General features: G+C 46.6%; 11 protein-coding genes, 4 long non-coding RNA genes and 2 pseudogenes across 16 annotated transcripts; 7 read left to right on the top strand and 10 right to left on the bottom strand.

Annotated features, from left to right (window-relative positions):
- Positions 1-1,566: 1,566 nt before the first annotated feature.
- On the bottom strand, positions 1,567-5,196 carry LOC120675068 (transcription factor MYB77-like). Its single transcript, XM_039956159.1, has 3 exons — positions 4,826-5,196; positions 4,599-4,725; positions 1,567-2,617 (listed from the first exon to the last, which is right to left on the bottom strand). The coding sequence occupies exons 1-3, from the start codon at positions 5,194-5,196 to the stop codon at positions 1,838-1,840; spliced, it is 1,278 nt and encodes a 425-aa protein (XP_039812093.1). The 3' UTR covers positions 1,567-1,837.
- Positions 5,197-7,603: 2,407 nt separating this feature from the next.
- On the bottom strand, positions 7,604-10,766 carry LOC120676124 (annotated as a pseudogene).
- A 19,252-nt stretch (positions 10,767-30,018) lies between these two features.
- On the bottom strand, positions 30,019-33,703 carry LOC120673664. The gene is made up of 3 exons (XM_039954616.1): positions 33,086-33,703; positions 31,010-32,217; positions 30,019-30,919 (listed from the first exon to the last, which is right to left on the bottom strand). Exons 1-3 carry the CDS (start codon positions 33,203-33,205, stop codon positions 30,694-30,696), a joined length of 1,554 nt encoding a protein of 517 aa, XP_039810550.1. The 5' UTR covers positions 33,206-33,703; the 3' UTR covers positions 30,019-30,693.
- A 17,954-nt stretch (positions 33,704-51,657) lies between these two features.
- Positions 51,658-52,656, top strand: LOC120675067. Its single transcript, XM_039956157.1, has one exon. The coding sequence runs from the start codon at positions 51,658-51,660 to the stop codon at positions 52,654-52,656; it is 999 nt and encodes a 332-aa protein (XP_039812091.1).
- Positions 52,657-55,618: 2,962 nt separating this feature from the next.
- LOC120673650 (glycerol-3-phosphate 2-O-acyltransferase 6-like) lies at positions 55,619-59,814 on the top strand. The gene is made up of 2 exons (XM_039954600.1): positions 55,619-56,359; positions 58,701-59,814. The coding sequence occupies exons 1-2, from the start codon at positions 55,742-55,744 to the stop codon at positions 59,580-59,582; spliced, it is 1,500 nt and encodes a 499-aa protein (XP_039810534.1). The 5' UTR covers positions 55,619-55,741; the 3' UTR covers positions 59,583-59,814.
- Positions 59,815-65,467: 5,653 nt separating this feature from the next.
- LOC120675551 lies at positions 65,468-67,392 on the bottom strand. The gene is made up of 2 exons (XR_005675390.1): positions 65,938-67,392; positions 65,468-65,856 (listed from the first exon to the last, which is right to left on the bottom strand). It is a non-coding gene; the product is annotated as an uncharacterized LOC120675551 (long non-coding RNA).
- A 1,415-nt stretch (positions 67,393-68,807) lies between these two features.
- On the bottom strand, positions 68,808-70,823 carry LOC120676932 (cytochrome P450 86A1-like). Its single transcript, XM_039958279.1, has one exon. The coding sequence runs from the start codon at positions 70,709-70,711 to the stop codon at positions 69,062-69,064; it is 1,650 nt and encodes a 549-aa protein (XP_039814213.1). The 5' UTR covers positions 70,712-70,823; the 3' UTR covers positions 68,808-69,061.
- Positions 70,824-75,273: 4,450 nt separating this feature from the next.
- Positions 75,274-77,742, top strand: LOC120676276. The gene is made up of 3 exons (XR_005675749.1): positions 75,274-75,781; positions 76,037-76,183; positions 76,261-77,742. It is a non-coding gene; the product is annotated as an uncharacterized LOC120676276 (long non-coding RNA).
- A 4,575-nt stretch (positions 77,743-82,317) lies between these two features.
- On the top strand, positions 82,318-83,678 carry LOC120676855. The gene is made up of 2 exons (XR_005676011.1): positions 82,318-82,479; positions 83,369-83,678. It is a non-coding gene; the product is annotated as an uncharacterized LOC120676855 (long non-coding RNA).
- Positions 83,679-84,190: 512 nt separating this feature from the next.
- On the top strand, positions 84,191-88,482 carry LOC120675062 (UDP-glucuronate:xylan alpha-glucuronosyltransferase 1-like). The gene is made up of 2 exons (XM_039956155.1): positions 84,191-84,347; positions 86,579-88,482. Exons 1-2 carry the CDS (start codon positions 84,191-84,193, stop codon positions 88,480-88,482), a joined length of 2,061 nt encoding a protein of 686 aa, XP_039812089.1.
- A 3,080-nt stretch (positions 88,483-91,562) lies between these two features.
- LOC120676936 (probable ubiquitin-like-specific protease 2A) lies at positions 91,563-111,119 on the top strand. The gene is made up of 17 exons (XM_039958283.1): positions 91,563-91,730; positions 91,999-92,068; positions 94,374-94,655; positions 94,753-94,813; positions 94,895-94,935; positions 103,518-103,721; positions 103,818-103,875; positions 104,762-104,870; positions 105,764-105,832; positions 106,204-106,332; positions 107,441-107,641; positions 107,721-107,776; positions 107,853-107,946; positions 108,098-108,188; positions 108,391-108,510; positions 109,043-109,414; positions 109,504-111,119. The coding sequence occupies exons 3-17, from the start codon at positions 94,389-94,391 to the stop codon at positions 110,884-110,886; spliced, it is 3,255 nt and encodes a 1,084-aa protein (XP_039814217.1). The 5' UTR covers positions 91,563-91,730; positions 91,999-92,068; positions 94,374-94,388; the 3' UTR covers positions 110,887-111,119.
- Positions 111,120-113,959: 2,840 nt separating this feature from the next.
- LOC120674293 (WUSCHEL-related homeobox 9-like) lies at positions 113,960-115,513 on the bottom strand. Its single transcript, XM_039955458.1, has 2 exons — positions 114,660-115,513; positions 113,960-114,533 (listed from the first exon to the last, which is right to left on the bottom strand). Exons 1-2 carry the CDS (start codon positions 115,054-115,056, stop codon positions 114,292-114,294), a joined length of 639 nt encoding a protein of 212 aa, XP_039811392.1. The 5' UTR covers positions 115,057-115,513; the 3' UTR covers positions 113,960-114,291.
- Positions 115,514-119,046: 3,533 nt separating this feature from the next.
- LOC120674292 (probable glucuronosyltransferase Os03g0107900) lies at positions 119,047-122,697 on the bottom strand. 2 transcript variants are annotated; one of them, XR_005675040.1, is made up of 9 exons: positions 122,304-122,697; positions 121,614-121,760; positions 121,471-121,535; positions 121,281-121,350; positions 120,548-120,766; positions 120,047-120,190; positions 119,834-119,966; positions 119,430-119,734; positions 119,047-119,198 (listed from the first exon to the last, which is right to left on the bottom strand). XR_005675040.1 is itself a non-coding variant. In XM_039955457.1 (8 exons), exons 1-8 carry the CDS (start codon positions 122,586-122,588, stop codon positions 119,505-119,507), a joined length of 1,293 nt encoding a protein of 430 aa, XP_039811391.1. In that variant the 5' UTR covers positions 122,589-122,697; the 3' UTR covers positions 119,368-119,504. The 2 variants fall into 2 exon arrangements, 1 of the variants encoding a protein (XP_039811391.1); XM_039955457.1 differs by lacking the exon at positions 119,047-119,198 and having other exon boundaries at positions 119,368-119,734.
- A 284-nt stretch (positions 122,698-122,981) lies between these two features.
- On the top strand, positions 122,982-123,901 carry LOC120674294 (pectinesterase inhibitor 28-like). Its single transcript, XM_039955459.1, has one exon. It carries the CDS (start codon positions 123,077-123,079, stop codon positions 123,707-123,709), a length of 633 nt encoding a protein of 210 aa, XP_039811393.1. The 5' UTR covers positions 122,982-123,076; the 3' UTR covers positions 123,710-123,901.
- Positions 123,902-126,104: 2,203 nt separating this feature from the next.
- Positions 126,105-126,749, bottom strand: LOC120674220 (annotated as a pseudogene).
- A 3,752-nt stretch (positions 126,750-130,501) lies between these two features.
- On the bottom strand, positions 130,502-131,293 carry LOC120674260. The gene is made up of 2 exons (XR_005675034.1): positions 130,968-131,293; positions 130,502-130,779 (listed from the first exon to the last, which is right to left on the bottom strand). It is a non-coding gene; the product is annotated as an uncharacterized LOC120674260 (long non-coding RNA).
- A 940-nt stretch (positions 131,294-132,233) lies between these two features.
- LOC120674424 (uncharacterized acetyltransferase At3g50280-like) lies at positions 132,234-134,242 on the bottom strand. The gene has a single exon (XM_039955607.1). It carries the CDS (start codon positions 134,051-134,053, stop codon positions 132,587-132,589), a length of 1,467 nt encoding a protein of 488 aa, XP_039811541.1. The 5' UTR covers positions 134,054-134,242; the 3' UTR covers positions 132,234-132,586.
- Between the last annotated feature and the right edge of the window lie 6,413 nt (positions 134,243-140,655).

Raw genomic sequence — 140,655 nt, 5'->3', positions numbered from 1 at the left:
GTCGCCCTACAAATGTCGAGTCGAGCCCCGTTTAGTACTGTACTGTTGATGTTGAATTGGAAATTTGGAATTCGAGGCGAGTCACCTGATGACCTGATCAGTGGGTGCTCTGTTTTGTTCGAGAAAGCTGATAAGGTGGCTTAATTCGTGGTTAAACCGACAGATTAAAACTCAAGCTATCAGATTTACTTTACTGCTCAAGACATCCACATCACCAGCCAGCTATGCAAAGGTCAATAATAATAATGTGTGTTCAAATTATAGTAGAAGATGGTTGAGAAACTGGATAGGATGGGCTTGGCCATTCGTCTGGAAAGTTCTGCTCCACTGACCAACATGCTTTTCTCGAGACCTCTGCCTCGTTTGGTTCGCGCTAAGATATTAGCGTGCTAATGAATAGTGACATTTTGACCGCTAATTATAGTGTTAAATAAAGCCAGTTTACAAAACCAACTCTAGAACCCCGCGCTAGTGGCGCTGAAGAATATAATAAGGCTTTTAACCGCGCCATTAGAAGATGATTACTATAGCATCACTGTAGCTAATTATCGATTAATTACCGCATTAAATTCGTCGCGAAAAGTTACACCCATCCCTAAAAAGGTTTTACAAATAGACTTCGTTTAGTACTTTATGCACACGAGATTATCTTTTCGAGAAATGTGGGCTCTAATTTTGTAGAATGGCCAAACAAGACCCTCGGCAATGCACCGGTCTTATTCACATGGCGGGCAGTCTGTCTTCCACCACGAGAGCACAAGAGACGGACGAAATCAATGGGCGATTAGCCGCTTACCCCTTAGGTCCATTGTATCTGCTGCTCTGCCCATTGCACATCTGGACGATGGGGTTGCACGCGCCATGCCTGCCACTGCCAGCCATGCTTGTCCTCCCCATACCCGTACTATAAGAACACACTGAGCAGGGTGGATGAAGAAGATTTATTTACTCAGGACGGGAAATGAAGAAGATTCATGCCACTATGCGAGCATGTCTGTCTGTCTGTCCGAGTGTTCTGCTGAAATAGGAATATTGGGCCTCCAGAACCGGCCTTCCTTTATTTGTTTTGCGGAAGGGATCCGGTTCAGCCCATTGAAACCAACACCGATGTTTTTATGAAAGGTCACTCCTACCTGTATGAAATAAAAACATCGAATCCTATAGGAGTGACCTGTATTTCAGTGATCGAATCCTGACATCACTGAAATACAGGTAAGAAAATCTACATCACTACATGGCATCAGTGACTGGATCAACTCAGTTCAGCCCACTGTTCAGGCTCTCCAGAAATGCAGATTTTTTAGATAATGCTCCATAAATACAGGTGGGTGATAATGCTCCAAAATCGCATATGGGTGCAAGAGGATTTGATCGGTTGCATATACACTATACATGGTATGAAAATTTACTGGCCGAGAAGGAAATGGGAAAGCGCTGCAGCCAAAACCTCTATAGATGTACTATCAAGTATCAACGGCACACAGTTGATCGAAGCAACTGTTAAACTACGGCATCTCAGGTGGTTTGACTTGCTACCATACAGGCAAAGAAACAATCAAACACAAGGGACAGAAATAGAAATGATGTCACGAAGGTGTCTGAAAGAGTCCAGTACAACAGAGGTTTTTAAAGTCACATCCATGGTTCATGCAGCAAATTTAAAGTCCAAATTATTCAAGGGAAATTGTATACATTCCTCGCATGGCGAAGATATTCTTACCGGTATGAAAAATAGACAGGCAAATAGGCAGTTGGAGGGTTGGAGCCTCCGTCTGCCTCACTTGAACCTGGTCAGGTTCAGAGCCGCCTCGCCATTGGAGGGCGTCAAGAACTCCCTCTACGGCAGCTCAACGACGCCGCCGGTGTCACCAGCTGGTTCGCCACCATTGCCGCCGGCGTTGCTAGTGCCTGCTTCGCTGTAGTAGTAGCCGGCGCCCGCTCCGCTGTAGTAGCCGTTTGCGACGGCATTGCTGGAGGATCCACCAGCGTAGTACGACGGACCAGCTGCAAGCCCCGTGTTCAGCGCCGTGGGGTATTCAACGAACGGGAACCAGCTGAAGGTGGCTTGCTGAGGGTCTTGAGTAACCAGCTGCAGCTGCGGCGCCGGCGAGGGAGCGTCCATCGCGTAGCTTATGTAGCTCGCCTCCTGCGGATCACAGGTGATGTTCAGGTCCGGCAGCTGCGGCATGCTGTGATTGATTATCCCCGGCAGGTGGATCGATAATGGCGGCCCGGCCAGGTTGGCGGTGTTGAAGTTCATCTCCATCCCGGGCGCTGGCGGGTGGACAGCTTCTGGAACGATGGGCCCGCTGTAGGCAGGGCCTTGGAGCGGCGGGGACGCCGCCGCCGGCGGTGCTGCAGACTCGGAGGCTGGGGGAAGGCTTCGGATGTACTCCTCCAGGATGGTAAGCTGGCTGGGTGGCACCTGCTGCTCGCTCTTCTTCTTCTTCAACCGGCGCTTTGCCTTGAGGCTGCGCTTGGTCGCGTTCCAATGATTCTTGATGGCGTTCTCTGACCGGCCTGGGAGGAACCTTGCTATCGATGACCAGCGGTTGCCGAAGTATTTGTGAGCTCCAATAAGCAACTTGTCGTCCTCCTCCGTCCATATGTCGTTTTGCTGTGAAAAGTTAGTGAACAAGAATCCTTATTAGCATGACCCAAGATCAATCTGTACTTTTTTTTTCTTCAAGAGAGGATCACCTCATTTCCATTACCAATGCACTGGAAATACAGAAGTTCCGCGATACACTAGATCAATCTATACTTGAAGAACATACATGCAAAAAAATTAACCTATATTGCTCGGTCATCTAAAATTGTAGAAGCAGACGATCAAAATTTAAAACAGCCAGAGAGATGGATCATGGATGGGGTTAGCCAGCTAGCATTTTGGGAAATTTTGGAATCCTTTTATGAATTTGCCATTGCAACCGGGCTTCTCGAAGAGATACAAGGGAGTCCAGGTAGTACATTGGTTGGGGTGGCAAGGCGGGGAGTAGGGATGACAATTTTACGCAAGGTGTGGGTATCCAACCCGACGGATGAAGGTATGGGTGGGAAATTTTACTCAATGGGTGAGATAGCCTTTTGGGAAATTTTAGAATCCTGTTATGAATTTGCCATGACAACCGGACTTCGAAGAGATACAAGGGAGTCCAGATAATACAGTTCGTTGGGGATGGCAAGGCGAGGAAGGCGCTGTCAGTGGCAGCCAAGAAGGCAGAGGACCAGCAGTGGATAGGGTGGTAATGGACCATGACCCTAATTCTCTATTCACAATCCTACTTGGTCTTTATTTTTTTAGCTCAAATTATATAAGATTAGAACCCGGCTCTTTTAATACCCAACCCTTAAATTATCTAGACTAAAAATTAAGGTCCTTTACCACCTCAACAGTGGGTGGTGTTTGTACTTTGTACAGAGTTACAAGGTTGGTTAGTGGTAGTTCGGACATATGGGCACGACGGCGTGAGTCGCTCAGGGGAATACGGAAACCGAGTGGACAGGGTAGTGAAAAGCATGCGGAGAAAGAAACAATAAGAGCGTGAGCTGCATGAGGAGTAAAAGGTAGCTAAACGTCAAATGTTGATCTAACGCTCGCTTTAGTAGTCTAGAAATACAAACAAACATACGTGGTACGCATGCCCCCCCCCCCCCCCCCCCCTCTCTCACGTTTTCCTTTCTTTTTCCATGCCAACCAATCATCATCATCAAAACAGTTCTTGCCAGAGTTGATGTGAGAGAACAACAAACGTGGAGGACGACAAAAATAATGCCAAAAAAGCAATTAGATCTGGGAAAGCAATTTATTTGCAGGGTACTGCAAATAACATTGGATTAAGATCTAAGGGTAGCAAGAGGTGAACGAAATTACGGAAGAATGTAGTATAAAAGGAGTGAAATGCATTGGGATCTTAAAACTTCTCTTGAATTCTTACCAAGTCTATAAACTCTTTAAGTGGGCGATATGGGCCCTTCAAAGTTCTTAAGTGATCGACTAAAAGTGAGAATCCAAGTTCACAATCGGATCTATGGATCTATTCAGTGAACCTGGAGTAAACACTTCAAAATTTTAAAGACTCAGGTTCTTATTTTTGGAGTTAATGAACCAAGATAAGAATCTGAAAAGTCCAAAAGTCTAATGCATTTTGCTTGTTTAAAATATGCCCAAACAGAAATGTGCTCATACTAGAAACTAATTTTGCAATATCAGTGCTTTTTAGGGAAATCCCCTTTTCACCTATAAATTAACTACCACCAGAGTGTCACTCATACTGAAGATTTATTTTGACAATCACACTCTTATAGTACTTTCGGTGTAAAATGAACATTTCCATCACAATTCAAAGTTTATTTGCACAAAAGAAGGAAAGCAAAGGCTCATAGTTTGATGAGGAATTGGATGCCCTTAATACTAATCACTGAATACATGCAACATCATAAGTAATATATGCTATCTAATCCTTTCCTTTCAAATGGTGAGGCAAAATGTTTAGTCTTGTTCATGCTTAAAAATTAAATGAAATTCCTTAAAAATCTTATTGATCAAGTAATCTCCCAAAATTTAAAATAACTGCATAAAAGTAAATTAAGCAAACCTTAATGTCGGGACGCAGATGGTTGATCCATCGCTCACGGCACTGCTTGCCAATCCTACCAGGCAAAGACTGTGCTATCACCGACCACTTTCGTTCGCCAAGCTGTGTTACCATAGCCTTCAGGATGCTGTGGATCAAAGAAGAAAGACTTCAAGTTAAACAACCAGAATATGGATCTAGATCTGAAAGGAAAGGGGAAAAATAGAAATCAGATTTGGAATTGTTACCTGTCCTCTTCCTCTGTCCATGATCCCTTGAAGGGCGCTGGCTTATCATTGCTTCCAGTTTGCGGTTGCGGAACTTCTTCAACATCGATGGGAACGCCTCCAAGGGTATTGTAGCTAGATCCCACAATGGCCCCCTCCGGCATTTCAAATCCCGCCGGAGTCATACCTATTCTGGCCACCAGGGAGCTCACATCGAGGGGGGCGTCCATGAATTGAACGCCACCAGCTTGCATAAAAGAAGGCGCCACCAAGTTGTGCTCGAATTGAGGATCACCATAGCTAGAGCTTGCAAGGTAACTTACCGCCACCTCATCCCCTGTTAATGGCGATGCAAGAGCACGGTTGGCGAGGATTGAGTTGTTAAACGCCATGATCGGTACAACCTCCAACGTTGGAGGCAAGAGAATGAACTAAAAAGGATGAAATTTGCAGATGGGTGAGAGCAGAGAAAGCAGAGAGTAATGGGGAAAGGATGAGGATGAAGATCCAGCCCCCTGGTATATAGAGAAGGAGAGCGCAACATCCACGGTTCATCTCCTCGGAGCAGTTTCACATCAAATGGCCACAAACAATGCAAAAGTATGACGTTCCAACTCTTGTTTACTTACTTGGACGGGCCTTGAAAGAGGGTTGTTGTGTTGTGTCTAAATCCAATGTGTTAGGCCCAAGGCCCATTTATACCATTAACTGCTCTTGCCACCTGGGCCAAAATATTAAAACTAGCTTAACGTATGAAGTAAGAAATCATCAGCTTGAGTTTGGTCTTTCATGAATTTGCGACCCTAGAGATATCTTTATAGCACGATCAATGAAAGTATAAATTAAACCAACTTTTAACGGGGATGGATCTGATACACGCTCAATCTCTATGGCATGAGTCAACAATTGTGCATGCCTTGTGGCATTTCCTGACCATTTTTTACTTCCCTACCTGCCATCTCTTTGTAAGCTCATCCTTACTTTCCTATTTCCTGAGGCAAAAGTGTATGTTCTTCTCTCCAATTCCATGATTTTTCTAGTTCATAATGGAGTAGAGTTAGGTAGTGATAGCTTCTTTGTTTGAGGCGGAAAAACTATTGAGTATTAAATCAGTGGAAAATAATCCCTATTCATTTAGAAAATATATCACTCAATGGAGCGAGAACTTTCCATTTTGGGGAAACAATATCATTCGAGGATAAGTTTCGATCCAAGGGTCCAAAACCTTTTTAACCAGACCATCAAACTTTATAGTTAAGGTAAAAACTTTTGATGTACCTTTTAAATATTTTGATAGTGATCAATTGGAATCGGAAACTTTTGAATTAAGAGTGTGAAATGACTTGCTGGCTCCATCCATGTGACCAATGGATTTGTAAGCAACTACACCATGTTTATATATGATATATTATATACGAATAACATAATTTGTGTAGACTAATATGTCATTGTACCATTTACACTACTAATTAAACTTTTCCAAGAACATCTGCATTGCTTACACATGGCTTCCAATGGGATAACCTTAAATATAATCGAGCTAGAGCTTGCTTTCATGCCAGCCTCTCCATCAGCAACCTTGCTCCAGTCAAAGCAGCGGAGCAAGCCCCATTATTTGCATGGTGAGATTCTTTCCAGGGCACTTGTGTCTCCCTATTTAGAGCAATATCATTCATAAACTTTACTTATCCTCTGTCTGTCTATCATGCTCGAACCTCTCCATACTAAATCAATTCAAGATTGTTCTTCTCATAACCTCAACCACTATGTCATTTTCACTCCTCATCAGGTTGTACCATGAATTGTGTGTTTCTCACTTAGGAGCTATGTCAACAGAAAATTTGTTCTAAAAGATTTATATGGTAACCATTCTGTATTTGAAAGATTATTCCTCAATTGGAGTAAGTCACTTTTTAATTTGTCTGAGGTTGGCCCAAAAATGTGGATTTCGTTATCCCCCTTAAGAGATTTAACATTGGAATATTTTTTCTAAGCATTGTTTGTCACATCCCTTACTCATTAAAAGGTTAATAACTACTCCCTCCGTTTCAAATTATAGTCCATTTTAACTTTTCTAGATTTGTAGTTTTTGCTATGCACCTATATATACGCTATGTCTAGATAGTAGATAAATGGCACAAATTATGTATCTAAAAAAGCCAAAATGACCTATAATTTGAAACAGATGGAGTATTTGAAAGAGAGATATTAGGCAAGATATTGAACAAGAGATAATCCTAATCGCTTTCATCCCTTAGGTTTGCCCTCCTAGAAAAATTTCTTCCTATTATTTCCGTCCTCCTAGAAAAATTTGCCCTTTCAAGCACTCTTTGTGGTATGCTTCCCAAGAATGACAAAATGGACATGGCTATATGAGAATACCAAGGTAAAACAGTATAAAATAGTAAAGAAAAACAACTTAATAATTGCATTTCATTGGTGCCATCTCGTGTATCATCTCTCCCAGTCCATGTCCATGTCTTGCTCTCCTCACGGTCCCACCACCATGACTCTTCTGTTTTGCCTTGTTTTGGGTCATCATGTCCTCCTAGTTTTGGGGTGCAAAAGAATGACCTCAAGAGTTATTACGACGCTTTTTAGTTCAACTAATTGAGCTGTTTTTTTTCAGAATTTCTTTTTTTTACCACACGTACAATTTGATGGAGTTTGTTAAACCCAAAAGAACGTACTATAATCTGCACAATATGCACAGGGAGCACAGGTACGCAAAACACGCGCACAGAGTATAGCAGACAGTATGAGCATTACATCTTTATGTACCATTTATTTGTTACCTATAAAATTTTACGATTTCATCCTAGATTTTCTTAAGAATAGCAGTCATGTTCGCCCGTGGCTTGCAGAGAGCTTCCAGAGGAACAGCCTTAAACATGACGGGGCCAGTGCCTGTTGCCATGTCAATCTCTCCGTCTCCAATCCTGCTCCAATCGAAGCATTGCAGCAGCACCCCCAGAACCAGCCCCATGGTTCGCATTGCAAGATTCTCCCCGGGACACTTGCGCCTCCCCATCCCGAATGGTATCATAAACTTTCCCTCTGCTCTGCCGTGCTCAAACCTCTCCGGCCTGAACTCCTCCGGGTCCTCCCATGTAGCTGGATCCCTGTGGATGGCATACGCATTGACAAGGACCATGGACCCTGCCAGGACATTGTATCCGTGGATCTTGCAGTCAGTGGATGCCTCGTGTGGCAGTAGCATTGTCGCGGCAGGGTACAACCGGAGAGTCTCGTTGATGATGCAGGGGAGGTAAGGCAGGTGGGGAAGGTCATTCTTGTCAAGAAGACGACCCCCTCCGACGTTCAAGTCGATTTCTTCTTGTGCCTTTTTCAATACATTTGGGTGGTTAAGCAGGAGCGTCATTGCCCACTCCATAGTTGTTGAGGTCGTCTCTGTGCCAGTGCCCAGCAGATTCTTCAATCCAAATAAGAGAAAAAAATATATATCAGAGATGGAAAGAGAGCATGATTATTAAGGACACCAGCCTATCAACCATGCTCCCGCACGAGCTAACTAGGATTAATATAAGAATATGATCAATAATTATAATTATCTATCTCACGCATTTTTTCATCTATTAAATATTCTAACATATACTCTAAAACATATATTTATCATTATCTAGTTACAATAAATTTCATTCTGCATGACCTCCATATATATTCGATATTTATATTCAATATATATTTAGTTGAAATATTTCTTTGTGAGTTGTTATTTTTATCTCTTCCATTATACACGAACATGGTGACACATATCGTGGTTAGTATTTTATATAAAAAATAATATTAATATATTAATAATGATAGAAATAGTAATATAAAATATTATATTGGTGCACTTTAATATTTTATTATAATTATATAATTTAGATTCAGATTTAGGAGTAATTTAACTTCTAATAATGATATAATTGGATAATTTATATGCAAATTTAGGGGGTTATTTGTATTATTTTTATAATGCATAGATGGGTAATTTATATAGAAATTAGTTGGTTACTTTAGATCTTTATAATGGCAGAGGTGAGTAATTTAGATATATATTTAGAGGGTTATTTTAGTCTATTATCATAATAGCAGAGGTGTGTAATTTATTAGGAAAGATAGCATATCTTATAACTATTATAATTAGAGTTGTTCGATTGATTGCTAGATATTTCTGATTTTTGTGAGAATTTATAGGATTCCTCTTTTTCTAGTGTCCATCTAGGATACTAGATGGCTTCACGTGGAAGCTCCAAAAGACTCTCAAATCTTACTATTACTAATTGGAGGCTCATTTGGAGCCTCCATATAAAGCCACATAGGATCCTGGATGGACACTCTGAAAAATCCTATAAATTCTCACAAAAATAAAAAATATCCGGCCATCAATCCAACAACTCTAATTATAATAACCATCGGATCTGTTATCTTTTCTAATAAATTACCCATATTTGTCATTATGAAAATAGACTAAAGTAACCCCCTAAATATGTATCTAAATTAGCCACCTCTGTCATTATTTAAAAAATCTAAAATAACCCCCTAGTCTTTGTGTAAATTACCCACCTATGCCATTATAGAAATAATACAAATATCACCCTAAATTTGCTTATAAATGTCCAATTATGTCATTATTATTACAAGTTAAATTACTCATAAATCTGAATCTAAATTATATAATTATAATAATATATTAAAGTGCACAAACATAAAAATCTAAATTAATATTTCTATCATATTAATGTATTAATTTATATTATTATTTATATAAAAATACTATCCACGATATATGTCACCATATATTCATATATGATGGAAAAGATAAAAATATCAATTCACAAACAAATAGTTCAACTAAGCATATATTGAATACATATGGAGGTGTGATGCAAAATGAAATCTATTGTAAACAAATAATGATAAATATATTTTTTGGAGTATGTGTTAGAATGTTTAATAGATGAAAAGAGCATGAGATAGATAATTATAATTATTGACATCATTCTTATATTAATTCTAATTAGTCCATGCGGGAGCATGATAGACTAGTTTGTAATAATAGTAAGAACGAAATATGAAATATGGATAGTGCCACTCACTGCCACGAGAGCGTTGAAAAAAGTGTCGGTGTAGACGTCGGGCTCTGTTTTCTGCAGCGACAGCATGACGCCGATCATGCTCTTATCGTCGGAGTTGTTAACGTCATCCTTGCCGTTCTTGCATTCTAGCTGCTCTAGCTTCTCCCTCTCTGCATCGATCATCTTGTAGATGAACGTGTTCCTTCGGTTAACCGCGTCCCTGAGCTTCTTCTTCACGCCGGAGACATCGAACCACCGAAGCAGAGGCATGTAGTCCCAGAGGTTGGCCACACCAACAAGAGGGACGATCACGTCGAATATGTCCATCTCCCGCGCCTCCTTGGACATGTCCTCGTCCGTGTCATCGAAGTAGGTGTTCCTGGTCTGCGCCATGATCTCCATGAGGACGCTATAGGAGAGCTCGAACAGCCTCCGCTTTAGCTCGACCCTGGCGGTGCCGCCCGGCGCGGCGGCTGAGGCGCGGGCAAGGCGGCGCGCCATGGCACGCAGCTCGCGGGAGATGACGTTGTCCGACATGATGTTGATGCGGTGGCCTGAGAGGAGGTGCACGGTGGCGACGCGGCGCATGGTGCACCAGAGCGCGCCGTAGTTGGCGAGGGTGAGCACCGAGTAGTCGAAGGAGGCCTCCCGGAGAAGCACTCCTTCGCCAGCCCCGCCGTGCCGATGACGACGGCGTGGCGGCCGCCAAAACGAAGGTGGACGGCCGGGCCGTGGCGCGCCGCGAGGTTGGCGAGCGAGGCATAGAGCGGCTTCTTGAGCAAGGGGAGGTGGCCGAGGATGGGGAGCGCGAACCACGGCCCAGGTGGCAGCCGCCGCCGCAGCTTCCTGATGCGACCCATCAAGAAGTGGTGAAGCATGATGTAACACCCAGGAAACCCCAGACGGTCCGCTCTGGAGCGGCGGACGGTCCGTCCAGGTAACACCCAGATATTTATCTGGTTGTGAGCCCCTGTTGTCATATCCTCCTTCCTCCTCATTCCATCGATCAGAGACGAGCTCCGCTCGTCCGCTTGCTCCACCGTCGCCCCCTTCCTTCGATCTCCCTCCTGCGGCCACCATACCTCAATTCCTCGCGCGAGCACCTTCCCCAGCACCTCCTCCACCTTCCCCAACCCCCAGATCGGCTTCTCCCCAGCCGGAATCGCCCCAACCACCACCGGTCACCATTGGAGCCGCTTGAAGCTTTGCTCCACCGTCGATCCACTTCTCCGATCATCTTCCGCCCGAACTGACCGCAAGAATGGATTCGTGGTGAGTTACTTGTGCTCCCCGGCCTTTTTCCCCTTCCGTTGTGCGTCGCCGGCGCCGGTGAACGGCTGTCGTGCGATGTTAAAAAGACGAACCGCGGGCGGTCTGCTCAGGGGGGCCGGACAGTCCGCAAGTTAGGATAGAGTTTGTCCAGAGGCGTTGTGTTTCTAGTGGTCTCGCGTAAATGAACCGCGGACGGTCTGCCAAGGGGGGCCGGACGGTCCGCCGGTAAGATTAGAAATTTGTCCATAGACGTCGTTGCCTCTGGTGGATTGGCAGAGTGAACTGCGGACGGTCTGCTAATGGGGAGCGGACAGTCCGCCGTAGAGCTTGAATTTCATCCAGAGACGTTGTTGGTTCTGGTGATGTTTGCAAAGGTGTACTGTGGACAGTCCGCTACCGGATCTCGGACAATCCGCAGTATAGTTTTAAGTTTATCCAGAGACTTGGTAGTTTTGGTGGGACGGCAAGGTTGAGCTGCGGACAGTCCGCTGCTGCATAGCGGACAGTTCGCCAGCTAGTTCATTTTGAGTATGGTTCTTTTGTAAGTAGGGAATTTTAGTTGCACTGATTTATATCATATGCATGTGCATTGACTGGCATTTCATATATATTCATGCATATGCATTATTGCACCTCATTTAGGTGCGCTAGATGTACACGTGTGGACGCGAAGCACGCAATGTTGGAGCCGAACCACAAGACGGTGTTCGATGGACATCTCCAGAAGCTGGAAGGACCCGCTGAAGCAACCGAAGACCCAGCCCAAGGTCAGAAGGGCCCAAGGCCGAAAATAAAATTAACACTAACCTAGTGTTACCTCAGGCAAGCCCCGGTGCACATCTTATTATTTCTAATTCTGACACCTATATATGTCTCTATTATTTGTGCATTAAGTATAGGAATTGTTTGGAACCCTAGTTGCATGATCTCTAGGTTTCCTTGAGTTATACTAGTATGTATATGACGATAGAAGTGCTATGCTTAAGGGTTCCCGGTAGAAGACGAGTGCTCTCTTGTCACTCGCGAGATATAGGATGATTAGAAGTCGAGTAATTTCCGGTTACTCGCGAGATATATGATATATTTATATTCCAGTACATGAGTTGTGTATTCGAAATGGAATGAATGGAGAATTGAGACCGGACGAGAATGATAAGGATATGTAGGTATGGCAGTAGGACAGAGTTCCTGGGTGTCTTAGTCCCGTCTGTGTCGATTAAGGACCGTACCATTGATGGCCCTGTTGATCATGTTTGAACTGTACTAACCGCATGTCGGGAGTAGGAGGTAGTCGAAACCGATAAGCCTAGTACTGCTTTACCTCGAAAGTACAGGACTCCTTCCCACCCCTTAGGGCGAGTCGAGTAGTCGCGGAGAATTGGGATGCATGTATTTACTTTTGGTGGTCTCTCGTTGAGCTCGGCTGACTATACGCTGGTGGGGCGGTCCTGTAGTTCGAGGCGGGGAGGGGAATGGTTGGTGCGTGTGGTCCGACGGAGCCTATGCGTGCTGTGTTAGTTAGGTCCACCTTGCAAGGTTAAATCGAATCGATTCGCCGCCAGTCGCTCTCGGACATGGGCACCTTGATCAACTGCGTCACATCATAGTAATATGATATGGAACATGGATTATATTATATATGTTGATGTTTACTTTAAATTGTGATTAATATTCTACCATGTTTGCTATAGCTAGTTTATGCAAATGGTAGATTATGGTTAATATATATAGAATCTGGGGCTAAAATGATGAAAGTAAGGAATTACTCTTGTCGCTTTTTCTACAAAATAACCACCAGCCAGATGCCTTGCATGTCTAGATATGTGGGCTAAATTATACCCACTGGTCGGGTAAGTCTTGCTGAGTATTAGTTGCTTAGGGTTTGTTGTTTACCCTATTTCAGGTTTAGGAGCTAACTAAGTTTCACATCGGTGGGCTCGTTGTGGCGCCTTGTCTTCACGTCTCGGTAGTCCTCGACTTATTTCGTTTGTTTTATTTATTCTCTAGTAAAAATGCTCTGTAAGTTAGTTTCTCTTCCGCTGTTATCTTTTCTTTTGTATATTTTAAATTTAAAGTTGTTTTGTAAAAGTCTTAATTTTATTTACCATTTTTGTGAGATTGTATCATTGCTGGTACCTTCTGCGCTCGCATTCGTGCGAGACGTCTAGTGTATTTCGATCGGCCTGTGGGTTGGAAACAGCCTATCAAATTACACTTAATTAAGCTAATGAGCTTGATGCGTTCAAATGATGGCGGTTACGCTTAATTAAGCGTTTTAACTCGGTGGGTCTGTCACAGCTGGTATCAGAGCTGAAATGCACCAGGGGGTACCAGCATTATTATTTTGATGTTTTCAAAACTAAAAATGAGTTTCCAAAAAATATGTTTCCTTGCGCTTAAGGATCAGGGGGAATTAGTTCGTAAGCCCTATATAGTATAGGTTATATCAGGTGGCTAGATATATAATAGCAACTAACTTCCAGGCAATTATCATTCTTGGATATATATATATATATATATATATATATATATATATATATATATATATATATATATATATATATATATATATATATATATATTGTGATTCTTCTGCAGGTACACTAACCCCGCTTACATACAAAAGAATTAGTAGTGGACGGCTAGTATATAGGGAGAGTACGTATGGTGCCACCGCAAGGACCTCCGTATATTACCATAGTTTGAGTGGCAAAAATTTTATTTTTGTGAGGACGTATAGGTCATGCATACATCATATCGTACGTGCTGTTTTTGCTTTGAATGGTTATTAACATTTTATCATATTGATTGTATTGTTTTGCTTCGGGTGTTATTAGTAAGTTTTGTATAAATTCCTTCACACCCGTCGCATCTCCTTTCAGTAATTTCGAACTATACATGATTAGAAAAACCTGAAAATCAGTGTATCGTGCTTGAACAAAATGTATCTATTTAATTAAATAGTTGAAAGGCGGAGTATGAATATAGTAGTGGTTAATGTTCTTCGTTTCCGATGATGAAGCCTTTTGATTGATCTTATCATCTTGAGAGTCAAAACAACGACGTATAGGGCGTGCATGCACCATGTTAGTCATTTAAATTCATGCACTATGTCATTCATTTAAAGTCGTTTATTGTGTTTTGTTGGTTGGTTGAAAATTTTGTGCTATGCTGTCATTCGCGGTCCTCACCCTTAAGATTATTTTAATGATAGGAAGTTTTAGGAAGTGTGTTGATTAGGACTCTGTTTTATAAATTTTGAATAAAATCGTGGTTTCAAGGTTGTAGGTAACTTAGTTTTAGGTGTTGTCAAAAAGTGAATTTTTAGATTTTTAGTTTGTGGGTTCTGAAATTTGACTACTGCCGCATCGAGATGTTAGACAAAATAAGTACTCTGCAAGGTATCTACGATTTGGCCATTTCGAAATATGAAGATAATAAGAGAAGAGCCCTCATTAGTGGTAGACCTCTTCGATATCTTTTTAATATAGATTTTTATTCCGTGGTAGATTATGATCTTGGAAAAATAGCTAAGATCATCCTATCTGTGGTTCATTGACCATTTCAATTTATTCAAATAATTGATGTTCCTACTGTTGGTCAATGTTAATTTGTCTATAGGCTATTCCTTCAAATGCTCGAAGATCACCTGTCCCGATCATTTTTTATAACTAAAACCACCCTGATGTTCTTCTAGTATGAGTATTCGTTTATTTCTAATCGCCTTGATTCCTATACCTAAAGTGGTTCCGTTTGCATTCTTGCTCAAATAAATATAAATAAATTAGAAATTTGATCACATTCAGTATAGTTATCCTGCATTAATAAGGTCCCATGTTTATTGCAGGGCAACCACACTATTGCATCACATTATATTGCATTGTTGGGTCATGCAAGGTTAGGGAAAAATTTGGTGGTAGTTTGGCTGGCCATGTGGATTTCATGCCTTTGAACGTATTTTCTGGCTGCTTTTGCCCCTCTAATCCTTTTGTATTCAATCGGGTCATTCGGATTTCTATTATTGGTTCTTATATATGGTGGAGATTTGTCCCACGACCTATAGTGCCGCGACGGAGCTTAGGGCCTCGTGTGTGCCTTCACCACGCTATTGTGCTGCTGGGTGCGCGCTGGTGCTTAAGTGCGTGTAGATGAAACTACATCGACACTCTTTTGTAAAATATTTGGAACTATTTTTCCTATGCTTTTGTTCTTTATGGGGGTAGGCTCTCGGAGAGTAACCCTGCTAGTGGGTTGTTTTGTATTTGAGTTTCTGAGGATTATAGCCACTAACCTGCATAGCAACATATACATCTTGCATCATGCAACGTAATTAATGAATAATATTGAGTAAGAATGTCCTTAAGCAAACACTCACCTTGGTGTCCTCTCTATCTAGGTTCACCATCAAATTGAGAATTTAATTCTTCCCAAGGACCTCCTAGATATATATTCGTTGAGAAGCTTAGAACCTCTTTTCTCTGCAAAATTCTACTATGTGATAGCACTAGAATAGTCAACCGGCCCTTTTCAGCCGACTTTGATGGTGATTGTGTCCTCCTATATTATCCACAGTCATTCGCTGCAAGAGCCGAAGCCCTGGAGCTTTTTAGTGTGGAAAAAAACAAAACAATTGATTCGTTCACTCAGTGGCACGGCTAATTTCCAGTTAGGTAATGATAATCTAGTTACTATAAAAAAATTATGTCTTCCAGAACCATGTCGAGCAAGGAATTAGTAAATCGATTGGCAATGTTTATACCATTAAAACTAGTTACGTTGATTAATCTAGAAACTAGCACCCTCTGGAACTAGGTCCTTAATATTGCAAAGTTCGGAAAAGGTATTTAAGAATTCAAATAAATGTCTTAACTACAAATATTAATCTCTTAAAAATCTATCTATGGAACTTTTTAGCAATCTGAACCTCGCCATTCCTTTCGCCGCTTAAATCTTGGGACGAGATTTCTTTAAAGGGGTAGGATTGTAACACCCAGGAAACCCCGGACGGTCCGCTCTAGAGCGGTAGACGGTCTGCCCAGGTAACACCCATATATTTTTCTGGTTGTGGGCCGTGGTTGTCATATCCTCCTTCCTCATCATTCCATCGATCAGAGACGAGCTCCGCTCGTCTGCTCGCTCCACCGTCGCCCCCTTCTTTCGATCTCCCTCCTCCGGCCACCATACCTCGATTCCTCGCGCGAGCACCTTCCCCAGCACCTCCTCCACCTTCCCCAACCCCCAGCCCGGCTTCTTTCCGGCCGGAATCGTCCCAACCACCACCGGTCACCATTGGAGCCGCTTGAAGCTTTGGTCCACCGTCGATCCGCTTCTCCGGTCATCTTCCGCCCGAACCGACCGTAAGAATGGATTCGTGGTGAGTTCCTTGTGCTCCCTGGCCTTTTTCCCCTTCCGTTGTGCGCCGCCGGCACCGGTGAACGGCCGCCGCCGCGGCGCTTGCTGCCGCCTGTCGTGCGATGTTTAAAAGACGAACCGCTGATGGTCCGCTCAGGGGGGCCGGACAGTCCGCAAGTTAGGATAGAGTTTGTCTAGAGGCGTTGTGTTTCTGGTGGTCTCGCATAAATGAACCGTGGACGGTCCGCCAAGGGGGGCCGGACGGTCCGCCGGTAAGATTAGAAATTTGTCCAGAGACGTCGTTGCCTCTGGTGGATTGGCAGAGTGAACTGCGGATGGTCCGCTAATGGGTAGCGGACAGTCCGCTGTAGAGCTTGAATTTCGTCCAGAGACGTTGTTGGTTCTGGTGATGTTTGCAAAGGTGTACTGCGGACAGCCCGCTACCGGATCGCGGACAATCCACAATATAGTTTTAAGTTTATCCAGAGACTTGGTAGTTTTGATGGGACGACAAGGTTGAGCTGCGGACAGCTGCTGCATAGCGGACAGTCCGCCAGCTAGTTCATTTTGGGTATGGTTCTTTTGTAAGTAGGGAATTTTAGTTGCACTGATTTATATCATATGCATGTGCATTGACCGGCATTTCATATATATTCATGCATATGCATTATTGCACCTCATTTAGGTACGCTAGATGTACACGTGTGGACGTGAAGCACGCGATGTTGGAGCCGAACCACAAGACGGTGTTCGATGGACATCTCCAGAAGCTGGAAGGACCCGCTGAAGCAACCGAAAACCCAGCCCAAGGTCGGAAGGGCCCAAGGCCGAAAATAATATTAACACTAACTTAGTGTTACCCTAGGCAAGCCCCGGTGCACATTCTATTATATCAAATTATGACACATATATATGTCTCTATTATTTGTGCATTAGGTATAGAAATTGTTTGGAACCCTAGTTGCATGATCCCTATGTTTCCTTGAGTTATACTAGTATGTATAGGACGATAGAAGTGCTATGCTTAAGGGTTCCCGGTAGAAGACGAGTGCTCTCGTGTCACTCGCGATATATAGGATGATTAGAAGTCGAGTAATTTTCGGTTACTCGCGAGATATATGATATATTTATATTCCAGTACATGAGTTGTGTATTCGATATGGAATGAATGGAGAATTGAGACCGGACGGGAATGATAAGGATATGTAGGTATGGCAGCAGGACAGGGTTCCTGGATGTTTTAGTCCCGTCTGTGTCGATTAAGGACTGTACCGTTGATGGCCCTGCTGAACATGTTTGAACTGTACTAATCGCATGCCGGGAGTAGGAGGTAGTCGAAACCGGTAAGCCTAGTACTGCCTTACTTCGAAAGTACAGGACTTCTTCCCACCCCTTAGGGCGAGTCGAGTAGTCGCGGAGAATTGGGATGCATGTATTTACTTTTGGTGGTCTCTCGTTGAGCTCGGCTGACTATACGCTGGTGGGGCGGTCCTGTAGTTCGAGACGGGAGGGGAATGGTTGGTGCGTGTGGTCTGATGGGGCCTATGCGTGCCGTGTTGGTTAGATCCACCTTGCAAGGTTAAATCGAACCGTTTCGCCGCCAGTCGCTCTCAGACATGGGCTCCTTGATCAACTACGTCACATCGTAGTAATATGATATGGAACATGGATTATATTATATATGTTGATGTCTACTTTAAATTGTGATTAATATTCTACCATGTTTGATATAGCTAGTTTATGCAAATGATAGATTATGGTTAATATATATAGAATCTGGGCCTAAAATGATGAAAGTAAGGAATTACCCTAGTCGCTTTTTCTGCAAAATAACCACCAGCCAGATGTCTTGCATGTCTAGATATGTGGGCTAAGTTATACCCACTGGTCGGGTATATCTTGCTGAGTATTAGTTGCTCAGGGTTTGTTGTTTACCCTATTTCAAGTTTAGGAGCTAACTAGGTTTCACATCGGTGGGCTCGTTGTGGCACCTTGTCTTCACGTCTCGGTAGTCCTCGACTTATTTCGTTTATTTTATTTATTCTCTAGTAAAAATACTATGTAAGTTAGTTTATGTTCCGCTGTTATCTTTTCTTTTGTATATTTTAAATTTAAAGATGTTATGTAAAAGTCTTAATTTTATTTATCATTTTTGTGAGATTGTATCATTGCTGGTGCCTTCTGCGCTCGCTTTCGTGCGAGACGTCTGGTGTGTTTCGATGGACCTGTGGGTTGGAAACAGCCCGTCAAATTATACTTAATTAAGCTAATGCGTCTGATAAGTTCAAATGATGACGGTTACACTTAATTAAGCGTTTTAACTCGGCGACGTGGTGACTGATGAGCTGAGAATTAATTAGGACCTGTGTATTGCTGTGCGATATATGTTGTTCTTGTCCGTGGATATGGACGGGCAGGCAGATACTTATATATATATATATATTTATATATATATATATATATATATATATATATATATATATATATATATAATTAACCGTGCAGCCTGCAGCTCTGAGCTAGGCACATACACATGTACATACACTTCTACAATAAGACCACCGGCTGTAACGGTCATCTTAGTGAATCTGATGCACCAAAAATTTTGTCTGGACGCTAAATCATACAGCAAAGAGTAGCACCGTATTGCTAGCTAGGCTCCAAAACTTTCTGGTGAGAACGCACGTTGGCATGCTGTGCCGCCGTGAGCCGGAAGCATCGAGCTAGCAGCGACGTACGCCTTCGAGATTGCCAAGGGAGAAAACCACACGGGACACCTAACCTTGTCCGATGCTGGAGACCTTTCCGTTTTCTGTCTTTGAAGGGTCAGCAGTCAGCACGTAGTCCCAGAAACATCCGGCGAATTCCTCGCCGGTCATCCTTCCCGACCGGCGCCAGGCGGTGAATTGAAGCCGACGACGATGCGAACATCATAGGTTTAGGCCATGTTTTCCCAAAAAATTTCAAGATTATCCGTCTCTTCAAATTTTTGGACACATGCATAGAGTATTAAATGTAGTTAAAAAAATAACTAATTACACAATTAATTGTAAATGATGTGATGAATTTTTTGAGCCTAATTAATCTATAATTGGACACTAATTACCAAATACAAACGAAAATACTATAGTAGCCGAATCCAAAACTTTTCACCAACTAAACACACCCTTAGCCAGGGAAGATGTATGGCTTGCGGAGCTGCTCGCTGGATTTGCAAACTTGGCTATGAGATTTTAGATCTAGATGTAGTATTTTCAGATTTGGAAAGATACGGTATGCGGAGGATGTGGTCATATAGGCATGCGGTGCAGGTATGTGACTTTATTTTCCCCTATTTTCTAATTTTTCAGAAAATATTTTCAAATTTAAAAATAAGGATATGTTTGGAGGGCTAAAGTGGGTGCTAAATTTTAGCACCTATTAACACTTATACTTTTGCAGAAGTTTTTAAGTTTTGGCTAAACTTTAGTCTATTCTATTAGAGCTCCTATTCGAATATACTAGTGCTAAAGTTTGGTACTTTCAGCTATTAGTACTTAGATCTAAACAGGTCTAATTCTAGTAGTTTCAAAAACCTTTTCAAACGAGGAAGAATACTTCCAAACTCTAGAGTACTTAAGAAAATCAAGAAATAAATAGCAAATGATTATTTTTCTCGGTTCATTTATTATGTCTCGCCCATGTGGAGGCGTGGCTCGTTTCCAGAATATTTTTTGTTGGTAATGACTTTATTATGACCGGCTGCACGTTTGCGTTATTGTACGGCATACTAAATTCATCCTCCACCATCGCGGTACAGTGACACATGCAAGCAATTTTGAAACTAAAAAAGTTGTAGTTCTTAAATGATTTGAAACTAAAAAAGTTGTAGTTCTTAAATGATTCATCAAATTTAAATTCCGACTGCACAATTGTTTCTCTTTTGAGGAGATCTTCATAGTAAGACCCCACTTGAATATATTTCGACAATACTTTTCAAAATCCATAAATTGCTTTATGTACAATGAAAAAATACCAAAATAAATTAGTTAAAATGCTCAACCGATCTACTAAAATTGCCCATTATTGATTATACAATCAACATTTACCTACCTAACAAAATTGTTTACCTTTATCCACTATGAACACTAAACATAAGATAATCCGAACACCAATATCTATTTAATTGAACTCGGGCATGCAAAAGCAACATTATGTAAACCCATAAGCAACTTTTGCAAATATCGTAAGAAAATTAGAATACGCGAAAAAGTATTTCTCTCTCGAAAAAATTATATCATTAAAACATAGTAGTGTGAGATCTTATTTTGGAGTTTTTATTGAAACAAACACACCTGTGCAATCGGATTTTGATTCCGATGCTTGGTTTTGAAACTATGGCCTTTTTATTTTGAAATTATGTGCATGCATGTGTTTTTTTATTTTCTTCTTGCCCCGCACGTACATGCACACACGACGAGCCGGCTCTACTACCAGTTCAATTTACGGTCGGCCATAAATTAGCCGCGTCCTTTTTTGTTTCATACTAATACTTTTTCCCTGATAGTTGCTCAGGGACTATCTTCAATTTTTAGCACATTTTTTCTTGTTTTGGAATATTTTTATTGCTCTGAATTCTTTTGGGATAGTGTCCTGCTTAATTTGGCCCACCTACTAGGGCTTCTGACGTCATTCGTAGAATTGGAAGCCTCATCATGCCGATCCAGGCCTCGACGGCCCAGCCCACCTGACTTTTATTAGGCTTTATCAGGTATATATACGGCCTAAATTGGTCGGGCCCATTTAAAGCATCGGATCCGCAATTCAGTTTGTTCTGCTTCAAATCTGTGTGGATCTTCTTCTTTTTTTCTGCACGAAAAAGCGCAGCATTGACGTTTGACTACTTACGGTTCTCCTGCAGAAACAAGTCCAGCTAAGCGTGTTTCTTAGCAACAGTCACAGTTAAACATTCGTTTGCCTTGAACTGAGCATCCTGTTCTCAAGAATGGGTGCCACTCAACTGGAAAGGAAATGACCAGCTCCTCTATTAGCAGTGGCAGCTGACACATCGGCAGCACATGATTCAACATCAACTTCTACATTCTGATAAGCTTGACTCAACAATGCCAAGGGGGTAAGGGACATGCCGTTCCTCATTACATGATTGATGCTACATACTCTCAGGATATTCGTTGAATGTAGACATGGCAGAGCGAACTTGGTAGCCTGAAGAAGTCAAGAAGCTAGACCAGGCCCATTCCAAACCAATGCATGCCCATGGCAACTTAAATATCTGATATTTCAGCGGAGTAGACTATCAGCTAGTTGTTATAGAAGAGTGTGATAACAATGGAGCATCGGAATATTAAATGAGCAAACTAACTTCTTACAAGAATTTCACTGAACACCTTGTGTGCATGAATAAAAACAGCACCTATGCTTGAGACCATCAAATCACGAGCTGTTCAATGATTCAAAAAAAAAACAAAATACTAGCATCAGATAGTTCACTAAGACATCAATATCATCATCAACATATCAGAGAACACGCATATACCTCGCATACCAACTTATCCATACAAGCAACCACTTGGCAAATGAATCAATAGCAAACAATATGGTCCAGAAAAGATGGGGAGGCTCCAAATCCTCCCAATTTCAGTATATAACATGTATAGGAGTTACTTTGCATAAAAAATGAGCTAATAGGCTTCCAAATTAGTAAAAAAAAATAGAAGCTGCACATCACAAAGAGGAAAAAATAGCATATCATTCCATTACCAAGAACAGTAATCATACTTGCAGTATCATAGGAGGGCAGTGTGTTAGTACGGCAGCGCGGAACGATGATTATGCATCAACAGATATGATGGCAGGTGTCTTTGGAAAAAGTAAGAAGAAACGCGAAGCAATTAGGATACAGGCTACATCCATCAGTCTCCAAAAGTTTAAGCCTGCAACTATGGAGAACAAACTGTATCTCCCCTCCGGCCATTGCTGTTGTCCGTTTGAAGCACGCACCATGTTTCAATCTATCCGAAGTTCTGAACCCTGCTTCACGGTGGATCCTTCCTCTTGGACATGACTGGAAACCCTGGATCCTAGTTCGGTTAGGGGACACACCACATCAAGTAGCGCGGACAGGCTCACATCACAGCTTGTCAGGAACAGTAGGCTCAGAATAAGTTCAGGCATAACCTTACACATTACAGGTGGCCCAGGCATGTGGCGCAATGCAAGCTCGATCATGCCCCGTAACCTGCAACGGGGTGCACAGCGACTGACTGGCACCGGCCCATCCATCACACACATGATCGGAATCGTATCAATCGTCAGCACTGTTTTTGATGAAGTGACATGAGTTTGGCTCGAGGACTTGTACTCTTGTAGTTCTCAGTCGAACTGGGCACGGCCCTTCCGCCCTTGGCCGCTCATCTTTGGCGGATTAGTCGGTTGGTGTGCGTCCAGCATGGCGCTTGACAAGCCTACAAATCACCTATCTGAAGAACACCACTGACATTGAGTAGTATCTGTCGGAGAGAAGGACGTTACCACTGAAGTTTCGGTTGTGCTCTGATCTTTGAACGACACTGCCGGGGACAGACGGGAAAGCATACCGGCTCGTCAGGCAGCGATGGGATCAGGTCGGTTGCAGATTGCGATGGCGTCCTACCTCGTCGATCCTCGTGGCAGTCGAAAAGCTGCTCCTTGCGATCGTGATACCATCCATGAAACAGTTCCTGTGAAATTCTGCGGTTACTTCTTGCTGGTATCGGTCTGAACAATGAATGATCTTAGCTTAGAAAACTGTAGAACAGGAGAGGAACTGACTGCTGTATTGTCCACAAGTGATTCAGTGATTATGATCAAGCCGTGGCTATTGATGACTGATGAGTGTTCGTACTCAACAACTTCGCAAATTTAAGTTCGTTCGTACGACAGTGCTGCATCATATGCATAATTGCATTGATGCAGCACAAGCGAGAAGCAATTATTGCTCAGAATTGCTCTTTTTATTTAAAAAAACGGTGCTTAGAATTGCCACTGGGTACGTTCTAGTGAGAGTGCAAGCTAGTTTTACAGTTCTGCTACTTCTGCAATTGCATCCGCGGTTTCAAAACCAGTTTGATGCGGTCTTACTGGTTACTTGCTGAAGGAACAAAACAACACGGTGTGACTGCAGATCTGAAATCAACGGATTTTCCAAGTCAGTCTGCTTGCCCTATATTATTATTTTTAGAAAAGAGCAACATCACTACTAGAAAAAGAGCTATCAGCACCGGTTGAAAATGGACTTCAGTCCCGGTTTTCCAACCGGTGCTAGCAAAGTGAGACCAATAGAGTCTGCCTTTGTCACCGGATAAATCACCGGGTGCCTATAACCTCCTTTAGTACCGGTTGAAATACCAACCGGTATCAAGAGCCGCTACGCCTGTTCCCTGTTCCCCCATCCGGCCTGTTCCCCGTTCCCCATCCTCTCCTATTCCCCCATCCTCTCTCGTTTTTCTGGCATGCTCTAATGGCGGAGCCAACGATTCATTCCAATGAATCAAACACAAAATATTGAATCCACCGATACCAATACTCATAGATCTCACAAATTATTCAAGTAATTGTTTACAAGATAGAATGCAATCCATACAATCCCACATACATCTCTATTTCAGAAAAGTAAGGAAAAAAACAAAAAAAATCACCCACGGCGGCAGCGGCGGCGGCCAGCTGCTCGTGCGCCTGCACCCCACGGCCGGCTCCCGCGGCGGCGTCCGGCTGCCCACTGCCCACGTGCTTGTGCCCCACGGCCGGCTCCTGGACAGCTCCCGCAGACCCGCAACGGTGGCGGCCCTCGCGCCCCACGGTGGTGGCGGCGGCCAGTTCGCGCGCCCAACGGCGGCGGCGGCGAGCGGCCCGCGCCCCCCACGGCGGTGGCGGCGGCGGCCGGGTACTGCAGCGGTGCGGCCCTCGCGCCCCACGGCAGCGGCAGCGGTGGCGGTGGCAGGCCCGCGCGCCCCACGGCGGCGGCCGGCGCTTTCCACAGCTCCACAGATGATAAGGTAGGAGAACGAGAGGGTCAAGAGATGAGCTGATGTCCATGGACTTAAAATATATAGAGAGAGAGGCCGGCATCATTTTTTGGTACCGGGTGCTTGTTTTAACCGGTGCCAATGCTCATGCTTTTGGTACCGGTGCGTACTGTCACCCTGAACTATTTTCATTGGTCTTGGGTAGTGGCGTCGTTCGGTGCTAATTCTTTATCATTGGTACCGGGTTGTGCTATAACCCGGTACCAAAAGTTTTTTTAGTCACCTTGAGCTATTGGTCCAAGCTAAAAGTAGGTACTGATGCCTGGACCGAATGCTCGTTTTCTAGTAGTGCATGAAGAAAAAGAAAAGGAATCAGGCTCTTTTCTAGCTGGTTTTTCTTTTCCTCTCGTCCTTACAAAAACAACTTTATACGAAATGATAAAACCAGAGTGATATGGCTAGATGATGATGTTTTACTCTTTTGTTTATACGTTTATTATTATGTGGTGGTATATATTCTTTGCCCCTTTCTGTTTCAAATGTTGAAAATTATTAGTTAGCACAGCATTATTTCGCAGCCTTAGCTGCTAAGGAATATGAATGTTTCTTTTTGAAGAAAAACATGAATGTTTCATCAGTGGGCAGTTCAGCGATCACAGATGTACTTCACACATCTTACTATTAATAATTGGAGACTCCTTTGGAGTCTTCACGTGAAACAACCTAGGATCCTAGGTGGACACTCTAAAAAAATAGAAAAATCTTATAAATTCTCACAAAAATCAAAAACATCCAGCCATCAATCCAACAACTCTAATTATAATAACCATCAGATCTGTTATCTTTCCTAATAAATTACACACCTCTGCCATTATAAAAATAGACTAAAATAACCCCCTAAAGATATATCTAAATTACCCACCTCTACCATTGTAAAAAAATTTAAAGTAATCCCCTAATCTTTGTGTAAATTACCCACCTGTACCATTATAAAAATAATACAAATACCCCATAAATTTGCATATAAATTATTCCAATTATGTCATTATTATTACAAGTTAAATTACTCATGAATCTAAATTATATAATTATAATAATATATTAAAGTGCACCAATATAAAATTCTAAAATTATATTTCTATCATTATTAATATATTATTTATATTACTATTTATATAAAAATACTACCCACGATATATGTCACCTTATATTCATGTATGATGGAAGAGATAAGAATACCAGTTCACAAACAAATAGTTCAACTAAACATATATTGAATACATATGGAGGTGCATAAAATGAAATTTATTGTAACTAAATAATGAAAATATATATTTTAGAGTTTGTGTTAAAATATTTAATAGATGAAAAGGGCATACAAAAGATAATTATAATTATTAACCTTATTCTTACATTAATTCTAATTAGCTAGTTAACACAAAATCCTACAGGATATGCAAATTCTCCAAGACGACCCCCCCCCCCCCACCCACCACCATTTTTGTTAAATGTGTGATTTTTTTTGCAAAAATCAATGTGCAATGTGGTTTAGATGTTTCGTTTTTCTCGAGTACAAAGCTGCGCCTACCTTGGCATGCTAACAAAAGGTCAATTATGAAGTTTGCAGTTATTCAGGTCTGGATTTGAGGGTTCCATGCTTTCCAGGTTTGATAGTATTTTCGAGGACCAGATCAAGTGAAGACTTTGTGGGTTTTGATTTGGCTTCTTAATTGTGTGTTGAATTTCTTCGCCTTATGGAATTACGAGCATAGCACATTCTAGGCCAAAAAAAATTGCTGAATTTCTTCAGACAGATCTCACAGCCAGCTATTCGTTATCAATACTGTAAATTTAGTTTTTTTTATTGTTTGAATTGAAAGCAGACGAGTCCCATTGATACTTGTAATTGTAAGCTCAAAAATATACCACCGTGCTAGTTCTTGAAATTTTCGATTTTGCTCCGAAGTCTACGAGGGGTACGGATTCACTGACCGTGGTCTTACAAAAAGCATGTGTGCAGATCACCAATCCAGATCTGCATGTGCAGGCGACGGAAAAGGAGGCCACAGACTGTCAACTGCCGCAACCAACCCCGTTCCCATGCCTTTGCTGAAACGAAACCCCCCATATTAAGAGTCACGCCCGTTACTGCCATACAAGCTGTCGCAGAAACACGCAGCCGTAGCTCGGCCTGCTCGATTCCTCGTTTTTTTGCGGCCCAAAGTTTCGGCCCAAAAGTTTTCTTCAGCTCTCTTGCGGAGGGGTTCGTTTCGTCGGTGGCCGCGTTCTTCGAGTTCTTCTTCGTAGCTTCTCCCAGGCTCCCCCGCGCGAGGAGGCTTCGCCGGCGAGGAGGATTCGCCGCGTTTCGAAAGCTTCTCCTCTCCGACCAAACAGTTTCTCATGTTTGTGCTTCCTCGTTTGAAGGTTTCAATTCTTCTCTCCGTCGTTTAGGGTTTCATTTTTTTCAAATGATTCCTCCTGGGCGATTCCATCATGCTGGATCTCGTTCCCCCTATCCCCTTTTTGATTTTACTTCATCCTATTAGTCTATTCGTTCAGGTGTTTGCATCGTTTTTTGGATTTGGTTCCGGGTACAGAACTGTGTAGCAAAGTTTAATCTAATAGTATTCATTAGCAATAGCAATATTAATCTACTTACAGTTGACTTTTGATTGTTTTCATGCTCTCACTATTCTCTTGCTTTTTTTTCTTTACTGTTTTGTATATGTGTATTAGTATATGCTCTCACTATTGTACTTCATTAGTCAAAACGACGGACCTGTTCATATTCATATGCAACTGCAGCCTGAGTTGATCATATCGTACTGTCCCATGGCAACATATTTTTGCACTTGTTTCCTATGTAATAAATCATTTAAGTTTTCAAAAACTGATCTATTTTAACTGTTCCATTTGTTCCAACTAATTTCCTCCCTTGGAACATTATTTCCTTAATCGTCCCCTGAGAACATATATGCATTTGTTCTGGAACAAATCATTTAAGTGTTCCTTTTGTACCATTTTTTTTCTTTTGTTCCTTCGGAATAAATGATTTGTATTTATATTCCGATATATTTTATTCCAAACAATTTATTCCCTTGCTACATTACTCCATTAATCGTTCCTTGGAACAAATCATTTAAGTTTCCAAAAACCAATATATTTAAGTGTTCCTTTGATACATTTTTTTATTTTTGTTCATTCGCAACAAATGATTTTTGTTTATGTTCCCAATATATTTTGTTCCAACTCATGTATTCCCTCCCAACTTTATTTCCTCAAATGTTCCCTGGCAACATATATGCATTTGTTCATAGGGAACATATCATTTAAGTTTTTTTAGCTTTTGTTCCTTTGGAACAAATGTTTTTTGTTTATGTTCGAGATATGTTTTGTTCCAAACAATTTGTTCCCTTGGAACAAATCATTTAAGTGTTCCTTTGCTACATTTTTTTCTATTTTTATTACGTTGGCAACAAATGATTTTTGTTTATGTCCATGATGTATTTTGTTCCAACTAATTTGTTCCCTTCCAACTTTATTTTCCTTAAATGTATGCATTTGTTCATATGGAACAAATCATTTAAGTTTTCAAAAACTAATATATTTAAGCGTTCCTTTTTGCTACATTATTTGATTTTTGTTCCTTCACAACAAATGATTTATTTATGTTCCTAATATACTTTGTTCCAACTAATTTGTTCCCTTCCAACTTTAATCAATTAATTGTTCCTGGCAACATGTATGCATCTGTTCATATGGAACAAAGCATTTAAGCTTCAATATTTGCTGGATCAAATAATCATTTAATTGATCCTTGCCAACCTTTTTTATTTGTTCCTTAGCTACATTTTCTAGTTTTTGTTTTAGTTTCGTTCATCTAATTATTTAATGAAGTTTTTATTTTGCCACTTAAACAAATCTTAATTGTCAATTTTGTTACGCAAAAATTAGTCAAACGGATCTCTGCGCAACCACACACTAGAATCTAGGAGATCTGCTTCACTCCGTAGTATAGAATCCGCTTGATGTTGTGTAGGTGCTTGATGTTCTAGTTAATTTGACATGCAATTGACAAGGGAAGGAAACATTAAATACTGGAAGGTACCAGCTGGCGAGCCAAATCTTCCCCCAGAGATATTGGCTAGGGAGCCGATATGAGTAGACGAAGCAATCGGCTAAGGAACAACCAACTCAGACAATGCTAATTACTTAACAATGTCTGGAAATAACACCTAGATCTAGACCCAATCGGCTATGATGATGAAATCACGCTAGAAGCCTATAGATGTGATAAATCCAAATTGAATAATTGTGATAAAAGCTAAAATACTCCTTTGTTTCAAATTGCAGGGTGTTTGATTTTTTTACCCCAAGTTTGATCACTCGTCTTATTTAGAAAATTTGCGCAAATATAGTCAAATTTAAGTCATTCTTATAAAAATTGATAAAGAAAGTCACAACAAAAAGAAGTGATAATTTGAATAAATTTTTGAATAAGATGAGTAGTCAAACTTGAGATAAAAAAGTCAAACGACTTATAATTTGGAACGGAGGGAGAAAGCTAGAATAAACAGATTAGTCTAACAAGAAATAACTATTTATTGATAATTGGTGAATAAATTAAATCTAGATAAAAGCGATATGTAAGATCTAACATATTTGATAACATGAGTAAAACAGATAGAGAAAGAACTGCACAATATTTTTCAATTCAGCACTTTTAATTTTAATGATATATGATGGCTAAAAATGTATCCAATCATTTTGTTGCAAGAATTTTCAGGATTATACAGGTACAATGAAGAACGAATGTTGAATTATGAAAATTAGAATCAGCCTCTCTGGTTGCTTTTGCGTCAGCAAGTTTTTTTTAGGGGTGCGTCCGCAAGAATTAATAAGAAGATTATGTACACAATCTAAGGGGTGTTTAGTTCATTTTGCAAAATTGTGTAAAGATGTAAAGAGGGCATTTGAAGTACTAAATGAAGTCTATTTGCAAAACTTTTTGCATAGATGGGTTGTAAATCGCGAGACGAATCTAATGATGCTAATTAATCCATGTTTAATCAATAATTAGCGGATGGTTACTGTAGCATCACTGTTGCAAATCATGGATTAAGTAGGCTCATTAGAATCGTCTCGCGATTTACAACCCATCCATGCAAAAAGTTTTGTAAATAGACTTCATTTAGTACTTCAAATTAGCAAGATTCTGTTTCACTTTAATGCGTTTACGGCTTTTTTGCACAAACCTGTAAAGATCTAAACAGGGCCTAAGTTGCTTCCCGCAACCAGATACATACAGCCCAAATTCGATTCGGCACGCTCTGGGCCAATAAAACGGAAGCGCTCACCAAAATCACTTTATGCTATGACTCCACTCCAAGTAACGCGCGTGGCCCTAACACCCCCCCCCCCCCCCCCCCCCCCCCCCCCCCGCACAGGTTCACTTCCAGATGCGAGCCCGAGTTCCAATTCAAGAGCACTCCAGAGGCCAGAGGAAAAGAAACCATATACTTGTTGGTTTGGTGGTGCCTCACCGGGTGAAAACAAACAAAATTGGGGAGCTTCTTATACAGTTTATTCATCTGCACAGTTACAAGAAGCAAAATTTGCTGCTGGTGTATATACTTGACTCCACCTTCCCCCACTGAACGGAGGCACGGAGCGGCGCCTCGCGAATCTCGACGACACCGTGCAAAGCGCCAAAACATCCACGCCGTCTCCCGAGTCCCGACACGCGACGCCAACAAGTGGACGGGCACGGATTCCATCCCCCGGCGCAGCCGGCAACCGCCTCGCCGCTGGGTTTCCAGATCGGCAAGCGGCGGCGGCGAGGCGCGGGTTTCCGGCGGCCGCTGCTCCACTGCTTCACTTGCCCCAGAACATGCGACCACGGGAAGAGACTGAGAGAACACGGCTGCTTAAGCAAACGGACGGTTCTGATTCTAGTAGCGCGAAGTGTATCAGCTTCAGCTTCACTTGGAGTGTAGCATCGCTGCCTGGGTAGCCGCCCAAGCAAATGCCGCGAGAAGAGCGTGGACTTGCCGACGGAGTGGAGTGGAGTGAAGTGGCGTGGCGGAGGAGGGAGCGATCTCTTTTTTCTTTCTTTCTTTTTTGTGTTTGGGTTTTTATGGGAGGCACCGACGGTCTGTGCGCTGGGCGGCGGCGCAGATCAGTCGAGGGGGTAGCATGTGTCCTCACCGCCCGTGTTCCACAGGAAGTGCGCGTAGGCCGCCGCGTGGTGCGCGTTGCTGGGGTCGGCGGCGATGGCCTCCTGGTACGTCTCCTCCGCGGCCGCGAGGTCGTTGCGCGCCTGCCACAGGAACACCGCGTACCGCCCCAGCGCCTCCGCGTCCGCCGGCTCCGCGCGCACCGACCGCTTGAAGAAGTGCTCCGCCCTGCACGCGCGCACACCCCCGTCAGCGACCCGCACGCATGTCGTGCGCAAACCCATCGCGCGCGGCACGGAACCAGGCGCGGCCACTCACCGGTCGTGGTCGCCCTGCACCTGGTACAGGAACTGAGCGAAGTTGGAAAGCAGCAGCGAGTTGTTGGGCTCCTCGGAAACGGCCTGCTCGTAGCTCCGCGCCGTGGCCGCGTGCTCCGCCGAGTACTCCGCGTCCGGCGCCGGCGCCGGCGCCTCCACCGGCGCGACGAGCTGCTCCAGGATTTCTGGGTCCATCAGCTCCTCGGCGCTCACGCTCGCCTGCATCCTGGTCGCCTCATCGGATATCCGTTTCCAGATGGCAAGCTCGTCCTCCACGGCCATTGAGTCGGACACGGACGCCTCCGAGCCCGCGCCGAGCGGTGTCGCCTGCTGCGACGCGTCCTGAGGCAGCACCGCTCCGCTTTGTCTGTGCGACGACTCGTCCGATTGGCCGTCGCCGGTGGCGCCGGCGACCGGCCGCATCTTGCCGCCCCGGTCGCCGTTCCCGCCCACCGAGGCGGTGCGGCCGGTGGCTGAGAACGTCTTGAGCGCGGCGGGGTCGAACCGCTGCTGGGAATGGGATTGCTCCGCCGGCTGCTGGGTCTGGGTGTCCACCATCTCGACGGCCGCCACGGCGGCCTGGGGAGGCCGGAGCGTGGCGGCGGCCGCGACGCTGTCGCCCATGGAGTAGACGGTGAAGTTGGCGAGGAGCAGCATGAGGGAGACCATGAGAGCCGGGGTGCCGGAGAAGATGTGCTGGAAGAGCCAGACGAAGGAGGCGTGCATCTCGGCGTGGACGCGCGCCAGGACGCCCTGCAGGTCCTCGTAGAAGAGCGCCTCCCGCATCTGCAGCGTGAAGCTCTGCAGCTCCCGGATGATGAGCACCATGGACGCGAAGGCGCGCCCCACCGCGGCGCGCGCGGACTCGCCGGCGCGGTCCATGAGGCGCTCGTCCCACCGCCCCTGCTCCAGCTGCTGCTGCTGCTGCTTCCGCCGCTTGAGCATCCGCAGCGACAGCGGCAGCCCGACGCTGCTGGCGCTCCGCTCCACGCTGGCCGGCCACCCGCAGCCGCCGGCGCCAGGGTGCTGGCCCGCCGCGAGCTCCTGGATCCTCCTCAGGAACTCCTCGTCGTCCCCGCCGTCGCTCCCGACGCTGTCGACGCTGGCGCTGATGGCGCGTCTGATCGCGGGCGGCCCGCCGCGGCGCCGGGCGAGGCCCGCGCTCCAGCCGGCCAGCGACGACTGGCTCCTCCCCAACCTGACGCCGGGCAGGGGCGTCCCGGGAAATCCAGGGGCCCTGTGCAAAAGTATAAACAGGCCCTAAATTTGGGTGCTAAATAAAATAGCAAGTACTCCAAAATTATCCATATCTATTTTTTATATGTTAAGTTAGATCTTCTATATATCATTTCTTTTTTCCTTTGGCCAAAATCATATTTTCTAACCTAATTTGTGGAAGATATGGCTTGTATGTATAGAAAATAAAGATGAACTGAAGTCTGAAGCACATATATATAGTCATAGTATACACAAAAGATGAATATAACAAAATTAATTGATACTTTCGTACTCATCAATATACTTATTCAATGACATATAGTAACCTAAATTTGTGCATGTATGCATAGGAACCTGAATCAATTGATCGGAGACCTAAACCTAAATTCCCTTATGCTTAATGTTAATGCGAAATCGGCAAACAATGTCGTCTTTCCCTGACAGCAAGCACCAATGAAGTGATACAACCATGCTCCAATGGATAATGTATAAATAGTCAATTAGTCATAGTGTTGCTAATTTGTAGTGGATGTAGAACTCTAATGCCCATCGTCATAATTTGGATCTCTATCCTAGTGTTGATTGTTGATTACTGTGCACGCCTAATCTGTAACCGCAAGACAACTGCAAGAGAGTGTAGTGTGCAACAACTGATCCGGAGACAAGGTAAACATGGTTGGAATCAAAAGGGATGCAAGCTGGCCTCACAAACTACAAACTGGACTGTGATTAATTAAAGTAGACCTAAATAAATTAGTAGTATAAGCTTAGAAGATAAACATAATTTGGGGGCCCTAGCAGATGGGGGCCCTGTGCCATCGCACTGGCCGCACGTGCCCAGGGACGGCCCTGCGCCGGGGCGCGGCACGGCATGCCGCGGCGACGCGGCAATGGCGGAGGACGAAGGCGACGCCGGGGAGGAGGACGAGGGGGAAGAGCACGGCGGCGGCGTGACGACCGCCGCGACCTGGATGCCCATGGGTCTCGGCCAATACCGGCCACCACCGGAACGATGGTTGGGAATGGCCCGCGGCTCCAGAACCGCGGGAGGCTAAAATGCAAGGGGAGGGAGTGAAGGGAGGGGAAACGAGCGGTGGCCTTATTTCAGGATCCGGAAGGCGTCCCGGTCAACCTCCCCACGCACACAGCTATTGCCACTGCTAGTGCCTGCCGCCCGCAATGGCGACGCCACCTTTAGACAAAACTTTATAGACACCCACCCACCAACCACCCCAGAATGATATTTTTCTCCCCCGTCGCGTCGCCACAAATGGAAACTGTACCAGGATGAAAAGAAATCTCTCAAATGATGGAAAATACGGAGAATGATTGGAGAAGATGAACAGCACTACTCCTACAGGCGTAGTGCTCGGCCGGCACAGAGGCCCCGGGATGTGTGTGCTCGGCCGGCTCAGAATCTGTAGACCACCGCCTGCCCCTCGTTCTGTACAGGCGGCTCCCTTCTGGCATCACCAACGTGTGTGCAGGGTATGGAGTACACCTGAATATCTATATTGTTTTTTCCCATTGTATTTTTGAAGGTATTTAAGTTCAATTTTTTTTTGAAGGTATAGCGCCACACGAAAAAGCAAAATAGATGACAAGTATCTGCCATGATAATCTTCAGATGAAGACGAACGACGCTAGATTTTTCTTTCCTTTTTACTTGGACCCCAGCAGGCCGCAAGCTGCTCGCTACAGTCCATTGGTATTCTTTGGTTCATTTTTACATTGGTAGCTATATTTCTCAGTGCAAAGTTTTTTTTAAGGATTATTACTGTAGATATAAAGCTGAAGAAGCAGGTCTTCAGATATCATACACCGTAAATAACAAGCGATACACTGAGAGTTGCTGAGCAGACAGCAGATGCAGGACCTATACCTCTTGTTTACATCAGGCATAATTTGATGATCCAGAGCATATAATCATGCCATTTTTAGTTTGGAGCCATAGATACACGTACTTACCGGGGTACTACTACTCAATTGATCTATTTACATACAGTCGTTCCATGTGGTCAACCTTCAAGATGGTGAAAACAAATTGCAAGCTGAAGATGAGATGTTAGTAAGTTATTTCTCGTAACTTACTAACATTTAACAGTGCAAAGTTTTTTCTTAAGAATTATTACTGCAGAGTTAGGTTCGTTAAAAAAATACTGCAGAGTTTTTTTTCTTTTGAAACTAGAAAACACTGCAGAGTTAAAGCTAAAGAAGCAGGTTCTCAGATATCATACCGTAAAAAAAAGGCGAGACACTGAGAGTTGCTGAGCAGATGGCAGATGCAGGGACCTATACCTCTTGTTTACATCGGGCATCATTTGATGATCCAGAGCATAGATTATCATGCCATTGTTAGTTTGGAGCTAGATGCTCGTACTTACCGGGCTACTACTACTGAATTGATCTCTTTACATACACTCGCCCCATGTGGTTAACATTCAAAATGGTGAAAACATATTGCAGAGGGAGTAGATCGAGACGAGATGTTACTGTCGACGTGTCAACCTCTGTTCACGTGCCGTCACCCGCGGCGGTGGTGCTGCAGCAACAAGCCTGCAAATGTGAAGCCTCCAGGCTCCTCTCCCTTCGCTGAAGCTCCCCCTCCGCCTCCGCCTCCGCCTTCGCCTTCGCCTTCGCCTCCGTCCCACACGCGTCCGCCGGAAGCCGCGGTGGCAGTCAGCGATCAGACAGCGCCACGGCCATGGGATCCGTCCCCACGGAGCATAGCACTGTGCTGTGGCATGGCTGCATGGGCTCGACTCTGGGGTTCAGTGCTTACGTGCGCACAGTGGATGGGCACGGAATGAATCACGTGTTGTTTTGTTTCGTTGATTGTTTTATCTCTTTCTAGGGCTCTGTTTAGTTCCCAAAAATTTTCAAAATTCCTCATCACATCAAAGTTTTAGACAAATGCATAAAATATTAAATGTGGTTTTAAAAAATAATTAATTGCACAATTTAGCTGAAAATGATGAGATGAATCTTTTAAGACTAATTAGATCATGGTTAGACACTAATTATCAAATAAAAACGAAAATGCTATAGTAGTCAAATTCAAAAAGTTTCGCGAACTAAACACGCCCTAGATTTATAGGGCGTAAAAAGGTTCTGCCAGTGGCTGGCACTACTTTATACTGTTCTATCTTAACGGTACAGTGTTATTTGCTAATACATTATATGAGAGGTTCGAACTGGATGCACGACAGAAACAAAAAGTTGCCAGAAGGAAAGTGAATTATTTCATTATATTGGCACATCGCGAAACGTGCTCGTCAATTTAAAAGTGTTATATTAAATCTATCATGAATTCATGATTTGCGTTGCCATGGGATTTTTTTAATAAAAAGATTTGGTGGCTCATCCATGGTGGCGACATCAAGACGTCAAACACGGATCGCAACAGCTGAATGGAGTTCGCGCTGATCGAGTGACGAAAGGGGGAGGTTTTTCGGTGGGTGATCTTGATCCTTTGGTCGCGTCATCTGAGGAGAGCGGTGAGCGGCAGCAGTAGTACAGCTGATAAGCCACGGCAGGAGGCGGGGCGCTGCGTCGGCGGCGATTGTTGGAAATATGTATTTACAGAGACTAGATTTCAATTTGAGGTAAAATATAAATAGCAATACTACTGCTAACTCAAACAGAATTGAAAACTGAACAGTAAATCGAGCTGAAACATACTCATGTTAAATTCGATTACTCTTACCGATCAGCGCTCCGTCCTCGTGAAGAGACGATGCAGTGCAGATTATAACAGCGCAGAACGTAGTCGAACAGGCTCGAGCGGTCGCGCAGTTGCGTTACCCAGAAACCTTATTGCCGTCTCTAGTGCAGACTTCATGACGGCAAGGGTTCGGAGATACCGCTCACCTTTTCTCCTCAGTGCACGCCAAGGGAAGGGCCGGTGAGATCTAGCAGCTCGATGACACAGCACAGCAAGAATTGGAAGAATTGCCGGGAATCAAGCGTTTTCTCTTGAATATTTTCAGTCCACTAATATAGGCGCGGCTGCCCTCTAGGAGCTGTTTTCTCTTTGATGACGCCCATAAAAGACATTGAAATGTATTCAGAATGGTCATGACAATTTACTAGGAATTATGGTATTAATCGGATATTGATTAGCACCTAATCAGTGCACAATGGTTCAAATGTGAGAGACACAAGTGGCAAAATATTGGCAGAATTACAGCCACACAACCGCACAATGGTTCAAATGTGAGAGACACAAGTGGCAAAATATTGGCTGAATTACAACCGCACGTCGCAAGTCACGAGTCACGCGGATAAATATGCGAAAAGACGTGGCGCGCGTGCGTTGGTGTGTGTTTAGCAAAGTCTTACACACTCATCTCTTGGCTGCTCTATTCAACACAAGAAAAATGCTCCAATATTTAAATGATTGTCTACTTGCTTGCACTAGTAGTATGGGACAATACCAACCAGCCACATGTTGCTTTGGAATTCTCTTGAATGGGCCATAAATAAACCAAATTCTAACAGTGATCAACAACCTGAAATTTTTTTAATAGGATATACTCATTTTCAGGCGACATTTTGTCATCAGTGGCAAGAGCAAGTAAAGAACCCACGAGGCGCGAGGCCGGACGAAAACATCGTGTTAACATCTGTGCTTCTGTCCTGAGACCCTGATTTTCCTGATAAGCATACAGTAATTTCTCACTGAAAGAGCTGAGCAGGTAGAGCCATGCAAGCGTGCGTTCCTGAAGATTTTCTGTCCGCCAATGGCGACGCGGCAGCAGCGTTTTCCCGAGCCCGCGACGCCATTTTCCGGTTGTCCCGTTCCGGCGAGCGCCACCGCGTCCTGTCCGACCGGAAATATCCCGCAATGGACGGCCGCGAGGCGCGAGGGCGGTCGAGGGGGCCCCCGATGGGCGCTACGTTCCCATCCGCCCGCCGGCGTCCGGTTCGACCCCGCCGAAGATCTCCCTCGACGAATCATCTCCCAGCGTCTCCGCCGCGAATTCGACGGTGGAGACGGGCTCTAGCCTCTAGCTTTAGGCTGGGGGGAAGAGGCTGCGCCGCGGAGGAGGACCAGTCCTTTTCCATTTCAGGCGACGACGATGGCGCGCCGGGGGCCTGGGCCGGCAGCGACAGGTGAAGCGCGCCACGGGGGCCCGGCGGGGCAAGCTGCCAAGCAACGGGCGTGCAAGTTGGATCGCCATCACTGGGGCGCTGCACAGGGGGTTGTGATTTGCTCTCTCCCCGCTTGCTGTTGATGCCGATGCTTGTTTGGTTCCTCCGTCTATGATTCCTTTGCTGTTCTGAGGCGTTGGTGTGCTGACGGTAGCCTGCTGTACGTGTACCATTGTGCTCCAGCTAGTGCCCAGTGTGGAAAATTCTGAAAATGGCCTCGGGCTCGAAGGGCAACTTCACAGCCCCCGCGGGGTAATGGCAGAGATCAGATGAGCGACTTGTCTTTTCACCTCCAAATGGGGGGTGAAAAGGAGAGAAAGAAACAGAAAGGGATCTCCGTCGGTAACAAGTTGATTTCCGTCGGTTTTTATAGATGAAGACACGGTATTCAATCCGCGTCGTAAGATGAAAAATGATGAACGGTTCAGAGTGATGCGGGACTGAGGGACTGAATCTACCAACTAATCGAGTACTGCTATAATGTCTGAACTGTAAGGCTTTAAGTACAGAGCTGCATTCGCATCATGCGTTGCCGATCTGTTCTGCACGGACTTTTGGGCCGCTGCCGTTCGATCCAGCGAGGTGTTCTACCGTTTCGGGAAGTTTACGGGCAAAAGGAGTTTGGTAGACGACTGCAGCAACCTTGTGGGGTCAGGCATCAAGGTCCGCGATTCCATTCTGGCAATCGCGCGCCACTTAATTTTCAACGACCGATCCGACAGCTGCGGGATCCGGTGCGGAAGCGCGTTCTTCCCTTTTTCGTGCACGTTTTTTTTCCTTCTCGTGATGCACTGGATATGCTCTGCTGACGTCAGGCACAGACTAGTTTTGAGTACAATACATAGAGTACGTGCTGCACAGTGATAGACACATGTATTAGTTGATATTCTTTTTCTTTCCCTTTCTAAGTTTGACTTGTATTAAATCAAGTGTTATATTTTCCCTTTTCAGTATTTTTGCCTTCTATTATGTGTCTCCTAGGAAGTTTTGTTCGATAACTGTTTTCATCAAATTTATGTTAAAAAATATTTCTCGGAAAGTTGGGTAATGAACTTATGCGTAGATGTTGTTCAAGAAGTTTTACAGATAATATTTTCCCGAAAAGTTGGACAGTGAACTTATGCGTAAAAGTTGCGAGAACTTATCATGAGAGTTACACTAATAAAATATTTCGATACATTTTCTGAAAAAAAGTTATGCATATAAGTTGTATGCTATGAAATGTTATGCTAAAAAATATTGTGTAAAAATTTCATTGAAAGAAGTTATGTGTAAAATTTCCATGCATCATAAAAATTGTGCTGGAAAAATATTCGCTAGAAAGTTATTTAGAAAGAAAATTTATACGTAAAATTTACGTGCATAAATTATAAATTTCCAAAACTAGAAAATTAGAGATGAGAAAAATTTCCTAAAAAGGAAATGCACGCTCTGTCTGAAATCGAGCGCTACTTGTCTTCTGGGGCGCGCGCTCTAATTAGCAACGTCCATCAAGGTCCCCTTCCTGTTCATTCAACGTTTAGATCTCAACATGTGTGGGTGCAAAGATTTTGATATGCCTGCACCCCTGCTGTTTTTGGCTGCACGCCCAGACAGTGAAACGGCATCAACGCGGTAGATTCCAATGAAATCTCCAACGACATCCACATGTTCAGAATCAAATCGGTGCAGCTCAGTAGTCATAAACTACATACCTGATTTGAACTGTCTCCATTTATCAGTTCCAACTTTCACCAAAAGAATAGCAGTTCTCAGTCCAACTCCTGCATCATAGATGCTGGACCACTGAACCGCAACGCAAAATTTACAGCAACTTGGCACTGAAGCTGCGACGCAATTTATCTGAATTCTCCAAGAGTTTGTACGAGCTTCTCCTCCTGCTACGCGTCGAAACAAGAAGAAGAAGAGTTGGACATAAACGACTGGCTCGATGGCGATCCAGAACGTTCATGACATCATGCATGATATACAGCCCAGGCACGGCGCGATTGAGATCGAACGAAGCCTAAACAGGTGGCTACGTCAGTGTATCTCCCGCAGATTACATGTATCTCTCGCGTCCGCGATGCGGACGGTCGCCGCGCGTTCCGTGCCCAAGCTCCTCTCGTCTCGAAACTTTCCTTTTCACCCCCGCGGTGCCGACGCGACGCGACGACAGCGGCATGACCGGCCGGCGTGAGCCCTGCGTCTGCTCAGCCACAAAGCTCGCCGCACCACATGACATGACCAACAGTGGCTTAACGAAGACCAGTCACGTGTGCGTGGAAATAGCGGGCTATGATGTTTAGCGGTAACATTCTCTAAAAACTATAGAATAGCTATAGCGAAGCTATAGCAGACTATAATGAAAACTAAATCATTTAGCTGAATGATAAAATAATAAATAATTTCATACAAATTATAAGTATCGTTGGTCTAACACCTAAAATTTGAGTCTAACACGTCTCTTAACTGCCCAACAGTACCCAATTGACATTTAGCGCTGCTAAGTCTCACAAAAACCTATTTAGCGGACATTTAGCATGGCTAAATCTCATAAAACCTCCTTTAGCGGATATAGCGGACAAATATTGTATAGCGTAGCGGTAGATCTTCTAAAAAACTATTAGCAGGCTATAGCGAGGCTATAGCGGCCTATTTCCAACCATGGCGCGCAGCCTTCTAGCAGCTGGTGTTGCTATCAGGCCGAACCAGAATTTTGACCGCCCCGGTAAAATTGCTGCGATAGATTCAGCACACACCTTCTGGTGTCGGTTCGCGTCAGTCGGCGTCGCGATGGCATGCTGCCAGTTTGCTGCTCGCCTAACCTCAGATATTTTCGTTCAGGGCCTCTCGAGCAGGGAATGGTCAGTAACCAATCAGGTATCATCCTCGTTTGTCTTGCACGGATGTCTGCTTGCAACTTGCAAGGCCAACCAACAAGCAGACACTAATTGTGCTACTTTGCTGAACAAAGCATCACAGCCTCTGCTAATCTGTATTCTGTAGTGCGATTCAGCAGAACGCCATTGGAGCGCTTAAAGTACGTCGACTTTGACATTGTTCAGGCACGCAAAGGTCGTCTGAATCTGAATGGCAACAGCTATTCAGCTGGATAACTCGATGGACGACAGAGACGCCGTTGATGAGCGATCGCCGACGATCCGACGCCACCCCTCAGTTATCTCCACACCGCCCCCCAGCGATTCCCACCCTGGCAGCCCGCTCGTCACTCTCGCCGTGTGTGTCCGTGTCACCATTGATTGATTATTATACTAACGCGCCAGGAATTGGCGCGCGCTCATGCGTCGCGGCCCACGTGGGCCCGGGGGTACTGTTCATCATTTTAAAAAATAATAAAATGTACTGTTCATGTGGGACCGGGGGTACTGTTCATAATAAAAAAATAAAAACTATTTATGTGGGCCCACCGGGTACTGTTCATAATAAAAAAATATAATTCGAAATTAAAAATAAAAAAATTAAAAAGTGCCCCCATGTGTTTAAATGTTTAGTTTTTTATGAAAAAAAAATATATACTACATTTACCTCTATTATATATTGGATTTTATTTTCACTTTGTGAACTCGCAAAATATAATTGAATCATACATTCATTTCTAACCCTATCATTTTTTCTACCAAAATTAATAATTAGTGTAAACTAATCCATCAATTATATCTACTAACATACACAAAATAAATTCTTCTATGTACTATTTATACAGGGCCCATGTGGGCCCTGTGTCATTTTTTCTACCAAAATTAATAATTAGTGTAAGCTAATCCATCAATTATATCTACTAACATACACAAAATAAATTCTTCTATGTACTATTTATACAGGGCCCATGTGGGCCCTGTGTGTTATTTAGGTGTTACCCACATAATATTCAATTGGAATCCACCCACAAAATATATTTAATTATTTATTTACATGAAAACAATAACCATATTTCATATACTACGTCTACACGTGCTAGCCCCTACTACTTATTGGATTTTAATTCCACTTCATAAACTCGCAAAATATAATTATATGACAATCTATCAACTATACCTATCACACTTCATTCAATACATCAACACGTTGCCAAAATATATCAACACGATATTGCTTTAACTGTAATATACAATAATATATTTTTATTATTATTTTACATCAAATCTTTTGCTACAGGCGCGCAAAGCGCGCCAACCTGCCTAGTTCCATCTCACACGTCCTGCTCTTATCCCCCGGTGCGGTTAACCCGTCGTCACCGGGCATCCTTGAAGCTCCGATCACCGTGCCACCTATCCTCGCTCCAGTCCTCAACGTGTAACTCATGTTAGGGCCTCCACTGTTCACCCACGGACACGCCTGGCTGCGATGTCCGCGGAAGCTTGGGTGTTTGCCTTTCTTGGTCAGGCCGCGCGCGTGACTAGTGAACCATCAATTCTAGAACCTTCCTTGCTATCCGAAGAAACTGTTGTGCTACTTGGAAGATCAAGATTTTCGCAACGGTTGTTTGGATGAGACCATCGCCAAAGTACCTCCACCAGGGAAAAGACACGTGGAAATTTTTCTTTGCACCATCCATTTTTTTATTTCCGGGAACATCTTGTAATATTTGTCTTTGAAGGGCTATAATATACTTTTCGCGATGTGCAAGGTAGACAAATAAAAAAGGAAATACAGAGAGTGCTGTCACCCTGAATTAACACGAATGCTGAGAGATAGGCTTGTAGGAGTACATCTTACATAGAATTTATGCCAGCTCAACAGTAAACAGTTCATACTCCAGACCCAAATAAACTGGAATCTGCCATGTCAGCACCAACCTAGCAAGTGCCAAGCTTTCCAAATTCCAAGTAAGCAACGCCAAAGATATCAAGAATTTTGACGACGTTTTTTCCTGAGCAAATATCTGCCACGCAAGCAAATTCAGACGAGAGGTGCATATGAACCCTACGAATATTCCCAAAAAACACGCAGATCTTTCGAAAAGCCCACGGAATATCTGATGAATGCTAGGCTGGATCTGGGCCAGGCGCGACGAGGAAACGATTTGCTGCCGCGGAAGGCGATTCTGGCCCGTTTAGTTTCCAAAAAAATTCACACAGTATCCGTCACATCGAATCTTCAGACACATATATGAAGCATTAAATATAATTAAAAAAAATAATTAATTACACAGTCTAACTGATTAGCACGGGATGAATCTTTTAAGTCTAATTAATCTATAATTGGATATTATTTATCAAGTAACAACGAAATTTGCTACAATGTCAAAACCCAAATTTTTTCAAAAACTAAACACACCCTCTCACCCCCAAGATTGTGAATCTGTGTGTGTGGATGAAAACGCGTTCAGATTCAGAGCTCTTCTGAGGAAACTGCAGCGAGTCTCTGCAGACTGGAGGAGGAGCAGCAGCAGAAATACTGGCGACCTGGGCGCACCAGATGGTGATCGTCGCGGCGCGCAACTTGACGGGACGGGAGCGGACGAATCGCCGGCGCGATCGGTCCATCTGCGGTCGGTCGGGCCCCCGACCGGATCTCCGGACACGGCAGCCTGATGGGCCACGCATGGCCCACGTGCATGGCCCACGCACCAACCTCCCTGGTCTGAATTCGATACGCGGGCCCAGGACGGTGGCCCCTGCCCGCCGCCAAACCTATATATCTGGTGAAAGATTTATTCTTTCCCACGTTCCATTGTTTGAGATTCGTATAAACAAATAACAACAGTTGGATCCATATCCCAAACCCTATCTTCCTCACACCCCTACCTCCCTCTCTCTCTATCCCGTGTCGCCGTTCATGCCCGCCGCCGCCTGCGCACCGACCATCGCCCGCCGCCGCTCCTCGCCTGCTGCTTCCGCGTGCCACGCCCCCCGCCGCCGCTGCGCCTACCTCTAGCGCGCCGCGACCACCGCTGCTGCACGCGCGGCGCCAGAGCCTCCCCCGCGCGCGTCCTCGCCATGCCTGTGTGGGAGCACCGCCGCCGGCTGGACGCCGGAGTTACGCCGAGCGGGCCGATGTGCTCCTGTGCTGGACCGCCGGAGCTCCGACGCCGCCGCCCGCCGCTCGTTGCCGGCGTCGGAGAAGAAGGTGGGGAAAATATGAGGTCAATATTTTCTAAACACTGATTCAACATTTTTAAAATACTCGTTCAACATTTTCAAAATACTAATTCAACATTTTTAAAATACTAATTCAACATCAACTGAATTTTAATGGACTTTATAGATGATTTGTTTAACCATCTTTCACAATATGTATAGGAGCACCCTGCCCCCGCGAATGTGTGGTGCAGAATTGCAGATGGTCTTGGCGATCCGTGGTAGGCGCCACCTGCTGCTGTGGTGACGTCACGCCGCTTACATCTCTTGTGAGGTGCATTTGGTGGTCGCGGTTGTGCTCTCGGATGTTGTTTGTTACTGAAATTTCAGAGCTCGCTTTTTTCTCTTTGCCATCGCACGTTTCAGCCTGCTCATGATTTTCGGAGGCGGCGGGGGTAATGGAAAGAACTCGATGGCGCGAGAAGCAGCCCCTGTTTGGTTTGCGTTAGCATGACTAGCACAAAAATTTTGACCAATAATTAGGGATACTAAATAAAGACAATTTGCAAAACTAACTCCATAACCCTATACTACTTCGCGAGACGAACCTAATGAGGCCTTTGACCGCACGATTAGAGGATGGTTACTGTAGCATCACTGTAGCAAATCATCGATTAATTACTGTCGTTAGATTCGTCGTGAAAAATTACACCCATCCGTGAAAAAATTTTGCAAATAAACTTCGTTTAGTACTCCATGCATTGAAGATTTTTTTTTCAGAAATTGTGCGTGCTACTCATGCTATGCAACCAAACAGCAAACAGGGCCGCAGTTGATTGGCAAGCTACGCCTTTTCTTCTGTACGGCGCATACAGCGGACTGCGCAGTAGTGATTTCAGCCGTACAGATTAGCGGCGCTGGAGTGAACCTTCATCATTTGGGCAGTACAAGTCATCCGGCCAGGGGCGAGAAAAGTTACTCCAATATCTCCGGCGACCCGGACCAACTGTGGACACAGGACACATCGATCCTAGAACTATTGTCTATTGGATTGGAATACTCCCTCTGTTTTTTTATATGAAACCGTTGATTTTTTCTTCAACTTTGACCAACATTATTTAATTAATCAGTTAGTTAAATAAAATTAAATGAGCACCTTTATGTCTATTATCAAGAGTACTCTGAATCTAACTTGAAGATTTGGCTATTTGCATAAATATTTGTAAAAAAACGAATAGTCAAACGAAGGAAAAAATCAATGATGTCATATATTTAAGAACGGAGGGAGTATAATAAAAGATAGTGTATGATTTTATTTCGTTACCAACTTTTTTTGAGGGGGTTTTTATTATCTACTACTTTCGTACGCCACAAATAACCAAAGCAACATTTTTGGCTTTGAGTGGGCCGTAACAAGACTACAAATCTAGCCCATACTGGTGACACAGTCCATATAGTGGCCCAGTCCGCCACTGATGTCATCGCCGGGCCCATTTAGTCGCGCAGGCGCAACCGGATCCCTAACCTCTCGATAAGCAGCGGGCGGCGGCGCTTTTCAATGATCTCGCCGCCTCCGACTATAGGTGGGCATTCGGGTAATCCGAAAATTTCGGGTCGGGTTTTTCAGGTTTTAGAAATTTCGGGTTTTGAAAATTGTTACCTGAAATTTGTCCGAAATATTGGAAACCCGACATTTCGGGTACCCGAAAATTCGGGTTTGGATTCGGATAACCTCGAACTACCCGATCGGCAAGAACAAAGACTTCACCGGCAGGGTATGGGCGTCGACGGTGCGGCACGAAGACCGGCGAGGGCGGTGCGTCGGCGGCGCAGCGGGGGCGGGGGCGTTGACGGCGTGGCGCGGAGACCGGCGGTGTTGGCGGTGCGGCGGTGGTGGTAGCGTCCACGGCGCGGCGGCGGCAACTTCACCGGCAGGGGCGGAGCCAGGGCGTCGAGGGCCCCGGAGGCGACGCGGAGACCGGCGGCGCCAACTTCACTGGCGGCGGGCGACCGTCTCGACTTCACTGGTGGCCGGCGGGAGCGCGAGTGGGGGCGGGGCGTCGGGAGGCGAGGTCGTGAGGCAGTCAGGCGGCGGCGCCCAAATGCTCCTTCGCTCCAGGCCTGCGTGGAGTGCTGAGGCTAGGGTTAGAACTTTGCAATGGGCTGGATGGGCTGGATGGCAAGGAAAGGGGCTAGGTGGGCTGGGCTGATTGAAAAATTAGTTGGATTGGCTGATGTTCGGGTTTTTTCGGGTAGTTCGGGTACCGTGATTTGAAACCCGAATTACCCATAATAATTTCGGGTACCGTGGGTTGGTGTAACACTTCGGGTGTTAATCGTCCATAATTAAGCCTAGTTATGGTCATTAGCTTCAAAAATCGGCCGACAAGTTCATTAGAGGAAGAGTTCACTCATTTTGGGCTGGCTTAGGGTGGACCGGTCGGAGCGACCGGTCAGACCGGTTGAACCGGCTGACATGGGGTTATGTGGCCCCACATCTTTTAAACCACCCCTTTTCTCACTCATCAGCTCTCTCTTCCTCCTCACCGTCACTTTCTGGCTCTCACTCTCTCTCCCGAGCTCTCCCTCACCCAAACCCTAGAACCCCAAAACCCCTCATCAAACTCGATTCCAAGGCCAAGGAAGATCAAATCGATGTGGGGGAGCTTCTTCTTCACGTGCTCCTCCTTGGGGTGCTGTGGGTTGCAAGTTTTCGTGGGGGGAAAGCTCTTCAAGGTAAGCAAATTTGTGATGGTTTGATCTCTTGTTCTATATAGTTTCAAGAGAATCCCTTTGGTCAAATATCTCCATTAGCATCTCTGAATTAGAGCCTAGATGGATTTTAGAATTTGCAGGTGATTGGCTCATCCAAGGTGTTTTTGCTTGGATGGCTTGATCTCTCTTTTTAGGTATCTTTTAGTGATTTCCTTTGGTGGATCACCTCCATAGGAGTTACTCAACTAGAGCATAGAAGTGTATCAAATTTGGTGGGTTAGAATCGTCGCAATAAGGATTCTAGTTCTGAGTCTGAGTTGGACCGGTCGGATGGACCGGTCTGACCGGTAGTAGGGGTTCGGGTTATCCGACCTCAGGGTCGGATCATCCGGAACTTCGCAGAGGCAAAAAGTACTATTGGGCCGGATCATCCGACCTATGGGCGGATCATCCGACTTTCTATGAGTTTCAGTGGGTGGCCGTGTCGGACCGGTCTGACCGGTCGGGTGTACCGGTCTAGCTGAGATGAGAAGGTACAGTCCGGGGTAGCTAGTATAAATAGTTAGAAATTATTTTTGGGTATTGGTTAGTTATTAATTTATAAATCATGCATGCATTTCTCATGTCATATGCATATGCATACGTGTAGCAGCCACGACAGAGGAGGCGGTATACGAGGTGGTTGCGGAGCCACAAGAGCCGCTGGAGCAGGCCCAACAGGAGGCGAGGCGTGAGAACCCGGCCCAAGGCCTAGTTCACCACAGTACCGAGCAGCAAACCGAAGGTAAGCCCCATTGCATAACCCAGTATTTTAAATTTATGAAACATATATATATATATACACTATTGTGCATTACATTTCATGAATTGTTTGAAACCTTAGTTGCATAATTCCTAGGTTCCCAGAGTCTTACACTAGAATGTGTAGGTCGATAGCTTTGCCATGCTAATAGGACTCGGTAGAAGTCGAGTAATTTCCTGTTACTTGCGAGATATAGGAATTATTTATATTCCGACACAAGAGTATTAATGTTCCAATTGGAAGAAAAGGGATGGTGGACCGGACGAGAAGTGTGAATATCCGTCTGTGTCGATTAAGGACCGTTCCGTTGTCGGCTGTATTGATCGGGGATTGAATTGTACTAACCGCATGCCGGGAGTAGGAGGTAGTCGAAACCGGTAAGCCCAGTACTGCCTTGCTTTGAAAGTACAGGAACCCGCACCCAACTCCTAGGGTGGTTGAGTGGCCGCGGAGAAACGGGTTGTACGTATTTACTTTTGGTGGTCTCTCGTAGGGCTCGGCTGACTATATGTCGTTGGGCTGGTTCCTGTAGTTCGAGGCGGGGGGGGGGGGGGAATGGTTGGTGCGTGTGGTCCGACGGGGCTTATGCGTGCTGTGTTGGTTAGGTCCACCTTGCAAGGTTAAATTGGATCGATTCGCCGTGTCTCGCGGTTATGAGAGCCTTGATCTCTTGGTCACATCGTAGCAAGGAAATGAAATAAATGAGATGAGATGCGGGCTGATATTATCTAATTATTGATTTGGTCAACATGATTGCTGTAGATTTGCAAATCATAGAGGATTAGTAAATCGATTACTTTATAATGAAGCTAAAACTTGGAAAAAATTTGGAAAATAAGGACCCACTTGTAGTTGCTTCTTTTCCGCAAAACCAACCACTAGCCAAAAAGTTTTGCATGTCTAATTATGTGGGCTAAGTATACCCAATGGTCGAGTAAGCCTTACTGAGTATTAGTATACTCAAGGTTTGTTGCCACAATTATTTCAGGTCAGACCGACGTTGACTTCTGCCCCTGCTGTGTCAAGTTAATCCGCCGTGATGCAGAGGGGTGGGAGGTGGTGGAGCGAGACCCTTAGATTAGGAAGTCGGTGGATTGCACCCTTAAGGGCTGAGTGTGCATCTCCTCAGTTTTTGCTTCGACCGGTCTGACCAGTCAGTGGACCAGTCTGAACGGTAGTCAGGGTTTAGGCCAGGCTGGACCGATCTGACCGGGTGGAGGAACCGGTCCGACCGGTCATGAAAGATCAGGACTTTTGCAGGCTAGTGTAGTGGCAGGATCTATTCTATCCGAACTTCAGTACATCGGTGTAAAGTTCGTAAATTATGCAACTCATGTAAAATTATATGTATATTTTAACTCGGTTTGTAAAACTGAATGTTTCGTAGTCGTGTTGTGTATGTATTTTTGAGTATTATGTCGTGCTTGTACTATTTGCGCCCACCTTCGCGTTGGACTACCGGTGTTGTTTCGATCGGGCCGTGGGTTGAGAAAAGGTCGCCAAATTAAGTCATTAAGCTAATGCGTCTGATGTGTTCAAATGACGGTCATCATGCTTAATTTAGAGTTTTAATTTGGCAGTTCCGTCACAGCCGTCACAGCTGGAACCCGAATTAGCATTCGGGTTATTCGGGCTTGGGTTTTTCGAGTACGGGTTCGAGTTTTTCGGGTTCGGACTTCGGGTTTCGGGTAATCTGCCCACCCCTACCTCCGACAACTATGGCCAACGCTAATCCCACCGAGGTGGCGAGGTAAAACCGATGTCGTATCTTCTCCTCCCCCTTCTATAGATTTAACCGCTCGATTTAGAGCCGCGGCGTCCGAATACCTGTGCCTCCGTTCAAAGTCACCGATTTCTGCAGATAGGCGGATTTTTCTAGCGAATTGTTTTTTGAAAGCTGCCAGGAACACTGGCCCATCATATGAAAAGGAGATGAGCCAACCGCACCGGCCGGCGCTCGAACGCGGGTGGGCTGCCCGATTCCCAGCTCGGTCCTCAAATTCTAGCGAATTGTTTCAGGAATGCTTATTCGAACATATGCTGTAGCTTGATGTAAGTTCTGCATGACCGATTGACCACAAGTGGTGCCAAAATTTTAAAGGGCAGGGAGAATTCTGAATGATGATTCGGACCAGCCGGATGGCTGATACCCATCCTGAAGCACTGAACTCATGAAGGCACACGTCGAAGACCAAGCAAAATGCTAGTAAGTAGTAAAACTATAGTGAAAATTTTGGAGAGCACTCAGTTCGTTGGCATAGGGATGAAGGGATTACTTGTTATGCATCCTATGCTACATATAAGAGTTGCTTGTAATACTTCACTTCACTAATTTCCTTTGCCCCGGTATAGTGGTTGCATGGTTTAGTCACGGCACATCACCTCATTTTCCTGTTAGTTACACCAGCCTACTCGCTTTGCATGCGTTTACAACTTATATTACTTGCACGGAAAGTAGATCTGAATTTCTAATGTCATTTTCTTAACCGTTTTTGTCTTCCCTTTCCTTATTGTGGCAGACAATAGTTTGTCAGGATGTGCGCTTGTTTTTGGTCCATCATAATTTTTTGTCAGTGATATTGCTGTCGTCAGTTAAAAGGGAACAGTTTCCCTGATACATGTTTGATGTTTTTAAGTAGTAGTAAACATGATTGACACTTTCGAAAACACTAGCTCCCTAGTATGGTAGTGGTAGCTTGTGACCTGCCATGATGTTGTTCTTTTTTCGAAGTTTTTTCTTCCCGAAGATTGTGTCCATGCACCTTCTGGTTGCTTATTCTGTGCAACATCTAACAATGAGGGGTACTATATGTCCACCGAAATTGTTAAATTGCATTGCTTTTGTTTTGTAGAATCTTATAGCTGAAGGCCTGTAAAATTTGAAAGTCTGGTGTATGAATAAGGTGTTGCGTTTACTATAATTTTAATCCTGGTGCTTTATGGCATTAAATTTTGAACCTTTGCAGTATTATTCTTTAATAACTATTTTACTAGGAGTGTTTTGATATTTCTTGTAGAATAAGGTGTTTTAATAACAAGTACCTCCCACTCTCAAGTCACTGATAAATGAAATGTCAATGTTCTCTTCGATATGCCCAATCTGGAGCTTGCCTCCACGGGGAGTACTCTTTAACTGTCATTAGTAAATTTTTGGTGGTGCGTGCATCAGTACAAATGGGACATTAACATGCACCTTCCAATACTTGCAATCTGCCTACCTTTTGAGGTATTGACTATTGTTAATAGCAGCTCAGGACTATGTAAATCCTGTTCTTGTTTGCCAGTCACCCTCATGATTCTTCTTAAGAATCAAATTGATGTGGCTAAAACAATACTACATTTTCAGGTCCAGGGTTAGAAAAAATGATGACAACCAGTTTATTCTGCCAATTACTTTTTCCCCATCAGCTCCTGGAGCAGTGCTCACACAGGTTAGCATATGTTTCTTGTTTTGCTCCCCTTTGACCCCTGTTTGCTACTAAATATTTATACACCCTTTGATGTTGACAATTTTGAATAAAATTATGATAAAATGATTTTGGGTGAAATCTGACTGTTACCTCTAGGCCCATCGTTTGGTTGGCTGGGTCAGTCCTTGCACTTGTGTGTTGGCTAACATATATATATATATATATATATATATATATATATATATATATATATATATATATAATTTCTGGTATGCATGCTCGGAAGTCTGGGGTCTAGTGACATATCTTTAGGGGTAGGCTTATTTTGTCGCCTTGATAGCGTAGCCTAGACCTTGTGCTATTTGTATCACCCAACAACTATGTCATGCTAACAGTGACATATAACGAGTCACCATTAATGAACTGCTTTGCCAGCATCGTCATGTACTAGTTTTCCTTATGTGCCCGATTTAGTAGCTATTACTCCGGCTAGTACTCTCTTTCCCAGTTTCTCTTTGGCAAAATTGGTAAAATCATGTAGAATTGGGAATTAACAGGGACACTTCAGAGTTTAGAGTATTCACCAAAGTAACCTGTATGCATAATGGTTAGCATATGAGCAACAACAGAAATATATATTGTTCTGGAAGGACTAACAGAATGGTTAATCATTTCCTTCTGCATGAATTCACGGCACAAAGGCTACGGAACACAAAGTTGCCATAGAACATAAGAGGTAATGGTTACATTATCGATGGCTCAGATCCACAATATGCAATCAATCAAGATCCTACCGAAACTGATCACATGGTCGTGGTCATATTGACAATGAAGTCTCATCCAGATGGTTGTGATGGGAGGGTCCACAAGGCATTCTACTGTACTGGAGTAGCAGTTGGTGAGTCATTCGCCGATTATTCATTTATGAGTAAAATGCACTGGGGGTCCTTAAACTAGTGAGGGTGTGTCAAGTAGGTCCACAAACTCCGAAAATGTAGATTCGGCCCCCTAAACTAATTAAGTGTGTCACTGGAGGTCCAAAACCCCCTCTGACCGGGTCTGGCCGCCTACGTGGCCCTCCACGTCGGTCCTACCTGGACACAACAGTTGACGGAGTGAGGAATATATGCAAATGAGCCCTCCCTCAATGTTTCAATTAGCATTCGTCCACCCCACCCGTTCGTCTTCCGCTGTCGTCGACGAGGCGGAAGGGCGGCGATTAGGGCTCCGGCGATCGTCGGGGGTTGGAGAGAAGCGACGGCTGAAGTTCACCTCGGAGATCGAAAGGGAGCAGATCTGGCCCAGTCGCGGCGACGAAAGGCCCAGGATGGCTCCTCGATTGCGTGGAAAAGGGGAGCCTGCGCCCGAGTATGACATGGAGGATGGGGATGATGACTTATTTGCTGATAATGTGGATGAAGAAGTGGCACATGAAGGTACATCTAAAAGGCAGAAACTTGGTAGTCAAAAGATGAGAAGTGCAGAATGTGATGATTTGTCCACAGATGAGGAGTACTTGGACCTTCCAGACTCTGATGGTGAAGGAGAAGTGACGATGAGATTCAGGTCATTCATGCCAAAGGATTTAAGCAATCCAGTGTTTAAAGTTGGAATGGTTTTTCCTTCAGTTGAGGTCCTGAGAAAGACAATTACAGAGTACAGTTTGAAGAACAGAGTTGAGATTAAGATGCCAAGGAATGACAGAACAAGGATTGGGACCAACTGTGCTGAAGGATGCCCATGGAAATTGTATGCTTCACATGATAGTAGGGCTAAAGGCTTCATGGTGAAAACATACCAGGGTGAGCACAACTGTCAGAAAAAGTGGGTTCTAAAGAGGTGCACTTCTAAGTGGCTAGCAGACAAGTACATTGAGGTCTTCAGGAGTGATGACAAGTTGAGTTTGTCCAACTTTGCTAAGGTTGTGCAGAGGGAATGGAACCTTACCCCTTCTAGGAGCAAGTTGGCAAGAGCCAGGAGGATTGCACTAAAAAAGGTTCATGGAGATGAGGAAGAACAGTACAACCATTTATGGGATTATGGTCAGGAGTTGAGAAGAAGCAACCCTAGCACATCATTCTATTTGAAAGTAGTTGACAATGTGTTCAGCACTTGCTACTTTTCATTGGATGCTTGCAAGAGAGGCTTCTTGAGTGCTTGTAGGCCATTCATTTGCTTAGATGGGTACCACATGAAGACCAAGACTGGAGGCATTTTATTGACTACTGTAGGGATAGATCCTAATGACTGCATATATCCTATTGCAGTGGCAGTGGTTGAGGTGGAGTGCAAGGCATCATGTTATCTGACCATGTTCACCAAGTGAAAAGTGACAAACATAAACTGAACTGTATATCATATCTTCTCATTACATACTTGGCAAAATGAACAAATCTGACCATAGATTTCATTCTCAGTTCACCTTTTTAGCAAATGAACAAACAACATGACAACTTGCACTACCAGGATGCAATAACACAGCATACATATTGACCTCAAGAGCCTAACTACTTCTGCACTACTGTCTTCTTCCTTCCTTGATGTTCCACCATTTCCAAGCATCATCTTCTCATCATCATCCTTGATATTGCCCTTCCGACTCCATTCTCCACCATTCAGAATCCCAATCTTCTTCAAGTGCTCCACGTAGTCTTCTTTCCAAAACCAAAATGGACAGCCGGTTCCATCACGCTACAACATAGCACAAAAACAGGAGAGAGAGGAGGTCACACCTTCTCTGAAAACCACATATCATCTCAAACCCTAACTCACCTTGTGCATTGGGCAACAGTAGAACACTTGCCCGAAGCTCCATTCCTGCCGCGATTTCAGCCGCAACACCTTCTTACGGCCGCACTCCGTGCAAGTAATTAATGGGAGCTCCTCCGATAGCCGCGGATCGGGTGCCGACACACTCGATTGCGAAGCCATGGCGCGGATCTGGAGAGGGGTGAGGGCGGCAGCACCTAGCACGGGAGGAGAGAGTGAGGAAGAGGATAGGGACGAGAGGGGAAACAGAGAAGGGTTTTTTTGTTTTTTTTTGCATTAGGGGTCAACATACATATAATATTCTTCCAGGGGGTACACAGCAATACTGTACATGACCGACGTGGAGGGCCACGTAGGCGGCCAGACCCGGTCAGAGGGGGTTTTGGACCTCCAGTGACACACTTAATTAGTTTAGGGGGCCGAATCTGCATTTTCGGAGTTCGTGGACCTACTTGACACACCCTCACTAGTTTAAGGACCCCCAGTGCATTTTACTCTTCATTTATTATAGGTCGGCCATGAAAGTAAAGTAGTTATGGGGGTACAGAGTGAAAGAGGCTGATTTTTAGGGCTTTAGAGCAACTCCAACCCACATCCTATTTGACCTCTTACTCTACATTTAGGAGAGAGAAGAGGGAAAAACATCTCCAACCAAACTCCTATCTCATTCCTAACTTTAAGAGTCTCTCAAATCTGTTGGCCTTCCCTCCCACTTTTAGGAATAGAATGAGAGTCTCTCATCATTTGAGAGAGCTGTTGGAGACTATTATCAAATAGGAGAGAGAAATAGGATGAGACCCTCATATAGATGGAATAGGAGGCCAAAAGTAGGAGGTGAGTTGGAGTTGCTCGGATTGATTTATTGTTTTGTTAGTTTTATATGCATTCTTTTAGTTTCAAGATAAAATGGCAATTCTAGGAAGTGAATATTTTGGTAATCACTAGGGTATTATACAAAGTCACCTACCGTTCTCTGTCATGTATTTTGCGATATTCTTGCTGAACAAGCAGAAACATATTATTCAGCATGAGCGGGTGAAAGTTAACTTTTCTGGTGAGAAGGAACATTTTCTGGGAGTTGAACCATTTGTTCTGGTCATGAAAATATCCACTACACACTAGAAGGATATCAAAACGACACTAGAAGAGATGGATCGTCAGACGAATAACAAATGTCTGGAGCGGATTAAGAATTGGCGGAATGATTTTCTTCAGGCTACAACAGATGTGAGTAACCCAAAACAAAGTTTATGAATATATATTTGCATGCTGCAGCGTGCAGCCTGGTTCACCCTTGTTGGGACCTTGGGATTGACCTTTCTGGATAAGTTGATGATTCCTGCAACAAATTCTAGCGTAACAGAGTCCCATTCAGTTCTTCGATGCTGGAACGATCCTCTGGCGAACATGCTCGGGTGGCTCTTCGCCTGCATGCTGCAACAGGCAACGGTACGTATGGGCTCAACTCTGCACATACCCCGTCAATCTATCGTGCAGTATTGATCCTCACTGGCCTTGCGTCCAACAGGCAACGCAGTTGGGGCAGGATGTGTATCCTCTCTTCATACCAGTTTTTAATTGTAGCAATTCTAAAAGGGCGAACACTGCTGAATCTCAGTGCTCCAAAGTTGTTATTACCCTTTTGACTGTCAGGACAGTTCCGAGAAGATTGCTACATCCCTCTCACCTGCAGCCTGCAGGACGTGTAGTAGGAAAGGTCTACGCGCCGTGCACAGCAGCATATATTTACGTCTGCTCCATGTCCACATCACGCATTTGTTTGCTCCGCAACAAACAATCTTTGCGTAATCCGAAGGAAGGCGAGCGGTCGATCAATCGTGCAGTTGGCCATCAGCTTCCTGTCGTGTGGTTTAGTTGTTGACTACCGGGGCTTGTTGATCCGCGGCGACGCAAATCAATGGGCTGCCGCTCCATCAACTTCCCAACCAACTATTCCGACGCGATTAAAGCCCGCGCCTGTACAGTCGCGCACGCCCCCATGCTGCTGCCGGCGATTACGTCTCTTGCGGGCTCGGGAAAACCACTAGCGTTTCGTCTCGGACAGCGTAAATGTGGGTGGATCGGCGCACGGGAAAAGGGAATCGTGGGCCGGTGAGAAAATTTGGAGGAGATCGCGCACGGCGACATTTACCTTTTCTAGCTCAGCGTAGCGTACAACCACCACTCGGCGTGGTCGCGTGGACTAGCCAAGCAAGCGAGGCATCGGCTAGCACTAGCAGGCAGCAGCTGGCTAGCTAACCTCCTCGCGCACGATGCCCTTCAGTGGAGTGGAGCACATCGCTCTCTGGAAGTGGAAGTAATGGCCACTCAAGTTAGCTGCGAGAGAAGGAGAAGGAGAAGGAGAAGGAGAAGGTGGCGGCGCCTTGCAATTATACACCGTCTCGGCGTCGAGGCTGGCGCTCGATCGGCCTGCAACGGCCTCCCCATCCACACGGGTGGTATAATGGTATTGGTATCCCGTCCGTCACCACCACCAGCGACTAGCGACCAGCCTCGTGTATATTAACTCCGCCTAGCCACCGCACTCCCCTGCCAACTCGCAGTCTCGATCTCCTTCCTCCCCCACCCCACTCTTCCTCTCCGGGGCCTGCTGCTGGCGAGGTCGAGCGCTAGCTAGCAAGATGGTGGCGTCCCGCAGGTTCAAGCCCATCGAGGAGTGCTGCTTGGAGGGGCGGTCGGAGCAGACGGTGGCGGCGGACCTGGACGGCACGCTGCTCATCTCCCGGAGCGCGTTCCCTTACTACCTCCTCGTGGCGCTCGAGGCCGGCAGCGTCCTCCGCGCCGTGCTGCTCCTCCTCTCCGTGCCCTTCGTCTACGCCACCTACATCTTCTTCTCCGAGTCGCTGGCCATCAGCACGCTCGTCTACATCTCCGTCGCGGGGCTCAAGGTGCGCAGCATCGAGATGGTGGCGCGCTCCGTGCTGCCCAGGTTCTACGCCGGCGACGTCCACCCGGAGAGCTGGAGGGTGTTCAGCTCCTTCGGCAAGCGCTACATCATCACGGCCAGCCCCCGGATCATGGTCGAGCCCTTCGCCAGGGCGTTCCTCGGCGCCGACAAGGTCGTCGGGACGGAGCTGGAGGTCGGCAAGAACGGCAAGGCCACGGGCTTCATGGTCAAGCCCGGCGTCCTCGTCGGGGACCACAAGAAGCAGGCCGTCGTCAGGGAGCTCGGCGACGCGGTGCCCGACGTCGGCATGGGGGACAGGGAGACCGACTTCGACTTCATGTCCATCTGCAAGGTTCGTGACGTACTCCCGACTCCCGCGCCTTGATTTCCCCGCGAAATTCTCGTCAGTTACTGATGATATTGTGTGTGATCGACGCTGTTTTCTGATAACCTGATCTGGTGGACGAATTGGTACTCTTTTAAGTAGGCTAGCAGTCGAATTGGTATCGTCGTTCGATGCCGTTATGGCGTTATCTGATAATCTGAATATCTGATCTCGACGTCTCGTGGAGGAATTGGTATTCAGTCGCACTCGAACTACCCATTACACTATTACAGACGGTTAGGCTTGAACCGGCAACCTGGGAACAGATGATGTACTAGTTGCAGGCTGGAATTAGGTAGAAATTAATAAAAGCACTTAACCCTTTCGCAGTAGTAGGTAGCAATCTCACTAAACGAAACTTGTTCGCTTTTTTTCTTCTCCTAGCCTGAAGGCCAACCCAGATTGAAATTTAAGGTGCGCTGGCAAATTTGGTCTGACCATGATCAGTAGAACACGTCTTATAACATCCAAGACATCTAGAATCTCAGGGCGTGTTTATGATGCAAAGTTGACACAAGTAGTCCATACAGAGATCAATGTGTGTAGGCATCGTAACCTGCTGTCCATTTGTTTCCTGATGAAATCAGATAGTTCAGTCCGGTCCAGGCCTTTATGACACATACATGCAGTAGCTGCACACTCTGAACACTGAACAGCTGCTGCTCCCGTGATCCCGTCCAAGCCGCTACAGTAACAGCGACCATCAGCCTTGTAACTCTGGGTGGTTGTCAGCTGCCACCGCGCGAAACGCCGTGCCATCACCCGTTGACACGGTCTCACAGCGCAAGTGAGCATGATCGGGACATAGGCCAGCGTGGACGCCGGAGATCAGATCACCGGCGTCGCCGGGCCCGGGCGGATTGAATGCGCGGGATCTCTCGTCGCAGGCGCACCCGTCCGGCTCCGCTCCGGCCTCGCCGGCAAGTCAGTGGATCACTGTAGCGGCGACTTTCTATCCGGTCGCTGCCGTTGTTTGCAGTTGGATGGACGAGATCTTGTGCTACAGTGCCGTGGTACATTGACCCGGTGAACAGTGAACCGGCACAGTTAATCTGCTACATCAAGCAACGCTAGTCTACTGTTCATCCAGTCGCAATTTACTGTAGCTTGCTGACTTTGATTCGGCAAGTCAGACAAGCCGGACCGGGCCTCGCCGTGGCCCGCCTCGTCATCCCGGCACCCTTTACGGCTGTTTGGTGGTGAATTCATGGCACCCTGTACCCGCCTCACCGGGCGCAATGAAGGAGGTCAGCCGGCCGGCCGCGGCCGGGTGGCGCGTGAGGCATGAAAGCTGGAGCTGAGCGCGCCAGATCTACGATGGTCTGGTTTAGGTTTGCAGTATGTTAGTAAATAGTGACACTTTGATTATTAATTACGATATCAAACAAAATTAGTTTACAAAATCAATTTTAGAACTCCCGTGCTAGTGACCTTGAAGAATCTAATGAGATTTTTGATCGTACGATTAGAGGATGGTTATTGTAGCATTACTGTAGCAAATCAGTGACTAATTACTATTATTAGATTCGTCACAAAAATTTACACCCATCTCTAAAAATATTTTGTAAATAGATTTCATTCAATCCTTCATGCGGGAAAGATTATCTTCTAGCGCTAGGATTGTAGCGCCAAACCAGACAAGATCAGGCTGCCGCTTTTTTTTCTTTCCTTTGAAATGAGATTGTGCTTATTTCATTGATAAAAAGAGGAGTTACAGAACCGGCTAACTGAGGAGTTACAAAAGAAGTTTATACACTTAAAATTACTGGGACGCTATGTGAGTTGCCTCCGCGTGGCAGCGGAGTAAATGCGGTACGGGCACTAGCCTGGCCGGCCTGCGACGCGCTGCCCTGTCCGTATAACTAATCTGTTTCTCGATGCAGTGCTGGAGTGGTCAGTAGTTGCCCGGCCATCTGTGGCCTTCTACGCTATGGTATGGCTTCACGTGCAGGTCTAGTTGTCGAGCCGCACCCAACAACGTTCCCCATTTCGTTACACGGAATTAGTATTTGGTATAGTATTTCTACTTCAACCGTGTGGTGTTTCAGCTTCGATGAAATGCTTGAGTTGGTTCCTTTTTCTGGTGTGGTCTCTGGAACACCACCCCGTGCTGCTCGTGCTCCATCACTGTTAATTAGCGGTACAGCTTTGTGGTTGGTACTAATTTTACTATTGCTATGCAAACAGTCGTCACATGGCAGAATTAATGAGGTCGCTGATGGAGATCATTACGACTGAGTGTTGTACAGGAGTGACTGTTCTGACGCACGCTGACACGATGCGTATGCTTGCACTGTTGGCCGTGCAGGAGGCCTACCTGGTCACGTCGAGGAAGAAGTACAGCCCGGTGCCCCGGAACCAGCTGCTGAGCCCGTTGATCCTGCACGACGGCCGCCTCGTGCAGCGCCCGACGCCGCTCGTCGCGCTCGTCACCTTCCTGTGGATGCCCTTCGGCTTCGCGCTCGCGCTCATGCGCGTCTACATCAACCTGCCCCTGCCCGAGCGCATCGTCTACTACACCTACAAGCTCATGGGCATCAGGCTCATCGTCAAGGGCACCCCGCCGCCGCCGCCCAAAAAGGGGCACCCGGGGGTGCTCTTCGTCTGCAACCACCGCACCGTGCTCGACCCCATCGAGGTCGCCGTCGCGCTCCGCCGCAAGGTCAGCTGCGTCACCTACAGCATCTCCAAGTTCTCCGAGCTCATCTCGCCCATCAAGGCCGTCGCCCTGTCGCGGGAGCGCGACAAGGACGCTGAGAACATCCGCCGCCTGCTGGAGGAGGGCGACCTCGTCATCTGCCCCGAGGGCACCACCTGCCGCGAGCCCTTCCTGCTGCGCTTCAGCGCGCTGTTCGCCGAGCTCACCGACCGCATCGTGCCCGTGGCGATCAACACCAAGGAGAGCATGTTCCACGGCTCCACCGTGCGCGGCTTCAAGCTCATGGACCCCTACTTCTTCTTCATGAACCCGCGGCCGACGTACGAGGTCACCTTCCTGAACCAGCTGCCCAAGGAGCTCACCTGCAGCGGTGGCAAGTCGCCCATCGAGGTCGCCAATTACATCCAGAAGACACTCAGCGGCCAGCTCGGCTTCGAGTGCACCACCATCACCCGCAAGGAGAAGTACGGCATACTCGCCGGCACCGACGGCCGCGTCCCGTCCAAGAATAAGGAGAAGGAGAAGAACTAGCGGCGAAATAGATCAAAGCGGGGGCAGCAAACGATCACTACTCCGGACTCAGGCAGCCGATTATTACTGCTGTTATTTGTTCCGATTAATTGTTGTTTGTCGAAAAGTTGGTCAATTACTCATTGTTTCAATTGACAATGTCATGGGGCTCTGTATTAGTACAAGCTTGGAGATCATAAGTATCTGAAAATTCTTTCCCCTTTTTGAATCTAAAAGGATGCGTAATTATATATACAAGTGGATTCACCCGCAATATATATATATATATATATATATATATATATATATATATATATATATATATATATATATATATATATATATATATATATATATATATATATAGACACACAAGTGGATTCTTCATAGTTTAGTTTTGTCGTGGACTCACTCAAGCATTTTCATTCGGTACAAACATGGACTCAGCTAATGCATGCCGTGCCAGCACGCAGAGGCCACTGACTCCCGCCTCCCTGACGAAAACAAGACAAATATGCCTCTGCTCCTTAGAGCCGCTGAAAGCCTGGGTTTTGCCGATTATACACTCAAATCAATGTACAAAATAGCGCACTATAGCAACGTTATAGCGACGCAATAGCGTTTTTCAACAATTGTAGCTATAACACCGTTGTACTAAATAGCGTGCTATAACGACGCAATAGCGCGCTATAGCGGTTGAGAAGAGCTTACAGCTAATTATCATAGCCCGCTATTTTATACACTGACTCAAATTGACGAAGGAAGCCAAACAATACTCAAAGTGTGCGTAATAGATCTACTATTTTGACCAGAATTTGAGAAACTCATGCAAATTTCACTAGTGTTTTAAGCAAAATCTAAACCCAGACTCTCCTATTAAAAATCAGCGCGTAAGTTCAACGATACGTCACTGAGTACTTCACAGCTGAAATGGACCGCTCTTTATGTACAGACACCTTGCTGATCAGTTCATATGTCACATTAGAATGCTACTCCTGAATATTGATAAATTGTGATTATTGCATAGAAGTCCTCCATCTCCATCTCCTCATCGAACTCGCATAGACTGGTGATGAGCCTGTTGATGCGTATAGCAAAGTTGCCGATGCTCTCCCCATCGCGGAACGCCAAGGTCTCGAACTGCTTCATGAGACGCTAGACGCTTGCGGCCTTCAAGCGGTCGTCGCCAGCCCGCATCTTCTTCACCGCGTCCCACGTCTCCTTCACGTCTTCTTCGCGGCGAGCCCAGACTTCATTTCCGACGGCACCCCACGGAGGATGACGGCCAGCGCCCATCATCCTTAACGCACTCAGCGCTACCCATCTCCAAAGCATCTCAAATCTCCATGCTCTCCAGGTGGACCTGCATCTTGAGTGCCCATTGGTGGTAGTTTGTCTTCATCGGCTTCGGGACCTCCCCCGTGATGGCAGTGATGCGCTCCACCACGACTGTACGCGGCAAGCTACTTCCATCACCCACACGCTCTGATACCAATTGTTGGTCTTGCCCAAGATCACTCACACACTCACGAACATGAACGCCGATGAGAGGGGGAGACAGCACAGAGGATAGGTCGGTGATGAAGCAGAGCCAAATGCTCATGTAGCTTGGCTTGCTAGTATTAAGATGTACTTTGCATGGAGTACAATGGAGCATGAGGATTATGTACAGACAAGACGACACACAGAGCTAATTCTCCATGTCCAGCCTCTACACCATGAACCGAAGGACTCGCTCGGCATCCTTCGTGAGCCACCAGCTCACTCGGACAACGCAGCCTCCTTCACTCGAATCAACGCAACGCACACGACTCCCCCAACATACTCCGACTCAAACAAATGCAACAGCCACGACCCAACAAACATGTGCATGTAGTGCACCTAGACCACAACACGGCATGTTCACGACCCGACCTTGCCGCAGCTACTCTGCAGGAACACAAACACATATGCAACACATATGCACATAGCGTGACATAATCGCGCTCACACCTGGAACACATCCTTGACATGTTTATTCCAACAGCCATGGCCAGCCCGCCGGCCTCGAGACCCTCTACTAGAACACCTTCGGTTTCTTTGCGTCAATTTGGTTGTCTGAGTACCTCTGAATCATAATTCGTTGAAACTCCTGGTTTTGTTGCATATTGGTGGTCTGGGTAGCTCTAATTCATATCTCATTCAAACTCATAGGTTTTTTTTCGATTTGGTGGTCTTGGCCCCTTTGATTCATCATTCGTTCGAACTTTTAGTTTTATTGCGGCGTTTTCTAGTCTAGGCAGATCTGATTCATATCCCTTTTCGTACTCCTTGGTTTATTGCGAATTTTCTTCGGTCTGGATTCATCTGAATCATATCCTATTGGAGCTCCTAGATTTGTTGTAGTGATTCATGGTCTGGGTAGCTTTGTGTCATATGTTGCATCTATAGAAATTTTTTGAAACTTTTGGATTATTTGTCTTGCTTCTGCATCGATTTCATTGATTACTTAAAATTTTGTAAACTATGGAAAATTTTTGTAACATTTTGAATATTTGACTTATTATTCCACATTTTGACTTATGATATGTATGTTTTCCTTTTTCGAATTTGTTTCATTAAGGTTTTCATTCGCAGCTCAATGAATTAGTAAAATTTAAATTTGCAATATTAAAATCCTTGTTTATCTTTATTGGTTGTATGCACTTTTTTTATGACAATGCTGCTTGTTCTTTTTTACATCTTGTTCGTAGCTATCCATTTAACTATTTTTTGTTGTAATTTGTAGTAAACCGCCTCATGTGTTCAGGTGGAGCGTGGGGCCTTTATGCCCTCCTTCTCTGTTAGCTAAAAATTATTTTTTCTACCTATTATTTTGTGATATATATTCCTTGAATTGTTTATATTATTTTTGTTACTTATGTTTGTTTTCATATAAAACTGACATACACTCATCTAGTGCTTTAGTCTTATGTCTCCGATATAAGTTTGTTCTTTACACTAATTCCATTAGTATTGTTATAGCTCTTGTATATGAGTAATATGCACCATTTGTTGGGATTACAGTTCAGAACTTATAAGTTCCAGTTTGTATTCTGGTGTAAATCATGAAGAAGTGTCATGTAAGTAGAGTTATAACCTATTTATCATTTTAAGTTAAATGCATGTTTTCATATATGTCTTGTTTTTGCATGTTATGATCCATGTATTGTATTATGATAGAATTTCTTATGTTTTCCAATGTTTTTCTACCTCATTAATTTGGATGTTTATGTATCTGAATTCATGTTGTATTATTAAATTAGTATTATCTACATTTGATGTTTCTAGTTCAGGTTCTCTGAATGTTTATGTATATCCTCTTTGAACTTTGTTGTATATTTGCTAGTTCAGGTTCAGGATTTATATTGACACTGCTTTTTTATTTCTACTTTGTTGTATGTTTGCTGGCTCAGGTTCAGATTTTTATATTAGCAGTGCATCTATACTATAAAAGTTGAAACATTCTAATACATTTCTCACCAAAATTAACCCACCCACCCACTTCACAAAACACCTCTTGAAGGCCCACATGTAAGGCTGAGTGGTTGATAGGATCAGGGTGGACTGAAAATGGATAGAAGGAAAATGATTCCACCCAAAATAATTTTTTTTGTCACCACGGCCTCCTCTACCCACCCGCATGTACCCACATTCACTTTTCTTTTCTTTTTTCCATTCATCCTTTCCATCTCTCGCTCCCTAATTCACATGACGTGATCATTATTCACCCAATCGTTATTTGTTTTCGAAGGATGATAATTGACAACATTGTTTTATGGAAGGAAAAGAAAGGTGTGCATAATTATGAGAAAATTGATCCCCACATATTTCTTTCCTTATGCACAAATAGGAAATAGAGTAGTATAAATAGAGAGGAAAAATTAAGTATAAATTCTTTCCATACTAAATAATCAAGATATACTACCAATCAATCAAGGGGTTAATTGGAAATGCCCTAATTGCCTCAAGAAACCTTTCCAAAGCATAATATCTCCTTGCCTTCCAATCACCGCATCTATAAAGACATACATCACTAGGATTAATCATTTACCCATTGTTGCTGCTGTCGCGCCAAGAAGCTGCTACCATTTGATTTCTTCTTCCAAGATAAAACATCTCAGCTGATCGGAAGGGGCCTAAAGCTGCGGCAGCATCTGATGCCACAAAAGCAACATGAAGTCGCATCCAATACCAAGGTCTGCCTCCTACCCATGTTGCAATATTGGTTGTGATAGCAGTTTTATTTTGTTAGTTAGGAAGGATGTGTTGTTTATCAGAGTGTTGAAATAATATCTTAGGTCGTTGGCGTCCCCCACCGTCTGTTGTCCCCTAGTCGTCGCTGCCAGCGTTCCCTCATTCTATCTGCCTTTCGTAATACCGCATCACGTAGATATCGGCACCAGCGCCTGTTATTCTGGAGGTCAGCATTAGTCACCTATTCCAATCCCAGTATGTTATCTTGATCGGGATTGCTGTGTATATACACAACATTTTTACAAATATTCATTTAGTTATTTTACCCATCAATTTGGATCCTTCTTTTTTGCCTCTACGGAAAATGATGCGATTGATGTGCTAATATTGATATCCCTGGTTGTACGAGTGTTAATTGGGGCAAACAAAAAAGGATTAGGACAAGTCAGCCTGCGAAGGGAGTAGATCAGAGTCTTCCAAATCAACAGCCTTCAATCGCGATTCCTCTCTATTTGGTTAATTTCCATCCTCTGTATTAATGGAATTAAACTTTTGATACCTTTCCTTCCCTTGTGTCTATGGAATTAAATATTGCTTACAATCTGGATATGATTGGCTTCAAATCTAAACTCCAATTGGTAACAAACCAGGCTAGGTATTCCTTCACCAGTTTGTTGACTAACTAATTCCATAAACATCCACGTGAAAACAATATGCTTCCATATTTAATCAAAGGTTAGTCTTATATAGATACAAAATGTTGCATTCCTTTTAGACTTTTAGATAATAAATACAAATATAATTGGTTATTCCACCACATGATAAATGATAATTTTTTAGTAGTAGTTCAATGCAATCCAATCATTTTTAAATAATTTGACTTTAAATACTCCCTCCGTAACGTCAAAAGAAGTCGTTCTGGCCGCCGACGCCCACAGCGCAAAGGAAGTCGTTCTGGCCGATCGGAGGGGGGTTTGGACGGCAATGCCCCTGCGTAATTGCGTCGCGCGAGAGTGCTTCATTTCCCTCCCCTGTCTCATGTGCTGAGTTACTCCGCATTAACGCCGCACGCTCGCCTTCCTTCCTTCCTTCCTCGCCTTGCCTTGCCTTCCTTCCTCGCCCGTTGCTTCTCCTCGCCATGGACTCCGACTCGCCACTCGCTGTGGGCTCCGACTCGCCGCTCGCCACTCACCACACCGGTCATGCCGCCGCCGCCATAGATGGACGCCGCGGAGGAGGTCGCGCCTGGCTCCATGCAGATGGACACCGCGGAGGAGCTCGCGCTGGACTCCATGGACGCAGCAAAGTCATCATCGCTCGTCCCGGACTCCTTCACGCCGGAGTAAGAGTTCGTCCCGGACTCATTGGCGCCAGAGTTGCAGAAGCTCGCGCCGGACTCCATGGACGCGGCAAAGTCATTGTCGCTCGTCCCAAACTCTTTCACACCGGAGTCAGAGCTCGTCCCGAACTCATTGCCGCTAGGCGCTTTTGTTTGCACTCGCTGTCATCCCGTCCATGAGGACCGCCAAGCATGGGATCGTGCACACTCACGTTGGTGGCCATGCTCTCGCTGCGGTCTCGTGCACATGGAATACATGCTCCTCGCCATGTTTTACGGCTTCAAGGAGTTCGACTGTCAGGTTTTCATTCCCGATCTGGATAACGTCGTGATGCATGGCGACAGTGTCAAATTTGATCCACATGTGCTCAAGATGCTCGACGTGAAGCAACAACGTGAGCTCGCTGCCGGGAAGGATGACGACACAACAACGATAAGATAACAAGCACAAACATTCTAATTGTGTTCATGCTGCAACATGGTAAAAAAAGAAATTACAGAAACCTTCCAATATCTAACTAGCTTTTTCCCTCTACAATGCAGCAAGTGTAGTCTAGGCTTCATCTAGCAAGGATGGTGGGCACGGGATAGAAGTTGGCAGGCGGCCTTGTCTTTCTAATGTCTCCTTTTTCATGTGAGGGATCTTAAAGTTGTTGCCTTTCATCTTCATTGTTTCGATTAAAACAGTTTTTACTGTCCCGAAGATGCGGCTTGCTTTACGTGGACAATACTCATGAATGCCTATAAAAATCAGTGATGAAATTAGTTGTTGGAATGATGAAAAATGTGTGAACAATTTGATCAATCATGTGTGAACACTACCTGTTGCACGGCTGGAACTAGGTCTTGAATAGTTTTGCATGCTCTTGGTATTGAATTGCTTGAATTGCTCGAAAAAAACCCAAGTCCAAAATGTTGAAATCAGGAGAATTTGGTGGTTGAGAAATGAGCCGAATATGAAAACCATCTCGCTTTGCATGCTCACAAAACAATGGATCATCCAACTTTAAATGTGAAGGTACATTGTCTTGTTGAATGAAAATAGGATTGCCCACATCTTCTCTTGGCCACTTGGCTCTAATAGCCGGCAAGACTTGGTTAATCATGAATTCTCTAATGACATCTCTTGTGATACTTGTAATGGGTTTCATAACCATATCTCCACGGACACGGCCGGTTACCGCATTACTTCTTTGAGCCGGCTCATAAGTGACAAGAGGAAAACATCCAATTCTACCATAATAAATGCTCTCCCCATCTCTAAACCTCGGCTGAGCACAAACACACAAAAACATGAGCCTAGGGGTATAGTTTTTGTTCTTACAAGTCCTATGTGGATCGTCTTCTTCGGGGAGCAAGTAATACTTTTCAGATTTTTGGGTGAGGTAAAACCATTTTTCATCAATGAAGACAAAGTAAAAAAAATCCTTAAACCTTGGATCACCACTCAACCCCCTCTCAATCATGTCAATACACCACTGCAACCTAGTCTTCTTATTAGCATCAGTGAGATGGTGCTTCATACTACTAGAGTGCCGCCTAAGCAAACCTCTTCTCAAATACCTTTGCACCCTTCATTTGCTAATCCTAAGTTTGGCACAAACATCTCCTATGGTCATCCTATCCTTTAGAGGAATTTCACGCAAAGCTTCCAAATCAATAGGAATTGGCTTACGACCAACTCTGCCCTTTTTTAGACTAGAAAACACAACCAGGACAGAACTTGCAAATTGTATTTTACCTCTCTGCCATATGCGCTGCACTGTCCGAACGTGGAGATCAAATTGATCAGCAACAATTTGGGTATCTTACTTGTGGAGTATTCCGTTGTTGCTTCTAGCCAACAACGCTTGATAAACTTGTTTTCTAAAGTTTTCTGTCATTTCTTTCCTTCGTTGGTTCACTTGAACCGGAGGCTCATCAGCATGTTGTACAAAAGAACGTTAATTAGTATCATGTAACATAAGAGTTGAAACAAATACAAGGGTGGACATGAGTTGAAACAAATAGCAGTCATGTTTTAGTAGTACCAAAATTTTAGAACTGAGCTAACTTTACTTACCATTGATGTTTTGAACAAAATCAAAATCAACCGCGCCAAACTCATCTAGAGGTAAGTTCAAATCAAATCATGTCCAAAGGAAGCATGGAACATGAAAGATGACACAAGAAAATAGTAGTAGTATGACTTTTCAAACTAATATCAGATGCGAAATCATGCAAAGATCTAAATGTTCGTGCATTGAGTACAATAAAAAAAATAACAGACGCATTACTGTTGTCATCTTCATCGACGCTGTCGTCCTCATCCAGCGCCGGCAAGGATGCGTCATCGTCGTCATCGTCAACGGAAGCCTCACAACATGTTCTACTTGTAAAAAAAAACAAACATACTCAATCGAAAAGCAAGGCAGCAAGGAAGCAAACTTACCGATGTCAAGTTGCACTACTGGAATGTTCAGGTCAAGCCATGCATCCGCTTCTTCTTCTAGTGGAGCATTCAAGTCGAGCCCCGCCATTGTAGCGAGTGTGCTGCTGGTTCACGACGTTCTAGTTCCCCTCCAAGCGTTTAAATGGTCTTCACGTGTGAGAAGGGGCGGCCAGCGCAAGCGTGCACGAAACCGCGAAAAAACTAGCGCGACAGCAAGCACGCAAGCTTCAAACGCCAAAAAAAATGGATGCGGCGATGGCAAACCAGCGCGCCCGGCAACGAACGCCGAAAAAAATGGGCACCATGACGCCAAACCAGTGCGCCGAGGCGAACAAGAACTAAAAAAACGGACATATCTGTGCGCCCAGGCAACCGGTTTGACGTCCATGCACAGTAGCATGCCGCCCCATGCAAAACACGGCGAAGTGCAAAAATAACACAACGCGAGGAATCGAACCAGAAACTCCAACTTCCAGTTGCCTCGGGATGCGTTGCGCTAGCCAATGGGCCGAGACGATGTTGTTGCTTACAATGCACCCGCTATCATATTTATTAGGGGAAAACATGGAAAAATTATCTCTAATTAATCACTCCTTGGTATGCTAAATGCTGTCCTAAACAACTTATAATACCATTACGGAGGGAGTACGTGCCTGTGGCACGTACAACTCCACTAGCTTTTATAAAAAAATTACAATGTTCATTGTACTATTATTTCAATATATAAGTGGGTGCAATTATATTGGTTGACTTGTATTTGGTACATATTCAAATTACTTGTGCTATTCTAGTAAGCGAATTTAGTATTTGGTCTACTGCAAGTTACTATCCCTTTTAATTATATTGATAATACTGTAAGTTACACATATAGTGGGTGTAATTAGTTGGATTAGCATAGTACTTTGCTCAATGTGTTCATAGTTTTTGCTTGTTTGATATGTAATTTTTTCTTTTTGCATATGTGGGATTACACAGGGTGCCCCCAAATTTCTGAAATTTTTTAATTTTATTTTATGCTATATTTTCAAAATTTTAGTTCTTTTTTCGTATTTATTTGTATCAAAATCTTATTTTGAGTGACATTTGTACTCAGAATCACTCAATTGTGGTTGTTTTTCTATTTTTGAGTGATTTGGTTATTTTCCTCGCTCGGGTGAGACGGTCTTTTGTTTTACTCAGTTTTCTTTTTCGTTCTGATTCGTGTGATTTGCTTTCTCTATTCACTCGAGTGTAGAAGCCCCCAAATCACCCAAGCAGGATGTAGACAGACCCACCAAAGTAAAGTTCCATTGCTTAGCTTTTTTTTCATCCAACAGACCTCAACAAAAAGTACACAAAACCGATTCACACAAACGTACACATGTAGTAGACAACAGGAGCAAACAAACCTAGCAATAACAATCTAACCGCTCAAAGGGGGGAAACGGTATGACTTTGACAGGCCGAACAACTTGAGAGGAGGCAGCATGAACGTAGTAGAAACCAATGTTCGTGGGCACGTCGCACATCCAGGACTTACGCGGCTGCCGCGGTGGTGGTCGGGATCACAAAGGCTCCCAGCTGCTGCGGCGCCTCCTCCAGCGCCGCGACGACGTAGCCGGCGAGGTCCCGCGGCTTGACGTGCACGCGGAGACCGTTCTTCATGAACAGCGTGAGCGACATCTTCTGCTCCACCTTGTGCCCCGGGACGAGCTCCACCGAGTGGCGCAGCAGCACGGCTGACGCGATGGACTTCATCTGCAGGTAGGCCAGGTCCTTGCCGAGGCACGTCCTCGGCCCGCCGTTGAACGCCACGAAGCGGTACGCGTCCTTGGTCGGCTCGAATCGGGTCCCATCAGCCGAGAGCCACCGCTCCGGCCGGAACTCGGCGCAGTCCTTGCCCCATATGCTCTCCATCCTACCAACCGAGTAGATGGAGTAGGTGATCGCCGAGCCGGCCGGCACGACGGTGCCGTCCGGCAGCACGTCGTCCGCCACCACGTACTTGGAGTCCTGCGGCACCGACGGGTACAGCCGCAGCGTCTCCGCCAGCGCCGCCTTGAGGTACACGAGGCGGTCCAGCTCGTCGAAGTCCAGCGGCTCCTCGGCCCACCTCCCGGCGTCGCCGCCCCGCGTCTCCCTGAGCACGGACGCGATCTCCGTGACCACCCTGCGCTCGACGTCGCGGCGCTGCATGAGCATCCAGAAGAACCAGCTGAGCGCGACGGACGACGTGTCGCGCCCGGCGAGCACGAAGTTGAGCGCGATCCACTGGAGCACGTCCTCCGGGAACGCCCGGCCGTTGCCGTCGCGCTTCTTCATGAACCTGGACAGCAGGTCGTCCGACGGCGTCGCCTTGCGCGCCGCGATGGCCTCCGTCATGTACTGGTCCACGATCGCGAGGCTCTCGCGGAGGTTCCGCTCGCTCCCGACACCCAGCGCCTTCTTGATGCGCCACAGGAAGCTGGGGAACAGGAACCTCTGCATCGTCGCCTCGGTGGCGGAGTCGAAGGCGTTGGCGAAGGGGTTCTCCTGCAACCCCGGCGACAGCGTCTCGGGGTCCTTGCCGAAGGTGAGGCCGCAGATGTTGTCGAAGGTGAGGCGCAGGAGCAGGTCCTGGAGGTCGACGCTCGCCGCGGCGTCGCAGTGGTAGGCGAGGATGCCCCACAGGCGGTACTTGATGATGCGGTTGGCCCAGCGCGCCATCGCCTGGCGCAAGGTCCGGGTGGTGAACTCGAGCGCCGCCGTCTTGCGCTGCAGCAGCCACGTCTCGCCGTCGGAGTTGAAGATGCCCTGGCCGAGGAGGTCGTGGAACGCCGCCTGCCACATGGGGCCCTTGGGGTAGTTGTCGAAGCGCGCGCGCAGGATGTGCTCCAGGTTCCGCGGGTTGCACGTGACGGTCACCAGGCCCTGGCGCCGCGCGAGGAACGGCAGCGGCAGGATGCACGTCTGGTACGTGGCCGCCTCCCCCGTGGAGCGCAGGTTGTCGACGATCCAGTCGTGGACGCGCGCCCGGTTCAGCACGACGCCGGGCAGGCTGCCGACGAGCGGCCACATCCGCGGCCCCGACAGCCGCCGCGCCAGCGCCCAGAACCACACCATGTACGCCGAGACCAATGCCACCGCCGCGGCGGCGGCGTAGGGGTGGAAATGCGACACACCGGCGGCATCCAGCACCGTGGCCATGCCGGCGCGTTTTAAGCTTGCAACCACACCTGGTGGTAACACCACTGTGCAGGAGATATAATTAGGAGGGATTGGTTTAGGCGCTGCGATTAAGAAATGGCGCTGTTCTTGGTGAGTTGGGAAATGTGTTCGGCGCCCTCGAGTATATATATCCACTGCACACCCGAGCCGTGTGGAGAGGCTTTCTTCTTCCTCTGCGCCCAAAATTTAAATTTAAATGTGGTTCAGTCTCGCAAGATTTTGAATTCGTCGTGGACAAATAAAATGCGTTGCTCTTGTCCATACTTCTTGCCTTGTTGGCCATTCTGCTCAACAAGAATCATTAGCAATGCTGCTCACTTCAGCCAACGTGCTGGCAGCGACTAAACTAATCGCGGTTGGTGCACCTTTTTTTTTCAAGAGGGTAACGGAAAGTAAGGAGCGCTGTAGGTATTGGACACTGGTTTTGCTGCAGAAAACTCAGGGTGTGTGTTGCCTTGAAGAGCTCTCGCTTTCTTTCTTGCTACTGCGAGCTACCGGGATGGTTGCCCATACTCTAACCAATCCATTTCGTCGAATGCTTCACCTTTCACGTACTAGAACCGTGCGATGCTCCCAATATCGACTTGGCAGTTCGTTCAAAAATATCGACTTGGCAGCAATAGTTGGTGAGAAATAGTTCCGTGAGAAATATCTCACCAACGAGCTGCTCACCCTACAAATTAAACAAGAAAGGAAAACTGAACGGACATAAGGCCAAATTCATTTATGAGAGGTTTCATTTCCATCATATTCTTGTTATGAATAGTACGTTTTGAGTGTGTGCTCTTGGTCTTTTAAGTAGCTTCTAGTTGACAGTATCCAAATGGTACTATGCCAAAACAGAAATCAATCAACTTTTTTATTATTATCTTAGTTCTTTTGGAACATTAAATCTTTCTTATCTCCTTGTGGCTTTGGCAATTTCAAGTGCTAAGCATCTTAAGCCTCCAAATTGAAAACCTTTTTCTGTAAGAAATGTTTAATAAATAATGGTATTACATTATCTTTGGAAACCCTTGAAGGTAAAACACACACACACACATCACGGTGTTAATATATTTAAGAACGGATGAAGTAATATATTAATTTTTGTTTCCACTTATCAGTTCTCACCTGAGATATTAGCATCTGCTCCAAGGCCCTCGGCGTCGCCCTCCTCCGAGGGGCGACACGGGCGGCACCCAGGCCAACACCACCGCCGCCCCTCCCCAACCTCGTCCACACCTCGCCGCTACTTGAGCAGGGGTCCGAAAGTCCATGTCCCTCCTAGGACGGCGGCGGCGGGGTTCTTTCCTCGCGTATGGGCGTGGCTCGCGAGGATCTGGGAGGTCTCGCGAGTGGCCCGTAATGGCTGCCGGCTTCAAGTGGGTCTGCCGGATTCGGTGGCCATGGAGTCGGAGGTCCCTCGTTCGGCACCCGCGGCGGGCAAGGCAGCGCCGCCGCGTCGCTGGGCCGCCCGGGCGCGATCGAGGACGGCGGCGGCAGCCACAGGCTACAGCGGTCGGGCCCCTCGGGGTCTTCCCGCATGGGAGTCTCGCGGCCGGCGGCGGGCGTGCGACTCCAGCGGGTCTGCGGCGCGGCTGATCCGGATCTGGCATCGCCGGCTCTGCGGTCCCGTCTTCGTGGGATCCCGTCGAAGCGGGTCTTCGCTGCAGCCAAGGCCGGCTGCCGTCGGTGCGGTGGCCCGGGCAGCGTCGGGTTCGCATCCGGATCCGGCAGGCCCGGGGCAGGGGACGGTGCCCTCGGTGGGGGGCTTGCACGGAAGGCATTGAGGCGTGGTGACGCTGGCTTCACGGAGTTGAAGATGACCTCTTGGGTGATCTCAGTGGCATTTCCGACGCAGCATGGAGGTCTCGTTTTTCCCAGCGCCCGGCCGCTTTAGCAGTTCCGTGTGGTTCGTGATGGGTGGCTTCGGGGGCCCCGGATGCAGATCTGACATCGGCTTGGCCTCTAGTGGTGACTCCTCTCCGGCAGTTGCGCCTTCGGCTTTGGTGTTGGAAGGGCCAGCTCCGGACTTTGCAACTACTTCTGGTGATGACATTTTCAACTTCGCTTTGTTTTTCATATAGACCAAGAGACATGAGTCACTTTGGCTTCATTCGCGGATTCTCTTACTCGAAGACGGATTTCATCTGCACTTTGTCCCGGTGGATTATGCACGGGTACCCAGTGGCAACTTTGCAGCATGGTATCTCAGGTTACGAGTTCAGATGGTTTGCCAGACTTGGAGTTCGTGGCCGTTCGAAGTGGGTCAAGTCTGGTCTATATGGAAGCATTGGCCTGGTAAGAATGGGGAAGCAACACGGTGTGACTTTGTTGTGGTGGTACTTGTTACTAATTCACTGCAATGTCGGCACGTGCGTGTGCCATTTCCTCATTGGAGGCATTGTCTCGAGAGCCTACTTCATAGTCCAAGAGCTACTTTGGTTTGCGAAGCAGATGAAGGTGAAGTCGCTTGTGGTAGTTTGTTGCGGCATGATCTTTAGGTCATGACGTTCTCTTTTTTTTGTTTTTTTTCATAGGCTGTGTGCATCTTAGTTATGCAGATGCCAGGATTGGTCTTATATAATTATATCACCTTGATGTAATTGTCTAAGATCAATAAAGTTTCCCTTTTCCAAAAAAAAAATCAATTCTCATCTTAAAAAAGTTATCTATAAGTCCACCCCGGTTTGTGTAGATAAGACTTTCACACTCTAACCAGTTTGTACTGGAAAGATGTTTCTTTGATGTCATGCATTCCTCCTTTCGCAAAATGAAATGAAGGAAGAAGAAGAAGAAGAAGAAGAAGAAGAAGAAGAAGAAGAAGAAGAAGAAGAAGAAGAAGAAAGAAGCGGCACTCCTGGCTGCTGCATCACATTTGGCAAAGCATATCGCAAAATGATCTAATCTTGTGTGGTCAAGCAACTATGCAAGAGGCAGCCACAATGAAGACTATTCTACAAGCGTTCTGTGATTCCTCAGGTCAGACCCCCAACTTTCAAAAATCCTACATTCTTTTTAGCAGAAATGTGGACAACAATACCAAGATAGCCATAAAGAATATATTCCCAATTCCGGACCTTCAACCTCACACCAAGCACTTAAGACACCCCATCATTTTCAGTCACAATGACCGCAATCGAGCTTATAATTTCATCTATGGCAAGTTCAAAGGTAAGTTAACGACGGCAAGAGCCAACAAATTGAATCATGCGGGTAGACTAACGTATATCTAGTCTGTGCTGTCTTCTATCCCCCATCTACTATATGTCTATGGTCCTTTTTTCTAAATCTTTCTTGCAAAAATCACAACTATTATTAGGAATTTTTGGTGGACTGGTATCCAAAAAGACAACCCGACCAATCCAATCCCCTTCCGATCTTGGGATGATATCTGCCAAACTAAGGACGATGGTGGACTGGGAATTAGAGATCTTGAAATAGTCAACAAAAGTTTTATTATCCAGGCTGCTTACAACATTGCAACTGAAAAGAGTTTGATCCTTACTGCTGTTCTAAAATCTAAATATTTTACCAATAAATCTTTCTAAACTGCTAACAATAAAGGGCCCAAGTCCATTTTCTGGTCTTCCATTATGCAGGTTAAAAAGGAGCTTCACAACAATGTCATTCTCCAAATTCAAGCAGGCAACTCCTCCATCTGGTCTTCCCCTTGGTGTCCCATCTGGGAGGACATTCACAACCACCTTCTTCTGCCAGTCACCACTAACCCCCTCTCATCCACAGTCTCTGACCTTTGGTTACCTCATAGCCACAATTGGGACAATAATCTTCTTATGCAGACCTTTGATAACATCGCAGTCAACGAAATATCCAAGCTTCATCCTGTCCCGAACAACAACCAAGACATTCTCAGATGGAAGCTGGCCAATAATGGTACTTGCACCGCCAAAGCCATCTATAACCACTTAGCCTCTAATCAGATTATTAATCTTCGGTGCTGTTCGGCTGATTTAAAAGCCGGCTGATTTCGGCTGATTTAATAGTACCATGTGAGAAGAAATAAGTCAAAACAAGCCGAAATAAGCCGGGAAAAGTTCCTAGCCAAGGATCCAGAAGCATTACCTCTCATACCAACCAAATCCTCAAAAGAGCCTGGAAAATGAAAAACCTCCCTCCTATCATTAAAACCTTTGCATGGAGGCTGATAGAAGAGCCCTACCGACTGCTGAACAAGCTTCAAAAAACTCTACCCAACCTGACTTCAATTGTGCTGCATGTGGAAAAATCGAAAATGATGCTCATCTTTTCTTCCAATGTCACTTACCCCGAGCAGTATGGTTTTCTTCATCTCCTTCTGTTATTACCACTAATCTCCCCTATGAACAAGATGGGGTTCAGTTAACCTTAGAACAGGTCATGCCTCTCAATCTGGACGACAGCAAGTTTGTCACATTCCTAGCCACAATGTGGTACATTTGGAAGGCGAGGAATGAAAGAAAATATCAGGGCAAAAAATGGACTCCTTTCTAGGTGCACCATGCAGTGGCAGCATTTCTATCCACAAAACCTCAACAGGAACCACATAACTCCACTCATATATCAGATGACGACCAAGCAACACCTTCCCACCAACAACTAGTAGGTACCAGTTTTCTTCTCTCCACAGGCCCCACAAACAATGCAACTCCTCTTCAGACCAACTCTTTCAGAACCACGCAACCTGCGCTGATTGAAGGCATAAGATGCTACACCGACGCCTCCACTTCTCCGGATCAAGCCACTCACTCCTTCAGACCTGCTGGACTCGGCATTTTCTTTCTCATACCGCAGGAACAAGCAGCAAGATCTATCTTCATGAAGGCAACAGTGGCCGAATGTTCACTCTGTCTTCATGGCAGAGGCAGCTGCTCTAGCTCTAGCTGCAACTATTGCTCAGGCTCTTCACTTTCCCAATGTTAACTTTCTATCAGATTCACAATAATTAGTACAACCTCTCAACTCCAGCAACCAGGAAAACCTTCTAGATTGGAGAGCCAAGCCTTTTACTCAGATCTACAGGAATTCCCTTCCTCAAATCAACGGCAAGATCCTAAAAATTCACAGGTCCCTCAACACTACTGCCGACTCCTTAGCTAGACAGGCTACTCTTCATAATTCTTCTCATGCTGTATCTTTTCAGCCTGTTTGCTCCTTCGGGATGCATAATCATCAGTGCGACCTCTTTCAAGCACTGAACCGTGTAAACATTCAGTCCTTTCGGCTGATTGCAGCATCTTGCTGCTAATTAATATATGTGATGTTTGTTGTAAAAAAAAAACCCTGAGTTCAACTCTGATGTGCTATTTCTGCATATGCCAGGCTTACATATGGCCGCTGCATCAGAGTAGTGTCCTAAATGCCTTGGTCCTGATACGAGCTAGTGTGGTACTCAACTGCCAACGCATGCTGTGGATTAGACTGCAATTGGCAAGTGCACATTCATTTCTCCGTGCAATATATTAAGCGGTACTCATGTTTTATCCTTGTATCAGGTACTAGTAATACCTTGAATAAATGCTAATGTCAGGTTCATGCAAATGCAGAGGCAGGAATGAACCATTCGAAGCTCAGATGCATAACAGTTCAGTAGAATTTCCTCAACTTCAGTGCTGAACCATACCAAGATGATGCAAAGGCAGAAAAAAAAACTATGATACAAGTGTGTGTCTGAAACTATGCAATTTCAGTTCCCAAAAATTCCTATTTGCACATTCTATTGCAAATTTCAGTACTGATTTGCTGTGATAAGCTATCACATGTAGGGAAAGTCAGAAAAGTATGTGAGCATTCGCGTTTGTTTTTGTCAAATTACCAGAGTACAACAACTAATGGGGGAGGGAAAAAACATATCATATGGTTTCTTGTCACAGAACAATGTATGAAAACAACCCAGTTGCGAGCAAATCGTACACTGTTAAGTGAGAAGTCCAAATAAGGAACCAAAGATCTCGGGACAGATCAATTTTTGGCTTATCTTTCTGATGATGGTGTCCTCAGTTCCACCTTGTCCTTTACTTAAAAAAAAAATCATCTTGTCCTGATTTTGCTTATGCTAGTCAACCATGACTTGGTACAGCACCAAGTGGCAGAGCCATGAAATTATTAGGGTTAATTGGATTTGTACCATTACAATTTTGCAAGTTCATTGATCTACCATTACAATTCACCTATTTGGAGATATACCATTACAATTCGTTATTTGCTTCGGATGTGCCATTTTGTACGTATTTGATTTTCTTGGACGCACGTGCAGGCTCTGGTATATCCGTATGGACAAAAATACCCACGCTCCATCTCTTTCCTCCGTTCACTTGCTCATGGGCCCCACATGTCACCAGCTTCTTCCATTTCCTCCCCAATCCACTTCTTCTGTTGGAGCCTCACGCGTGCACCGCCGCCGTCATGCTCCGTGCTCCGCACCATTCGTGGTCACCGCCCGGCCTGACCCTGCGCGGGCATCGCTGCTGCCGCTCTTCAATCCTCGACTGGATGATGTCGCGGGCGTGGAGGCAGGCGAAGCCCGCGCCGTCGCCGACGCCGTCGAGCTACTGCGCGCACCCGCCGCCCAACCCTGCATCCCGCTCCCAGTCCCCTCCCAAGCAGGAGCAGCACGGCCGCGAGCAGCGCAGACACCACGACAACCGCCAGAACCATCCGTGGCCGCAAACTGTCCGGACCCAAAAGTCTCCTGCGTCACCTCGATCTCCTCTTGCTCTGCTCCACCCGCCGAGCCGGATTGCACTATCCGCTCGCCTTGATCTCCTCTTTCTCTCTCTTCCCCTTGGGCGCGCTGATGCAGGCGAGGAGCCCCAGCAGCATCCTCTTGCTCTCTGTCTTGTCCATGGTGGCGGAGCGATCGGAGCAGGTGGATCTCGCCGTGTAGACGCGCTCCAACTTGCCAAGGCTCCATAGAAAGTCATGCACCTGCACCCGTTCCACGCCACCTCCATGCCAAGAATCTCGTTGTACTGCAGGCGCGGAAAACAGAGTAGGGGAAGAAGATTAGCACGAGAGCAAGGTGAAGACGATGAACAAGCTGATTGAGGAGGCAAGCTCCGATTAGACAGTGGCGAGGTCCGATTCGATGGCAGCGGAGCACGGCAGGGCTGAGGGCGAGAGCATGGCCGCAGCGGCGCGCTCATGCAGAAGCCGAGGGGGAGGGGTGGACGCCTCCACAGGCGGATGGATGGACTAGCTGATTGGAGAAGGAAGGAAGGAGGAAGAAGATGGAGCAGGGGTATTTTTGTCCATACATAAATACTAGAGCCTGCACGTGGGTCCAAAAGAATCAAATACATACAAAATGTCACATCTCAAGTTAAGAATGAATTATAATAACATATCTTCAAATAGGCGAATTGTAATGGCAAATCAGTGAACATGAAAAATTGTAATGGTATAGATCCAATTAACCCAAATTATTATAGGTGAGGCTACTTTTAGCGAGAGACTAATCCAAATATAAAAATGTACCTATTCACACTTCATTAGTGCCTTCACACACCACAATCTTACAAATTTTAAGCTAAGTTTTAGGATGTTACCTCAAATTTGAAGAATAAATTTATTGTTCTTGCGCCAATACACTATTAAAAGTTTATAGTAATAATAAAGGGATCATATTCCTCAAATGACGATGAATTTTATAAGAATACACATACCACTAGGCACTAGCAAAGCACTAAGGAACTAAAAATCATCTAAGCCCTTGCCGGCTCGCCGCAAGCCCACTGCCCCCACCGCCGGGTGTGCACACGGCAGCAGCCGCCGCCGCCGCCGCTTAGACTGCCGGTTGCTGCGGCGCAAAGTGGAAGAGGAGCCGCCACCGCCGCTTGGACTGTTGGCTGCTGCGGCTCGAAGAGGAAGACGAGGGGTGTTGAGTCCTGGAGTCTAAAGACCGGAACAAGTGATAGTAGTATTGGGCTTTGGCTTCTGGGCGGCTGCGGCTATTTCGTGCTGGGCAGTGCTGGCTCATGGATACAAATCTAGCCCACCTGCAACTCTGCCTTCTTCTTGCTCATTTCATCTCCATCTCGCACCTGCAGGCAGCCATCAGGGCGAAGCTAGGTAGAAGGCACTGGGTGCCCAGGCACCCACGAAAAAAGCCAAAATTACTTACACAATCAAATTTTCACCACTTATGCACCCACTAAATTAGAAGCTATGCATCACCGAGCAAGCTTTGAGCAATGTAGTGCTAATGGTGCACCCCCCCCCCCCTCATGCCCAGTGGCGGAACCAGGATTGAGTCGAACCCCGGGCCGAGTTTTAAGTATAGACGTCCACAAACTCACAGTTCAAAAGATACATGAAAATATAAACGGAAAGATAGATAACATACAAAAAGCGTCATCGCGAAGTAATATATTTATTCTTCTTCAGCAATTGATCCAAGTCCTTCAGCAATTGATCCAAGTCCAGAGGTAGAAGCTACTGCAAAATGAAAAAAATTTGGGCCGAACCCCGGGCCATGGCCCGGGTGGCCCGGGGTGTGCATCCGCCCCTGCTCATGCCCGCTCTAGCTTCGTCCTTGAGCCATGGAGGCCTGATGGAGCACGGCGAAGGGCATGGGTGGCTAGAAAAAACGGTGGTCTTGAGACGAGCCCGCCGGTTGGGGCGACCGCCCCACCCCGCCGATAGGGTAGCTCCACCCCTGCCACCAATAGAGAGTTGCTGCTGGCTACACTGGATGAAATTGAAACAAGAAGAACCTTCGCAGGTAGTGAGGCAACTTTGATAAACCGTTGATAAAAGTTAGTGACAGCAAGTGAAGATTGTACATATCAGAAGATATTCATCAGTTGTGAGAATGCATCACGACATTGTAACAATGATGCGAATGCAAGATTTTCAATATTGCACCATATAAATATACCAACTGATCTTGTGGCGATTGTTTTTCTTTTTTGAAAGAGATACCCCAAGGAAGACCCTTGAAGTTTAAGGTGCCGCACCTAGGGTTCGAACCCTGGGCGGGACCCTCCCGGCCAATTGCCTTTGGCACTGCGCCATGAGCTCCTTGGCATCTAGTGGCGATTGTTACATTGTAATGTTAGTGCAATGCGGGGAGGCGGTCTACCTCTTCCCGTCTCGTTTTTTTTAAATGTTAGTGGCCATTGTAATAATGGGAGTGTGATTAAAAAATGTAAATTATAACTTACTATGCATATGTCCTCCATACATAATGTCTCTCCAAATATTTGAAAGCGTCTAGTGGCTTTTGAAACTGATTGAGCAATTTCCTTTCGAAAAAATGACCGAGCAATTGAGTAAACTTCTTTTCCTGAGCAAGGAGGGGGGAGGGATAAAGTTCAGTTTCGACAACACTGTCTCGATTTTCCCTTATGAAAGCCCGTCTCGATACCACTGCCATTAATTTTATCAGAGGTAAAGGAGTATTTCCAATGTCGTCACATTAACAGTACAAAACCACTAACATTTCTGAATTACATGAATAGTAGATATCAGTTCTTAAAAAAAACAGAAAGCTGCTAACAATACTTCACAGGCAGGCTATTAGGGTTACAAATGCAGGAAACTAATGCTAATTCCACAGGACGCATATGAATTCAGTGAAATTGCTGTGCAATATACTTTACATCTACAGAAACAATCCTTATGCTAAGACTGCTATTGTTTGAGTAGCAGATACAGTTCAGTAATTTCTGCAAACATTGCAATTCAGATATGAATCCAGTCACCCTACATGTTTGGACCAAAGTTAGAAACATAATGAGCATGGTTATTGGTTACTGATGCGGGAAATGCTGATGGCAGAATATGTACCAGAAATTCAGAATTCACCTAGTGTCATGCACATATAAGAAACATTCCCTACCAAGACAAGCTAGTATGATTTTAGAGGGCCATCACTTGTTCAAGTATGAGCAAATCGGTGAGCTAGTCATGGAACACTATAGAGTTCTAAAAATGTCATTACTGTTCTGTACATACGAATGACAGATTGACAGTCTGAAATAGGGGCATATGAACTGATCAGCAGGATGTCAGTACATAAATATCGGCCCAAAGTATAATTCCTAACTTCCCTATAGTAATCCCACTATTTCAAACAGGTCTTAAATCCTATTAAGGACAGTTGGACCTTGATCTCAGACCACCAATAAAATACTAGTACGAACAGTCACAAGAAAGTAATGGAACAGCACACTCAAATTAATGCAACGCTAATTTACTAATGGAACCTTGTATCTGAACTATTGAGGCTCATGGCTTGATGAACCTAATGGGACAACATACGGGAACTAGTGGAACACTGGATCCGGCGTAGAAATTCCGCTGATTTGGACATACCAATGGATTGATTTGTCATCTCGGTATGGTTATGGGACGAGGTGGTGAGAGGCATTTGTCTCAGCTAGTCTATCAATCCGTGCTCCCGCACGGACTAATTTATTAATATAAGAATGAAGTTAATAATTATTATTATCTATACCACGCTCTTTTCATCTATTAAATATTCGAATACATACTCTAAAATATATATATTTGTCATTATCTTGTTGCAATAGATTTCATTTTGCATCATACCTCAATATGTATTCAATATATGTTTAGTTTAACTATTTGTTGTGAATTGATATTCTTATCTCTTATCATACACAAATATATGATGACATATATTGTGAGTAGTATTTTTATATAAATAATATATTAATAATGATAGAAATAGTAATTTAATTTTTTATATTGATGCACTTTAATACATTATTATAATTATATAATTTAGATTCAGATTTATGAGTAATTTAATTTATAATAATAATGACATAATTGGATAATCTCTAAATACGATTCCTGCAACAAAAGAAGGCCAACCAATGTGGCCACGTCGTCCGTTTTTTCCCGACCGTTGGATCAGACGCGCGCACGGTTCAGATCGGGCGAATCCCGGCCATTTTGTAAAAAAGTCCTCGGACTTCACAGAAATCAACCCGCGGTCCTTCTCTCTCTTCCTCTTTCCCCTTCTCCTCCTCAACATCGGCGCCGCCGCCGTCTCGCGAGCCCGCCTTTGTGCCCTCCACCTGCCGGTCCGCCCGCCGGCCTCCGCCCTTCGCCTCCCTCCTCGAGCTACGCCCCACTGCTCGAGCCTTCGACTAGCCGCGACGTCCCGGCGCCTCGCGAGCCCGTCGTCGCGCCCTCCGCCTGCCGCTCCCGGCTCGCCCAGCGGACTGCTGGCTCGCTCTGCTCCTCTTCCGCGCGGCGCCCCAGTGCACAGAGGCAGAAATCGGGGCGTGCACAGCTAGCCAGGCGTTGGCCCCAGGCCCGCGCGCGGCCAGGCTGAGGCCACGGCGCGGTGGCTCACGCGAGCCGGCGGAGGCCGACCACCGAACAGCCGCGCCGATCCGACGGGCCTCCCCCGGCCGCGCGGCCCGGCGTTGCTCCTTAGCCTGGCATCGCCTGGGCCGTGCTCTTGCGCCGCCGGCAGCTGCCGTGTCTGGACGCGGCTCGCCCTCCACTTGGCCGCCGCCCTTCCTCCTCTCTGCCGCGCTCTGCTCTATGCCTGTCGCACGGTCCGCTGCCCTCTGCCGCCTGCCTGCCCGCCGGCCACCGACCTGCGCTCGCCCGACGCGTTGCCGCTGCTGCCTGCGACGCGACGCAATAAGCAGGCGTTGGCAAGTTGTGCCTGCTGCTGCAGTTCACCGACAAGCGCTTCCAGTCTGTCCACGACCTCAGTCCTCACCATCGGCGTCGAGTTCGGGGCGCGGATGACCACCATCGAGCTCCAGATTTGGGACACGGTGCGTATGCCTCCCTTTCTCTCCACCCTCTGTTGCTACTTTCCTTCGTTCGTTGGTAGCAGCAGCCGCCTCCTCACGCCATGTCTTCACTGCCGTGGGGAAGAAATTGAGCATCGCTGCCACCATAAAGAAGGCAAGCACTCAGCGCCCACCACATGCTCGACCAAATGCTTACAAGGTTCAGCTCTGTTAAGTATAAAACCGAGTTCAAATAGAACAAGTAGTTATGTCAAATATAGAAATACATGTGGTCCGAAGATTATAACAAAATGGTTGTCGTGTGATTTGTTAATCAACTGCAGGACCATCAATGAGGGGAACCCAGCACAAGTCACGAGAAAAAAGGAATGATCTAACAAAATGGGGCATTCATCTGCTGCATGATTTCCAGGGATGAATAATGATTAGTGGCAAAAGCAGTGTGTGAGAAAAGGAGAGAATGAAACCTGCTGCATCTCTTCATCTGGATCACTCATTGGTTCAACCCATGCAACTGTTACATTTAGACATCTGTCAAAAATACCTTGACTTAAAAGCTTTCTGTATGACTATATCTAGCTCCTTCAACTGGTTGTGCATCACGTTTGAATGCTCCTTGATGTGGATCTGTAGCAGTTTGGTCCTTCCTTCTCTATGTGTTTGCTGCGTTTGACAAAGGATCATACTCTGATCTACAACTCATTTGTATATCAAAGTGGATTGGTCCAGCAACTGTAGAAGTAGGACCTAGGTAGCAGGATTAACTTCTAGCTTACCTCCTGGAAGTTTGCTTTCCTGTCAATTGATGCTAACTTGTTTTCTTTACTGTAGACTGCATCTAAAAACTGATTGCTTCTTGGTGTGATAATATGTGAATGATTATTTTTGCCTATGCCATTTTGTATTTCAGGCTATCATCCCATCGTCATGACAGGCCAAACAAGGATGATGATGAATTGGAGAGTATGAAGAATGACAAGGACACTAAAGCTCACCTGGACAACGCTTGTCTTTGCACCTACAGCCTTGCTGGCAGCCAAGTCTATGATCTGGTACTGCTGGTACCTTCCTGAGCTCATGATATGAGTTGTTTTCAACAATACACATATCACATATTTGATAGTTAATATTTCACATTTCTGCTAGAGATTGTTTTACTACTCCTAGGATATATCCTACCATTTCTGCTTGCCTGGTTAATCATGTACTTGACCGGTCGAGTATGATCGCAAACTGGTATTTAGGATGTCCAATTGCTATGGCATAATTTTCTTCCATGATGAAAACCTTGCGGCTTGCTGAGCTCTAAAGTTGCAATATAATGGATATTCCTTGTTCTTTGTCAGGCGCCCCCACGCTGGTGAAATTCGTGTTAGCTAAACATTCTCACATTAGGCCAATTTTCAGTTCGAGCTACTGTTATATGAAATGGCCACGTGACCACATGGATCATCGATCCGATCTGATGCGATTATCTTTTAACATTACAAGCAGGCCAAGAATCATTCAGGTCCATAACTAGATCATACTACAGAGGGCGGCGTTGGTGCTCTTTTGGTCTACGATATCACCAGGTAATTACATCCCAAAGTTTGCTTGGGCAGTCTTTTTATGCTCACCTGAATCATGCTGATAGTACCATTGGAATCCATGTTGGATTGATTCCACAAGGAAGACTTTCAATCACCTCGTGAGCTGTCCGGAGGATGTGAGGCAGCACGCCAACGCCAACATGACGATAATGCTGATTGGGAACAAATGTGATCTGTCTCATAGGCGTGCAATGAGCTACGACGAAGGCGTGCAGTTTGCAAACGAACATGGCCTGATCTTCATGGAGGCATCTGCAAAAACCACACAGAACATCGAGGAGGTCATGCTTGGTTCTGGTGTGTTGGACATATGTGCAGTTAAGAACATTCAAAATTTTCTCATCTGGATATTTAAACGAAGGCATTTGTTAAGACTGCTGCAGCATTCTACAAGAAAATTTCATTACTTTTCCTCTGCTTAGGAAAAAACATAATGAGCCCCTTCGATGTTACTTTAAGCATCATTTACGCATATACTCATGTACCTTCTGACTTCTGTTCCATGTTTACTACATACGGATTGAAATCTTACGAGGTCCATCGAAGCATAAGTCTCTACTTCCTATCTTGTACAAAGCTCATCATCTTTTCCTAAGAGCCTTTATATATGGAAAGGTTGGAGTAATGATAACCAAACATAGAAGCTGGAACCTAAAGACCTTACACTCATTTAGTTTCTATAATTAATGCCACCAACATATATATTGCACATATTTGTCAAGATACAAGCATTCATGAGATATTTCTACAATTGGAATTACTTTACAAAGCTTCATTTGTCTCATGTTCGTATATGATATCAGTAATTTTTTCATGCAATGAATCCTATCACAAATATAATATTTCTCTATTTCAATCATTTGATCTATTCCATCATACATATGGTTAAGATTTCTGAATCACTCTGCTTGAAGTCAGATGTTGTGGTCTACTCTGAATGATGACACCCTGGAGAATCATGCTTGCTGTTTAATACTCTTAAATATACCAAGCATGGTTGTAACACCTGAAATTGCCCTATCAAAAATCATGCAATCAGTAAAGATAAAAGATTAGAAATGATGAGAGCAATCTGAAAATCTGAAACAATAAATATTCTATGCACGAACTAAAGCCCGCATCAACTACAAACATATGATGCAAAATACAGCCTACACACTGGTCATACGCGACAACGCCGCGACCATTTCTAGTTTATATGCAAATTAGGAGATATTTGTATTATTTTTATAATAGCATAGGTGGGTAATTTATATAAAGATTAGGGGATTACTTTAGATTTTTTTATAATGGCAGAGATGGATAATTTAGATACATATTTAGGGGGTTACTTTAGTCTATTCTCATAATGGCAGAGGTGGTTAATTTAGATATATGTTTAGGGGGTTACTTTAGTTTATTCTCATAATGGCAGAGGTGAGTAATTTATTAAGAAAGATAATAGATCCGATGGTTATTATAATTAGAGTTGTTGGATTGATGGCCGGATGTTTCTGATTTTTGTGAGAATTTATAGAATTTCTCTATTTTTTTAGAGTGTCCACCTAGGATTCTAGGTGGCTTCATGTGGAGCCTCCAAAGGAGCCTCCAATTAGTAATAGTAAGATCGCCCATCAGCAAGCACGAGGAGATAGGAAGACCTAAATGAACATTTCCCTTTCCCTCTTAAAAGAAAAAAAAAACTGGGGCATACGAGGCCTACCTGAACTTTGATTTACCTTACCTGTAAACCTGAATAATTCAGCAGGAATGACTAGTTGCCGTATGCAACCAAACAGATAGTGTCACTGATCGGACACAACACGACGGATCAATCGATGAGCCACCCAACGTTGGTTCTCAGCGGTCGGATATGATCGGTCGATGAACCTATAGCTGGCCCATCAGTATTAATATTGCTACCATATATGACTAGTGGTGCTCCGTCCATCAACAGCTAATACAAATGGCTTCCTCTTACAACATACTACTTCAGAAAGAGAGAGAATGACGAATAATCACACTACTCTCCGTGAGGATTCTCCAAGTGGAGTCCCCTGCAGTTATACTATACGTACAAGCCAACTAGGAACCAGCTGACCTAGCCAACGCGATCGATTTCAGTTTCTTGTCTCAGGTCGTGCAGTATGTGCAGGCCTTTTTGACACAGCTCTCTCTATATACTTGTATATATCCTTCATTTTTGGAGTACATGCATATGTAAGTCAAAGTCTCAGAGGACATGCGTTACCTGAAGGCACTCAGCCTGCCCCGGCCGTGGTGGACGCAGGCACGCAGCTCGCTGCTGCTGGGCTGCACTGCATGCAGCTGCAAGCTCCAACTAGAGATCAATCCATCAGTAAGCTGCTAGAGCACAATCAAATTAAGCATCTCTACTGGATATCGATTTTAATTTGGTCGCACTGCCATCCTTTTTTTAGAATATGAAAAGGTTCCAGCCTTGATCATTCGCACTGCCATCTTCATCATCAGCTTCGAAATTTCGAACGGTCTTTAATGTCTTTTCCTTCTTGTGTGCCTCATTTCAGTGCTTCATCGCCACCTGAGGCTGCGCAGCGACATGACCGGCGGCGGCATACGGAAGAAGAGTGGGATCCATAAGCTGCTGGTGCTCTTGCTGTTTTTCGCGTGCGCCATCGTGGCGCTGCTCGTCCGCGGCAACGGCTGCTGCGTCGTCGTCCAAGTGGCAGTAGCGCTGCCACGGACGGTTCCAGTTTCCCTTTTGGGTGCTCCTCCTACTGCTAGTCATCCAAGTGGCGACATCCCGACGACGTCTACGGGAGCAGCAGCAGCAGCAGCTCATGGTGGTCAGCAGGAGCCAGATGCAGTTGCAGCCCCTGAGGAGGAGGAGCTCTCTGCTAGACCGTACGCGGCGGACAGCATCTGGGACATCCAGTGGGAGAGCGTCGCCAGGAGCCTCTCGTCATACATCGGTGACGACGACACTGGCAGCGGCATCGTCAGAGTAGGCCTGCTCAACTTCAACTCGTCGGAGGTGGCGCGCTGGAGGAGCACGTTGCCGGCCGCCGACGTCCGGGCGGTGAGCCTGGCGCCTGCCGCGGACGCCGTCACCTGGAAAACCCTCTACCCGAGCTGGATCGACGAGGACAGCAACAGAAGCAGCTGCCCCTCCCTCCCCGATCCAGATCCGCCGCTTCGTGATTACGATCTCGTCGCCGTTAAGCTCCCCTGCCGCCGCCAAGGCTGGTCCAGGGACGTGCGCAGGCTCCACCTCCAGCTCTCCGCCGCCAAGCTCGCCCTCCACGGCAGCAGCTCGAGTGTTCCTAAGGCTGGCATGGTGTTGATCCTGAGCGAGGCCAAGTGCCTACCACTACCCAATCTCTTCCCCTGCAAGCACCTCCTCGCGCGCCATGCCCACGCCTGGCTGTACCGGCCCGACGCCGCCTACCTCCGCGACCGCCTCAACCTGCCCGTCGGCTCCTGCCAGCTCGCCGTCCCTTCCCTCCGGCCGCCGCCACCTGGACAACCGGGTGCGGCGCCAAGATCAAGGATCGGCAGGCAGGCGTACGCCACCGTGCTGCACTCCGCCGACGCCTACGTGTGCGGCGCCATCGCGCTGGCGCAGAGCATCCGGCAGTCGGGGTCGACGCGCGACCTGGTGGCCCTGGTGGACGCGCAGAACGTGGGCGCCGAGCAGCGCGCCGCGCTCGCGACGGCGGGCTGGCAGGTGCGCCCGGCCCCGCGCATCCGCAACCCGCGCGCGGCGCGCGGCGCCTACAACGAGTGGAACTACAGCAAGTTCCGGCTGTGGCAGCTGACCGACTACGACAAGGTGGTGTTCCTGGACGCCGACCTGCTGGTGCTGCGCAGCATGGACTTCCTGTTCGAGGAGGCGCCGGAGCTGAGCGCGACGGTGAACAGCGGCGCGCGCTTCAACTCGGGCGTGATGGTGCTGGAGCCGTGCAACTGCACCTTCGAGCTGCTCATGGCGGGCATCCACGACATCGACTCCTACAACGGCGGCGACCAGGGGTACCTGAACGAGGTGTTCCCGTGGTGGCAGTGGCACCGCCTGCCGCGCCGCGCCAACTCGCTCAAGTACGCCCGGGACGAAGCGGACCGGGAGGCGCAGGCGCAGGCGCGGGTGCTGGGCGCGGAGCCGGCGGAGGTGCACGCGGTGCACTTCCTGGGCATCAAGCCGTGGCTGTGCTACCGCGACTACGACTGCAACTGGAACGTGCCGGCGCTGCGGCGGTTCGCGAGCGACGAGGCGCACGCGCGGTGGTGGGCGGTGCACGACCGAATCGAGCCCGCGGAGCTGCGGGACAGGTTCTGCGCGCTGCCAGAGGGCCAGATGGCGATGCTGGAGCAGCACAGGAGGGAAGCGGCAGCGGTCAATGCGCCGGACGGCCACTGGAACCGCACCATCACCGATCCGCGCCGCCTCATCAAAGCCCATTACCAGCACTGACTACACGTTGGCCTCGTTTGGTTCGCGCTAGGATTTTAGCGTGCTATGAATAATGATATTTTGACCGCTAATTACGATGTCAAACAAAAGCAGTTTATAAAACCAACTCTAAAACCCCGCGCTAGTGACATTGAAGAATCTAATAAGGCTTTTGACCGCGCGGTTAGAGGATGATTACTATATCATCACTGTAGTCAATCATCGATTAATTACCGTCATTAGATTCGTCACGAAAAGTTACACTCATCTCTAAAAAAGTTTTACAAATAGATTTCATTTAGTACTTCATGCATGCGAGATTTTCTTTTCGGGAAACATGCGCACTATTTTTAAAGAATACCAAACAAGGCCATTATTGATGCTCGTCTTCATTTGGCTAGAGAGAGAGAAGCGCTATGTTTCAACACTATAATCTCGTTCTTTTGTAAATGTTTTTCACCTGTGTAAATTCTCTTGTATCTCTCATAATGGATCCTCTAGACACATTAAAGGATGAGGAAAGTAAGGAAAAGAGTAAAGTTTATCATCGGTCCCTAATTTTGTACTGTTGTGTCACACCAATCCTTAAACTTGCAAATCGATCAATTAGGTCCTCAAACTTATTCATCTGGGTTATTTCGGTCCTCAAATTTGTTTAGCTGTGTCATCTCGGTCCCTAAACTTAGAAATCACCCGTTTAGGTCCTCAAACTTGTTCAGTTGTGTCATCCCGGTCTCTAAATTTAATTTTGAGTCTCATCTAGGTCAAAAAAATATGATCTTTATATCAAAAAAATATTTTATAACATTTTCATATAAACTCGAATGAAGACAAATTTATATTAAAATTGTAGCCCTCCACGCGATCTATAGCTTTGTAGTTGAAAAGTTTCTGAATTAAAACTGTTTAGGGTCCCAAAATATTGTTGTAAGTCTATAGATTTTGAAATATAAATTTTAAAATTAAATTTTTGGACATTAACAACTTCAAATAAAAATCTTTTCAACTACAAAGTTGTAGATCTTGCCGAAGGCTATAATTTTGACATAAATTTTTTTATTCGAGTTCATATGAAAAAATTATGAATTATTTTAATATAGAGTTTTTAGATTGCCCCGTTTTGACTGATGAGACTCAAAACTAAGTTTAGGGACTGAGATGACACAGCTGAACAAGTCTGAGGACCTAAACGGGTGATTTCTAAGTTTAGGGAGCGGGATGACACAGCCGAACAAGTTTGAGGACCTAAATGGTCGATTTGCGAGTTTATGGACCAGGATGACACAACCGAGCAAGTTTAGGGACCGGTGATGGCTCTTAGCATAATATATTATCTTTCATGATAAAATTGGATCAGTATAATAATGGTTGGAGGAGAGCCCCAATTTATCGGTATAACGTGTTTTCTAACGTAAAAAGAACCCCCAATTTTATGGTATAACGTGTTTTTCTATAACTAACTTCAAAAAAATTAGACCAGTATAGTAATAATTAGAAAATGTCCAATCTATTATTTTATTATTTAGCCAATAAACGGAGCCTCCACATTCGCTGTCAAGATCTAGAAATTCCCACGTTAATCGAAAAAATAGAAAAATAAAAATTACCCACCACTGCCATTATGATAAAAATTAGCCTAAAATACCCCTGCACCTAATTAAAAATCGCCCACCAATGCCATTATAAAAAAATAAATATAAAATAACATCTAGCTATGTATCAGTTACAAACATATACTATTAATAAAAACAAAAGCTAACAATAATTAATCAAAATGAAACAAAAATAAGAATAATTATATGCATAATATTATAATAAGAATAATTATATGCATAATATTATTAAAGCTCAACAAATCAAATATTTATTATAGGTAGATCATATTTGAATTGTTTTAACCAACAATAAGATATAATTGACGATAATAAAACAGGATGATGTATGATAAAAATAATATAATCTTTAAATAAGGATATAACGACATGGAATTTTTAATTTTCAATACTAGCTGCGCAAATGCGCTGGCTATACGCCTAGTTTAATTTGTATATCATGATCTATGTAGCTAAATGAAGCAGATGAAATAAAATGATCAACTAATTTTATTTTCCATTTACTATTACTAAAATGAAACTATAGCCGTATATAAAAGGAGGAAGATGGGTAAAGAAAAAAAACATGTTAATGAGACCTAATGCCTGCTAGCCTACGGGGCTACTGGACATTCATGGTTCAGTGGTTCACCACTCATCCTACCTATCAAACTTGGCTACTAGCCTGCTGGATATTATTCACGTTTCACAACTCCCCGTATAGTGGGGCTACTGAACAAACTGCGAGGCTCGTAAGTTATTAAAATTAGACTAGCTAAAAACTCGATTCGAGCTCAACTATACTATACTAGGAATCAAGTCGAGCTCGAGTCTAACCTCGAGCTTGCGAGCTCTAAGGATCCGAGATCCAACTACTTATGAAGCTTGAGTATTTCTATTTGCTCGACGTGTGTATAAACTCTTGCATCTCAGCTAATTTTTCAACCATCCAAAGCTGAAATAATATAACTGAAGGCTGAAGCACATCAGCAGACACTAGCTACCGAGCTATTATGTCATGTATAAATTAAGAAACACACGGAATGATAAAGGCTAAATGTTTTATAGAGGTGCTTCTCTTTCCGATTTTTTCCATTCGTTAAATTAAATCTGGCTCTTAAATTTGCGTCTCCTTGTCCTATAATTGATGCCACATAATTTATATATTATAGGTTATTGGGTCGATCCTAAATGTTGATAAAATAAATTAAAATAACATTTAGGAGGAGAAAAGAATTAGTGTGGTATGTCATTGTAATTAATTAGCTGATTCAAAAAAATATTATTAGGTACCCACATGCATCCTGCGTGCTGTTGAACCTCTCTGACCTCCAAAATGGTAAAAATGTATTCTTTTTACGCCTAATATCGAGCCGCTCTAAACCAGCTCGAGCCGAGCTTGAGCCTTAGCGAGCTTATGGCTCGTCCGGATCACAGGCTCTCATCGACCTCGGCTCGGCACGCTATCGAACATTCGAACTCCAGCTTCAGGTGGCAGGCTTGCTCGAGCTCGGCTCGCCCTCCCCCCCCGGGGCTCATCTCTGTTTCCTTCCCCCTTCTCTGACCTCTCCTCCCTTGGTCTTCCTTCCTTGGCAGCGACGACTGGGGACTGGGCGAGCGGCGGCGCCATTCGTCACGTCTTCGCCTAGCCCTTTGCCGGCGACAAGCATCCACCAGGTATGCTCGCCCCGTCTCTTTGCTTCTGCTTCGCGAGACGGAGCACCCCAAACCCTAACAAAACTATTTGTATTCGGATCTGATTCAGTTACATTATATTACCCAAACTTCGATTTCGTTTGCAAAAATTATGCATGTATACCCATGTCCTATGCTGGGTCCGCCCCTCCACTGTCCGTTTTTTTTCCGCACATGGAATAGGGTTAGCCCTCCGCTAGGCGCACGGTTCCTCTCCATCCTCACCTCTTCGTCCCCTCTCTCTCTGCAGGTCTGCCAGGCAGTGCCGGCAAGGAGGCCCCTCCCTCCCCTCTTGTGAGCTCCCCTTCCGAAGTGGTGAGGTAAGCCTGCCCATTCCCTACCTCTCTTGTGGGCCGCTATAGGCTCCAGTGAAAATAAAGCTCTTCGTTGGCTTTTAAAACGACGATAAAAATACAATGATCATGTATATTTCCATTCACTAAATTTACATGGTCCATTTTCCTGTTCTTTAAAATAAGAGAGAGAAACTAGATTCATCATTCTCAGATTCTGAACCGTGCTGTATGTTCATTTCTAATAAACCTGATTTATGATGAGCCGTGTAGAGAGCACGGTTAAGTTAGATATTGTTTTCAGCCTGTTTTCCTTTCATACATGAATTTGGTATAAATCAATTTCTTAGTGCAATTTATCTTTGATCTAAATGTTTAGATGGATGATTTGGCTAAGCAGCGTAAAATCATTTGCCATGCTGCTGGAGTAGTTGCTACAATGTGTGCATATACACTGTTCATGTATAGGTGTGCAGGCCATACACCACGTGACACCTATGGTCCCTTAGTTGAAAGAGAAACAATTAGGATGACAAACCTTAGGTTCATTTTCCACAATGATGACCGGCACTGTGTAGACCACTTTGCATGAGGAGAGTCCCCCTTTTCCACTTATGCACATTGCTTAGGACAAAGGTGCTTGCTTGCATACACTTAATAGCTCAATTGAGGACCAAATTACCATGTTTTTACAAGAGTTTGGCCACTTTGTAGGTTTAAGTTGATAGAGCTTAATTGAAGGGGCTCGGAAGCACTTAGTTGTTATTTCCACAAAGTCTTGTATGCTATTGGAGAGCTGTATGGAGAGATGATTCGGCTACCGTCCCATGAGGTCCGCCCAAATTTTTTTTAAACATCCAGAACTATTTGGTTGGGCCAAATTTTATAGCCACGGTGTAGAGAGAAACATTAGTTGCTAACACTAGTCATTCTGTAGGGATACTTGTTGGCTGTTTGGTTTAAAGCTCAGCTAGTCAAGCCAAATTTGACCATTCCCAGACAATTTGGCTGCTATTTTGGTTGGACCAAAAAAAAAAGGCCTCCCTGCTGGTTTCTTCACAGATTCAAGGCATAGTTCGGCCGCTGGATTGACGCAGCCAAAGGCTGTGCAAAGGTTACATGGCAGAGATTGCAGGGCTAGTGGGCTTTAATTGCTGGAGAACAACCCTCAAATGACTAAACAGTAGTTTCAAAGTTTTAATCAGCAATCTGATTGCACTGTTGTGTTTATTTTGATTAAATTTACAAAACAAAATTCACTTTAACCTTGTTTTTGTGTCCAATATTTTCACACCATGCATGACATATACGTCGTACTCACAACATAGAATTATTTAGTCTTGTTTTAAGGATTTTGGCATGGTAGCAAGCCAAACAATACCACGTGGACAACAATTTTGATCATGCTCTAATTTTTGCTGGGGCCAAACTTTGGCTTGGCCTACCGAAAACATGAACCAAACAGCCCCCTGATACCCCATATGTGAACTCAAATTAAATCTGTAGAGCATGCTACAGCTAATCCATTGTGTGAATTAGCCACAGTGCTATCTATGAATGAGATGGACAACTATGTATTTGTCTAATATCTTGAAACATAATGCATATCCAAGACTGAGACATACTTGGCTTGAGTACGTGTTCTGGACTGAACAGTAACAACAAAATAAACTACCAGATCACCAAGAAATACACTATAAGCCATTGCATAAATAATCTACCTACCGGGCAAGCCAATTACAACTGAAGTGCAGAAACTAAATTCACCGATTAGCAAAAGAGTAACAGCATAGCAAGATCAGTAGGTCACCTAACAAATAAGGGCAAATGTCCCAGAAGGTTACACAAAAAATTCCACCACTGACCCTCAAGTCGGACTCGCAAGGATTCAGAAATGCAGCACCACATCGAATTTCACATGAAAAACAGATGTCCCTGCTACTGAATTCAGCAGAAAGTAGAGATAGACTGAAGCTAAGGCTGCATGATTAGAGCTTGTGGAAGGAATGGCTTTTGGTGCTGATAGGGATTGGATTTGGAGAGGGAGGGGATGGCCTGGGGGAGGTGATGGATCCTCAGCTATGTGCATCTCTCATGTGTTAAGTAACATGTACTAAAGAACTTGTGGCTTTATGAAACTTTGACCTCAGATCCTGTGGTTGAAACTTACTATCTTAAAATTGTATTGAGCTAAAAAGCCTCAAGAATCTCTATTTCAGTGCATTTTATTCAGCAATCAAATGATCAATTGAGTGACGTAACCCTGGTTTGTGGTTGTCATTTGTCACCTAATATATTCTTTTATTTTGTTGCATTTCTTTCTTTGTGCCAGGCCAGAAAGTTACAGATGAATCATGCTGAAGTCTCTGGTTTGTTAAGTGTTGGTATGCATGAAACGGATGGGGGTGAAGAATCATATGCAATTGAATATCCTAAAATGGATCAGGATACTTCCCATGAAACAACCAAATTTGATGTAGTAATGGCAACTTCAGCATTGTATACTGGTAATATCAATACCAATGCTTGCTTGGATGAATATCACATGTCAGGAATTCAGTCTATGGAGGAAATTAAATTTGGCAATGAACAACCCTTTGAGCTTCCATCGAAAGTATATATTTATTTACCTATCTGTTCATAAAATTAATTATTCCTGTTCTGTTCACTGCATTTTGTTTGTTAACCGATAATTGTTTGGCTTCTATTAGGAAATGGTAGTTGATTCTGAGGAAGAAAGCATGCCATCTAGCCCTGACACTTCGTCTACCGGTAACTATGATATGCCTAGTAATATGCTTGACTTTTGTCATAGCCTCTGCTTGATATGTCTTCAATTCTGTGCAATTTCAGGTTACATGGAGCAAAATCTGCAACATATGTATGATGCGATGGTATATCTCCTTGTGTTAAACTATAATTTATGATTGTATGGTAAACATTTTGGATATAAAGCTTGCTTCATCTTGACATTTTCCCAGTGAACATGTCACACCTTGTCAGTTTAGTCTTTTGAGGAAAGTGAGTAACTGCATTGGTTATTGAAATGCAGTGGGGTTTGTTGGTGTATATGTGAGCCCATGTATAGAGGCCCATCTAGAGGCCCATGTATAGGATCTATATATCCCACCCTTCTAGGGTTTGGAGGAATACAAGACATTATTCTCTCCTACATGGTATCAGCTAGCCTTCTCTTCCTCCTCTAGCCGCCGCCGCCGCCGACGCCGGCACCATGGCCGACCGGCCGCCGCCGCCGCCGGGGCTTCTCTCCTTCCCTCCCCTCTCCTCCTTCCCTCCTATCCCCTCCTCTGTTTTTGCTCTGGGCGCCGTCTCCCCTGTCCTGGGCGCCGCCGCCTCCTCTCCCAGGCCTGCCCCCTCCTCCCCTGTGTTGGGCGCCGCGGACGCCGCCACCGCAGCAGGGGCCGCCGCCGTGAGTTCCTCTGCCGCCGCCGCCGCCGCCCTGGCGGCCCTCGCGCCCCTCCCTGCGGGCGCCGAGGTCGCGGGAACAGGGGCTGCGGGCGCCGAGGCCGGGGACGGGCCCGATCCGCGCCTGCTGCCGCCCGAGGGGCCCGATCCGTCCGCCGCCGCGCCTCCTGGAGCGCCGCCCGCGGCCGCGGCTCTGCCCAGGCCGCCCACCGCCGCACCCCTAGCGCCTGCCACGCCCCATGGAGCGCCTTGGCCCGAGGCTGGCGCCGAGGCCGCTGCTTTGCACGCGCCCCCGCCAGTGCCCGCGTGGGCCGCCTCTTGGGCCGCCGCCGCTGCTTTGGCCCACGCCGGCCTGGGCGCGTGGCCTCCCTCCGCGCCGTGGCCATGCGCGGCCACCGAGCAGAACAGCAGCGCTCCTCTGCTCCAGGGCTTGGCGCTGTCCTCCTTACCCCAGCCACCGGTGCGGATGACGCGGCAGCCTTCCTTTTTGGAGACGCCCTCAACGGTGCCCTGGCAGCTGGCGCAGATGCCTTCCTCTTCGGCGATGCCCGCGCCAGGGCCTCCTCTGCTCCAGGGCGGGCCTGCGCCGGCCGCGGCGCCCGCGCCCGCGGCCTACGAGCGCGCCGCCTCCTCCCTCGCCGCCGCGCGGGCGCCCACCGTGCAAGCCGTCGCGCAGGCCGCGCGGGCCACCGCCTCCCTCGCCGGCGTGCGCGCCGCGCACGCCGTCGCGCCCAGGGACCCCGCGCGGGCCGCTGCCTCCCTCACCGCCGCATGGCCTGCTTTCGGGATGCCCGCCGGGGACGCGCCGTTCGCCGCGGCCGCCTTCAGCGGGCAACCGATCGCCGCCGGCGCTGCTACGGCCGAAGCTGCTCTCGCCGCGGCCCTCCTCGTCGCCAAGACCCACCAGGCTCCGCCCTCTGGATTTGGATCCCGGACCGACCCCCTCCTTAGTGCTCCTCTCACCGGCCAGACCGGGAGTGGGGGAGGCCGCGGGCGTCGTCGTCGGGGCGGACGTGGTGGTGGTACTGGTGGAGGCCATCGGGGCACTCCGACCCCGGCTCCCACTCCTGCTCCTGGCCCTGGAGGTACGCCCTGGCAATCCTTCAGCGCCCCATGGCTAGGGCACATCCCGATGTGGCCGTTTCAGGGTCAGGGGGGCCCTCGTCCTCAGCCCCAGCCGGCGGCCATGCTCGCCGCCGCTGCTCCCCTGTTCGTGCCGTTCTGGACTTCGCTCGCTCTCGTGCCGTTCTGGACTTCGCTCGCTCCATCCTTCAGCGCCATGGGGCGGACGCTGCCGGTTAGCACCGAGTGGATCGCCGACTCGGGGGCCTCCTTCCACACCACCCCATATGCCAGTATCCTCTCTTCTGTCAGACCCCCTGTAGGGTCGAGATGACGGACTAGAGGGGGGTGAATAGTCTTTTTTAAAACTAATTGCGCCGGCTAACCGAAACTTATGCGGAATTGAAACTATTCGCTTAGCCAAGACTTCACCCCTCTAACTATGACTCTAAGGCACCTCCAAAAAGGTGCTACAAGAAGCAAATGGAGTGCCAAGCTAGTAAGAGGTCTCCTAACAATTCTAATGCCAAGTCATACAAGCCTAAGCACTAGTACTTCACAAACCGGGAGAGCTCCTACACAATTCTAATGAGCAAAATCACAAAGCCAAACCTAAGCTCATTAGATGCTCAAGGATAAGGATACACAATCCAAATCCAAGAGCTCAACTTGCTTAGCTATACAATCTAAGCAAGAGCCACTAATTAAGCTACACAAGCTAACTAGTTATACTAGGATCTCTACTTCTAGCTACACAAGCAAAAAGATGATTAGCAAGCTACACAAGCTAACTAATCACTAGAGAGCAACTACACAAGCACAAGATATAGATGAATGTAAACACAAGACTTGTGATTTGGAGAATGCAAACCACCGAGAAGAATAGACAAAATTGACACGGTGATTTTTATCCTGAGGTTCACTTGGTTGCCACCAAGCTAATCCCCGTTGAGACAAGCTCCAAGGTTGCCGCCGATCCTCTTGCTAGTGGTGACTCTCAAGTCACACTCTCCCACGTGGAGTGCTCACACCGAGCTCTAGCACATGATCCGGTCGAACCACTTGTTGCTCTTCACGTCTCGCTCAACTAGAGTTGCTCTTCGCGGCTCCCGCGGGGTGAACACAATACCCCTCACAAACTCTTCTCCGGAGCACCGCACAATCTTCTTGCGGGCTTCAACGGAGCCTCTTGCCACCAAGCCGTCTAGAAGGTGGCAACCTCCAAGAGTAACAAGCACACCGGCTTGCAACACGATCACCTAGTGCCACTCGATGCAATCTCTCAAAGCAATCGCACTAGAATCGCTCTCTCACTCGATCGGATGATTACTATCAAGTTAGAGTGAGTAGAGGGCTCTCAAGCACTCTCACACATGGACACCAAGTCCCCAAGGTGCTCAGCAACCTCAAATGGCCGGCCACACCCTCTATTTATAGAGGGAGGCTCCAAACTAGCCGTTACACTCAAATCCCGTGAAAACAGAGTTTTCGCGGACTGCCCGCCTCACAAAAACCGGACTGTCCGCCATTCAAAACCAACGGCTAGAACTGCAATGATTATGTGTCAGAGTCGACCGTTAGAGCCCCGGGCGGACTGTCCGCGCCCCTGGGGCGGACTGTCCGCGGTTCAAAACTTCGAACCAATCGATTTGCAAACGTCTCTGACTAAATCTGGAAGTGACCGGCGGACTGTCCGCTCCCCAGGGGCGGACTGTCCGCAGTTCAAAACGTGAGCACACACAGAACCCGCAGTGTTTCTGTCCCAGAATTTTCAGTAGGAGGCGGACCGTCCGCCCCCAAGGATCGGACGGTCCGCAGTTCATTTTGGACACCCAAGACAGAACTAGCAAGTTTCTGCGCCCGTTTCAGCTTTTAAGGGCGGACCGTCCGCCCCCATGGATCGGACGGTCCGCAGTTTATTTTGGACCACCAACAAACCAAAAACGGTTCTGTCCGAGCTCATCCGAGATAACGGCGGACCGTCCGCCCCCCTTGAGCGGACCATCCGCAGGTATATTTCCAGCAGAAATGTATCTCGGTAAAACAGCCATAACTCTTAGCTCCGAAGTCCAAATTAGGTGATCTTGGACTCTATGGAAAGCTAATTCAGAGGGCTACACAACCCAACTGAATACTTGATCCAAAACACAATGGATCAAAGCAGTATTCCACTCCAAGAGACCACCTAATTTCCGGAGAAAATCGAAAAATCTTTCTTGCTTCCCAAAGTTGATCAACATCAACTCAACTCTTTCTCCTTTGCAAATGTGCCAACACCACCACGTGAACAACACCATGTGCATGTGTGTTAGCATTTCACAATCATTTTGAAAGGATTTTCACTTGATCTCACCACGCCACTCGATCCTAGCAACATCGCAATGTTAGATCGCTCAAGTGGCACTAGATGACCGATATGCAAACAAGTTTGCCCCTCTTGATAGTACGACCATCTATCCTAAATCCGGGCATGCACTTCTTTATACAAACTTTGACCGGTGAAATGAAATACCCTACAAGTCATACCTTTGCCTTGCGCATTCCATTTCATCTTCCCAAATGTTGATGCCACACAAGCACCAAACTCCATCAAACCTTTTGATCATCATCATGAGTCAACACTTGGCTTGATCTTCTTTGAATGATATGATCCACTCCATATCATCACATGACCTCTTTGGTCCATCGATCTTGACATTGCTCGCTCTTCACCATTGCCTCGGTCCATTGGCGCCAAATCTTGCCCAAGCTTCACCGCCTCGCGGTCCCTCGCTTGAAAGCCTTGACTTGCCCTTCTCCATTGCAACCGGTTCATCAAGCCAAATCTTGTCTTGATCTTCTCCACTTTGGTCACATAACTCCATGTCATGTCTCATATGCAATGAGCTCCTCGATCACACTATATGAGCATAGCATCAACCCTTATCCATTTCTCCTCCATGGCACATGTTGCTCATACTAGTGTCTTTATGTGGACTAATCTCCTGTGTATCTCAACATAAACACTTATTAGTCCACCTAAGTTGTCACTCAATTACCAAAACCAAACACGGGCCTTTCACCCCACCCCTCTTGTCCTTCTTCCATCATGGTTGGTGACGGGTCTTGCCTTCCTGTCACCGCCGTGGGTTCTGCTCCTGGATCCTTTCTTCCTAATATCCTTGTTGCTCCTCAGATGGTTCATAACCTTCTTTCCATTCGTCAGTTTACAGCTGACAATTCTTGTTCCATCGAGTTTGATTCTTCTGGCCTCACTGTAAAGGATTCGACCTCCCGGCGTCCGCTACTCCGGTGTGATAGCACGGGGCCCCTTTACACCCTTCGCCTTCCTTCTTCCGCTGCACCACTCTCGCCTTCTTCTTCGCCCTGGCCGTCTTGGTCTGCCGCCTTTGCCACGACGCTGTCTTCCACCACCTGGCACCGCCGTCTTGGTCACCCTGGCCGCGACGTTCTGGCTCAGCCCAGTCGTAGTACCGATGTTCCTGGTACTAGGGCTCCTGCTGAGCCCCTCTGCCATACATGGCAGTTCGGTCGTCATGTTCGGCTCCCTTTTTCTTCTTCTTCACATGCGACGCATGCATTTGATCTCGTCCACTGTGACCTGTGGACCTTTCCTGTTCTTAGCCTTTTTGGCTATAAGTACTATCTGGTGGTGGTCGATGATTTCTCGCACTACTCTTGGACGTTTCCTTTGCGCGCCAAGTCTGAGACCTTCCCCATTCTCCTTCACTTCTTTGCCTGGGTGTCCACTTAGTTCGGCCTCACCGTTAAGGCCGTCCAGTGTGACAACGGGCGGGAGTTCGACAACTCCACCTCCCGTTCTTTCTTCCTCTCTCGGGGTGTTCAGCTGCGTATGTTTTGTTCGTATATCTCTCCTCAGAACGGCTAGGCTGAGCGGATGATTCGCATGACGAACAACGTCGTGCGCACCCTTCTGATCCAGGCCTCTCTGCCCCCGCGCTTCTGGGCTGAGAGCCTCCACACCGCCACCTATTTGCTCAACCGTCTTCCGTCCACTGCTTCTCCTGCTCCCACTCCACACCACGCTCTTTTCGGTACCCCTCGCTACAACCACCTTCAGGTCTTCGGGTGTGCGTGTTACCCTAACAACTCCGCCACTGCTCCTCACAAGCTGGCGCCCCGCTCGACTCGTTGTGTGTTCTTTGGTTACTCCCCTGACCACAAGGGGTACCGATGCCTTGACCTCCGCGTCATGATCTCCCGACACGTCGCCTTTGACGAGTCGTATTTCCCCTACTCCTCCACACCTTCTCCTGACCCCGAGTTGGAGTCTCTGTTTCCGACTGACCTGGTGGTTCAGCCACCTTTTCCTGTCTGTCCTTTCCCTGCAGGTTTTCCCGGTACACCGGCACCGTTCCCGGACCTCCGATCGTGCCGCGCGCGGACCCGGTGTCTCCTGTTGCGCCACGCGCGGGCCCGGTGTCTCCTGCTGCGCCACGCGCGGCCCCGGTGCCTTCCCCTGCACCTGCGCGGTACGCTCAGCCGGTGCAGGTGTACCGGCGTCGTTCGGTGCCGACACCGGCGCCGCCTCCTGTTTCGGAGGCCCCTGCGACGCCTCCACCGGAGTCGTCGTCGCCGCCACCTCCACCGGCTCCCTCTCGAGCCGAGCCGAGCCGGTGGTGTACCACCAGCCCGTCGTCCATCGGGATCCTCGGCATATCCATCCCATGGTGACTCGGCAGATGGCGTCTCAGGCCGCGACTCTCTCCACCACCGAGGGAGAGCCACGGGTCTCTCCGGTACCCTCCTCTGTCCGCGACGCTTTGGTGGATCCTCACTGGCGTCGTGCGATGGAAGAGGAGTACGCGACTCTTCTTGCCAACCAGACGTGGGACCTCGTGCCGCGTCCGTCTGGTTGCAATGTGGTGACTGGCAAGTGGATCTGGGCACATAAGCGTCAGGCTGATGACACACTGGAGCGCTACAAGGCTCGCTGGGTTCTCCGGGGGTTCACTCAGCGACCTGGTGTGGACTATGATGAGACCTTCAACCCAGTGGTGAAGCCTGCTACTGTGCGCACGGTCCTCTCGCTTGTGCTCTCGCGCTCCTGGCCTGTGCACCAGCTGGACGTGAAGAATGCGTTTCTTCACGGCACTCTGTCAGAGACTATCTACTGGTCTCAGGCAGCGGGATTTGTGGACTCGAGTTGTCCGGATATGCTCTGTCGGCTCAACAAGTCTCTCTATGGTCTGAACCAGGCTCCTCGGGTTTGGTACTCTCGATTCGCCACGTTCTTGCTGACATTGGGGGTTCACCGAGGCCAAGGCTGACACGTCTCTCTTCATCTACCGCCGTGGGGATGAGACTGCATATCTGCTGCTCTATGTCGATGACATTGTGCTCACAGCCTCCAGTCAGCAGTTGCTTCAGAGTGTCATCTCCTCTCTGCAGCAGGAGTTCGCTATGAAGGATCTGGGTCAGCTCCACCACTTCTTGGGCATCACTGTTGAGCCTCGCCCGTCTGGTCTTCTCCTTCACCAGCGGCAGTACGCACTCGATATTCTAGAGCGGGCTAGGATGACTGATTGCAAGCCCTGCTCCACTCCTGTCGACACTCAGGCGAAGCTGTCTGCTGATCTGGGTGATCCGGTGGCTGATCCTACTGCCTACCGGAGTCTGGCTGGCGCTTTGCAGTACCTCACCTTCACCAGGCCGGACCTCACCTACGCTGTTCAGCAGGTCTGTCTTCATATGCATGATCCCCGGGAGTCACACCTTGCTGCGATGAAGCGTCTCCTCCGCTACGTCCGTGGCACTGTGGACCTCGGCCTGGTGCTTCACCGCTCGTCCTCTGCTAAGCTGGTGGTCTACACCGACGTTGACTGGGCTGGCTGCCTGGACACTCGTCGCTCCACTTCCGGCTACGCCGTCTTCCTAGGCGGCAACCTGGTCTCCTGGTCGTCCAAGCGGCAGCCGGTTGTCTCCCGCTCCAGTGCTAAGGCGGAGTACGTGCTGTCGCTAACGGCGTGGCGGAGGCGTCCTGGCTACGACAGCTCTTGACGGAGCTCCACAGCCCGCTCGCCAAGAGCACGCTCGTCTACTGCGACAACGTCAGCGCCGTGTATCTCTCCACCAACCCCGTCCAGCATTAGCGGACGAAGCATGTGGAGATCGACCTACACTTCGTGTGCGACAGAGTCGCCACCGGAGATGTTCGGGTACTCCATGTCCCGACTACCTCCCAGTTTGCTGACATCTTCACCAAGGGGCTGTCCTCCTCGGCCTTCTCGGAGTTGGCTAGTTGTGGCTGCCGGGGGGGGGGGGGTATTTGTCCATTGTACTCTCTTCTTGTCCAGTCTTGAACACCGCTGCGCCGGTTGTTCAGATTGCGGAGAGGTGTTGGCTTTCTTGTTGTCCAGTTTTGAACACCGCTGCGCCGGTAGTTCAGGCTGCGGGGGGGTGTTGGTGTATATGTGAGTCCATGTATAGTGCCCCATCTAGAGGCTCATGTATAGGATCTATATATCCCACCCTTCTAGGGTTTGGAGGAATACAAGCCATTATTCTCTCCTACAGGGTTTGACATTAAAAACAATCATCAGTAGGATATTTAAAGTGTTCGATTACTGATCTTGGTAGGTGAACATGATTTGTAAGCTAATCATCTTTTTTTTCTTTTGCTTTGAAAGAGTAGTTAAGTGTGAACTGTTTACATCCTTCGGTCTCTCTTGTTATTCCCTGAGTTATATAACATACAAATTCTTTTAGGAAAAATGTTTAGGGTTACTTAAATCCTTCTACTATGTTTTTTAAAATTAAGATATACTGCTTATAACAGAATTCTGTTGAAAATTACCCCCAAAAGTATTTTTATATATGATGTTTTTGAAGCTTGCTGCAATTTTAGATGCTTAATATATTTTATGCTGCAGTTCAATCTTTGCCACATTTGTCTTCTAGATTGGACCAATATATTGCTTAAATTCGCAGACATCTATAATTTCCTTCTATTTTTGGCTCTTTTTAGGTTGACAAAGAACGACCAGTTGTGCTTAGTCCTGCCTTTATAACATGCGACAAAACTTTGCATCTTGAGCCTCACCTTACTTTCTCATTCAATGGGATCAAAATTGAGTATTTGGATTTAAATTCCTTTGAAGATGAGAAGATGATAGCTTTACAATGGGAAATCTCAAATATTATTTCCATCAGTTGTAAATGGGCTCAGAATGTAAGCAATTCACTTTTATTTTATTTTATTGTATTATCACTATCCCTGTTGTTTCATACTTTTCACAGTTCAGTATCAATGTACCATCGTAACCAGGTTGGATCTGCCTTCATAACACTCCTTGCTGGACCCAAAGCAGAAACTGGAAATGCAGGTACCAGATGTGCTTTCCCCCATATTACGATACATGACACATAATGCTCATGGATGATGCATATGATGCTTGTGGTTGGAGATAGCACTGTGGTCAATTCCTTAGGTTTTTAAAATTCTCAGAGCTACCCTGTTTAGTTCACATGTAAGTTTGAGATGTTTCTGGTCTTGTTCGGCTACTGTGGGATAGGGCTAGGTGCCCCCCCCACCCGTTTTTTTTTTCTCCTGTTCCATCTCTTTGTGTTTGCCATTTCAATCTAATCACCTCTAGGTGCAGTTTGTATGCCATCCATTCAACAATCCTCGAACATTTGCGCCATGAAGGTTCAGGTTGCCTTCCCTCGCTTTACTAAATAGCCATTATTCGGGGATTGGGCTTAAATATACCCAGATTTGGGTGCACCATCTTTGGGTGGCACTACTTCGAGTTCCAACTACTCATTATGTCCTTATGCATCCCATGCTTTTTGCTCACTGCCTGTCCATTAACAATGCAAAGAGGGGATGGGAGGAAGGGGACATTAGGATCATTTTGATAGCTTTTTTTTGCCTTCTATCCTTGTAAATTGGCAAAACTCTGCATTGTTGGGGAAAACTTGAACGGGAAAACTTGAACTTAGACATATTTAATGAGAGGTCTCAAGTTGAGGTCCATCGATGGGCAAATATGCCATTTTTCCTTGAGTTATGCTTGCTCTTTCCATTTGAGGCTTGGTTTCAATATTAGATATTGTTGTTGCATATATGTAGGCTAAGATATTAACTTAGTTCATTAAGAAAAATGATAGTAACTCTAGTGGATGAGTGAGCAGCCTTTATGTATACAATGTTGAGATTGAGATGCTCCTTGCTTCTTACCAATTAGTTTGTTTTTTTATATTCTATAGATCCTGTTAGAGTACAATTTTGTCTTGATGATTCACAATGGCCAAGGAGACAACAGAAGATTTGGGAACTTGGACCAAGATATCAAGAAATATGGAAAGAAATCCCATTGTAAGTTATGGATAAAGTTTTTGGTCACTGAATATTGAGTTAATTTCAGTGTACTCTTCCAATCTAAATATAAGTCGTTTTAGCCTTGGTCAGATGAATTAAGGATTTGGATAAATGGTCATGCTATCCTTAATAATTAGAGCAGGTGGAGTACATTTCGTGAATATGCCACGGAGAACTTTATTGCAAGTCATGTGAGTAAGAAAGAGAGGACCAATAGTACCTCAAACGTAGTTCAACTTGTATTTGTGATTCCATGAATATGGCTAAAACAAATTGTATTTACAAAAGGAGGAACTATCAGAATTTTCTACTGTTGGAATGTGCTGATGAACGTATCAATGCATCATATGTTGTATGTATATGTTTTTTGTTATTCTCGGGCCATGTTGATTGGGTGTTATTCATGCTAACATATTAGGTAGAGAACAAACAATGGTAATACCAATTCACTGTCCATAGTTTAGAATAAACTTTATTCAGTTGGATATTGCTCATATGATTAGTGTTAACTACCAGATGTGGAGAAATGGATTTTATTTGACAGTGATTGACCAGGGATATGTCTATCAGAATTAACTGTTGATTTATAAGCCTATAATACAGCAGAGAATAAACCAATTAATTAAGTTGTGTCTTTTGTTCAACAATTTTGCCAGATAATTACAAACTAGTAAGTGTAAGTTATACGAGTTGGAGTTTTTTTTTGTTTGTTTTTTGGGGTATAGTTTCATTTGGACTTGTGTTGGATATGGGTATCCTGTATCAAGCACGGGCATAGATTATAAGAGGGTGAATATTATTCTAATCATCAGTTTGAGTTTGATACTTTTGATGTTTTGCTCTTAATGTGAAGTTTGTACCTTTTTAAAGATATATAAATGCATTTTCAGAGATGATTTTACATCGGAGGATTGGAGCATTGAACCCAGTCTGTTTTTCCCTAGGCAATACTTTTCAAGGTGTGTATATGACAATTGCACGACTCTCTCCTGTTGTTTTTCACCCTTTCTCTGAGAAGTCTAGATATCTAGAGACGTTAAGGCTTTGTGACATTCATTTCCGTAGTCGTATGGTGATATGGACAATTGATGCTATGATAAATTTCCCACCACTTTGTCCTCATTGCACTCGATGTTTTACATCTGACAAATGATTGTTTTTACTATACCTGAACTCTATTCAAGACAATACTTCCAGTAAGGAAAATACGTATACTTTCTGCCTGTTCTACTATTACTCACAGGCTACATTTACTTTTTTCGTATTTGACAATTTGCACTTGTTAGTTGTTATGCTTATTTTTTTCTGTAATTTATTTTCATTGGTTCAGCACTGACGACTTTGAAGATATTATCTATCCCCAAGGAGATCCTGATGCTGTTTCCATTAGCAAAAGAGATGTTGAGCTCCTTCTTCCTGAAACCTTTGTCAACGATACAATAATTGACTTTTATATCAAGTAGGTTGAAACTTTTTCTGGACAGCATCCTGTCTTGAAAGCTTTAGTTGTTAAATATCCTATTACATTTCTGTACTGCTATAGTAATATATATACACACATCTCCTGTTTTTCACATAATTTTGTTACTAAAGTTGATTGTGATGACAATAGTTTTTCTTTTTATGTTGACGTTTGTCATGTAACATGCAGCTGGTTGCTGCATTATAATTTGGTACCAGAAAGTAGGAACTTTTGAGTCTTTCAAGGTTTTGTCTTCTTACTTTAATCAAAGGAAAGGATTGAATATTAAATTAGACTTTTGACAAGTGAAGTATTCCATTTTAAAGAATTAATAATGACACATGTATGGTGGGTTTCAGTTCATTAAAGACTGTCTAATGCAGATTTATGAAGATTCCTGTAAAATCCTCACGTCCCACACATGCTATGAAATCACATAATGTTTGTGAAGAAAAGTACTCTGTGTATTGAAACATTGCTTCTGCCCACAAGTCATGATATGAAAGGGAACCGACAAAATACCTGAGCAATCAACTAGAGAGATACCAATTGCAGGGCAGTTAGGAGGAAAAAAGAAATTTGACAGAGGCCCAAACACCAAAAGATCCACTGAATTAGGTGCAAAACAGATTTTGTGATTCATAATTTAATTTTAAAATTTGGTAAACCCCTAAATTAGGCAAAAACCAGCACTATGCACCGCTGCTGTTGAAATCAAGATTTCTTTATTAAACTCCAGGTGATAAGCTACTGATATCTGAAGTTGTTAATGTTGCTTTTGTTTCACCTCATATTTCTCTGTTCTTTTAACAACCCTGAAATTCTTATGTTAATGAAGTCAGATATTTTTTTTCAAGATGAATTTGATTGTTAAACATTTAATGTGCAAACTTCTTATTTCCAAATATGACAATCTGTTGGTTCTGAATACAGTATACCAATGAAGAATATTCTTTTTCATTAGTTATTCTTGCTTTTTTAAGACCTTCATTTGGCCTTTTCTGGTTGAAGCAGATTGATTGATTATTATTTGTGCTTAGCTTTAAGTTGTTCTGCAGTGTGGTTTTTACTTGTATTAAGTCGGTCCTTAATTTATGTTCTGCAGATACTTGACCACAAGAATTGAATCTACCGAGAAGTGCAGGTTCCACTTCTTTAATAGCTTCTTTTTTCGCAAGCTGGCGGATCTTGACAAAGATCAGGGGAGAGCTCCAGAAGGTAGAGCAGCCTTCTTACGTGTTCGCAAATGGACCCGCAAAATAAATGTATTTGAGAAGGATTTTCTGTTTATTCCAGTCAACTACAAGTAAGAACCCTATGGCATAAAGGTCATGATTATGTCACGATAATCAATGTAAAATATTAATTATGTGCCTGTGTTGCAGCTTGCATTGGAGCTTAATTGTTATTTGCTATCCTGGAGAAGTGGCGACATTTAAAGGCATGGATGTAAATTGAAAAGTGAACTTGTGACAATTTTTTAGTAGTGTTTTTCTTTACATGCTGTGTTGCTGCAGATGTAGATACGAAGCTCTCAGCTAAAGTTCCATGTATTTTACACATGGATTCACTTAAAGGAAGTCATACTGGACTCAAGGACATCATTCAAAGGTAAGTCTATTTCATAGGAATGGTACATTTGCTACTTTTGTGTAATGGCTTATTGTCTCTTTCGACCATAACTTTCTGTTTCTTCTGCAAATCCACACATTGTAGTCAATATATGGTGGATCGTGTGTTAAGTTTGATTCTTTCTGCACAGTTATTTATGGGAAGAGTGGAAGGAAAGGCACCCTGAATCAGCATCAGATAATTCGGACAAATTCTTGAACTTGAGATTTGTTTCCCTTGAGGTTTGTACATAAAAAAGTTTCAGCACTTGTCATTCTTTTCTAAATCCCTAGATGAAATTCTTTTAAAGTACTTATATTCATTTCTACTAACCAAAAAGGCCATTTTACATGTATGCAAACTGACATTTAGAATTTGACTTTTTCTATAGCTTTGGTGTTCTAATTTTGGATTGTAATCCAGTTATGTTATATTTGTGGGCAGCTCCCTCAACAGGATAATTCATTTGATTGCGGCTTGTTCTTGCTCCATTATGTGGAACTATTTTTGATGGATGCTCCAAGGAACTTCAACCCACTGAAGATTGATGTATTTTCTGGCTTTGTGAGTTCCGAAATCTTAATTTGTTTTCTTTGTGGTTTAGTGGCAGCCTGTTGTTTCTTTGCCATTCTCAGGTAAAGTAGTTTGCCTGGTCTTGAAGCACAAAATGCTGTTGCCGTTGTGAACTCTGTCAGAACCTTGCTAACTGTTTCTTGATTATTGGTGTAATCTATTTTACACTTGGTTGCTAAGAATTTCGATAGTGAAAATTGTACTGCACTAACCTAAAGTATAGTTGTTGAATTTAAGTTGAACGATGTGAATGTTTACAATCTTGTGGAATATGAGTGATAGATTATTTATCTTTAGGCTTGTAACTTTTTGTTACTAAAACTTAGCTCTGGCATTAATTTGGTTTGACTACACCTTTCTTTTTCTCCTTCATGTGAGCTTTGGCCATTTAATTCTGGTTTTCTTCAAACTTGGTTATCACAAAAATCCTTGAAGAGTAAACTTATCATATGACATATTTTGAGTTTCGAATTTTAACAGGTATGTTTATCTTTTGAATTTTTGCTGTTAATGTACTTTTCAGCTTACTGGTGATTGGTTTGCACCTGCTGAAGCTTCTCTCAAGCGATCTGTTGTCCGAAAGTTAATTCATGAGGTGGTGACAGGATCTTTTCAGAATCACCCTAAGCTAGCTTGTGGCGGTGAGCAGCTTGATGAAAGACATCAAAGATGCTCAGATGCTGAGCAGGAATCAGCTAATGAGTTTCTTGCTCAGAGGTGCACTGCTGGTGACCCTGAAACAGTTTGCACAGGTCATGATGGCACTCATGAAATACAGCCATCCAAGTCCATCTGTTTAAATGATTCCGAAGAAAAGGGGTTGCCAGTTTCTGGGTGCATGTTGGACACTGGAAAGGTTTCAATTGTTGATGCACAGAATCCACAAGAGTCTGAGGTATATTTATTTCTCGATGGCTTTACATACTTTGCTTTAGCTTGGTTATTAATACATTGATATGTTGGTATTTGATTATTTGGCGGCAGGTGTATGCACCAGACAAGTATAATGTTTGCCTGTCAAGCCAGGCCGAGAAAAATGAGCCAGTTATTGCAGAACCTAACAATCAACTTAATATGACATCATGTGCCCCAGGACAAGATGAAGTGCTCAAGGGATCAAATTGTGTGGTAACAGATAAAGAACATGGAGAATCTTTGTTTGCTTCTTTGGATGATAACCAAAAAGTTTCCAGTAAAACAGAAGTTGAGATGCAGGACATTATGGTTTCCACGAGCTGCTCAATCTCTGAAGTTACTGCTCAGGTAATTGCCTATCAAGAACATTCTTTTCAAAGAAGTGCAGACGTTGGGGATGAGTGCTTTAGACCTTCTCAAGATGTGGTTTCTGTCATGACGCTCGACTCCAGCAAAGTTGACGATGGACCAAATCCAGAAAGAAATGCAGCTGAAGGTGATTGTGGTGACCATCATGAATATACAGATTCAGTCATGCTAGGCGATATCAACAAAGATGTTGCTGATACGAAGTGTGAAGATAATCTTGTGGATCCTATAACAGCAGAAAGTGCTATCATCGAGAATGTGAAGGAAAACAGCACAACCGATCCTGTAACAGTAGAAAATGCCATCATCGAAAATGTGAAGGATATTAGTACAACTGCAGACAGAGTCAATCATGGTGAGCTGTATGTTTCATCTCAGTTGCCAGATGGAAACACTGACAGTGGTATGACTGGTGGTGGTTCTGAGTCGAAATTAGGAAGCCCCGATAATGGTATGACTGGTGTTAGCACAGTTCCCTCTGACTTGAAAGAGCAAAATATTGACAAAGTAGTGGCAGGCGACTGTACACATCAAAGTAACATAAATGTCAAGGATAGGTCTGAGTTGGAAGTGGGAAATACTGGCAATAGTATGACTGGTGGTAATACAGTTTCCTCTGTCATGAATGAGGGAAACACTGACCAAATAATACCAGGTGGTTGTACAAATGCAACTGATGCAAATGCTGATGGTGAGGGTGCTGACAATTACAATTACTCAGCAAGGGACAGTGCAGTTCCTTGTGAAGATGAGACAACCTGCACTGATGGTGTGATTGTATCCATGGATGTGCCCTGCAGGACTACCAATGAAACAGTTTTGGAGGACAAATCTTCCGATGCAAAAAGGCCTCTGCCTCATGGCACCTGCGAACTTGTTGATAGTGATAGACCTTGCATGCCGAAGAATGAAACGTCAGAGAACACATTTCTTGATGGTAAGAGGCCTGCGCCTGATGGCACCTGCGAAGAGAATGATGATGGTCAGGGTACTGATGCAAAAATACAGAGGCATTACAAGCGACGGAAGGTTCGGGCCTTAGAGAAACAGCAAAGCTTCTCGGATGCCTCATCTTTAGGTTAGATTATTATGGTTGATGTGAAGCATAGTTTTAGCTTGTGCAATATATATAAATATATAACCCTTCTCGTCCTTAGGCCATATGCTGCTATATTTATGTAATATATAGGGTACTTTCACTAATGACTGTAGAAATGACGAAAAAATCCCTCCGAAATACTGATTTCTGCTTGACACACTCATTTTGTATACTGAGAGAGACCATGAGGTGCGGAAATAGTTTGTACAAATGCATACCTCCTCTCTTTGCCCGTCGACTTTTTCTCCTTTGCTGCACGGAACACCGGCACCGATCTTGTCCGAGCAGGCAATGAGCACCTAATTTGTTGCAACAGCGGTGACCTGAACGAGAGCCTGCCACTACGCGCCTGCTTTCTCAAGTGCATCTGGGACGAAGCGGACCGGGCGGCGCACGCGCGGATGCTGTATTGCTGTGCTACCGGGGCAACGACTACAACTAACTGGAGCGTGCGTAGACTCTTTGTTTCGGCCTGGCCCATGGAGTAAGAGCAAAAGCGGGAGTGGGTGGTGTGGTAGTGTTTTCTCTGGGCCTCTTCAGCTAGACTGCAGACAAAAGAGGAGATGCATGTTTCTAACTATCAATCGGCTAAAAATGATATGATTATGGAGATTCTTGCAGTATTTGATTGTTGTATTAATTTCCACCTTCACTGCGCCACATATAAACTAGTAGCTTTTTTGGGAGCAAACCCATGATTTTATTCCATTATCTAAAACATAGAAACTCCCTAGATTGAGTTGAGAGGCAACAGTGCAAAATCAAACAAATTTTCATTTTTTTTGTATAAACTGACATCACATTGATTCTTGAAAAGTTAAGTTTGCTTGAAGCTAGTATGCTGATTCTCTGGCGCTATAGCGTGGAGTCGACCATTCTGCAAATCGGTGCAGTTATACTCTAGTCACTATGCACCCTGGAGTGGGAGCGACCAGAGAGTTCCGCTATCCCCTGATCTACACGTGCCGGGGAGAGCCCCCCCCCCCCCCCCCCCCGACGCGGGCCATGCGTTGCTTGCCCTGTCCTGTCGCCGAGGGTGTGCTGTGCGGTCTGCGTGTGGCGCCCCCGCCCCCCATCCCGGCGCAGCCTCCCTCCACTGCCTCCCCCGCCCCCTCCCCTAACGGCCTAACCCTACTGTGCATCGCTGCCGCCCTCTGCCCTTCGCCCTCCTCCCCCGCCGCCGGTCGTCGTCCTCTGCCCCTCGCCCTCCTCTTCCGCCGTCAGTCCTACTCGCCGGATCGGGGCGCCACCGCTGTGGGGAGAGAGAGGGGCGAGAGCAGTCGCTGCTCTGAGCCGCGCCGCTGCCGCTGTAGGTTCCGGAGGAGGGGAGGAGACTGGGCGCGTGGAGGCTGCCGGCGCCGTATCCGCACGAGGGAGGAGCGGATCCGCGCCGGAGAGGGTCTGCCGCCTTCGCCTTCGAGCTCCCCGACGCCGAGCTTCGCTGGGCCCTTGCTCCTCGCCCCACGCCGCGCCGGAGTCGGGGTAGGGGAGGGGCGTCGCCGCCGCCACCGTCGGGGTAGAGGAGGGGCGCCACTACCGTCATCGGGGTAGGGGTGGGGTGTCGCCGCCGCCGCCGCCGTTGGGGTAGAGGAGGGGCGCCGCCGCCGCCGGCGGCGTGGGGGAGGGGCGGCGCGACCGCAGGCGTGGGGGTGGGGGAGGGGCGGCGCCGCCGCTGACATGTGTGTGTGTGTGTGTGTGTGTGTGGAGAGAGAGAGAGTTGAGAGAGGGGGCGCACGGGATAGGGGCGGCGACAGTGGGTTAGGGTGTGGATTTTGTTTTACAGTTGAGTGTGATAGTGGGCTGCCAATTGGATCTGGGTTGGTCCTGATTTTTTGAGGCAGATGTGTTAAATTTGTTCACCTCCGTAAATGATTAATCAAGGCAGTTATTTTAACTGCTTCGGTAAATAAAATGTCCGCCTCGATTAATCAATTTCGCGAGGCGGTTGACTATGACCGTCTTGGTTAATAAAAAATAAATGCCTCGGTTAGTCAAGGCATTAACCGAGACGGTTTTTTAATGTGTTCGCCTCCGAGGCAATTTTAAAATGCCTCGGTTAATGGAATTTTGTAGTAGTGTGCGTAACAAACAAAGGCACAATATTCTATCCATCTAATTCTCAACGAAAAAACACAAATTGACAACATAACAAACAAAGGCACAATAATCTATCCATCTAATTCTCAACCAAAAAACATAAATTGATAACTTATTAATGTCGACATATTTTATGTCCAGCAAACAGAGGAATAATTAAAAATTGATTTCTTTGTTTTCTTTCTTCAGTTTCTGCCTCCCAGTTACAATATTTTTGCACATTTCGAGCTGGGCGCGGCGTAGCGCGCTGCTGTCCTAGTTAAGCAAACATTCTGCAACGGTGCTTTTATCCTTCCCCCCTTCTCTTCCCGGCTGGTGAGGGTGCCATCAGGCAAATCGAATGTTTCTTTTGCGCCGTTACTAGTTTGAAACCTGCAAAGCTGCACATGGAACGTGGATGCACACTCAATTCTCCGAAAATATAATTAAAAAATGTCATCAGTCGTCACTTGTCAGTGTGGAAGAGTCAACAAACAAGAAATTAAAGCTTGGCCCAGATGGCCGAAAAGTTAGCTGCAAGAGCTTTGAAACTCCATGTCCAACAAGAAGCCTCCAAAGCAAACTGATGAGCCACTTCCCTAGAGGCATGCCGGTGGCAGTTGACCATCACATGCTGCGAGCAAGTCAGAACTGCGGCTGTGTATTTCCTATATCTGAAACTGAAAGCTGGAGACAACAACAACAAGCACTCCCGGTACCACAGGCTTGCACGGTTAAAAATTAGATGGCCGTAGCACGACATCTTGAATCCTATGTCCTGTAAAAGCCAGTTGCTAGCAGTGTTCCTACGCCATGCATCTTTCCCACCTAACGCGTTGTAGTATGCATGCGTGAATCGCAGAGTTCACACAAGCCACAAGCACATAAAACAAGACTCAAAACTTGCATTGTGTCAGGGAATGGAAACAATAATAATGGTTATGGATATGGATATCATCGGTATGCAGGTTCGTTCCAATAGAAAGAAAGGGAGATCGATATATCATCAGTGCTGAATGAACAGGGTTAATCTTAGTACATACGCCATGCAGGCAGGCAGCAGAAAAGAACGAAAAGAAGCAGTAGTCTCATCATGATGAAAATATCAAGGAAAAGGCAGTTCAAATCTCATCTGCGTGCTCTTTCCCTGATCCTCTCAGATTCTTCATGCAGCGTCGTCGGTAGAGCCCATGCCGTATCTCATTCCCTACACCTTTTCATGTCGGTAGCTGGAATCACTACACAATGCAATGATGCGTATACGACGACAAGGCCCAATACGTTTTGGTACGGTGCATGCAGCGCCGGTGTATCTAGGGCCCGAAGCTGCAGAGCCTGAGCTCCAGAGGCGGATCCCTGCCGCCGGCGACGTCGAAGAAGGAGAACTCCCTGCACTGCTCGCTGGCGGCGCCGCTCCTGACGTACCGGACCTTCTCCGCCTCGAGGTCGACGTACGACTTGAGGGGGAAGAGCTCCAGCGTCTCCACCTCCCTCGTCGGCCGCTCCCACAGCGCCTCGGCCGCCTGCTGCTCCATCATCACGTCCCTCACGTAGCCTGCATGCATGGTCGTCGTCGTCCATCGATGTCAGCACGTACACGCGGATGATGAGCGAGGTAGCTCATGATGATCGATCTCGTGCAACGGTAAGGTAACGGTGGGCAGGGCATGTGTGTGCTTACATGTGAGGAGCCGGTGGTGATGGTGGCTGTAGCTCCTGGCCTCCCGCTTGCTCTCCGGCGGCTGCAGCACGAGGTCGGGCGCCGGCTCGCGGGAGGCGGCGCGGCCGTCTTCCTCGTTGTTGCTGGCGCTGCCGCTGCCGCTGTCGGGGGAGGAGGCGCCGCGGCGGCGCTTCTTGTGGTGGTGGCGCTCGCGGGCCTTGTGGTTCTGGAACCAGTAGAAGACGTTCTTGCTCTCCACCTTGCCGAAGGCGCTGAGGTGGGTGGAGATGCGCTGGATCTGCTCCGTGGTGGGCGTCCGCAGCCCCGCGCGGAAGAGCTCCGTCAGGACCTTCACCTGCTCCGCCGTAGGGTTCCACCGCCCGCACTTCACCCCTACCCGCCCGCTCAGCGCCTCCATGATGACCTACCGACCGATCAGATCGATCGCTGCTGCAGTGCAGCTACCTATATATATATGTATATATATATATATGCAGTAGCTACTTGCTATATATATACATATATCTTCTTAGCTACCACAATCCCAAACGGACTTGCTTGACGGAGATGAGCTGCTGCTACGCAGAGTTTGCTTGTGATGAGAGCTCGAGCGAGGTCGATCAATGCTATGCAAGAAGCTGGATCGATGATGCAACACGCAGCAAGCTGCGTGCTGGTGGAAACTACACTAGCTAGAGCTTCTTCTGCTTCTGATTTGGTCTCTTCCGGGATCTTCCTCCGGTCAGAAGCAATGCTGAAATCAATAGATGCGCAGAGGGGGCTGGCGCTGGCGCTTATATAACCGGCCGGGGGCGGGGGAGGGCGCCGAGGCCGCGCGCGGTCGTGGCAGCGGCAGTAGCGGATTCGAAGGTCTCGGTGCTCTCCTTTTGTTTCCCTTTCCTCGAACGCTGAGACCTGAGAGAGAGAGAGAGAGAGAGAGAGACATGCGCGAAAGCTGCCACTGTTTTGCATCCAAAACGCCCTCTCTCTCGCGCGCGAGCCGCGCGCCCGACATCCTTAAGCGCGGTTTGATAATGATAATGCGGCCCCGGTCGCCCATGCATGGAAATCTAAGTGCCGTCCTGTCGCGTAGCACCGTGTCCCAGAATGAGGCCCTGCGCTCGCCGAGCCGAGAGTCCTTGAGTATTCTAGTGCCACCGTGGGGGGTGCCGATTCGGCTCCTTGCACCGGTCGCGACCCAGCCCAAGCGAATCGCGCGCTCGCTCGCCGCGCACGGGCGCGATCAGCAGCCGGCCGGCGGTCAAGCTTTGAATAAGCGGCCGGCGCGGCGTGCTAAAACTAAAATCTCTCTCCTGAATGGCTTCTGGTCGAACAAGTCAAGCGGCAACAGGACAGGCCTGCATCCCTCTCGCTGCAAAACCACGCACACCTGCATCCATTGCAATTTTTTTTTATCACTTGCGTAATGGGTTCGTTTTGATTACTGGTTGCTGCGTGGAGGTGTTCATTCGATCTCCGAGCTCCTCCTCCATGCATCGGAGATCGACTTGTTGTTGTTGCAGGCGTTGCCAAAATTGGTGCGCGCGATCAGATCACGCTCACGCTCACGCGTGCATGGAATTCAAAAGCGGTGTCAGGCGCGGGTAACATGTCGAGTGGCCTCTTGCGTGCTGCTGCCAACCGGCGCGGCGGCGCCGGCCGTTCTATCCATCCGGTCCAGCTAGACTTGTCTGCCATGCCGTCTGCCGATCATGTTCTCACCTGCCGCGGCCGCGCTGCACGCAGCCAGTGCACGCGGCGATTCCATTGGCGCGGCAGCCACCGCACTGTTGCTCATGTGAGCGCTAGGCTGCATCGCTAGCCACCTGCGCCAGCTTTGGTTCACACGGCGGCAGTCGCGGAGGCGTACGCGCCCAATCATCGCGGCGATGCGCGCCCATACGAGTTAGGGATTCCTGCGAGTTAACGCTGGGCGCAAGGGAGCCGTACGCGCTCGCTCGATCCGGCCGAATTCCTGTCGCCGCCGTCCGGCCGCTAGCGCTGCTCGCACAAACTCTCGGCAGCGCCAGCTCGATCGAAAAGGTGGCGGCCGCCGGCCCGGCCGGTCACGTTCCGAGCAGGAGACGAGACCGTACGCGGCAAAGCAGGGCGAGGCCGTCCTCTCCAGCAGACGAGACAAGCGCGCGAGGGCAGGGGCTCTCGTCACACCCGCCGCTCGTGATCCGGCTTGTTCGGAGTGCCTAGACCTCAGCTACCGTACCTTGCTTGGGTTGCATTGGTCAGTCAGTCAGTCAGTCACTAACGCACACACGCATCCGTTAAGTCCGCGGAGACGACGAGGCTTTTCGACGACCTGGCCTGGCCTGGGCTCCTGAAAAGCTGAGGCGGGTGTCACGCTTTTGGGGCGTCGCTGGGCAGGTGCCAATGATAGGGCCACACGGGCCGGCCGCGCCCGGGGCGGGCAGCCGGGGTGACGCCGCCCCGGAAAGCGGCGGCAGCTCCACCTCATTCCTTTTGCTTTGCCGCCTTCTTTAAGCCCGGCCGGGGCGACGCCGCCGTGCCGTGCCCTTTGAATAATGCCCGCCGCGCCGGCGGTGTCCCGGTCGCGCTGCCCTGCCGTGCCCTGCCACCGCGCGCTGCGTGATCCCGCTCGGCTCGGCACGGCGGCACGCAGTCCGGTCGCGGACGCGCGTCGGTCGTGGCGCCGGCCATGCCGGCTTTACGGCCTTTGGGCGTTCCCGAGCGCGCCGTGCACGGAAAATCCGCGCTCCGTGGGAGCCAATTCCCGAGGAACGAACCATCAGGCGCGCGCGCCGGGTCCCGTCGCGCCCGCGCCCCACGCGATGATCCTTCGGCTAGCCGGATCGGATCGGATCGCGCCTCCGGGCGCCGCTGCGTGGTCCAGGCGTCCAGCTCCAGCTCCAAAGACGTCGCCGTGATTGCTACTGTGCCGGCCGGGGGATTAGTTAACCCGCGCGCCCCTCTCTCGCGTGGCGACCGGATCGGACCGCCGGCGATCCTGATCGGACGGCCGGGGCGCCTCGCCGGGGCGTTGGTCGACGTCTTTTCGGGGCGGAAAAGTGATTGACGTGCATGCATGGTGGGATCCCTTTTTCATGATGCGCAGGTGTGCGGCCGTGCCCGTGCACGCGGCCGCGGGCCGGCTGCCCCGGGGTAAAGCTGTTTCGGGCGGGGATAATTATCGTGGCTCTGGATGATTTGGAGTATGTGGTCGGGTATCCTACGCTGCGATGCGATGGGGGGTGCCTCCGCTTGATTAGCTACCACCGCTTTGTCCCCGACAGAGCATCATCATCATAAACAAGCAAAGCAAATTGGAATTTGTGGAGCTTAATTGCTAGCTTGGACGTGTAGTAGTGTGAATGATTGTAGGAGCCTCATGTGGATACCATACCTTCAAGGATGATGGCAGCAGGATCCGTGCATGTGGGGGCAGTAATAAGCACTTCTACTTATTCTTCCCCAAATAAACCAAGATTTGGCAAAGCGTACTGACAAGGAATGTGCATGCACGTACTGTTTGCATAACCTGACAACAGTCAAATTCACGGTCGAGGTTTTTTTGAGAGACGAAATTTACGGTCAATATACGATCAGAGCAGGAGATGAACACGGTCAGGTCAGCACAGTCAATGCTAAACAAGGCATAGTATTTTTTTTTCTTAAACAAGGCATAGTAACTAGGAGCAGTAGATGTGCGTGGCGGAGGACCTGTTGTCCTGACGCGTCCGTCGAAAACAGATTCGGCCCGATCACCGGCGATTCTTTTATCCTCGCGCGCACAGCATGCACCCTGGGGGTTTGGTCTGAACCATCTGAAACAGAGTCTTCCCGCACTCCGGCGGCCCGACCTTGCACCGCGTCTCCGTGTCCGTTGCCCCTTGTCCTCCGCCAAAATCCACCGCCGATCTCGACGCGATGGACGCCTGCACGCGCGCCCACCTCCGATCGATCGACCGGACGCCCTGATTTTCTGAGCTCCGGCGACCACCAGTTTGGGTAACCGGATCAGGCAGGAGCCGCGCACGGCGAGGTGGGGTGGACGACGACCGACACGGGACTCCCCCCCCCCCCCCCCCCCCCCCCCCCCCCCCCTTTGACTTGAGAACATGGCTTGGCACGGCTCGGTTTGGAGCCTTGTCTCTGACCGCGAGCGCCGGTAATTCCCAATGCAGGGTGGCCAGGCGGATAGCGATCGGCGTCGTCGCCGCGTCCAACGAGCTAGTTCTGCGCGATCAAGACAAACCGCGGGGGTAACAAACTAACACAGAGATGAGCTAGTTCTGTTTTTAAATAGATGTCTTTTCAAAAACTAAGTGCACCCAGATTTTAAAAACTCTCCTTCGCGGAAAATAAAGTTTTCAAAATAAAAATTCTTACTGGAAATATAAACCAAAGTATTAATCTTTTAATGGTATAGATCTAATTTTTCCAAGTATTAATGTTTGTCACGAAAATCTAATTTGTTGAGTCGAGTGGCGACAAGTAGTCTCGACACAACGACAAGACAGCAAACTTCTTCTAGCATGCTAGTGTTAATCCTTAACGTAATCGTAATATATGTGTTTCTTCTCAAGATTAGTAAGGGCGTGTTTAGTTCGCGAATTTTTTTGGGTTTGGCTATTGTAGCACTTTCGTTTTTATTTGATAATTAATATCCAATCATGTACTAATTAGGCTCAAAAGATTCATCTCATCATTTCCAACTAAACTGTGCAATTAGTTATTTTTTAAAACTCCATGCATGTGTCCAAAAATTCGATGTGACGGAGAATCTTGAAAATTTTTGGAACTAAACAAGGCCTAAGAACAACAACGTTCTTGTTAAAAAATGACTACATGATACAGAACAATTGTCGACTAGTCACGATCAGAATTTACAGTTCACGGCAATGGAACTGGCGTCCTCCAGCTGTGGAACTCAACCAGATCTCTGTTCACAATCGACCTGTTGTGCAGCCAGAACGTCTCGGGCGACTGATGGAACCGCCGCACCTTCCTCTGCAGCTCCGACAGGATACCGCTCATGGCAGAGCACGGCTCCGTATCCGCTGCATACACCCACAAGCATCTGATCTCACGCCCACGACCAATCATTTCCTCGATCCTTTCATCTGCACCAACATAAGTCAACTTTGATCTGGCACATGCTCTTAATGTATGACCATAGCGTTCAGTATGAACTGAGGGGACTGAGGAGCGCCATGCAATACCTGGTATTGATTCAAGGTACTCAAAGAGTTCACCAATCCTAGACGATGGCCACTTTATCGAGATTTCGCTGTAGTCGATCACATTCTGGAAAGGAAGCTCAACTTCATCTGACAAAATCACCGGCACACATTCCTATCATCAACATTCTCACAGGCTCATGATTTGCCATGCTACATAAAACCCTCTTTTAGCAGGAGAAGAGGAGAGCTCACCACAAAAAAGGACTCGTAGAACCGAAGTGTCCATGACGACTCGCCACGAGGAGCCAAACAGAACTTTGCATTCCTCAGGTGTTTGAAGTAATCCATTCTTCCCAATTTGTTAGGCCCAGACAACTTCAGTTCTGGAGACTCCAGCTGTTCACGAAATGTTACATGCAGTCTGAGTCAAAAAAAAAAAAGATGTGTGCAAAATATTTGTCCAACAGTAAAGGCAACCTAGAAAAATGAATATAGTGCAATCATGATTATTTTGAGGTAGATAATTAAGATATGGATGTTTAATACCAATTTCCATGTATTGTGATGTGCCTATACATAACAATTTTGACAGTGAACCGTGATGCTACCAAACAAATTAAATTAATGTCAAACTTTGACTTACCACTTTTCATCACTTAATACAGAAAACAAATGATTAAATTTAAAATAATCACTACTAATTTAATTTTATTACCACATTAGACTTATTCTGGAAATCAAACAATAAACAACCTTGTCAGGATACTGCTTTGCAAGCTTCACCAGTTGAAGGCGCCCAGCTTTCCCCTGGGCACGGCCAAGGAAGTTGGCTAGGTACTTCCTTTTCCTTAATGGTATTGGCTGGACGGCACGAGCATCGGACTTCACCATAGAATCATCCACGTTCCCAGGTATAATAATATCTTTCCATGTATTAAATGCACTTGTGCCTCGTTTGTCAGTACGGTCACCCTGACAAATGCAACATAATGCCACTCTAAGTAGCTTGCATGCTGAGTTATATAAAATAGGATAGCACAACATTCACGAACCAAGTCAATTCCAAGCTTATGTGACCTTTTTCAAACTCACTAGCAAACAAATTGGGGCTATATCATGAATTGCAGATATCTTGTGCTAGAGCAAATATAAACCCATACACATAAATGAGACGTAAATGAACGATAATTGCAAAAGCAAACCTATTTTATTTTACCATACAAGTACACAATAACAAATTGTCAGGATCTGATCTTGGAGCTTAGGGCACTAAGAGTAATATTAACCATGATATAGCATGATCTTGTAGTAGCAAATTAGGATTTAGGAGACCTTATTATAAAATGATACAGACAAGACTTCTTAAATATACAACAGAAACAGTCCTGAGTCTTGCCCTAATATTTGGGTAGTTCAAAATTATAACTCCTTTTCTTTTCTGGGAAAAACCGAGGGACATACAAATAGCACCACAAACAGCTCATACCTCTGGAGTAAGTATAATGGATCGATTCAGAAATGTTGCCCACGAGCGAAATAGATGAGCTCCAGCACCACTATATATGACAGAACAAGCATAGTTTTCTCAGGTAAAAACAAGTCCCCCAAATATATATTGTTTCAGTAAAAAAGAAAAAAAAATCAATTATCTTTTGCTCCCAGATTACAGATGGTACCTTGGGAAGACAAAAATGTGGTCACGCCCACCTGATCTACGGAAATATGGCATCTGACTCAGAATCTGCATAAAATGAAGGTGGAACCGTAAGGAATTTGTTTTCAAATGCATATGAACCTGGAAAAACATGTTGGGATTTACCTTGACATAAGTCTGATTGATTTCCTTATCATTGAGCGCCCCTGTCATGCGAACACACTTGACATAACTCGGAACAAAGAAAAGGTTTGCTTGATCCTTGTTGAATGTTCTGAACCTTGACTTTAGAAGAAACTGGTGGATCTTGACCTATGAAATGGAAAACCAGAGACATGAGGTTGTTTCATTTTCTGTGGAGTGTAATAGACACTGAATGCAGGTACCCAGAATTAAAGGAACAACAGCTAGGATTACACCAGTAGATTATGCTATGTTACTCTGATGAGCTGAACAACTTAACATTTGACATAAGTTGTGTGACCTACAGTAACAATTTTCAATCAGGACACTGTCGAATTGCGTGTTGTGTTGCTTGAAACACTAATTGAGATGCACGGCCAAGACTGGCAACAGTATTATTAATGTTATGCGGTGTCAATACATAAGTCCTCTGAGTCGAATTAGGAGGAATGCTTGTACAGCTAGGGCCAGGGGCAGCAGTTGCCACCTATATATATACTGTAATGTAGGTAACGAACAATTGCAGCAAGTTAGCTGCGCATTAGCAAATGGTTGAAGATGAGATGAGATGAGATGTTGATGTGCCTCCTCAGACAAGACTGGTCCCGGTGTTCTGTAACAAATTGGGTGGGGACGGAAGAGAAACTAGAGAAGGTTGGGTTGGAGGTTAACCTGGGTGCCCCACTGGCCCTTGAGGCAGGTGGCAGCGGCGACGGTGCCGTCGCGTCCGCGGAGCAGAGTACGGAGGCCCTGGATCTCGTCCTCGGAGTAGACGTAGATGCGGAGGTCGGCGGAAGGGGAGGCGGGGCGAGCGGCGCTTAAGGGGAAGGAGGGAGAGGAAGGAGAAGATGCGTCGAGAAAGAGGCGGTCGAAAAGGCGGGTGAGCAGGAAGGTGGCGGCGACGAGGAGCAGCGCGCCCACCTGGTGGGCCCGGCTGCAGCCGTGGTGGTGCCGCATGCTCCGGTAGTTCGTTAGAGAGCCGCCGGAGCCGGAGACGGAGCGAGAGGCGATGGGATCGCCGGTGAGCTGCAACGGGCAGGCAGGCAGACCGGGTGAGCAATCTGTCTAGGTAGAGACTAGGCCCACCAAACAGTACGTGCGATATGGAAGTATGGGCCGTGTGGGCCGTCCGAGCGGACCTTGTTCTTACATCTAGCTGGGCTTGGGCGTCCTAAGTGCTGCTCGCTTGTTGGATGGCCCGGTAGATCCGATCGAGCGAGATGGTTGTTGCACTTGCACGTGAAGCAGCAATCTCAAAAAAAAAAAAAAAACCTTGCACGTGAAGCAAGCGACAACCATGTACAGCAACGCGGGCCTTTTCAGAGTCTTGTCGTCGTTGTCGATATGCAGGGAGCGCGCACGGACATGCGTTTATCTTCTCCAGGGCTCTTCCTCAGCCGTCCGTCACCGAGGGGAGATACGGGCATAGTACGGCTGCGCCGGCAATGGCTACTGCGGCTTCCCCCTTGCTTGCCTTGCTCCTCATCCAGCTGAACGTCCTCTTCCACCTCTCCGACTCCTCCATCGCCCTCGCACAACCACAACACAGCAGCAGCAGCAGCAAGGAACGTCACCAACCCGCGCTGTTGCAGTCGACGTGCAACTCCACCAGCTTCTACGACGTCTGCATCGCCGCCCTCGCCGCCGACCCCTCCAGCTCCACCGCCGACGTCCCCGCCCTCTGTGCCATCGCCGTCTCCGCCGCGGCCGCCAATGCCTCCGGCACCGCCTCCTTCCTCGCCAACGCCAGCGACGCCGCAGCCACCCCCGAGGCAGACCGCGCGCTCCTCCGCACCTGCGCCGCCAAGTACGCGGCCGCCTGCGACGCGCTCCTGGCGGCGCGGGTCTCCCTCGCGGAGCAGGACTACGACTACGCCTTCGTGCACGCGAGCGCCGCGGCCGAGTACCCCGCGGTGTGCCGGACGCTGTTCCGGAGGCGGCAGCAGCAGCAGGCGCGCCCGAGCAGGACGACGACGTACCCGCCGGAGCTGTCGAAAAGGGAGGAGGCGCTGCGGCGCCTCTGCACCATCACCCTCGACATCATCTCGCTATTGCAGACGCACGAACCCTCCACCTGAATGAATGCGTTTGACACCTGTTGGGATAGACATCACTCCATCCTCTGTCGAAACTCATGAGGTTTGAGAATCTGATCAGAGATGAGAGTGCTTGTAAATCGAGCATGCAATGTATGGTTGATCATTCATGTGATGCATGGCATGAATAATCCATGGAATGGAAAGGTTGGTCACGGACTGTTGTTTGCTGGACGGATCGGGTCGAGCTACTGGCTGAATTTACTTTTGTCTCTACTGCTTGGACGCGAATATGAATCATTGCCCCAAAAAAGGAAAAATGGGAACAAGTTCCCTAGTATGGGCTGAATGCGAGGCCGCAGTCTGTACTGGATCGAGATTGAGAGCCCTTTTTTTTTTTTGGAAAAACACAGAGCCCATCTTACGCATTTGATAGGCATGGAACCTTATTATTATTAGGCCCTGATTAGTTTTCAAATTTTTTTCCTACAGTACCTATCACATCGAATCTTTGGACATATGTATGAAGCATTAAATATAATTAAAAAAATAACTAATTACTCAGTTCAACTGATTGGCACGAGACGAATCTTTTAAGCCTAATTAGTCCATGATTATACATTAATTACCTAATAACAACGACAGTGCTACAGTACCCAGAATCCAAACTTTTTCGCGAACTAAACACAACCTTACTTAGGCCAGTCTCAATGGGAGTGTCATCGCACGGTTACCTAGACTGTGAACTAGGTAACCGAGCCAGAGGAGTGTCATGGTGATGATACTCCTCTCACATCTCATGACACTTCTCTTTCTCTCTCTTTTGCCACATCAGCAAATTTAATGCTCATGACACTCTCATGACCTATCCACTGAAATTGGCTTTAGGCTTAAAGATTGCTGACCTGCTGTTGCCCAAAACCTTAGGAGACACACACAAGCCGCCAGCAGGCCAGAAGCACAGACGTATTGAAAACTTATCCCATGGCCATCCAGCGAACCTTGATGCTGCTTCCGGCATCCTCGTATTATTGCAACCATATCAAGTCCTCGATAAGTTTTCATCACTGAGCGAGCCTCCGTAGTTCCGTCTCTAAAAATCATAGTTTCTGTTGCAGCAAGCAAAGGCCGGTGGGTCGCCTTTTTTTCCTCGAATGCGCAGGAGGAGTGCACATCATTGCATTAAGAAAGAAAGGATCATATAAAGTTTGATGTTTACAACCCGCGACCAACGCCGCGTTCGATACACAACTCTGGGTTGGATTACTCGCCTAAGAGACTATCAAGACTCTTTGGCGCCAGCTGCTACCCACATGTCGATTTCGGTTTTAATCTTCCGAAGTAGCTGCTGTTGATCCTGTGAATCGCCGCGGAAGAGTCGCGCATTCTGCTCTTTCCAGATGTGCCAAACTACAAGTGCGAAGAGGGTATCAGCACCTTTCCGGATGGTTGCCGGGAATTGGAGGCGCGCGTGCTTCCAGTGTTCCTGGATGCGGATGTCCCCGGGTGGCGTAGGTGTCACCCTGAGTCGGCTCAGAATGATCCTCGAAACCTGAAGGAAGCAGGCAGGCCGGTTGGCCGCCTTCCACTGTTGACAAGCATGGGCGGAACTCTAACAATAGACTCTGTGTTGATTAAATTGCCTTTGTTATTGTGGCGATGAAACTTTGATTGGTTGGATTTAGTTTCTCGTGAAACTTTCATAAATGATAATAATTTTTTCCTTAGCTCTAGGTGATGGCATAAACTCATGCATGGTATATCGATCGGTCGAATAACGATAGAGGTACGTGTCCCTTTGTTCTTTTTTTTTTCTTTGGCGACGAATGTCTCTTTTGTTCTTTCTGTGTATGACAGCAATCTGTAGGTTTGACTGCTCAGCGCAAGCTACTGCTATGTTCACAAGTTTGCTTCAATTACATATGCATTCTTATCTCCTCAAACTGTTTCGCTGAATATATTTGCATTGTTCGTCTTGTGACAGATGCGAAAGAAGACGTCGTAGATTTAGTTCATAGTTATTTATCCTGATCACTTGATTAGTATAAACTGAAAAAAATGAATGCTTTTTAGAGCGATTGGACATCGATCATGCGCCAGCTGCTGCTGATTTTATATCGATACCTTAATATAGTATTCAAGGTTCAGGACACAGAAAACTAGTTAAATGTTTATTGGAAGATTGGCTGCATAATTCACTAATTTTGTATAATTTTTGCCAGTAGGGACGTAGGGCCTTCCTTTTAATTTGGCCTTCTCCCTTGTACCTGCACATTTTCTGTAAGAAATTTATAAAAAAAGTTTCAATAGAGGCTTCTCTGCTGTTTGTGTAAAAGAAAATGACAATTCAAATATGCAGGTAACCAAAGAAATACTTACATGCTTACTACGGTGTGACGGAATTCTGTTTTTGTTTCGTTCAGATGAAAATTTAAAATCAGCAAACCCGGAAAAATATACACATATTCATTTCCAGACTTCGAAAAACTAGGGAGAGATTTCAGGACACACAAAGATCTGTCAAAGGGAGCAACCGGTATGTTTCTCAAGTACAAGGTTTGATCAGATGCGCACATAGATGAAAGGCCAACAAAAGCGAACAAATACAAGAAAGACGCTTAGCATCCGCGCACACAAAATCCCCCGACACTGATGGTCTACCGGTACTTCCTCGACGACGAGTTCATGAACCTGATGCACTCCTCCACCGCTTCGCTCTTATGCGAGTCGTCGACGACCACCGGTGGCGCCGCCGCGGGTTGCTGCCGCCTGCTGCTATGCCTCGCCGGCGTGCAGTCCGGGGACGCCACGCTAGCAGCAGCAGCAGCGGTTTTCCTGGTCGTCGTCGACGCCGACCGGAACGCCCTCACGATGCTCACCCTCGCTCGCCGGTAGAACCGCGCGGCCGTCCACCGTGCGCGCCGCAGCAGGCGAGTGCCGCACGCGCCTCGCGCTTGCCGAGGCCGCTCCCGGTCCGGCGCCGTCCGCCGGCCGGATCTGGACGCCAGTGAGATCATGGGCGTGGCGCTGCCGATCTCAGCTGGGCTGATCCTTTGCCGCACTCGCTCCCCTTCCTCCTCATCCTCCGCAGGACCCCTGCTCCGAGCCCAATATAATATAAATATACACCCTGTTATGCTCCAGCAGCCTCCGGCCAGCTAGTAGTGTTTTCCTCTCACACCACTCCAACAGCAGCCTCCAGTCACCAGTCAACCAACAGTGTTTTCTCTTACACCACTCCAGCAACAGCCTCTAGCACCAGCATAGTAAATAGGGCAAATGTGTGCGCGTCGTATCACCAGGGCAACATACGCACGCCGGCCACGTTTTATATGGCGAGGGCTAGTGGTATCTCTCTCAGGTAGTGAGGTCTCAGCTCAAAGGAAAAGCTAGGAGGCTTGTGCAAGTACTTTCTTCGTCTCAAAATAATTGCATATCTAAAATTTAAAATTTGTCCCATAAAAGAGTGCTACTTTGACCCAACTATTACAAAAGACAAGAGTTTTCGGAGTTTTCTTACAAAAGAGACAAGACACTGTCTAGATCTTTCTCATAAAAACAAGGGGTATTTTGGTAATTTCACACCATATATTGGTTTGCGTGTCTAGTTTTAGAATTGCATTTATTTTGGGATGGAAGTGGTATGTGACAAGAGCATGAAAGGCACTGCAAACAAGCAAGGTCAGTAAGGCTGTGTTTAGTTCGAGCGCAATTTTTTTTTTGCATTGGAATCTTGCTAATTTGAAGTATTAAATGAAGTCTATTTACAAAACTTTTTGCACAGATGAGTTGTAAATCGTGAGACGAATCTAATGATGCTAATGAATCCATAATTAATCAATAATTAGCGGATAGTTACCGTAGCATCACTGTTGCAAATCATGGATTAAGTAGGCTCATTAGATTCGTCTCGCGATTTACAGCCCATCTATGCAAAAAAATTATAAATAAACTTCATTTAGTACTCTATGCATGTGTCGAAATATTGGATGTGACGGTTTTTTTACGTTTACAAAGTTTACGGGTAAAGATAAACAGGGCCTAAAAGAAAAAGGAGCAAAGCGAGAGACAAGGTACTGAAACCAAAGGCTGGTCAAATTGACCGCTACGGTGGCATCGATCGGATCAGAGAAGAGAAGGAAGCCATGGGCAGAGAGAGCTCATCGATCGGCTAGCCTAGCTACCTCCTCTAATGTTTCAGTATGACCGGGGAACAGCCAAGGCTTGCAGCTTTAGGGAGACGAGAGACCGCGACGTTTGTGTGTGTGGGGTGGCAGTTCAGTATATTCTTGTTGCCTTGCGCCGGTGGTGGTGGTGGAGGCCGGGGAATATTTCCGGTGGAAGCGAGCAAGCAGATCTTGTAAAGGATCTAAGCCCACCCGAGGCTGGAGATGGAAAGAGAAAGCTAGGGAGGGAGGAAAAAGTTAGGGGCTGATGCAACATGAGAACATTGAACCGTCAGAGGCCGAGCGCGCAGCTCTTTTGAGGGTGGCCGAGGGCGAGGGCGAGCCGTTCGCGTTCGGGTTCGGGGACAGCGCGCGCAAGGCGACGCGACGGGGGAGACATGGAATTGACGGGACGAGGCCGCCGGGGCGCGACGGTGCTCGCCGCGGGGGACACGGTGGGGGCTGCCCCGGCGTGCGCGCTGCCCGAGGCATGACGGCATGGGACGCGACGTGGGCGGCGTGGACGACGCGGCGGCGCGGGCATCAATCATTGCGGATTTCGGGGGGACGCTTGCTTCCTCGGGAATGCGGGCGAGGCGCCGAGATCGCTGGACTACTGGGCCGGCAGACGCCGGCGCCGGCTGTGCAGGTCGCGGGCAATGGCAGACTGGCCGCGCTGCAGTACGTACGGCAGGGGTGCGCCGGCGGCCCTGCCGTCGTCTTTTGCGCGCTCACCGCTTTTCCTTTGGTTTTTCTGGCTCCGGACGCTGATTGTTCGCTTGCTTCCGACCGAGGAGTCCCGGTGCAGGCACCGGTCTTGCTCTTGCCCTCCCGCCTTGGAAACAGGGAGCTTGGCGTTTTTGTTCGCTCCAGTGTGCTTTTGACTGGATCTTGGACATGGATGGCATATATATTGGCATGGGAGCAATGAATCACGTTCCGGTCCGGGACTGGGAGGGTTAAAGCCGCAACGGGGTATGTTTGATTAGATGAAGACCGGGACGGGTTGTGACGCGGACGCCGGCAACCATCGCAGTGAAAAGAAGGTTCCAGGCTTCCAGCTGGTCTTTTAGAGCCGCAATTCGTTTTTCGTTAAGACGTTAAGTACAGTAAGCTGGTAATATAAAGATGCTCGTGCCCGTAAAATCCTCCTCGAGCTTGACTAGATCTGAAGACCGGGACCATCGTCACTCCATGTTTCAGTCTTCAAGACGACAAGGTCCCCTACACTACACTACGGGCAGCATCTCCAGGTAGATCACCGGTCGGAAACTAATGGCTTATTACTGCTAGGCTGATCTTGCGTAAGTATAGCTTTGTTTGGATTCATGGGTTAGAGTTAGATTGAGCTCATCTAACCTAAAATTATCCAAACAGATGAGTTAAATTGGGTTAGATGCATCTAACCCAAAAAAAATATCCTCTCCAAAAAGTACTTATTTGGGTTAGATTAGTGGGGTCCACCCTTTTTCCTCTCCCTAGATCGACTTGTGGCCGAATCGGCCTCCTCCCTCCTCACGACACCATCCCAGCCCTGCCCCTTCCCCCTCTGCAACGACCGGTGCTGTGCCGCCTAGGAACACCCCCCCCCTCACCGCCCTCCCAGTGCCGCCCAGGGCGGCCGCGCCGGGCGGCCGAACTCGCCGCGCCGACCGTCGAATCGAGCTGCGCCGCCGGCCCTGGAGCTCCCCGTCGCGCCGCCCAGATCCGCCCCTGTAGCGCCGCCGCCTCTGGAGCCTCCCCGACTGTCCAATCGAGCTGCACCGCCGACCTTTGGAGCCCCCTATCGCGCCGCCAAATGCCGCCTCTAAGTTTGCCACCAAATGCCGCCCCTGAGTTCGCCGCCGGCTGCCGCCCTCTGCCCCGACCCTCGACGCTGCCACTCCTCACCCGCCGCCGCCCCTGTGCGTGGCGGGGTCGTCGGTGGCGCGCTTGACGTGCTTCCGCACGAGGCACCCCTTGGACACGCTGCCCTCGGCGTGCCCGGTAGCGCGCGGGGAGAGCGAGGACGCCAGCAGCTCCAGGCTTGCAGAGCCCCGCTGTGGCAACTTCCTGGAACGCGAGGTGCTCGTACGCGCTGCCGCCGCCACAGGACATGAGGTCCACCGCCATGGCTTCAGGCTGCTCCGCTGCCTCCCTGCCGACGCTGAGAAAGAAAGAATAAACGGAGCGACGGAAACAAAACCTGGCTCGTCGTTTGCCACTGCCATAATTTGTTTGGTCATTTGTGAGCGAAAGGAGGTCACACAAGAGCTGGTCACACTAGATCGGGCTGGAAAGAGAATTTAAAGGAGCCCAATGATTGAAAAAATATATTTATTGTCAATCTAACTTTTGCATCAAACATCTCTTTGGTTAGAGTTAGTTCAAAGTTAGTCATGAGGTAGAAACTAACTCTAACCTCTAATTGAGTTAGAGTATCAAACAGGCCTATATACGATGCCGGATACTAGAAAATTGACCAGGTTCAGAGCAAATTGTTTTTCGTTTTCACATATAGAGAGAGTGAGTTGTTAGTCAAGATGATTTTTCTTTCACATCTGCTGTTAAATTTATCAATCGATCCATACCTCTTGTGTACTATACGGAGTATGTGCGTGCTTATAGGTGACGTGTGTGCGTGCAGCCTTTTGTCAGCAGAGAGGGTGTGACTTCCACTAAAAAAAGGTGTTTTTTTAGAAACCAGGTTGTATTTCATTTATTTATATAACAAGCTACATTCCATTGCTTACAAAGACGTCCCCTAGTAAAATTAAAAATATATGTAGGTCCTTGTAAGCTCCACCTAGTCATCTTCATCAACGACGATCGGAGCCACCACTCATCGAGCCACCTCTGCTGACAGATGAACACGACGAGCTTGCAGCTTGAAACCGGTCCCCATCTCGACGAAGAAGCTTTAAAGTTTTTTGATGCCGCAATGATTGGCACATCGAAAGCTTCGATCTACACTTGGAACGTTGAACGCACAGGTAGTATTGGCCGTCAAATCGCCGAAAGCTCCAAGAACAGCCGCCTCAAGTGACGCAGGCGATCCCGAGTCGTCGGCTGATAAAGCAACCCAAAAAGGGAAAAGACCGCCGCAGCGGGAAAGCAAACACCAATCCGATTTCTCGGATAAGTGAACAACATACCTCCAACCGAAGAAGCCGCCACCTCCGTCGCCTTCATCCACATCACCATGGAGGGAAACTAGACTTCGCATCGACAGCACCAAAACGAAGGATACTAACTTTAACCTAGCAAACCCTAAAATAATAGGATTACCTCGGCCGTCGACCCCGCAGCTCCTCCCCATCTCCAGCGCCGGAACGGCTGCCGGAGGCGAGGAGGCGCCGGCGGAATCGACGCCGAGAAGCCAATCGTCTCCTCTCCACCTCGATGTGCTGTAACTAGAGGATAAGGACGGAAGGATCGAAAGTCGTCTGAAAAAAAAAAGGTGTTGTTCGTTGTGCTGTTGGCGTTACAGGCTTCTACACGGCCAATGATTGATACATAACGAGCACGGGTCTGGTCTGCCAACATTCAACAAAGCTAATAGGCCACAGCCCACCTAAGGAACGGCAAGAGGTTCTATTTTCGTGGGCTGGGCCATCATCAGCAACAAAGTATTGTTGTCACATGTTTGACTACCAGCCCATGGGCACCCAATGTCATGAGCTAGCTAAGTGGCAACGTTTTGAGACGAAAGTAAAATTTGCGTTGCCTGATTGCGTCGCTTATATTGACTGTTGACCTTAATTTCCGTGACACCTTTAAAGGCAGGTACATTTGTAGTACAAGTCCACATCTTAGACTAATTTCAATAAAAATATTATAAGTATTAAATTTGCTGACACGACAGAAGAGAGAAGTGTTGCAGGATGTGAGATAAGTGTCATTGATGATGACAATACTCTGGTGCGGTTACCTAGTTTATTATTTTGATAACTGTATGATAATACTTCCCACTGAAACTGGTGTTATAGATTATCTCATGCAGTTTCAGGTAATGTGAGAGAGAGAGAGAGAGAAAAAAAACAACACAATTGCTCACGAAACAACTATCTCATGTGCTAAAATTAAGAACTATAATACCGCTCCCTCTCTTTTGGACGATTGTTATTGTCATAGTATTCAGCAATATAGTTTTTATTATTTTAGAAATTAAGTACTTGCCCGACTTTGAGTATTGCGGGTCCACGTGGCAACCAACATGCCACGTGCTGTCCTGCAACGAAGCAAATAAAAAAAATGCCACGAAGAAGAAATGAGCGAATTGATTATGTGGAAACAATGCCACATATAAAGAAATCGTAGAATTCACGCAAAGATCAGCAAGGAGAATAGAAATGAGAGCACTCTCCCAAGAACTGGCATGTTGCTCCAACCTAGCGTCAAAACGATCCGACACAAACTAGTACAGCAAAGATCAACCATTGAAGATTTTTTTTTAGAAGACCATTGAAGATTGAACACTAACAATTTCAGAAACTTATTTCTGACACAATGTTACATGGCTCATCTCCATGCTCACTCACTAAGTCACTATGCATAGTTTGCAGCCTAAAGCGCTAGTCATTCCCAAGCACCAGTACAGTAATTGCCACCTAACACGGAGCACACCGAGACGGATACAGTGTCCTGGCACCAACCAGCTGCTGCATGCCGAACGGCAAGGGCGGCCGAGCAATCCAAACAGCGCCGCACCGGCATGTCACGGCCGACGGCCCCACCCGCGCACGCACGGCACGGTGGAGGATCACAACGGAGCTCACAACAGGTGCGACGGGCACGACACGTACTGCATGAACTCGGCGTCGCGGAGCAGCGCCGCCATGGTCTCCGGCGGCAGGCACACCTCGATGTCCACGCTGCCGTCGCCGGCGCGCCCAGGGAACGCCGACATCTTGCCGTCGAACTTGTTGGCGCGACCGCTCCGCACCGCGAGGGGCCGCCCCCACCCGAAGTCGTTGCCGTCGTACATCGGGAACCGGTTCGAGCTCCCCATCGTGATCACCGACCCGTCGGGGTTGCCCAGCGGGAAGCACCCGGGCTTGGCCTGCCACGCCGCCGCCGCGCGCCGGATCGCGCCGTCGCCGTACGCCGCGAGGCTGGCGTTCAGCTTGCCCGCCGCCCACCGCAGATCGTGCCGCGCCAGCTCGGACACCGTCGCCGTCGTCACGGCGCTCTGGATGGCGTTGCCGAAGTAAACAGGGGAGATGGCCGGGCGCAGCCGGTGCCGGCAGTTCACCGCCATTCGGAACGTGGTCGTCGCGTCGGGCGCCAGGCGTTTCCGGGCGCGCGTCACCGCGAGCCATATCTGCGCGCACAGCGACTGGAACGACGAGATCTCGCCGGGATTCTTCGGGTCCTGCGCCATCTTGCCGTAGACCTCGGCGTGGTGGCCACCGCTCGGGCGACGGTTGGCAATTGCCTTCATCTCGCGAATCGCGTCCGCGCTGAAGTGAAAGACGCGCTCCCGGAGAGGTGCGTCCACGTCGAAGGTCACCGCCGGGCCGACGCCGCCGGGGAAGCGGAGGACGGCGGTGGAGTCTCCGAAGAAGTTTCTGCGGAAGTCCAGCAGCCTGGGCGACTCGCCGCGGCAGATGGCGGCCCAGGTGTTGAAGAAGTGCCAAAAGGAGGTGCCGTCCACGACGGCGTGGTTGGCGACGATTCCGATGAAGACGGCGCCGTCACCGAGCACGGTGACTTGGAACGACGTGAGCGGGCGCCGGTGCCCTTCGTAGCTCACGGTCCGATCCATGGGGAACAGGTCCTTTGTCAGCTTGGTGGGCACGTCGGCGTCCGTGACGAGAAAGTCGTCGAGCGACAGGCCGGGCGCGACGGCGTGGAGGAAGTCGACGCCCGCGTCGTTGCAGCGGATGACGATGCGGTCGTCGGGCAGCGTGACGAGGCGGCCGGCGAGGGCCGGGACGGCGGCCAGCGCCCGCGCCAGCGACGACGCGAGCAGCGAGACGAGCGAGGACATGGGCAGGTCGGGGGCCGGGAAGAAGAGCCCCTTCTGGATGTAGTGGCACGACAGCATGGGCAGGTCGGAGACGGAGAGCGTGAGGTCGCCGGTCGCCCACGCGGCGTCCGGGCGCACGTGCTGCCTCGACACGACGGTGATGCCCGAGGCCGGCGCGTCCAGGCAGGCGGCCTGCCCCAACTTGGGCATAATGGCGGACACCGCTGGCGCGGCGTCCACCATGGGCATGGTGGAGATCATCTGAGCCATGGACTGGACTGGACTGGTGGCCGAGTACGTGCTCGCCGCTCTTGCACCACCGGCCGCTCGCTTCCACTGCTGCTGATGAAGCGGTGGCGGTGGCAGGCGAGCAGATAGGCAGTGTGCGTGCGTGAGCGTTGCGCGATACTGCCAAAGAGGTGGTTTGGGCAGTACTGCCTTGCTGAGCACCGAACAAGCTTGGGCGGTTTATATAGGACACCAGGAGGGGGCTGGATGCATGCACCTGGGCCGGTACTCCTCGGCCTCCTTTGCCAGTACTGTTTTGGATATTCTCTGAGGCCAGGTTTTTGTGGCTGTCAGAGGCAGATATCAGATAAAGCGGCAGCTAGAGATTTGTTCTACTGCCTGGTGAACAGTGGTGAGGCACATCAAGAAAACACAAAAGATTTATACATTTTAAAAATACTGATGATTCTGGATAGTTTCAGCATAATTTTTTTACAGCGAATTGTATCAGTCAGCACGTATGGTTTCTTGACATCTGTTGTGTACTAGGAGCTCAATTGGAGTGTTCTGCAACAGGTGTCCCCTCCTCCGGGACGAGGAAGAACAAGTGTCCTGCATGCACTAGAAAAAAAAACTATCAACCTTCTGGCTTTCTCTTTTTTTAAAAAGATAGCAATAGCTGTGAAAAGGCTAGCTAATCGACCCGGTAATTGACCGGTTAGATTAGATGGCTGGCAGAGCACTTATTGACGAGATATTACAGAACAATGCTGCTGGGCGGGTTCAATGAACATGCAACGTCTTTCCGTATTCAAATGGACGCGTTAACATCACGAGTTCTTTGTTGCCGTGCTAACAGCCTCGTCGGATTAATCTCTTGGGCTATTGTTATAGGGATTTTTGAATGGTTTGGCGTGTGCAGGCGATCGATTAGCTCATGCTGGGAAAGAGCATCTACTCCCTCTATTCCAAATGATTCATTTTAATATTTAACATGCATAATTTTTACTATAAATCTGGATGTATACTATATAGTAAAATATATGTATTTTTTACGAGGAGTAAAATATATATATTTAGAAAAGTTAAAATGAAAATTTCGGACGAAGGCGGCACATAATTTCAAGTCGTCCAATCCATATACACCTCTCAAGAGCAAATAGTGTGCTGGTAGCCTGGTACTAATCAGTCAGAGGCGTTTACGCCTCCATCATCATCTGTTCGTCAGTTACATGGTCTACGTCCCGGCTGGAATAGAATACGTTGCTCCTCCCTTGTTGCCTAGTCAGTCTAGTGACATATTACTTTTCAAAAAAGACTAGTGACATAGGGTGCGTCGTCGCTTGCTCTCAATGATGCATGCTCTCGGTTCTTTACATTTTCCGTTGAGAAAGGGTGCTGTTCGCGTTTTATCATCTTTCAGTCGCAACCGTATTTTAAGCACTTGTTCAAGTGTACATAGGAATCGTCGGTCGCTCGTATGCAGTGCTGATAACACCTATTAAGTTAGCTGCAGATTCCACCAGGCACTGTCATTGTACGTACTCCGTACGCAGCTGATGATCAGAGTGTATTTACAAAACTAGACGTATTTGCGCGGCTAGTATTGAAAATTCAAAAATTCGCATCTCGTTATATCCTTACTTAAAGATTATACTAATTTTTTTACCATACATCATCATATTCATTATCATAAATTATGTCTTATTGTTGGTTAAAACAATTCAAATACGATCTACCTATAATAACAATTTGATTTGCTAAGCTTTAAATTAATAATATCATGCATATAATTATTCTTATTTTCCTTTCATTTTGATTGATTATTGTTAGCTTTAGTTTTTATTAATAGTATATGTTTGTAACTGATACATAGCTAAATGATATTTTATATTTAATTTTTCATAATGACATTTGTGGGTGAATTTTAATTAGGCACAGGGGTATTTTAGGCTAATTTTTTATCATCATGGCAGTGGTGGGTAATTTTATTTTTCTATTTTTCTCCGATTAACGTGGAAATTTCTAAGCCTTGAGAGTGAACATGGAGACTCCGTTTGTTGGCTAAATAATAAGATAATAGATTAGGAACAGGGATATTTTAGGCTAATTTTTATCATAATGGCAGTGGTGGGTATTTTATTTTATTTTATTTTTCTCCGATTAACTGGGAATTTCTAAGCCTTGAGAGCGAATGTGGAGACTCCATTTGTTGGCCAAATAATAAGATAATAGATTAAAATTGCATATGCAAGGGTAAAATAATTTTAATTTGTAATAACTTTTTTAACAATATTTTTCTGTGCCGAAATTTTCTCTACAGGGCCGTCAGTGGTCGGCAGGGTGTCCAAACCTAGCTTGTCGGTTTCTTCGATCCCGTCATCGTCGTCCTTCGCCTGCCTCCGTGCCCAGAAGCACGTAGGTAGGGATGCAGGTTAGATAATTTTTGGTTCATTGGATCAATTCAAAAATTGATAAAATTAACTATAATTACATTATGTGTAAATAATTTGGGGAAATGAACTAAAGTGCATGTCATTATCTTACTGTTACTAATTGGAGGTTCCTTTGAAGCGTCTACGTGAAGCCACCTAAAATATTAGATGGACACTCTAAAAAAATCTAGAAGTACTAGAAATTCTCATAAAAATCAGAAACATCTAGTTGTCCATCTGGCTACTCTAATCATAATAGTCATTGAATTTATTATCTTTTCTATTAATTACCCACCTCTGTCATTATAAAAATAGACTAAAGTAACCCCAAATATGTATCTAAATTACCCAAAAAGTCTAAAGTAACCCCCTAATCTTCATGTAAATTACCCCCTATGCCATTAAAAAATAATACAAAATGTCCCCTAAATTTGTATATAAATTATTCAATTATGTCATCATTAAAAGTTAAGTAACCTCTAAATCTGAATCTAAATTATATAATTATAATAAATATAAAAGTATATGAATATACAATTTTAAATACTATTTCTATTATTTTTATATTATTATTTATATAAAATACTACCCACGATAAGTGTCAATGTCTATTCATGTACGATGAAAGAGATAAAAACACTGATTCAAAAATAATTTGTTTAATTAACTATATATATCAAACACACATGGAGGTATGGTGCAAAATAAAATCTATTGCAACTATATATTATGATGAATATATATTTTATAGTATGTGTTAGAATATTTAATAGATGAGAGTGCGTGATTGATAATTATAGGAGATTTACTTCTTTTAAGATGACTTAGATCTTGTATTGTGTAAGTCACGCTGTGTGTCTTGTTTTTTTTATTTTTTGTTTTGTTTTGTTTTGTATTTTGTTTTTGTGTCTAGTGTTACTAGTACCTAATGAGACAAATCCTAATTATAGTTATTAGTTATATAATTTATTTTTAAAAATAACTCTAATTAGCCCGTGCAGAAGCATGGGTTGATAGGCTAGTTGTAATTAATTAGTCGATCCAAAAAATACTCACTTACATCCTTACACGTAGGTACAGGCACAGGACCATCGATCCCCAATAGCCCGTAGCGCGTCGGTTTCCACCGGTCGCAGCCATGCGATGCCAAGCTAGAGGTCGCGACGCCGGCGAGGACGTGCTAGCCCCAACTAGTAGTAGCCTGGGGCGGGTGCGCCCTCGATCGGTCTCGGTTGGTTGGTCCGGCACGCGGGGGCCGCCCGTCCTCCAATTCTCGGCGGCGGGCGGGCGCACACGTCTCGTGCATGAACCTGCCGCCTCCCCGGCCGCCCTGTCCAGCCTGCCGTCGTTGCCGTCCGTCCTGCATCGAATCTTCTCCGGTCGGGGGAGGGTGCGCCGTACATAGAGCCTGGAACCGATTCGAGACCGCTGCCGCCGGCCAGTCGCTACGTGCAGGCACTCCGTCGCCGCCGTTCCGGCTCGATGGCGCCGAGGAGTTCGAGCCCCGCACACAAGTACATGTACCGGACAGACACGAACGTGTAAACTAGTCGCGTCGCACGTTGCTCCTCGCTGCGGCGCGCGGCGGGTGTGAGCTGGAGCCCGGTCACCGGGCGCGGCAGCCACTGAACCTGAGCGCCGCCCCCTGCCACGGCGGCGGGAGGCCAGTTTCTTACTGGCGATCCGGCCGGGGCTCGTGTCCGGCACCCTCACCCTCCGCCCGCGTGATCGAGAGTCGAGACCCCCCACGGGCACGGACGCATCGGGATGGCCGGTCTCGGGGCGCATAAGAAATTCGCGGCCGCGGATCCCGACGGCGCTCGGGCGGCGGCTCGGATCAGGCGCGCCGTGCGGGGCGGCATGGCAGGCGCGCGGGTGCCGCGCGCACGCGCGATCGGGCGTGGGGGGACTGGACGCACTGGGAATAAACAAGCAAGGTGGCCTGCACCCGGGCGGCCGGCGCGCGCGGCCTCGCTGGCTGGCTCTGCGGCGGCCGGGAGCCGGCCTTGGCGAATGTCAAATGCCAGCGCGGCTGGAGCTCAGCTGGCGCCTGGCCACGGCGGTCGTGGGACGGTGGCGCAAGTTGGGCTCCCGCCGGCCTGGGGCAGCCTTTTGGCTGTCTGGGGCCTGCCGGTCCGGTTGGCAACCAATGTTTTCCTTACCGATCGGTAACCGCCGGTTACCGCCGATTTTTACCGATACCGCTACTAGGCGGCAACCCATACCGGCGGTAAATTTCGAAAATTTTTGCCCGAATTTAAAATTTTCAAAAATATTTGAAATAAAAAGGAAAAAATATGGTAAGAAAGTAGAGATGACATACATCATTCTAATATAGAACATGTTCAAATATTTGACTGTTTGGGCACTCAAAAAAATAAAAAAACTTTCGGACCGGTAATCCCGAGCGGTATCCTCTAATCCCGAGCGGTATTCGGCGTTTTCCGAGCGGAAATCGGCGCGTTTGGACCGGAAACCACTGCATTGTGAGTATTTCTTGATTTTACATTGATTTTTAGATGTTTGTTGTGTAGCTATATTCAAAAACATGTGTTCATATTAGCTATATGGATCCATTTGTTCATGGTAGTTGGATGTTAATTTGTTCATTTTAACTATATGTATATATGTGTCTTCATATTTCAAATATGTACATATATTTTCATTTGTTCATTTGTTCATTTGGACCGAAAACCACTACTATGTATTATATATATTGACGATGATGGTTTGTGAGGACTATAGTTGTGATGATTTGCATGGACTATTATTGTGATGATCTATATGGACTATGGATGTGAATTTCTATTTTTATGGATATGAACTTCTATTCTATGTATGTGTAAATGTTATATAATTGTTTGATATATACCATCAGTAATGATATTTACAAAATTACGGTGAAATGCTGCCAAAATTTTTAATTTTCCAAAGTCATACGGTGTTTACCGGTTAAAAACGACGGTTACCGGTCGGTAAACATCGATTACCGGTCGGTAAACAACGGTTACCGGTTTTTTGAATTTGAATTGTCATTTCGAGCGGTTTCTAGCGGTTTTCGGCGATTTACCGCCGGTTTACCGATACCGCTAGTTGGCGAAAATCGTTTTACCGTCGGTAAGGTGAACCAACCCATGATCCTGCCTGCGATCTCCATTCCCTTCCCCCTGCCCTACCCTCGGCGCCTGTCTGCGGATCGCTGATCATCAATGTGCAGTGTCCCAGACACCACTAGCTGATCGTCTGATCCGACCAGTACACGGCGCCTGTCTGTGAATGGCTTCTCGTTCCAGGAAGATGATGCTTTGGTTGGAAAATCAGGGAGAAAATTTACAGGTGAACCCTTCCATCATCAGACATTCAGACTAGCACTTGCGAATATTCATGGCATTTTTTGCGGGTGAATATCCATGTCCTTGACGTACTGCCAGTTCGATAATCAGCATTGACATATGAGGGTTGCTATCCTATAGCCGCACATATGGTAAGGTATGCAAATTGATAACTCTTAGGTTCACCTACAATCCTCTTTAATTTAAAGTTTTGTACTACTACTTTTCTAAATTGATATCTCATTTTAAAAATATTTAGTAAAAAAATTGACGTACTGCCAGTCCGATAATCAGACTGACATATGACGGTTGCTATCCTATACCGTGTGCATATGGTGGTTGCTTAATTAGAACTAGGCGTATGACCGGCGTATTTGCGCGGCTAGTATTAAAAATTAAAAAAATTATGTGTCATTGTATCCTTACTATTTTTTAAAGATTATACTAACAATTTGATTTGTTGAGCTTTAATAATATTATGCATATAATAATTTTATTTTCTTTTTATTTTGATTGATTGTTGTTAGCTTTAGTTTTTATTAATAGTATGTTTGTAACTGATACATAGCTAAATGACATTTTATATTTAATTTTTCATAATAGTATTTGTGGGTGATTTTTAATTAGCCACACAGGTATTTTTAGGCTAATTTTTATTGTAATGACAGTGGTGGATAATTTTTATTTTTTCTATTTTTCTCCGATTAACGTGGGTTCTAGGCCATAAAAGCGAATGTGGAGGCTCCGTTTATTGGCTAAATAATAAGATAATTAGTTGTATTGCCCATGCATTTGCGCAGTTAGTATTGAGAATTAAAAAATTTGCATGTCATTGTATCCTTACTTTTTTTAAATATTATACTAACAATTTGATTTC

Source organism: Panicum virgatum, chromosome 5N, assembly GCF_016808335.1.
Source record: "Panicum virgatum strain AP13 chromosome 5N, P.virgatum_v5, whole genome shotgun sequence".
NCBI classification, from domain to species: Eukaryota; Viridiplantae; Streptophyta; class Magnoliopsida; order Poales; family Poaceae; genus Panicum; species Panicum virgatum.
The sequence above is the reverse complement of the archived record's forward strand: the minus strand, read 5'-3'. Positions and strand labels throughout refer to the sequence as shown.

What these genes read in the sequence shown, in the direction of transcription:
- LOC120674292 (XM_039955457.1), bottom strand. Translation starts at nt 122,588, where the DNA reads ATGCGGCACCACCACGGCTGCAGCCGGGCCCACCAGGTGGGCGCGCTG. An exon ending in CCATTATACTTACTCCAGAG is followed by an intron (nt 120,767 to 121,280) that starts GTATGAGCTGTT and finishes TGCATTTGTCAG; the next exon opens with GGTGACCGTACTGACAAACG. An exon ending in CAAAGCAGTATCCTGACAAG is followed by an intron (nt 120,191 to 120,547) that starts GTTGTTTATTGT and finishes TTTCGTGAACAG; the next exon opens with CTGGAGTCTCCAGAACTGAA.
- LOC120676932 (XM_039958279.1), bottom strand. Translation starts at nt 70,711, where the DNA reads ATGGCCACGGTGCTGGATGCCGCCGGTGTGTCGCATTTCCACCCCTAC.
- LOC120674294 (XM_039955459.1), top strand. Translation starts at nt 123,077, where the DNA reads ATGGCTACTGCGGCTTCCCCCTTGCTTGCCTTGCTCCTCATCCAGCTG.
- LOC120674424 (XM_039955607.1), bottom strand. Translation starts at nt 134,053, where the DNA reads ATGGCTCAGATGATCTCCACCATGCCCATGGTGGACGCCGCGCCAGCG.
- LOC120675062 (XM_039956155.1), top strand. Translation starts at nt 84,191, where the DNA reads ATGACGATAATGCTGATTGGGAACAAATGTGATCTGTCTCATAGGCGT. An exon ending in GGAGGTCATGCTTGGTTCTG is followed by an intron (nt 84,348 to 86,578) that starts GTGTGTTGGACA and finishes GCCTCATTTCAG; the next exon opens with TGCTTCATCGCCACCTGAGG.
- LOC120674293 (XM_039955458.1), bottom strand. Translation starts at nt 115,056, where the DNA reads ATGGAGGCGCTGAGCGGGCGGGTAGGGGTGAAGTGCGGGCGGTGGAAC. An exon ending in TCACCACCGGCTCCTCACAT is followed by an intron (nt 114,534 to 114,659) that starts GTAAGCACACAC and finishes CCATGCATGCAG; the next exon opens with GCTACGTGAGGGACGTGATG.
- LOC120675067 (XM_039956157.1), top strand. Translation starts at nt 51,658, where the DNA reads ATGGCTCCTCGATTGCGTGGAAAAGGGGAGCCTGCGCCCGAGTATGAC.
- LOC120673664 (XM_039954616.1), bottom strand. Translation starts at nt 33,205, where the DNA reads ATGGGCATCCAGGTCGCGGCGGTCGTCACGCCGCCGCCGTGCTCTTCC. An exon ending in CGCGGCATGCCGTGCCGCGC is followed by an intron (nt 32,218 to 33,085) that starts CCCGGCGCAGGG and finishes GGGACGCCCCTG; the next exon opens with CCCGGCGTCAGGTTGGGGAG. An exon ending in GTGCAGGGCGACCACGACCG is followed by an intron (nt 30,920 to 31,009) that starts GTGAGTGGCCGC and finishes GCGCGCGTGCAG; the next exon opens with GGCGGAGCACTTCTTCAAGC.
- LOC120675068 (XM_039956159.1), bottom strand. Translation starts at nt 5,196, where the DNA reads ATGGCGTTTAACAACTCAATCCTCGCCAACCGTGCTCTTGCATCGCCA. An exon ending in TGGACAGAGGAAGAGGACAG is followed by an intron (nt 4,726 to 4,825) that starts GTAACAATTCCA and finishes TTTGATCCACAG; the next exon opens with CATCCTGAAGGCTATGGTAA. An exon ending in ATCTGCGTCCCGACATTAAG is followed by an intron (nt 2,618 to 4,598) that starts GTTTGCTTAATT and finishes AACTTTTCACAG; the next exon opens with CAAAACGACATATGGACGGA.
- LOC120673650 (XM_039954600.1), top strand. Translation starts at nt 55,742, where the DNA reads ATGGTGGCGTCCCGCAGGTTCAAGCCCATCGAGGAGTGCTGCTTGGAG. An exon ending in ACTTCATGTCCATCTGCAAG is followed by an intron (nt 56,360 to 58,700) that starts GTTCGTGACGTA and finishes TTGGCCGTGCAG; the next exon opens with GAGGCCTACCTGGTCACGTC.
- LOC120676936 (XM_039958283.1), top strand. Translation starts at nt 94,389, where the DNA reads ATGAATCATGCTGAAGTCTCTGGTTTGTTAAGTGTTGGTATGCATGAA. An exon ending in AACATATGTATGATGCGATG is followed by an intron (nt 94,936 to 103,517) that starts GTATATCTCCTT and finishes GGCTCTTTTTAG; the next exon opens with GTTGACAAAGAACGACCAGT. An exon ending in TGAGATTTGTTTCCCTTGAG is followed by an intron (nt 108,189 to 108,390) that starts GTTTGTACATAA and finishes ATTTGTGGGCAG; the next exon opens with CTCCCTCAACAGGATAATTC.